The sequence below is a fragment of the Pseudophryne corroboree genome, chromosome 4 (genome assembly GCF_028390025.1).
Source record: "Pseudophryne corroboree isolate aPseCor3 chromosome 4, aPseCor3.hap2, whole genome shotgun sequence".
Classification (NCBI taxonomy): Eukaryota; Metazoa; Chordata; class Amphibia; order Anura; family Myobatrachidae; genus Pseudophryne; species Pseudophryne corroboree.
Window position 1 is genome coordinate 275,247,812 of NC_086447.1, and position 144,179 is coordinate 275,391,990.

Consider the following 144,179-nt stretch of genomic DNA (forward strand, 5'->3'; position numbering starts at 1 on the left):
TTGGCAAGCGGACAAAAGGTTCCTCTTTTCTGCTCGTGACAGAGGGAGAGGAAAAAGGCTGCAGAGATCAGCCAGTTCCCAGGAACAGAAACCCTTTCCAGCCTCTGCCAAGCCCTCAGTATGACGCTAGGGCTTTACAAGCTCAGGCACGGTGGGGGCCCGTTCTCAATGAATTTCAGTGCGCAGTGGGCTCACTCGCAAGTAGACCCCTGGATCCTTCAGGTAATATCTCAGGGGTACATATTGGAATTCGAGACGTCTCCCCCTCGCCGTTTCCAAAAGTCGACTTTACCGACGTCTCCCTCTGACAGGGAGGCAGTTTTGGAAGCCATTCACAAGCTGTATTCCCAGCAGGTGATAATCAAGGTACCTCTCCTGCAACAGGGAACGGGGTATTATTCCACACTATTGTGGTACCGAAGCCAGACGGCTCGGTGAGACCGATTCTAAAATCTAAAATCTTTGAACACTTACATACAGAGGTTCAAATTCAAGATTGAGTCACTCAGAGCAGTGATTGCGAACCTGGAAGAAGGGGACTACATGATGTCTCGGGACATCAAGGATGCTTACCTTCATGTCAAAATTTACCCTTCTCACCAAGGGTACCTCAGGTTTATGGTACAGAACTGTCACTATCAGTTCAGACGCTGCCGTAGGGATGGTCCACGGCACCCCGGGTCTTTACCAAGGTAATGGCCGAAATGATGATATTCCTTCGAAGGAAGGGAATTTTAGTTATCCCTTACTTGGACGATTCCCTGATAAGGGTAAGATCCAGGGAACAGTTGGAGGTCGGTGTAGCACTATCTCAGATAGTGTTGCGGCAGCACGATTGGATTCTCAATATTCCAAAATCGCAGCTGGTTCCGACGTGTCTTCTGTTCCTAGGGATGATCCTGGACACAGTCCAGAAAAAGGTGTTTCTCCCAGAGGAGAAAGCCAGGGAGTTATCCGAGCTAGTCAGGAACCTCCTCAAACCGAGCCAAGTCTCAGTGCATCAATGCACAAGGGTTCTGGGTAAAATGGGGGCTTCCTACGAAGCAATCCCATTCGGCAGATTCCACGCAAGAACTTTCCAGTGGGACCTGCTGGACAAATGGTCCGGGTCGCATCTTCAGATGCATCAGCGGATAACCCTGTCACCAAGGACAAGGGTGTCCCTCCTGTGGTGGTTGCAGAGTGCTCATCTTCTAGAGGGCCGCAGATTCGGCATTCAGGACTGGGTCCTGGTAACCACGGATGCCAGCCTGCGAGGCTGGGGAGCAGTCACACAGGGAAGGAATATCCAGGACTTATGGTCAAGCCTGGAGACATCACTTCACATAAATATCCTGAAGCTAAGGGACATTTACAATGCTCTAAGCTTAGCAAGACCTCTGCTTCAAGGACAGCCGGTGTTGATCCAGTCGGACAACATCACGGCAGTCACCCACGTAAACAGACAGGGTGGCACAAGAAGCAGAAGGGCAATGACAGAAGCTGCAAGGATTCTTCGCTGGGCGGAAAATCATGGGATAGCACTGTCAGCAGTATTCATTCCGGGAGTGGACAACTGGGAAGCAGACTTCCTCAGCACGACCTCCACCCGGGGAGAGTGGGGACTTCACCCAGAAGTCTTCCACATGATTATAAACCGTTGGGAAAAACTCGACAGGTATTGCGCCAGGTCCAGGGACCCTCAGGCAATAGCTGTAGACGCTCTGGTAACACCGTGGGTGTACCAGTCAGGGTATGTGTTCCCTCCTCTGCCTCTCATACCCAAGGTACTGAGATTGATAAGATGGTGAGGAGTAAGCACTATATTCGTGGCTCCGGATTGGCCAAGAAGGACTTGGTAACCGGAACTTCAAGAGATGCTCACGGAGGATCCGTGGCCTCTACCTCTAAGAAGGGACCTGCTCCAGCAAGGACCCTGTCTGTTCCAAGACTTACCGCGGCTGCGTTTGACGGCATGGCGGTTGAACGCCGGATCCTGAAGGAAAAAGGGCATTCCGGATGAAGTCATCCCTATCCTGATCAAAGCCAGGAAGGATGTAACCGCAAAAACATTATCACCGCAATTGGCGAAAATATGTTGCGTGGTGCGAGGCCAGTAAGGCCCGACGGTGGAAATTCGACTGGGTCGATTCCTACATTTCCTGCAAACAGGAGTGTCTATGGGCCTGAAATTGGGGTCCATTAAGGTTCAAATTTCGGCCCTGTCAATTTTCTTCCAAAAAGAACTAGCTTCAGTCCCTGAAGTTCAGACGTTTGTAAAAGGGGTACTGCATATACAGCCTCCTTTTGTGCCTCCAGTGGCACTTGGGATCTCAATGTAGTTTTTTTTTGGATTCCAAAAGTCACATTGGTTTGAACCACTTAAATCTGTGGAGTTAAAATATCTCACATGGAAAGTGGTCATGCTGTTGGCCCTGGCCTGGGCCAGGCGCGTGTCAGAATTGGCGGCTTTATCCTGTAAAAGCCCTTATCTGATTTTCCATTCGGACAGGGCGGAATTGAGGACTCGTCCTCAATTTCTCCCTAAGGTGTTTTCAGCATTTCACTTAAACCAACCTATTGTGGTGCCTGCGGCTACTAGGGACTTGGAGGATTCCAAGTTGCTGGACATAGTCAGGGCCCTGAAAATATATGTTTCCAGGACGGCTGGAGTCAGAAAATCTGACTCGCTGTTTATCCTGTATGCACCCAACAAGCTGGGTGCTCCTGCTTCTAAGCAGACGATTGCTCGTTGGATTTGTAGTACAATTCAGCTTGCACATTCTGTGGCAGGCCTGCCACAGCCAAAATCTGTAAAAGCCCATTCCACACGGAAAGTGGGCTCATCTTGGGCGGCTGCCCGAGGGGTCTCGGCTTTACAACTTTGCCGAGCAGCTACTTGGTCAGGGGCAAACACGTTTGCTAAATTCTACAAATTTGATACCCTGGCTGAGGAGGACCTGGAGTTCTCTCATTCGGTGCTGCAGAGTCATCCGCACTCTCCCGCCCGTTTGGGAGCTTTGGTATAATCCCCATGGTCCTGACGGAGTCCCCAGCATCCACTAGGACGTTAGAGAAAATAAGAATTTACTTACCGATAATTCTATTTCTCATAGTCCGTAGTGGATGCTGGGCGCCCATCCCAAGTGCGGATTGTCTGCATTACTTGTACATAGTTATTGTTACAAAAATCGGGTTATTGTTGTTGTGAGCCATCTTTTCAGAGGCTCCTTCTGTTATCATGCTGTTAACTGGGTTCAGATCACAAGTTGTACGGTGTGATTGGTGTGGCTGGTAATGAGTCTTACCCGGGATTCAAAATCCTTCCTTATTGTGTACGCTCGTCCGGGCACAGTATCCTAACTGAGGCTTGGAGGAGGGTCATGGGGGGAGGAGCCAGTGCACACCAGCTAGTCCTAAAGCTTTTACTTTGTGCCCAGTCTCCTGCGGAGCCGCTATTCCCCATGGTCCTGACGGAGTCCCCAGCATCCACTACAGACTATGAGAAATAGAATTATCGGTAAGTAAATTCTTATTTTTTCTAACCAATCCTTAGAGGCGCATATCTCCGTGTTGCCCGAGCCCGGCAAGGACCCCTCGGTGTGTTCCAGCTATAGACCCATATCTCTCTTAAACGTCGATGTCAAGCTCTTTGCAAAATTAATGGCAAACAGACTGAACGCATTCTTGTCTTCCCTAATCCACAGCGATCAGGTGGGGTTTGTCCCAGGCCGCGAGGCCAAAGATAATACCACTAAGGTACTGAGCCTGATTCATATCGCATCCCGGGGCGGCCCACCCACAATGTTATTATCCACTGATGCTGAAAAGGCTTTTGATCGGGTCGGTTGGGGCTTTATGAGGTCCGTGCTGGAGCATATTGGATTGGGTCCTCGGATGCTTAACAGGATAATGGGCCTTTATAGATCTCCCACAGCACGGGTCCGAGTGAACGGATCTTTATCCGATTCCTTCTCCATAGGCAATGGGACACGACAAGGTTGCCCACTATCCCCTCTACTATTTGTCCTCTGTATCGAAGCTTTCGCTAGAGCTATTAGGGCCAATGACGGCATCACGGGCTTGACGATTGGCGATACGGAGCACAAACTTTCCCTGTTTGCGGATGACTTACTAGCCACAATAACGCACCCGATCTCCTCCCTCCCCCACTTTATGCGAGAGCTATCCCACTTCGGCTCACTCTCCAACTTTAAAATCAACATGTCCAAATCATGCGCCTTGAACATCTCCTCTCACCCCGACACCGTAGCTAAACTTAAACGATCCTTCCCCTTTAATTGGAACGCTTCTCATTTGTCCTACCTAGGAGTACAGCTGCCAAATGACCTATCTCATCTATACACTTTAAACTTTACCCCCCTCCTTCGAACACTCAGGGCTGACTATAGCAGATCGTACCTCAAACCACTCTCTTGGCTGGGGAGGGTGAACGTTGTAAAGATGAATACTCTCCCCAAACTACTCTACAAACTACAGACCCTCCCCATACAGATCCCAGACTCCTGGTTCAGATCCATCCAACTGTTAATACAACAATTTATCTGGTCTCGGAGACAGCCAAGAATAAGCGATCCATTATGACCCGCTCTACCCGAAATGGTGGTTTCCAATTGCCTGACATCAGAGGCTACTATTGGGCAATATTGCTCAATAGGGTTCTGGACTGGACGAGGAGTCGAGAAACAAAGCAATGGGTGGATATAGAGGGGCTATATATGCAACAATTCCCAGAGATCTTTCCCTGGCTCCCCTCCCTACCCAAACCCCCATCCCCCCACCCAACTATTACGGCGACCCTATCGTTTTGGAAACGCCGCTGGCCCTTTCTCTCTTCCGATTTTGGCCCATTGACCTCTGTTTTAGCAAACCCCAACTTCCAGCCCGGTTTAACACCCTCTTACTTTCGTGACTGGGCCCTCGAGGGCCTCTTTAGAGTAGGCCAGATGGCAACCTCCACAGGAGTTAAACAATTTTCAGAAATACGGTCAAAATGGGAAGTCCCGCAACGTGACTTTTGGAAGTACCTACAGCTTAGACACTTTTTGCACTCAGAGCGTAGGTATCTCCGAGCCTCACGCGAGTAAACACAGTTTGAGAGGATGTGTGTCGCCACATGCCCCCCCCAGCACACCATCTCCTCACTTTATAGACTACTACAGACCCCAAACGCCCAGACGCCCATGCCCTTCAAGCTGGCCTGGGAAAGAGATCTCGGGATCTCCCTGACAGACAAGGACTGGCAGACGATATTCCTCAAATCCCACAAAAGCTCAGTCTGCATACAAGTTAGGGAAACCCAATATAAACTCTTAATGAGATGGTACAGGCATCCCTCTCTCCTCCACTTCATGTATCCTGGAGTGACTGACAGATGCTGGAGATGTCTCAGCGCCACAGGTTCCCTAATGCATATCTGGTGGAACTGTCCCCTACTAAAACCATTCTGGAGGGATGTTATATCCACCTCTCAAGACATACTTCACACACCCGTCCCCACAGACCCAGCCTTCTGGTTACTCTCCCACTCCTCAATCTCACTGGCTCAACATAACACGTTGTTACTTCGACACCTGTCTAATGCAGCGAGGGCGGTCATCCCCACACTATGGAGATCACAACTCCCACCCACTAGGAAACTATGGTTTAACAGAATTAATCATTATATGAATATGGAAAACATCCTCCTGGTCTCCAGAGATAAGCTCTCGGAGTTCATGACCATGTGGATGCCCTGGATAGAGTATATGTCCTCTAAAGACTATAAGGACTATGTCTATGCCGTCAAATGATTTCAACGCACAATCGATCGAATAGATAGATTGTACCACATTTCCTCCCCAATTCAATAACTCCCTTGGTCACACTATGTTTTCTCTCTATTATTCCTCTCATTTCTTTCCTCTCTCTTCTCTACAGCTTCTATACAATGCCATTTATGATTGCATTTACATTATAGTATGGATAGATGGCGAAAGGATACCATTATTATTTAGAATTTTAACTCTAACACAGCATTGGATCCCTCTGCATGAACATCTGCCCTCTGAGTAACCCAAAGGTTAAATTCAAATTTAGGCTGCTGAAGCCATGGCTACAACCACAGGTTTCAGCATGCCCAGAATATGGGGCAGACACGTCCCCATTCTCTGCAATGCTGCCTGTTGCCACCCCCAAACACTGGCAGCATGATAATGATGCTGTGGCATTTGGAGCACAGCGAGCAATATTGCAGCGCTGGATCTGCACATGCGCTGTGTAACTTGCACATTGCAATACGTCGGAGATGTACGTAACATCAGCTTTGCATACATCTATGATATCAGGCCCTATGTCCTTACTGATAAGTGGCAATGCAAATGGACATTAGTTTGTCCTCCTAAATAATGCCCGACTTCCCATAGCATACCTCCTAACATGACCCTCTCCAGGAGGGACAGAATGCTCTGCTCAACTTCCATCTTAATTTATGATTGCCAGCACCTTTGCTGAAACACTTTTCTTATCCATTAACCTGTTCAAAACACGTGCCAGCAATCATAAATTAAAAGTCCGGAAGCCAAGCATTGAGTCCCTCCTGGAGAGGGTCATGTTGGGAAGTATGCCCATAGCATCATTTGTGCCATTATTGCAAAGCAGTCTTAACAGCGGTGTAGGCCCCTGGGCAAAGCAATGCACTGGGGCTCCTACCCATCCTCCAGCGGTAGGGGTGGGGGGTGCAGCTTTGATGTCCCACCAGTGGTAGGGGGTGTTCTATCTTCCGCTCAGCATGTAGGACCTGGAGCAGTAATTTCTGCTAATTACTTATTTACTGCACAGATGGGGAAGGAAGGAGAACACTAAACTGTAGAAGGGGCAGTAAGCTGAATGAAGGGGCTTTGGTACATAACTTCCATAAGGTGTTTTTAAAACCTAGGGGAGGGGTGGATATATTAATATCTTAATTATTGTAATTCTCTGGTAGAAGAGCAGCTTGCTTGACTGCAGATATCTCCAGTTCCTGGAAATACAGTTCTTAGCTTTCAATGGGATAAAAAAAATAGAGTCCCACCTTTGAGGTGGTACTGGGGACTTTGGGGTCAGAGTTCAGCAGCCAGAGCAGTCCACCGACGAAAATATAAAACTGCATATTATTAGGCGTGTGGAACTGGAGCAGGTATCAGCTGCTGGAAGGCGGATATCTCTGGTTGTGGGCATAGTAGAGACAAGCCGCTAGTGGCCACCGAAAGGGGACAGTCCCAACTTTTGAAGTATGCCCTCAAAAAATTTCAGTCACACAGAACCTGAGATATCTGGGTAGGGAGAGCAATTAACAGGCTTGAATGGGGACCACTGCTTTGAAGTCAGATATCTCTAGTTCCCCAGGGCCGGTTTTCAAAAATCTGGTACCCTTGGAAATCAGCCAGGGGCCCTTATACTCCTGGGGCCCTGGGCAACTGCCCATTGAGCCCATACGAAAAGACGGTCCTGCATCAGTGACTACTAGCAATCTATGTAACATGGTAACATTCTGCTCAGCTGCCAAACACATCACACTCGCTAGAGGGCGCCCGGCTACATGTGATCACCTTCAGCAGTGGCTGTGCATGTGCACCTCCCAACATGACCCTCTGCAGGTAGGGAAGCGTCTAGTTCCCCTTCCATCCCTTTAATTCTGGACACATTAATTACACAGTTTCTGAGGATAGCTGACTTCAAGATTCCATTTCACCTGGTTTTAATCAACCACAGAACCTGTGTAATTAATATGTGTCCAGAATTAAAGGGATGAGGTGGTAACCCTATCTGCAGGAGGGGCAGAATGCTCTGCCTCTGAACTTCTCTCCTAATTTTTCTCTATCGTCCTAAGTGGATGCTGGGGTTCCTGAAAGGACCATGGGGAATAGCGGCTCCGCAGGAGACAGGGCACAAAAAAGTAAAGCTTTTACCAGATCAGGTGGTGTGCACTGGCTCCTCCCCCTATGACCCTCCTCCAGACTCCAGTTAGATTTTGTGCCCGAACGAGAAGGGTGCAATCTAGGTGGCTCTCCTAAAGAGCTGCTTAGAGAAAGTTTAGCTTAGGTTTTTTACTTTACAGTGAGTCCTGCTGGCAACAGGATCACTGCAACGAGGGACTTAGGGGAGAAGTAGTGAACTCACCTGCGTGCAGAGTGGATTTGCTGCTTGGCTACTGGACACTAGCTCCAGAGGGACGATCACAGGTACAGCCTGGATGGTCACCGGAGCCGCGCCGCCGGCCCCCTTGCAGACGCTGAAGAGAGAAGAGGTCCAAAATCGGCGGCTGAAGACTCCTGAGTCTTCATAAAGGTAGCGCACAGCACTGCAGCTGTGCGCCATTTTCCTCTCAGCACACTTCACACAACAGTCACTGAGGGTGCAGAGCGCTGGGGGGGGCGCTCTGAGAGGCAAATAAAAACCTTATTAGAGGCAAAAAATACCTCACATATAGCCCACAGAGGCTATATGGAGATATTTAACCCCTGCCTAACTTCAAAAATAGCGGGAGACGAGCCCGCCGAAAAAGGGGCGGGGCCTATCTCCTCAGCACACAGCGCCATTTTCTCTCACAGAAAAGCTGGAGAGAAGGCTCCCAGGCTCTCCCCTGCACTGCACTACAGAAACAGGGTTAAAACAGAGAGGGGGGGCACTGATTTTGGCGATATTGTATATATATAAAAGATGCTATAAGGGAGAAACACTTATATAAGGTTGTCCCTATATAATTATAGCGTTTTTGGTGTGTGCTGGCAGACTCTCCCTCTGTCTCCCCAAAGGGCTAGTGGGTCCTGTCCTCTGTCAGAGCATTCCCGGTGTGTGTGCTGTGTGTCGGTACGTGTGTGTCGACATGTATGAGGACGATGTTGGTGAGGAGGCGGAGAAATTGCCTGTAATGGTGATGTCACTCTCTAGGGAGTCGACACCGGAATGGATGGCTTATTTAGAGAATTACGTGAGAATGTCAACACGCTGCAAGGTCGGTTGACGACATGAGACGGCCGACAATCTATTAGGACCGGTCCAGGCGTCTCAGAAACACCGTCAGGGGTTTTAAAAACGCCCATTTACCTCAGTCGGTCGACACAGACACGGACACTGAATACAGTGTCGACGGTGAATAAACAAACGTATTTCTCATTAGGGCCACACGTTAAGGGCAATGAAGGAGGTGTTACGTGTTTCTGATACTACAAGTACCACAAGAAAGGGTATTATGTGGGAGTGAAAAAACTACCTGTAGTTTTTCCTGAATCAGATAAAATAAAATGAAGTGTGTGAGGATGCGTAGGGTTACCCCGATAGCAAATATTGGCGTTATACCCTTTCCCGCCAGAAATTAGGGTACGTTGGGAAACACCCCTTAGGGTGATAAGGCGCTCACACGCTTATCAAGTGGCGTTACCGTCTCCAGATACGGCCGCCCTCAAGGAGCCAGCTGATAGGAAGCTGGAAAAATATCCTAAAAAGTATATACACACATACGGTGGTTATACTGCGACCAGCGATCGCCATCAGCCTGGAGATGCAGTGCTGGGTTGGCTTGGTCGGATTCCCTGACTGAAAATATTTTATTCATGTAGAGCATTTAATAGGATGCATTCTATATATATGTATGTGAGATGCACAGAGGGATATTTGCTCTCTGGCATCAAGATAAGTGCGTTGTCCATATCTCCCAGAAGATGTCAGGGACACGACAGTGGTCAGGTGATACAGATCCCATACGGCAGATGGAAGTATTGCTGTATAAAGGGAAGGAGTTATTTGGGGGTCGGTCCATCGGACCTGGGGACCACAGCAACAGCTGGGAAATCCAACCTTTTTTACCCCAAGTTACATCTCAGCTAAAAAAGACACCGTCTTTTCAGCCTCAATCTTTCCTTTCCCATGAGGGCATGCAGGCAAAAGGCCAGTCATATCTGCCCAGACATAGAGGTAAGGGAAGTAGACTGCAGCAGGCAGCCCTTTCCCAGGAAAAGAAGCCCTCCACCGCGTCTGCCAAGTCCTCAGCATGACGCTGGGGCCGTGCAAGCGGACTCAAGGTGGGGGGGTAGTCTCAAGAGTCTCAGGGCGCAGTGGGATCACTCGCAAGTTGACCCCTAGATCGTACGAGTATTATCCCAGGGGTAAAGATTGGAGAGTCGAGACATCTTCTCCTCGCAGGTTCCTGAAGTCTGCTTTACCAACGGCTCCCTCCGACAGGGAGGCAGCATTGGAAACAATTCACAAGCTGTATATCCAGCAGGTGATAATCAAAGTACCCCTCCTACGACAAGGAAAAGGGTATTATTTTTCCACACTATATGGTGGTACTGAAGCCAGACGGCTTGGTGACACATAGTCTAAATCTAAAATGTTTTGAACACTTACATAAAAGGTTCAAATCGAGATAAAGTCACTCAGAGCAGTGATAGCGAACCGGAAAAAAGGGGACTATATGGTGTCCCTGGACATCAAGGATTACCTCCATGTCCAAATTTTGTCCTTCTCATCAAGGGTACCTCTGGTTCGTGGTACAGAACTGTCAATATCAGTTTCAGACGATGCCGTTTGAATTATCCACGGCACCCCGGGCCTTTTTACCAAGGTAATGGCCGAAAAGATGTTTCTTCAAAGAAAAAAGGCATCTAAATTATCCCTTACTTGCACGACCTAAAAAGGGCAAGTTCCAGAGAACAGTTGGAGGTCGGAAGAGCACTATCTAAAGTAGTTCTTCGACGGCACGACTGGATTCTAAATATTCCAAGAATCGCAGCTGTTTTCCGACGATACGTCTGCTGTTCCTAGGGATGATTCTGGACACGGTTCAGAAAAAGGTTTTTCTTCCCGAGGAAAAAGCCAAGGAGTTATCCGACCTGTCAGGAACCTCCTAAAACCAGGAAAGGTGTCTGTACATCAATGCACAAGAGTCCTGGGAAAAATGGTGGCTTTTTACGAAGCAATTCCATTCGACAGATTCCATGCAAGAATTTTCCAAAGGGATCTGTTGGACAAATGGTCAGGGTCGCATCCTCAGATGCACCTGCGAATAACCCTGTCGCCAAGGACAAGGGTATATCTTCTGTGGTGGTTGCAAAAGGCTCATCTATTGGAGGGCCGCAGATTCGGCATACAGGATTTGATCCTGGTGACCACGGACGCCAGCCTGAGAGGCTGGGGAGCAGTCACACAAGGAAGAAACTTCCAGGGGGTATGGACGAACCTGGAAAAGTCTCTTCACATAAACATTCTGGTACTAAGAGCAATCTAAAATGCTCTAAGCCAGGCGGAACCACTCCTGCAAGGAAAACCGGTGTTGATTCAGTCGGACAACATCACGGCGGTCGCCCATGTAAACAGACAGGGCGGCACAAGAAGCAGGAGTGCAATGGCAGAAGCTGCCAAGATTCTTCGCTGGGCGGAGAATCACGTAATAGCACTGTCAGCAGTGTTCTTCCCGGGCGTGGACAACTGGGAAGCAGACTTCCTCAGCAGACACGATATTCACCCGGGAGAGTGGGGTCTTCATCCAGAAGTCTTCCACATGCTAATAAACTGTTGGGAAAGACCAATGGTAGACATGATGGCGTCTCGCCTCAACAAGAAACTGGACAAGTATTGCGCCAGGTCAAGAGATCCACAGGCAATAGCTGTGGACGCATTGGTAACACCTTGGGTGTACAAATCAGTATATGTGTTTCCTCCTCTGCCTCTCATACCAAAGGTATTGAAGATTATACGGTGAAGAGGAGTAAGAACAATACTAGTGGCTCCGGATTGGCCAAGAAGGACTTGGTACCCGGAACTTCAAGAGTTGGTCACGGACGACCCGTGCCCTCTACTTCTGAGAAGGGACCTGCTACAACAGGGTCCCTGTCTCTTTCAAGACTTACCGCGGCTGCGTTTGACGGCATGGCGGTTGAACGCCAGATCCTAAAAGGGAAAGGCATTCCAGAAGAAGTCATTCCTACCTTGATTAAGGCAAGGAAGGAAGTCACCGCGAAACATTATCACCGCATTTGGCGAAAATATGTCGCGTGGTGCGAGGATCGGAGTGTTCCGACGGAGGAATTTCAACTGGGTCGTTTCCTACATTTCCTACAATCAGGATTGTCTATGGGTCTCAAATTGAGATCTATTAAGGTTCAAATTTCGGCCCTGTCAATATTCTTCCAAAAAGAATTGGCCTCAGTTCCTGAGGTACAGACTTTTGTTAAAGGAGTACTGCATATACAGCCTCCTGTGTTGCCTCCGGTGGCACCGTGGGATCTAAATGTAGTTTTAGATTTCCTCAAATCCCATTGGTTTGAACCATTGAAAAAGGTGGATTTTAAATATCTCACATGGAAAGTGACTATGTTACTGGCCCTGGCTTCCGCCAGGAGAGTATCTGAATTGGCGGCTTTATCTTATAAAAGCCCTTATCTAATCTTCCATTCGGATAGGGCAGAACTGAGGACTCGTCCGCATTTTCTCCCTAAGGTGGTATCAGCGTTTCACCTGAACCAACCTATTGTGGTGCCTGCGGCCACTGGCGACTTGGAGGACTCCAAGTTGTTGGACGTTGTCAGAGCCTTAAAAATATACATTTCAAGGACGGCTGAAGTCAGAAAATCTGACTCGCTGTTGATACTATATGCACCCAACAAGTTGGGTGCCCCTGCTTCTAAGCAGACGATTGCTCGTTGGATTTGTAACACAATTCAACTTGCTCATTCTGTGGCAGGCCTGCCACAGCCTAAATCTGTTAAGGCCCATTCCACAAGGAAGGTGGGCTCATCTTGGGCGGCTGCCCGAGGGGTCTCGGCATTACAATTCTGCCGAGCAGCTACGTGGTCGGGGGAAAACACGTTTGTAAAATTCTACAAATTTGATACCCTGGCAAAAGAGGACTTGGAATTCTCTCATTCGGTGCTGCAGAGTCATCCGCACTCTCCCGCCCGTTTGGGAGCTTTGGTATAATCCCCATGGTCCTTTCAGGAACCCCAGCATCCACTTAGGACGATAGAGAAAATAAGAATTTACTTACCGATAATTCTATTTCTCGGAGTCCGTAGTGGATGCTGGGCGCCCATCCCAAGTGCGGATTATCTGCAATACTGTACATAGTTATTGTTAACAAATTCGGGTTATATTGTTAAGGAGCCATCTTTAAGAGGCTCTTTCTGTTATCATACTGTTAACTGGGTTTAGATCACAAGTTGTACGGTGTGATTGGTGTGGCTGGTATGAGTCTTACCCGGGATTCAAATTGCCTCCCTTATTGTGTACGCTCGTCCGGGCACAGTACCTAACTGGAGTCTGGAGGAGGGTCATAGGGGGAGGAGCCAGTGCACACCACCTGATCTGGTAAAAGCTTTACTTTTTTGTGCCCTGTCTCCTGCGGAGCCGCTATTCCCCATGGTCCTTTCAGGAACCCCAGCATCCACTACGGACTCCGAGAAATAGAATTATCGGTAAGTAAATTCTTATTATTTCCATTGCCTGTGTTGAACATGTAAATGGATAAGAAAGGTGTTTCCGCACAGGTGATGGTAAGCATACAGAGGACAGTCCAGGAGCAGAGCATTCTGTCCCTCCTGGAGAGGGACATGTTGGGAGCTATGTACACTGTATGACACCCCGGCGTCTTCCTCCTTCCCGGCGCCTCCTGCTGTCAGTGAGCGATGCTCTGGTCGATGCTTTGGTCGGGCACACACCGGCCTTTGACATACAGGCTGCGAAAGAGGGCGCAGGCAGTTCCCATAGGGACGGTAGTAATAATGTGTTACAATGTGTTACTCGCCGCACGGCAGTACATCCGGGGTAATTCCCTGTGCGTTCCAGATACCGGAAGTGACTGCGGTGACCCCTGCCGGCTTCCCTGACTGCCGGAAGCGCTTCCCGTACCCTGACCAGAGATCAGCGTGACTTTCACAGGGAGCCGGGTAACCATGCTGCGTCTTCTCCGTGCGGTCCCGGTGGTCGGCCGCCAGCTCTCCGGTCACAGCCGGGTGACAGCTCGGCACCAGGTGGGAGGAGATCTCATACACACATCACCATGTATGTGTGTGGTGCTGTTCTACTACAAAACACAAATGCCTGCATGCTCTGACAGTCTTGTCACTTGCTTACCCACTGTGTCATGGCACGGAGCAGCCCTACATAGAGAGCGCTGTGGTGTGTTCATTGGTAGGGGCAGAGCGGTGCCAGTATGCAGCTAGTGTGAGAGGGAGAGAGATAAAGTGGAAGGAGATAAGTAGCAGCCAATCAGCTCCTAATTTCATCTTTCAATCCCAGCCTATAACATGACATGAGACAGAGCTGATTGTCTGCTACTTATCTCCTTCCACTTTATATCTTTCCAAGGCTCAGTACATAGACCCCTGTAATCCTGAATGGTGCTCCTGTGCAGACTGTGCCTAATTCAGATGTAGTTGGAGGGTGCATGGCCCCTGCTTAGAAGCAGCAGCGATAGCACTAATATGGTAATATAGCAGGAGGTGTCTGGTATAAGTAGATGCTTTCTGCATGTATTTGTGATCAGACACAGTGTCGGATCCGCTGCAACACCTTTGGGTGGCTGTGTGACCAGTATGCGGTTAACATACCGCTCATCGGGATACCGACAGGAGCACCATACCGGCGCCTTTATACCGTCGAGGTAGGTGATTCCCCCTCTATGGGTGTCCGTGACATCCATAGAGGGAGAATAGAACCTGTGGCGAGCATAGCTTGCCACCGAACACGCAGCAAGCCCGCAAGGGGGCTTCGTTGTGAACCCCCCCCCCCCCCGCCTCGCGAGAGATTCTAGCGCCCAGGATGCCAATGTCGGGTTCCTGACGTTCGGCAACCATGGCGACGGTATATCATACCAAACCCGTGTGACCCATGCGGTCATGCAAGCCGGCCACCTCAGCTCAAACCAAGAGCCCAGGAAGTATATGTCTTTTGATGGAGAACAAGGTCTTTGCACTCCCCCAAAACGAAGGAGACATGCCTTTGATCTGGAAAATGACTGCTGGCACTGCTCCTAAATAACTAGACTGTCAATTTACTTATGTCCGCAGCCGTAGTGCAGTGACGCAGGACCCATACCGCACATGCGCAATGCGGGTCTGGCGCATGCACAAAGTACCAAACCTCAGTACATTGTACTGGGGCTGGCTGACTACAAGCCTGCAATTCACCTAGTTTTAATCAGCCACAGAACCTGTGTAATTCATGAGTGTCCCAGTTTAAAGGCATAATATGGTAAGCCTACATACAGTATGTGTAAGATTTCCCTAACTCCACAGTTGCACGTGTGAAAACCCTGAAAGAGATTGATATTATTTCCATGATTATTCTCTGTATAATACACAGAGATACCAATCCCATGTTGATAATTGACCATCCCTATCCTTAACTCAACTGACGTGTGGCGCAAAGTGGTGTCTCAGATTTTGTTCCAAAATGTCCAATAAAAGCTTGGTGGAGTTCAGAGCTGTCGTGTCAGAAGGCTGTGACACATGGACAATTTAGTGCTTATCAAACTATATGGCAATGACCCATGTCCTGGAAGAGAGCGGAGCTTTCTACTGCCACATGGCATGGACATGATAACGGACCGTACCTTATAAATGCAGTAACTGCATTCCAGTTGTGCCAGGAAAATTTGCCCCACGAGAGCCCTTCTTTGAAAACAAATTGAGTACCTTATTGCTGGTAAAGGACAATCTGAAATTGCTGTTCTGGTATATACTTAATAAAGCTTAAGAATCAGATAATATAATAAAAATGCATTTATTAATCTAAATACATGTGAAAATGAAATTGATTAATATATAGTAGTATATAGATAAAAGAATGCTTCCGTAGAGTGCAGCACAGCTGACGGCAGATATATCGCTGCAACTGGCTGTGTGTTCTGCACACTTGCTGCGGGGGCTGATGTCACAGCAGGGAGGGCAAAATCAAATGCCTGCCCAGCTGGATGTCTGGACTGAGATATCTGTCAGGCCGATGGCGGCCCGTCTACATGTCGCTCCAGTGTCTACGCTTTAAATAAATATATGGATCTCATTATCCCAAAAATATACACTTTTGTTTCTCTTTACTGATGATGATGATGATTTTCCCTGGTACACTAGTTCCATGTTTAGTCCTATTGCTTGCAAAACATTAGATATCTTGTTTGCTGACCATTCTTCCAATCATCCATCTTTCAACGAAACGTGGCTTTCCCTTGCAGCCATCCTAACAATAACTGTGTACAAGCGGGTGTGGTATGGAAAGTAGATAGTAACTAGGTCGACAGTGTCTAGGTCGACCACTATTGGTCGACAGGGTCTTTAGGTCGACATGAGTTTTTTTAATGTTTTTTCTTGGTGTCGTTTTCTTCGTACAGTGACCGGGAACCCCAATTAGTGCACCGTGTCCCCTCCCATGGCTCGCTTCGCTCGGCACAGGTTACTGTTCCCAATTGTAGTCCACATGGATCGTTAAGTATGAAAAGGTTAAAAAAAATCGTGAAAAACTCATGTCGACCTAGATAGTGTTGACCTAGTTACTGTCGACCTAGAGAACAGATCCTACACAAGCATGGAGTTCCAGCAGTTTTATATATGACCATTCTAGGATGTTTTTGATTAATGCATGAGAAACACCTGTGTACAAGTCCTTGCTTTCAGTATGCTTGATGTCCCTCATTTATCTTTGTATTTCCATTTTATTGTCCACACAAATGTACTAAAACCCATGGTTTTTATTTTGGTAATATGACTTCTTTATCGTTGCAGCTGCTCCTGAACATCTGCCGACATTGCTCCTCAGGAATAGTGCCCAATGAAAGGATTCGCAACATAGGAATTTCTGCTCACATTGATTCTGGCAAAACAACACTGACAGAGCGTATTCTTTATTACACTGGGCGCATAGCACAGATGCATGAGGTGGGTTATGCCAACCGTGTTGTATCTCAATAGGGTGTCATGGCCTCCTGGGGAGGTGTACATTAAGTGAAACTATTCTGAAAACCATTCTTCTGGTAACGCTCTAGAAAGGAGAGTGTTGACGATAGCAATCAATCAATGAGGTGGCTGAGCATTGTTATTTTTGCTGTTCACATGATTAGACTAATTTAGGATTTGAAACGTCTTGATAAAATAATAGTAATTTATTATTACCAGTTATTTATATAGCGCACACATATTCTGCAGAGCTTTACAGAGAATATTTGGCCATTCACATCAGTCCCTGCCCCACTGGAGCTTACAATCTATATTCCCTACCACATGTACACATACACATTCACGCTGGTGTTAATTATTGTTTCTCTATCGTCCTAAGTGGATGCTGGGGTTCCTGAAAGGACCATGGGGAATAGCGGCTCCGCAGGAGACAGGGCACAAAAAAGTAAAGCTTTACTAGGTCAGGTGGTGTGCACTGGCTCCTCCCCCTATGACCCTCCTCCAGACTCCAGTTAGATTTTGTGCCCGAACGAGAAGGGTGCAATCTAGGTGGCTCTCCTAAAGAGCTGCTTAGAGAAAGTTTAGTTTAGGTTTTTTTCTTTACAGTGAGTCCTGCTGGCAACAGGATCACTGCAACGTGGGACTTAGGGGGAAAGTAGTAAACTCACCTGCATGCAGAGTGGATTTGCTGCTTGGCTACTGGACACCATTAGCTCCAGAGGGATCGAACACAGGCCCAGCCGTGGAGTCCGGTCCCGGAGCCGCGCCGCCGACCCCCTTGCAGATGCTGAAGCGTGAAGAGGTCCGGAAACCGGCGGCTGAAGACTCCTCAGTCTTCATAAGGTAGCGCACAGCACTGCAGCTGTGCGCCATTTTCCTCTCAGCACACTTCACTGGGCAGTCACTGAGGGTGCAGAGCGCTGGGGGGGGGCGCTCTGAGAGGCAAATATAAACCTTATACAAGGCTAAAAATACCTCACATATAGCCCATAGGGGCTATATGGAGATATTTAACCCCTGCCTGACTGGAAAAATAGCGGGAGAAGAACCCGCCGAAAAAGGGGCGGGGCCTATCTCCTCAGCACACGGCGCCATTTTCTGTCACAGCTCCGCTGGTCAGAACGGCTCCCAGGTCTCTCCCCTGCACTGCACTACAGAAACAGGGTAAAACAGAGAGGGGGGGCACATTAATGGCTATATATATATATATTAAAGCAGCTATAAGGGAGCACTTAATATAAGGATATCCCTTGTATATATAGCGCTTTGTGGTGTGTGCTGGCAGACTCTCCCTCTGTCTCCCCAAAAGGGCTAGTGGGTCCTGTCTTCATTAGAGCATTCCCTGTGAGTTTGCGGTGTGTGTCGGTACGTGGTGTCGACATGTATGAGGACGATATTGGTGTGGAGGCGGAGCAATTGCCAAATATGCAGATGTCACCCCCCAGGGGGTCGACACCAGAATGGATGCCTTTATTTGTGGAATTACGTGATGGTTTATCTTCCCTTAAACAGTCAGTTGAGGACATGAGCCGGCCGGACAATCAATTAATGCCTGTCCAGGCGCCTCAAACACCGTCAGGGGCTGTAAAACGCCCTTTGCCTCAGTCGGTCGACACAGACCCAGACACGGGCACTGATTCCAGTGACGACGGTAGAAATTCAAACGTATTTTCCAGTAGGGCCACACGTTATATGATTTTGGCAATGAAGGAGACGTTACATTTAGCTGATACTACAGATACCGTAAAACAGGGTATTATGTATGGTGTGAAAAAACTACAAACAGTTTTTCCTGAATCAGAAGAATTAAATGACGTGTGTGATGAAGCGTGGGTTGCTCCTGATAAAAAGTTGATAATTTCAAAAAAGTTATTGGCATTATACCCTTTCCCGCCAGAGGTTAGGGCGCGCTGGGAAACACCCCCTAAGGTGGACAAGGCGCTCACACGCTTATCCAAACAAGTGGCGTTACCCTCTCCTGAGACGGCCGCACTTAAGGATCCATCAGATAGAAAGATGGAAGTTATTCAAAAGAATATATACACACATGCAGGTGTTATACTACGACCAGCTATAGCAACTGCCTGGATGTGCAGTGCTGGAGTAGTTTGGTCAGAATCCCTGATTGAAAATATTGATACCCTAGATAGGGACAATGTTTTACTGTCGTTAGAACAAATAAAGGATGCATTTATCTATATGCGTGATGCACAGAGGGATATTTGCACACTGGCATCTCGGATGAGTGCTATGTCCATTTCAGCCAGAAGAGCCTTATGGACACGACAGTGGACAGGCGATGCGGATTCAAAACGTCACATGGAGGTTTTGCCGTATAAAGGGGAGGAGTTATTTGGAGTTGGTCTATCAGACTTGGTGGCCACGGCTACTGCCGGGAAATCCACTTTTTTACCTCAAGTCACTCCCCAACAGAGAAAGGCACCGACCTTTCAACCGCAGCCTTTTCGCTCCTACAAAAATAAGAGAGCAAAGGGCTTGTAGTACCTGCCACGAGGCAGAGGAAGAGGGAAGAGACACCAACAGGCAGCTCCTTCCCAGGAACAGAAGCCCTCCCCGGCTCCTGCAAAAACCTCAGCATGACGCTGGGGCCTCTCAAGCGGACTCGGGGACAGTGGGGGGCCGTCTCAAAAATTACAGCGCGCAGTGGGCTCACTCGCAGGTAGACCCCTGGATCCTGCAGATAATATCTCAGGGGTACAGGTTGGAATTAGAGACGGATCCTCCTCATCGTTTCCTGAAGTCGGCCTTACCAACCGTCTCTTCCGAAAGGGAGAGGGTGTTGGAAGCCATTCACAAGCTGTACGCTCAGCAGGTGATAGTCAAAGTACCCCTATTACAACAAGGAAAGGGGTATTATTCCACTCTATTTGTGGTACCGAAGCCGGATGGCTCGGTAAGGCCTATTCTAAATCTGAAGTCCTTGAACCTCTACATAAAAAAGTTCAAGTTCAAGATGGAGTCACTCAGAGCAGTGATAGCGAACCTGGAAGAAGGGGACTTTATGGTATCCTTGGACATCAAGGATGCGTATCTACACGTTCCGATTTACCCCGCACACCAGGGGTACCTCAGGTTCATTGTTCAAAACTGTCACTATCAGTTTCAGACGCTGCCGTTCGGATTGTCCACGGCGCCTCGGGTCTTTACCAAGGTAATGGCCGAGATGATGATTCTTCTTCGAAGAAAAGGCGTATTAGTTATCCCATACTTGGACGATCTCCTAATAAGGGCAAGGTCCAGAGAACAGCTGGAGACAGCTTTAGCACTATCTCAAGAGGTGCTAAGACAACACGGGTGGATTCTGAATATTCCAAAATCCCATTTAATCCCGACAACTCGTCTGCTGTTCCTAGGAATGATTCTGGACACGGTTCAGAAAAAGGTTTTCCTTCCAGAGGAAAAAGCCAAGGAGTTATCCGATCTGGTCAGGAACCTCCTAAAACCAGGAAAAGTGTCAGTACATCAATGCACAAGAGTCCTGGGAAAAATGGTGGCTTCTTACGAAGCAATTCCATTCGGCAGATTCCATGCAAGAATATTCCAAAGGGATCTGTTGGACAAATGGTCAGGGTCGCATCTGCAGATGCACCTGCGAATAACCCTGTCACCAAAGACAAGGGTGTCACTTCTGTGGTGGTTGCAGAAGGCTCACCTATTAGAAGGCCGCAGATTCGGCATTCAGGATTGGATCCTGGTGACCACGGACGCCAGCCTGAGAGGCTGGGGAGCAGTCACACAAGGAAGAAACTTCCAGGGAGTATGGACGAGTCTGGAAAAGTCTCTTCACATAAACATTCTGGAACTAAGAGCAATCTACAATGCTCTAAGCCAGGCGGAACTTCTCCTGCAAGGAAAGCCGGTGTTGATTCAGTCGGACAACATCACGGCGGTCGCCCATGTAAACAGGCAGGGCGGCACAAGAAGCAGGAGTGCAATGGCAGAAGCTGCCAAGATTCTTCGCTGGGCGGAGAATCACGTGATAGCACTGTCAGCAGTGTTCATCCCGGGCGTGGACAACTGGGAAGCAGACTTCCTCAGCAGACACGATCTTCATCCGGGAGAGTGGGGTCTACATCCAGAAGTCTTCAACATGTTAATAGACCGTTGGGAAAGACCAATTGTAGACATGATGGCGTCTCGCCTCAACAAGAAACTGGACAAATATTGCGCCAGGTCAAGAGATCCACAGGCAATAGCTGTGGACGCACTGGTAACTCCTTGGGTGTACCAGTCAGTGTATGTGTTTCCTCCTCTGCCGCTCATACCAAAGGTATTGAAGATCATACGGCAAAGAAGAGTAAGAACAATACTAGTGGTTCCGGATTGGCCGAGAAGGACTTGGTATCCGGAACTTCAAGAGATGCTCACGGACGAACCGTGGCCTCTACCTCTGAGAAGGGACCTGCTACAGCAGGGTCCCTGTCTTTTTCAAGACTTACCGCGGCTGCGTTTGACGGCATGGCGGTTGAACGCCAGATCCTAAAAGGGAAAGGCATTCCAGAAGAAGTCATTCCTACCTTGATTAAGGCACGGAAGGAAGTCACCGTGAAACATTATCACCGCATTTGGCGAAAATATGTAGCGTGGTGCGAGGATCGGAGGGTTCCGACGGAGGAATTCCAACTGGGTCGTTTCCTACATTTCCTGCAATCAGGATTATCTATGGGTCTCAAATTGGGATCCATTAAGGTTCAAATTTCGGCCCTGTCAATATTCTTCCAAAAAGAATTGGCCTCTGTCCCTGAGGTCCAGACTTTTGTCAAGGGAGTACTGCATATACAGCCTCCTGTGGTGCCTCCGGTGGCACCGTGGGATCTAAATGTAGTTTTAGATTTCCTCAAATCCCATTGGTTTGAACCATTGAAAAAGGTGGATTTGAAATATCTCACATTGAAAGTGACTATGTTACTAGCCCTGGCCTCTGCCAGGAGAGTATCTGAATTGGCGGCTTTATCTTATAAAAGTCCTTATCTAATCTTCCATTCGGATAGGGCAGAACTGCGGACTCGTCCGCATTTTCTCCCTAAAGTGGTATCAGCATTTCATCTGAACCAACCTATTGTGGTGCCTGCGGCCACTAGCGACTTGGAGGACTCCAAGTTGTTGGACGTTGTCAGAGCCTTAAAAATATACATTGCAAGGACGGCTGGAGTCAGAAAATCTGACTCGCTGTTTATATTGTATGCACCCAACAAGTTGGGCGCACCTGCTTCTAAGCAGTCGATTGCTCGTTGGATTTGTAACACAATTCAACTTGCACATTCTGTGGCAGGCCTGCCACAGCCTAAAACTGTAAAAGCCCACTCCACAAGGAAGGTGGGCTCATCTTGGGCGGCTGCCCGAGGGGTCTCGGCATTACAACTCTGCCGAGCAGCTACGTGGTCGGGGGAGAACACGTTTGTAAAATTTTACAAATTTGATACCCTGGCAAAGGAGGACCTGGAGTTCTCTCATTCGGTGCTGCAGAGTCATCCGCACTCTCCCGCCCGTTTTGGGAGCTTTGGTATAATCCCCATGGTCCTTTCAGGAACCCCAGCATCCACTTAGGACGATAGAGAAAATAAGAATTTACTTACCGATAATTCTATTTCTCGGAGTCCGTAGTGGATGCTGGGCGCCCATCCCAAGTGCGGATTATCTGCAATACTTGTACATAGTTATTGTTAACTAATTCGGGTTATTGTTAAGGAGCCATCTTTAAGAGGCCCTTTCTGTTGTCATACTGTTAACTGGGTTTAGATCACAAGTTGTACGGTGTGATTGGTGTGGCTGGTATGAGTCTTACCCGGGATTCAAAATGCCTCCCTTATTGTGTATGCTCGTCCGGGCACAGTACCTAACTGGAGTCTGGAGGAGGGTCATAGGGGGAGGAGCCAGTGCACACCACCTGACCTAGTAAAGCTTTACTTTTTTGTGCCCTGTCTCCTGCGGAGCCGCTATTCCCCATGGTCCTTTCAGGAACCCCAGCATCCACTACGGACTCCGAGAAATAGAATTATCGGTAAGTAAATTCTTATTTTTTGTTGGGAGCCAATTAACCTACCAGTATATTTTTGGATTGTGGGAGTAAACCGGAGTATGGGGAGAATATACAAACTCCACACAGTTAGGGCCATGGTGGGAATTGAACTCATGACCTCTATGGACTGTACAGTTTTTATGCCCGTTATGTTTCAATTCTCATTTACCTGAATAAGTTAAATAGGTACTTAGACATTTAAAAGTGAGCAGACAATATCAGTCATGTAATAAGACACCATAACGAGTAGATCTGCATATGACATCTTGTTACTTATCTGATGTTCTCAAGTTTTCATATGGGAGCAATGATTTATTTAACATATGGTAAAATGAAATGAAATATATGAAATATAAACATATGAAATGGTATCTTTCCATTTCAGGTGAAAGGTAAAGATGGTGTGGGTGCTGTTATGGATTCAATGGAATTGGAGCGCCAGAGAGGTATCACCATTCAGTCTGCTGCCACCTACACCATGTGGAAAAACACAAACATCAACATAATTGACACACCAGGTACAGTGCCGGATCCCAGAGAAGAGAACATACAGATATAGAATGTCTATAATCCAGTACAATCTGATATGAGCAGTATTGTTTTGCTGCTTGCGGTAGCACTTTGCTGCTGCCGTGTGTGCTTTTTTTTTCAGAAAAGCATGCTGCTACTGTTGGTTTATACTGTATATTGTATTGTTTCCAGTATAAAGCACATAAAAAATACCACTGAATGCGAATAACGGGTGTGGGTCATAGGGTCGACATTCATTAGATCGACCACTATTGGTCGAAAGTGTCTAGGGGGTATATTCAGTTAGAGTTGGAAACTGCCGTCTTGTCGGAAAGACGTCAGTTTCCGACTGGAATAGGTTGGAAGGGGTTCCGACCTATTCAATCCGGGCTCAGTTTTTCCGACAAGTCACATAATACACGTGGATTGGCGGCTTGAGCCGCGTGGATTGTCTGAAGCGGGGCCAAACTCGACAGGTTTTAGCCCAGTTTCCGACAATGTCAAGCCGACATAAAAGAAAAAGTCGGATTGACACTGTCGGGAACGGGCCAAACCTGTTGGGTTTGGCTTGGTATCGACGGAAATTACCCCAACACCAATTGAATATACCACTAGGTCAACACCGTCATTAGGTCGACATGGTAAAAGGTCAACATGAGATTTAAAAAAAAAAAAAATGGTGTTCTTTTCTTTACAATTAGTGCACCGTATCCCCTTGCTTCACTCACCATGCTTCGGGTAAGGTGCCTTGTTGTGCTCTGCACAGGTTACTATTCCCAATCGTAGTCCACGTGGATTGTAAAGTATGAAATAGTTCAACAAATGGGAAAAATTTAGAAAAACTCATGTCGACTCCCCCCCCCATGTCGACCGTGTCAATGTCGATCTAGTGACCATGTCGACCAATAGTGGTCGACCTAATGTGTGTCGACCTAAAGACCGGATACCGGGAAATACAGCCTGTTTATAAGCTATATTGTTTTTCTGAACAGTGTCCTTTCATTCAGGTATCCTTGGCTTGGCTTGCTTTACATTTCAGAACGCAGCGTGAGCTATTTCTCATGAGTTGTAGTGTGCTTTCAGTGCACTAGATTGTGTTGGTGAAATTACAACACATGACAAATGTCTAAACGAAGCACAGATTTCACCAGCATATTTTTAACATGTACGGGGGAATCGTTGCTTGCTTTAGGGGAGACATGTTTCCTGGAAAGGTGGAGCTCTGTAATCTTGTATCATACACTCAGTCAGTTTGTGCAAACCTTTTCAGAACTGTGATGGTGTACTACTGGTTGACAGTAACCATATCACACCTTATAAAGGTGGGGATGTAAATAGTGGAAGCTTTATTCATCACACGCTTTCCCCATGTACCTACACCTAATCAAACACATATCTTTACACACTGTCCTATTACTGAGCCAGAGCCACAGTAGGGCTCACCCTGATAACATCATCAGGCTTTCTGAGGTACACAGAAGTACTGCTCCTTCGGTGGCTGTCAGTAACTGTCTGACTCTAATTCTAAGGGGAAGAGGAGTCATAGAAGGGGGCCTGCTCCATCGCCGTACAGTAGTACATTTTTAAGTTATCAGCATCTCTATCACTGCATCTAAAGATAGGGGTTCAGTTCATGGATTTAGTTTACATGTTGTGGAAAACAAATATTAAATGACTTAAATAACTAGTATGGTTTGCGTATGAATACGTTTTGTCCATTGATGTATTTATTTGAATCTAATTGTCATATATAATTGCACAGTGTGATCAGATAGCTTTTCTTATTATTGAATACTGTGTTTTCTAATCTACCAGGGCATGTGGATTTCACAATTGAAGTAGAAAGAGCCCTGAGAGTATTGGATGGGGCAGTACTTGTTTTGTGCGCTGTTGGAGCGGTCCAGTGCCAGACCATGACTGTGAACAGACAAATGAAGCGATACAATGTGCCGTTCCTAACGTTCATCAACAAATTGGACAGACAGGGTTCTAATCCCATTAGGGCAGTGCAGCAACTAAAGTGAGTGAGCGCTCCATATGCATTTCAAAAGATAGAAAGTAAAAATAAAAAAATATAGCAATTACAGTGCATGAGTCAACCGTTTTACTTTTTTATCAGGGCTAAATTAAACCATAATGCAGCTTTTGTCCAAATTCCAATTGGACTTGAGAGTAACTTTAAAGGAATTCTGGACCTTGTGGAGGAACGCGCCGTGTATTTTGATGGAGAGTTTGGGTATGTGCATTTCATTGTTTCTGTGTATCTCTGTTGTTGGTGGTGTTATTAATGTTACAGTATTTTAACACAAGGTACTTTAATGTTAATTTAAGGCAACATGTGCGTTCTGAAGACATTCCGGCGGAGTTCAGAGCTGAGGTAGCAGATAGGCGGCAAGAACTGATAGAAAGTGTTGCTAATTCTGATGAAATTTTAGGGGAGATGTTCCTGGAGGAAAGAAAACCCACTACTGCTGAATTAAAGGTGAGCAGCAAAAAACAAATGGTTCCGAATCCAAATTTCTTAAACTTTTTTTGGTTTTCCTCATTTGTAGTGTAGATCTAACTAATGCTTTGTTCTTCAGCAAGCTATCCGAAGAGCCACTCTGAAGAGGCTGTTTACACCTGTTCTAGTTGGAAGTGCCCTTAAAAATAAGGGTATCCAACTTCTCCTAGATGCCCTGTTAGAGTATCTTCCAAACCCATCGGAAGTATCAAATTATGCTATTCTCAATAAAGAGTAAGTCAATAGAGTTAACAATTTGAATTGTATTGTTTTGCTATTTTGTATATCAAAGGTATTAAAAATAAACAAAACCCCACCTGCTTGCCGAACATTTATTGTAGGGAGACTATGGTGTCTATTCATGAAGTAGTGAAAAGAGTGGAGAAGTAAGTCTGTGGAGAAGTTGCCCATGGCAACCAATCAGCTGCTCCGTACAATTGCATAGTATGCAAATTATAAATGTCACTTCAATGTTGATTGGTTGCCATGGGCAACTTCTCCACTGGCTCACTTCTCCACACTTTTCACTGCTTCATGAATAGACCCCTAAGTGCTGAGCCTATGTTTCTATAATGAAATAACAGGCAAAGATTTAACCTTATCTGTGCACATAGTTTGGAGAGGAAACGCGGTAACGCATCATAGTTTTATTTTTTTGTTAAAGAGAAAAGTAGACTCATCAAGGATTTATTTTGCTGGGCTGCAGGGCCCTAATTGAATCCCTCAATGCCTTTTATTGAGGAATACAGTATTTAAATGATTAACAATATGTGAATTATATATGTACCTCTTTTCTGTCAGTCCTTGAAAACAATGGGGTAAATTTACTAAGGTGGGAGGTTTTTTTTTTTATAACCGGTGATGTTGCCCATCGCAACCTATCAGATTCTATCTATTATCTTCTAAAAGCAGCTAGATACATGTTAAATAGAATCTGATTGGTCGCTATGAGCAACATCACCCATTCTAAATGAACTCCCACCTTAGTAAATTTACCCCAATATATGCTAATGTATTCATGTCTGCTCCGTCATGTATATTGTCTCTTGCATGTTCTTTGTTTATTACATACATTGCCTATTGCATCTTATGTGTTTTTTCACATCTAAAAATAATGCATCATAATTCTAATTACTTTTGGTTGCACTTGGGAGTGATATGGGAAGTTACAAATGTTTGGGTGTGCTGTATAATGTTCCTGCATTGCGCTGAGAGGTCACTTGCTCCATTTACATTTAGTCTTATTCATTGCTTTACAAAATAACTCATTGCAGGAGCATAGATGCTCTAGCTTACCTCTCCTGTGGGCCGGTGTCTGCTCATTCGGCATCCCGGCTGTCGGGATTCCGGTGCTGAGATGGTGAACCTATTTGGGATGCCGGTGTCGGCAGTCTGAATAGTGGCGGGATTCCAGCATCCGTATTCTGACTGCCGGCCTAGGTGGCACCTGCTGCAGGGTCACAAAGCTGCTGACCTCTTGATGGGTGCCTGTTGCCCATTACCGCTCTAGAGTTTTTATTCTGACTTTGCATGTTTTGATGTATGTGTGAGAAATACATCTGTACCTACTATACAATTCCAGCAAAACCTCCGTGCATCACCGCCCCCCCCCCCCCCCCATGTATTGTGAAATGCGTCCTTATTTATGGGAGTTGATACTTCGGATACATTGACTGTCCTAAAATTAAACTGTATCTTTCTCTGTCCTTGTTTACTACACATAATGGCCCAGATGTACTAAGCTTGAAAAGTGATAAATATCACTGTGATAAAGCACCAGCCAATTGGCTCCAAACTGTCATTTTTCAAACACAGCCTGTGACATGGCAGTTAGGAGCCGATTGGCTGGTGCTTTATCACAGTGATATTTATCACTTTTCAGGCTTAGTACATCTCCCCCAATGTAACTTGTCTCACTTTTCAGAAGTTCAGAAGAATCTACAAAGTTTTTAATGAGCTCTGACAGAGATGACTCGCAACCGTTTGTTGGACTGGCGTTCAAACTGGAAGTAAGTATGTAAATGTCAGGCCTGCTGCATTCCATGTTCTTCAGCCTGTTGTATGGGCAGAGTTTACTGAAATTATTATTTGCTGATTGGAATGAACAGCTATATGGAGCTAAGTCTTAAATTTCATTAAAGTGTTACTAATTAAAAAAATATATTCATATGTACAAGAAGAGAATTGTAATGTTTAATATATTTAAGATGCCCTTTGTAAGATATCACTTTGTTAGACATCCTTACAATAAAAATGTAAATTTTTACATTCTAGTTTAATTTTAAAGCACATTTACCATACTGTGCAGCAGGTGTACTCCGCAGAACAGTGTTTCCCAACCTCAGTCCTCAGTCCTTGAGCACCGATGGTTAAATCAAAATAACTGACAAAAATAAATAATTATAATGACAATTAAGTCACCAGTGCTTTAAGCATAGCTATCCTTAAAACCTGGACTGTTAGCATGCCTTGAGGACCGTGATTGAGAATCCCTGCCATAGAGAGTGATGATTTAACATTTTTACACTATGATATATGTATTTCAAACCTTATTTCATAACCTATTTTGCAAGCCTGGAAGGAAGAAGAGGACAAACCATGGTTCTAGGTCAGCAACTAAATGGAGAAAAAGTCAATCTTTTGAAGAGTCTTAATGTATCCACACCCCCCCACCACCACCCAGTGTGTTTCTACAGGTGTACTACATGTCCCTGCGGTTTCTGCAGGGTTGCACATGACTGCATTTGCAGTAATACTCTTACTGCATGCGGGCTGCATTAGATCACACCTTCCCTCACTCATTCTGCCTCTCCAGACTTAGGGACATATGTGTTCAAGATGTGTTCCTTTATACACTGGCACATTGACCAGTGCTTGCTTTTGTGTGCATGCACAGTGTAAAAGTCTGCATGGTACACCTGGACAACTGGCGTAGTGCTGACTCCTTCACATTATAAAATAGGTCATTCTGAAGCACATTGATCATTCTATGGCTCTTGTCTCTTAAGAATCATATTTTGGGGGAAAGTCCACTTATCTCCAGAAAAAGGTGTATTTTCTGGGTGATCTCATTCAGACAATGAGCATCATTTGGACTTAAGAGTAGCTCCACCAAGGTGTTGCATTTATGCACCTTGGCAAAATCACTTGGGGATGTGGGGGGAGGCAGATTTGAAATGAATAATTTTTGATTGCCCCAGAACTCTTCCATAAAGCCTTTTTTCAGCGATTCATCCAAAGGTTCAGAAATACTGTAGGTATGTTAAGTCTCAGACCCGGAGTGTAATATACATTTCTTTAAGTACTTGTTGCACTGAGGATTTTTTTATGACAGATTCTGAGTTGCACCCATACGTATTTAGTATGAGATCAGCAGTTGTGCTTAATAATTATGTGTTTGCAAGTCTATCATTGGGGGTAATTCAGATCTGATCATAGCAGCAAATTTATTAGCAGTTGGGCAAAACCATGTGCACTGCAGGGGGGGGGGGGGGGGGGGGGGCAGATATAACATTTGCAGAGAGAGTTAGATTTGGGTGGGTTATATTGTTTGTGCAGGGTAAATACTGGCTGCTTTATTTTTACACTGCAATTTAGATTTCAGTTTGAACACACCCCACCCAAATCTAAGGGTGTGTACACACGGTGAGATATTATCTTTCGATTTTGACTATATAGTCAAAATCGCAAGAAAAGTTAGTGCAGATCGCAAGGTGAAAGTCACCTTGCGATCCCGATTCGATCCCGATGCGCGGTACCGGCAGGTCGGCATCGCAAGAAAAGATAGACTGTGCAGGCAAGTCAATCCTTGCTAGATCGGTGTACTATCTAGTTCATCTCACATGTCAATGACATCTCATATAAGCCAAAATCGTTAGCACACACAGTCCATATCTCAAGAAAAGTTAGTCAAAATCTGTGCTATCTGGGCTCCAGGGAGTTCAAGGGAAATCGCAAGTGAAAATCGGGCATAGCAAGGATCTCACCGTGTGTACACACCATAACTCTCTCTGCACATGTTATATCTGCCCCCCCCCTGCAGTGCACATGGTTTTGCCCAACTGCTAACAAATTTGCTGTTACAATCAGGTCTGAATTAGGCCTATTGTTACCAGTCACAACACTGTAGCTCTGTTCTCCTAAACCACTAACAGCTCTCACTGGATTATCTGTTCTAGGCTGGTCGCTTTGGTCAACTAACATATGTTCGAGTGTACCAGGGAATGCTCAAGAAAAGTGACTACATTTACAATACAAGGACTGGCAAGAGAGTGCGGGTACAAAGGCTGGTTCGTCTCCATGCAGATGTGATGGAGGTATCGTGCTATTCTGTATCATTTCTAGATTTATATAGAGTGCTGACTGCTAAATGTTAGGTATGCGTAAGTTAAGTAGTTTAACCTTGGCTATGACAGCGGTGACCTTTACTAACATTCCATGAACCTATTTACAATCAATAAGGATTGATGTATCCATTAACTCATGAGAGCAGTGCCCACTCCCCTTTGATTTATTACTTTTTTTGTATTAGTTGGTACTTCTGTAACTTGCTGTCACTTGTATTTCCCTTGTTTGGTACTATTGAACCCTTGTGGCACCCTTTATATATGAGATAACTGACTTATGCAATGTATATCCCAATTAGCATCCGTAGTATTGCACTAAACACTAAATTTGACAGAATTCTAGCGGATGACATAGGAAATGGATGTGGATTTCATAAGTGTTAAAAGCACTGCTACATAGATCACCACTTTATCAGTAACACTGGGCTTGGTTCATAGGCCCAGTCTTCTGTGTGTGTTAGGAGACAGCCTCATATTTATTCATTCTATTGTAACCCAAACCATACAGTGTAACTGTGTTCTTTGTCTTTCTGCTCTTTACAAAGGATGTGGAGGAGGCCTATGCAGGAGACATCTGTGCCCTGTTTGGGATTGATTGCGCAAGTGGTGACACCTTTGCTAGCAAATCCAATGACAATATATCTATGGTGAGTTATGTCCTCCTGCCATTGAGTATAAACCTCACGGAGTGGAGGTAACACTAGGACAGAGGTTCTCAAACGCGGTTACTGGTTTATTATCTGTCTGCCAGAGCCATATCTCCAGCATGTGCCTTCTCAGATAAGCGTAACAAATATGGGTCTGATCTAAAGCCTCCCTTGCTTACCACCTGTATAGTATCGGCAATACATTTGTTACATTATCAGTGGATGACCAGCATTGCCGATATGTTGTTCTCGGCTTGCATTAATGATCTTGTGTTGTGTTTCTCATCACAGGAATCCATCCACGTACCAGACCCAGTCATCTCTGTAGCAATAAAGCCAGTGAATAAGGTAAGATAATATATAGTGCTATCTTGGTCAGTTTGTCATAGAACGTTGTTGTTTTTTGCATCAGTTTATATTCCTTTTGCGGTTCCAGTCAATGGTTAGTCAGTCAGTAGGTCGACCTCATAAGGTCCACATGGCTGACAGGTGAAAGATCGACTCTTTATGGATGATGGGTACAAAAGGTTGACAAGGTCATGGTTGACAAACAATGTGCGAAACACCTTTTATACATGTCGACCTACTGACTATTTTCTGTAGATCTATTATACCACACCCTTATTTTGTTAGTGTCCATTTCCTACATATAAATCTGAGTTTTTCATTAAGTCCTGAAAAATGGTAATAGGGTTATTGAAAGCATTTAAAATGAATTACTTTTCTCTAACATCCATAAGGGATATTGGGGAGACTTAGTACGATGGCTACAGACGGGGTCCAAAGGAGCCGGTGCACTTTACATTTCTTCACTGGGTGTGCTGGCTCCTCCCCTCTATGCCCCCTCCCACAGGCAGTTTAGAAAAAAAGTGCCCTCAGGAGAGGATGCACATCTCTGCAGCTCCAGAGAGTTTTCTTCAGTTTATTTTAAATCTTTGTTTTCTGCTGCGGGGTACACTGGGCTCCACAAGGATTGGACAATGGGGTGTAGAGTAGAATCTTGATCCGAGGCACCAACAGGCTCAAAACTTTGACTGTTCCCAGAATGCACAGCGCCGCCTCCTCTATAACCCCGCCTCCCTTCACAGGAGCTCAGTTTTGTAAGTTGGTGCTGCAGTAAGCAGGCTCTGAACAGAGGGGCTGCTCCAGGCAGGCCTAAGAAAAGCTTTTTATGAGGTAAAAAGTGAAGACTTCAAGGGCAGCAGCGGTGGTAAATGTCTTGTGACATTCACTGCTGCAGCTCCAGCTCTCCCCAGCGGCGCTGTACACTCCCGAGCCCTGGTTGCCGGGTACCTACAGCGGAGGCTCCGGTTTTCTTCACGTTAGATACACACGGCTGGGGCTCTCCAGGATCGCGTGGCCGTGCTTCGGGAGGTGGTATGTGGGTTCCCCTTGTGGGACCAGGTCTTTATCGCGATCCGGCGCGGTCAGTGGGAGGCGGGCTGCGCACGCTGGCGGTGGACACTGTGGATACAGGCGATCCCACTAGATCACTAGGGCATGGGCGCAGGTCAGTTTTCTCTCTAAACCAATTCTTATATCGCCCACAGTACCCGGTGGTTTTGCCAGCAGAGGGGATAAGGCTTAGACCTGAAGCCCCTCCCCCAGCGCGCCATTTCTAGCAAGTGTTCCCGCCCTGGAGCTGCATATCTGTCTTTTCCTCACTCCCTGTCAGTGTCTGTGGCGCCATTATCCCTCAGCTCACTGTTCCTGGGACTGCTTGGACAAATCCTCCTATGTAAAGCCGCCTGGTTGTCAGTGCAGTGACTTTACATGACACTTAAGTATTCTACCTGCCTTTTTTAGTCAGTGTTAGTAAGAAATAGTGCATTTAGTCAGGGTTTTCTAGTACAATTACCCTGTGATATACATCCAGTTCTTACTGTGTACTGTTATATCATTTGTTATATAGCTGTGTAAGCTAGTCCAGTGCAGTATTATTGTCAGTAATAACCTCTGCATTGTACAAACTTGACTATCTGTGTGTGCATTTGATAGCTGAGTGGTATCCATTTCGTGTCTTTCACTCAACCTGCTATCCCTATATTCTATAACCTGAGGGGGTTTGGTGCGTCAGGTTTTATCTAATATAGGATTTTCACAAAGATATACTGTATTACGTATTTTTCTCTGATTTAGTCACCATATCTGTCCTTTATCTCTGCTAGTGCTGACTACACTGCGCAGGGGTCTAAGTTTAGAGATGGGGTATATGCAGTTGCGGTCGAATTGCCGCAAATGTCGAAAAACGAGGCATTTTCGACACAAAAAAATATTCGACAATGCAATACAGTACTTTTCGACAAAAAACGGACGTTTCAGATTCGACTTTTAAAAATTCGACAGTTGTCAAATTCGACATGTCTGCAATGGTAAAAATGCGGCTTTTCGACAAAAGTATATTCAATTGAAGAATGTCGATTCGACAACAGTGCTTTTCGACAGTAATTTCATCAATTTCATTCCGCCTCACTTTGCTGGCGGAATCTAATAAAAATGTTTAAAAACATGTTTTTTTGTGTGTTTTTATTGATAATAGCATATCTATTTATATTAGAAGGGATTATGTACTTGGTTTGTCTATTAGGATTTACAACTATTATTTATATTTTTTAAAAGAATATATTTTTTTTTAACTGACTAAAATAGAGAGAGCATGGTTTTCAGTGGGAAGGGGTGGGAATGGGTTAAAATCAAGAAAAAAAAATGCATGGGGTCCCCCCTCCTAAGCATAACCAGCCTCGGGCTCTTTGAGCCGGTCCTGGTTGTAAAAATATGGGGAAAAAATTGACAGGGGATCACCGTATTTTTACAACCAGCACCGGGCTCTGCGTCCGGTCCTTGTGCAAAAAATACGGGGGACAAAAGACGTAGGGGTCCCCCGTATTTTTAACACCAGCACCGGGCTCCACTAGCTGGAGAGATAATGCCACAACCGGGGGACACTTTTATATCGGTCCCTGCGGCCGTGGCATTAAATCCCCAACTAGTCACCCCTGGCCGGGGTACCCTAAAGGAGTGGGGACCCCTTAAATCAAGGGGTTCCCCCCCTCCAGCCACCCAAGGGCCAGGGGTGAAGCCCGAGGCTGTCCCCCCCCCATCCAAGGGCTGCGGATGGGGGGCTGATAGCCTTGTGTCAAATAAAAGAATATTGTTTTTTTGCAGCAGAACTACAAGTCCCAGCAAGCCTCCCCCGCAAGCTGGTACTTGAAGAACCACAAATTACCAGCATGCGGGGGGGAAACGGGCCCGCTGGTACCTGTAGTTCTACTACAAAATAAATACCCAAATAAAAACAGTACACGCACACCGTGATAGTAAAACTTTATTACATACACACACATACTTACCTATGTTCACACGCCGACCTCTGTCCACTTCTCCAAGTAGAATCCACGGTGTACCTGAAAATAAAATTATACTCGCTAAAATCCAGTGTAGCTGTGTCCTGTTCTTTTTTGTAATCCACGTACTTGGTAAAAAAAAAAAACGCATTACCCGGACCACGGACTTAAAGGGGTCCCATGTTTACACATGGGACCCCTTTCCCCGAATGCTGAGACCCCCCGTGACTGGCATTATCTCTCCAGCTAGTGGAGCCCAGTGCTGGTGTTAAAAATACGGGGGACCCCTACGCTTTTTGTCCCCTGTATTTTTTGCACCAGTACCGGACGCAGAGCCCGGTGCTGGTTGTAAAAATACGGGGGATCCCCTGTCAATTTTTTCCCCGTATTTTTACAACCAGGACCGGCTCAAAGAGCCCGAGGCTGGTTATGCTTAGGAGGGGGGACCCACACATTTTTATCAGGGGTTTTTAAACACTTTTGTGCCGTCCAAAAAGTCGAATCCAGGACGCACATATCCGTCAATTGGTCCGTTTTTCGACAGCGGGACTGTCGAATCCGTTTTTTATTGAATATGTCGAATTCCGGCCCCGGCGGCCGGGATTCGACTGTCGAATTGTGTCGAATTTAAAAACGGTCGAATTCCAGCTGGAATTCGGCCGCAATTGCGTATACCCCTATTATAGTGCTGCTGATAATTGTACTGTGTTACCTCATACTGCAAGTTATATCATGTCTGCTTCTGAGGGTAACGGTTCTGGGGCTGAACACACTGCCAGTGTTGCTGAAGCCACAGACCCATATGAGGAGAATATAGCAGCTGTGGGCCTGTGGCAACGGAGGCACAGACTGACCCACCGTTGGCCGCTTTTTCCACGCTTCTGCATACGCTAGTTCATAAACTAACACCCCCTATGGGACCCCCAATGCCGGTACACCCGTATGTGGTCCCTGCAGCTAACCCGCCGTGGGCGGACGATTTATCTGCTCAGTTAAAGAAGTTGAACCAGTCCCTAACTACTAAAAAGTCTGACCATCGCTCGCCTAAGTCCAAGGGGTCCTCTAAGTGAGCGCTTGTCTCCTCACAATCCACTGCTGTCACTGACACCTCGTCTGATGAAGACGGCACGTATATTGACCCCACAGGTTCTGACTCAGATACCGCTGATGGGGAGGGTAGTTCACATGTGGATGTTCCTGATCTTTTGGAGGCTATTAAGTTAATTCTACAGATTACGGATGATCCCGAGCCATCCGTCCCTCCTAAGAAACCAGATAGGTTCAAGCATCAGAAGGTGGTTAAACAAGTTTTACCTCACTCTGACCACCTAGTGGATATATACGTCAGGAACCCTGGGAAAACCCGGGTACGAAGTTTGTTCCTCACAAGAAGATGCTGGCTTGCTATCCCCTCGCGCCAGAGCTGTCTAAGAATTGGGAAACGCCTCCTCCAGTGGACTCACATGTAGCCAGGATGGTGGTTTCCTCATCTCTCCCTGTCACTACCGTCACGTCTCTAAAAGAGCCTACGGATAAGCGTGTGGAGGGTTGTCTGAAAGCGATTTACACCCTCACGGGTGCTGCGCAAAGGCCCACTATTGCAGCTACATGGGCTGCCGAGGCTATTGAAGCGTGAGCCTTGGAGTTAGATACTGAAATCTCCTCTGACCATGCTAGACAATGCTTGTCATATATTGTCACAGCTTCTCGCTATATTAAAGAGGCGGCTTCGGATGCCAGTATCCTGGCAGCCAAGGCCTCTACTACGTCAGTCCTGGCTCGCCTGATATTGTGGCTGAGATCCTGGTCTGTGGATCTGGACTCTAGAAAAACCCTGGAGGTACTCCCTTTCAAGGGAGATATTCTGTTTGGGGAGGACTTAAATAAGATAGTTGCTGACTTGGCTACTGCCAAAACTGCCTGTCTACCAAATACCGCTCCTTCTGTGTCAAAGGCTAAAGGTACGTCCTTTCGCCCTTCAGGTAAAGCAAAAGGTCAGGCGTACCACAAGCAGGCCCGCACTTCCAAACCTGGTAAGCCGAAGCCCAAAAGAGCCTGGGCTGCCCGTCAGCCAGCTTCCAATAATCCTGGCAAATTCCCCAGAACTTCTCCTGTGTCATCTGGATATGACGGTCTGGTTTCTACAAGCCCACGGGTGGCTCATCAACTGGAAGAAATCCTCCCTGGTCCCTGCTCAGAGCATGGTGCACCTGGGAGCGCTATTGGACACTCACAACCAGCGGTTGTTCTTGTCTCAGGAGAAAGTCCTGAAGCTTCAGGACAGGATTCGTTGCTTCCTTTCTCGTCCGCAAGTGTCGATACATTCGGCGATGCAGGTGCTGGGCCTCATGGTCTCAGCATTCGACATGGTGGAGTATGCTTAATTCCATTCTCGCCCCCTCCAGAGGCTGATTCTAGCCAAGTGGGACGGCCTGCCTCACCGGATCAGGTTTCACATGATCTCATTGACTCCGGAGGTCCGTCTGTCGCTACTTTGGTGGTTTCGGGACCAACAGTTGTGCAGGGGCCGTCTCTTCTGGATATCCAACTGGGTCCTGTTGACGACAGATGCCAGTCTAAGAGGTTGGGGCGCGGTGCTGGAGCAACACTCCCTTCAGGGTCGGTGGACCAAGGAGGAATGTCTCCTCTCGATCAACATTCTGGAATTGCGGGCTGTCTTCAATGCGTTGCACCTGGCCCAGCATTTAATTCAGAACCGTCCTGTTCAAATACAGTCGGACAACGCCACCACTGTGGCTTACATAAATCATCAAGGCGGCACTCGAAGCCGTTTGGCAATGAAGGAAGTCTCACGGATTCTACGTTGGGCGGAACGCCATCTACCGGCCATATCGGCAATATTAATTCCGGGAGTCCTGAATTGGGAAGCGGACTTTCTCAGTCGTCAGGATGTGCATGCCGGCGAGTGGAGCCTCCATCCAGAAGTGTTTCAACTCCTAGTGGAAAAGTGGGGTCTTCCAGATGTAGATCTGATGGCGTCTCGACACAATCACAAGGTTCCGGTCTTCGGAGCAAGGACAAGGGATCCTCAAGCAGCATTCGTGGATGCGCTGGCGGTGCCGTGGAGGTTTCGGCTGCCGTACGTGTTCCCTCCGGTGTCACTCCTGCCCAGCGTAATTCGGAAGTTCAAGCAAGAAAAAGGAAATCTGCTTCTCATAGCTCCGGCGTGGCCCAGACGGCCCTGGTACTCAGACCTGCAAGGCCTATCGTCAGAGCGTCCACTTCTGCTTCCACAACGCCCAGACCTCCTCGTTCAGGGCCCCTGTGTCTACCAGGACCTAGCCCAGCTGTCTTTGACGGCGTGGCTCTTGAAGCTTCCGTCTTGAGGGCTATGGGTTTTTCTGAAGAGGTCATTAAAACTATGTTGCGGGCCCGGAAACCGGCTTCTGCTCGAATTTACTATAGGGTCTGGCATTCCTACTTTGTTTGCTGCGCATCTAATAATTATGACGCTTCCAAGTTTAGTACAGCCAAACTTTTGGCTTTTCTGCAGCAGGGCCTAGATTTAGGCCTGCGTCTGGCCTCCCTCAAGGTTCATATTTCGGCCTTGTCAGTGTGGTTTTAGAGAAAAATTGCGACTTTACCTGATGTTCATACTTTCACTCAGGGTGTGTTGCGTATCCAACCTCCCTATGTCTCCTTGGGACTTGTCGTGGTTTTGGAGGCGTTGCAGGATCCTCCGTTTGAACCCCTGGGTTCAGCTGACGTTAAGTGGCTTTCCCTTAAGGTGGTGTTCTTGCTGGCTATTGCCTCTTCTAGAAGAGTGTCGGATCTGGGTGCCTTGTCTTGTAGTTCCCCATATCTGATTTTTCACCGTGACCGTGCGGTTCTTAGGACTCGTCCCGGATATTTACCTAAGGTGGTTTCTTCGTTCCACCTTAATCAGGAGATTGTAGTTCCGGCCTTTGTCTCTCCTGATTTGTCTTCCAAAGAGCGGTTTTTGGATGTGGTACGGGCTCTCCGTATCTACGTGAAGAGAACTGCTTCTATTCGAAAATCTGATTCTCTCTTTGTTTTGCTTGGATTTCACAAACGTGGCTGGCCTGCTCACAAGCAGACCCTGGCCTGATGGATTACAATGGTGATTTCACATGCTTATGTGAAGACTGGTCTTTCAGCTCTTGCTCACATTATGGCCCATTCTACTCGGTCTGTTGGACCTTCTTGGGCGGCCCAACGTGGTGCGACCCTTGAACAATTGTGCAAGGTGGCTACGGGGTCCTCCGGGAACACGTTCATAAGGTTCTATGCCTTCGATACTGCCGCTTCCCAGGATGCTTCCTTTGGACGCAGGGTTCTTGTGCCCGCTACAGTGCGTCCCCTCCCGTAAGGAACTGCTTTAGGACATTCCCATTGTCCAATCCTTGTTTAGCCCAGTGTACCTCGCAGCAGAAAACGAGATTTATGGTAAGAACTTACCTTTGTTAAATCTCTTTCTGCGAGGTACACTGGGCTCCACAAGGCGCCCACCCTGACGCACTTAGCTTCTTTGGGTTGGTATGGCATTAGCCGCTGACACTTCTCTTGTCGTGAGAGTGTGGTGTATGTGGCTACTAACCGTTGTCATCTCTTTTCCTGCTACTGCATTGGGCTGGTTAACTAAAAACTGAGCTCCTGTGCTGGGAGGCGGGGTTGTAGAGGAGGCGGCGCTGTGCATTCTGGGAACAGTCAAAGCTTTGAGCCCGTTGGTGCCTCGGATCAAGATCCTACTCTACACCCCATTGTCCAATGCTTGTGGAGCCCAGTGTACCTCGCAGAAAGAGATTTAACAAAGGTAAGTTCTTACCATAAATCTCGTTATTTTCGGTATGCTGTTTGTGCAACATACCTGCACTGTGAGAGTTAGGATGGGAGTGGGGGGGGGCGGGGGATGACGGTCCCCAGCCTTGCGAGATGTCAGCTGCTTTTCCGCTTCAGGACCACCTGAGAGGTTGTTTGTTCAGCGCGGCACTGCGCCTTAGCTGTCACAATCACAGCTTGCCGCACACCCCAAACAGATGCCTGAAGGTGACGACAGTGGTGGGTACAAACCGGGGGCCCCGCTAGGTGGGTCCCCCGGTTCATGGTGCGGCTGAACGCGGGTGTGGCATACGGGACCCTCCTGAGGGGGGACCCGCTAGAGCCCCCTGTGGGGGGGGGGGGGGGGGGCGGAGCTATCGCAGAGCGGGACCAGCGGCATTTTGGCGACTACCTCAGCTTACTGCAGCAGCAGGCTCACACAGCTCCACCAGACACTCCGAAAACGCTGGATAACTGGTACAGGGTGTAGCAAAAGGGGAGAGACGCTATTGTACACAATCTGTGTCCTATACAGGTCATAAATCATAGGTGTTTCACTGTGATATAGTACGCTGATGGCCTCACTGGGGCTGTGTAGCTGGGGTGTGCTGGTCTTCTCTCTATGTCTCCCCCTCACATACAGTAAGGGTAGGCTTGCTAAGTTTTACTGTCTGTGTGTATGTGTGATTTACTGTGAACATGGGTAAACACAAACTATGTAGTGTATGCCACACCAGATTCTCTCCCTTATAATCTGATTCTGTTTCATGTGAACAACGCAGCCAATGTTCACAACTCAGGGGGAGAGGGTCAACAGCCTTCCTGGCTAAGGTCCCTTAAGAATATGATGTCTGATATGTCATCACAACTCACTACTAATGTTCAGAAAACTCAGCTACTACAACAGGTTGTTGCAGACTTAGCTGCTAGGGCTAGGGCTGCTCTCTAGCTCAGGACCACAGAAGCGTGGTTTACCTGCCTTTCTCTCTGATTCAGATGAGGATATACAGGAGGATGGGGAGGACTTGGATCCCGTTAGTGGGGATTCCACTTCCGCTCAGGGTATTGAACCCCTCATTCTGGCTATACAGGACGTGTTAAATCTCCCTCTAGAGGACGCTGCGTCACAGCAGTTGTTTTTCTTTACAGAAAACAAGTCTAATGTCACTTTCCCTGATTCTGCAGAGTTAGATGACCTATTTAAGTTAGCCTGGAAAAATCCAGACAAAAAATACCAAGTGTCAAAAAGATTTTTGCACAATTTCCCATTTGCTCTTGAAGGTAGGAAAGAACTCCTAGGAGTTGACTTATCAGTCTCTCGACTGTCAAAAAAGGCGGTGCTGCCTGCCTCGGGCTCCTTTACCATAAAGGACCCTGGGGACAGAAAAATAGAGACTACACTAAAGTCTATCTACACAGCAGCAGGTCTATCGCAAAAGGCCGGTCATAGCGGGTTACTGGAAGACCCATGCCATTCACACGTGGGATTCTCAAATTCAGGAGGGCCTCTCTGGGGATATGCCCCTGGTCACTACAGTGACTCTTCTGAAGCACATTCAGGACACTGCACGCTTCCTGTGTGACTCGCTCAAGGAGATGGGCAATATTAATGCTAGGACTTCTGCCATGGCAGTGTCGGCGTGCAGGGCCTTGTGGTTCCGTCATTGGATAGCGGACGCAGAGTCCAAGCGCAGTGTGGAATCTCTCCCCTTTTCTGGGGAATGGCTCTTTGGGGTTGAGTTGGATATGTGGATTTCCAAAGGTACTGCAGGGAAATCCATGTTTCTCCCCTCTGGGGCCCCGCCGGCTAGGTGTTCCTACCCCGGGCCGTCTGTTCAGTCCTTTCGGTCTAACAGATTTCGATCTAGGGCCAGAGGTGTTTCCAATGCGGCTAGAGGCACCAGAGGTAAGACGACAAGACCTGCGAACACCGGTTCTCAGGAACAGAGCACCAGTTCTGCTTCCACTAAGTCCTCAGCATGACTGTGCCCACCCACCCCAAGGGGATTTTGAGGTAGGAGCTTGACTGCGTCACTTATACCTGGGTAAGGGACCTCATTTCTCAGGGCTACAAGAGATCTTCTTCAGCAAGGACTGTTCGTCTACCCGGACTTACGGCGACTTCGTTTGACGGCATGGAAGTTGAGCGGAACATCCTAGCTCACAAGGGCATTTCCAAAAGAGTCATTGCTACCATAGTTCAGGCCAGGAAACCTGTGACGTCAAAACACTATCATCATATCTGGAGAAGATATGTCTCTTGGTGCGAGGAACGCTCTTATCCGCCTGCGGATTTCCACTTGGGCTGTTTCCTGCAGGCTCATGTGGATAAGGGCATACTCCTGGGTTCCATTAAGGTCCAGTTTTCGGCCCTCTCAATTTTCTTCCAGAAAAATTGGCAGTGTTACCAGAAGTTCAGACCAGGAGTACTTCATATTCAACCTCTTTTTGTGCTGCCCACGGCACCCTGGGATTTGAATGTAGTGTTAGAATTTCTACAGTCCTCATGGTTTGAACCTCTGGTGACGGTAGAAGATAAGTACCTCACATGGAAGACAGTGATGTTATTGGCCCTGGCTTCTGCTAGACGTGACTCCGAATTGGGGGCCTTATCGCATAAAAGTCCCTAATTGGTCTTTTACGAGGACAGAGCGGAGCTCAGGACTACGCAGCAGTTTCTGCCGAAGGTTGTCTCTGCGTTCCATTTGAATCAACCTATTGTGGTTCCGTCAAGTTCTGGCACTTCTGCTCCTCCGGAGGCATTGGATGCTGTGCGAGCCTTGAAGATCTATGATGTGCAGAAAAAGGGTTATCCTGCTTCAAAGCAGTCCATTGCTCGTTGGCTTAGAGTACTATCCAACAGGCCTATGTGTCGGCAGCCTTACCTGTTCCTAAGTCTCTGAAGGCCCACTCTATAAGATCGATGGGCTCTTCCTGGGCAGCTGCCTGTGGAGTCTCGGCCTTGCAACTATGCTGAGCTGCTACCTGGTCGGGAAGAACACTTTGTAAAATTCTTCAAGTTCGATACCCTGGATAAAGAGGGTACCCAGTTTGGGCAGGCGGTGCTGCTGAAGTCTCCGCACATTCCCGCCCGTTCTGGAAGCTTTGGGATGTACCCATCGTAGTACTGTAAGTCTCTCTAATACAGGTTGAGTATCCCTTATCCAAAATGCTTGGGACCAGAGGTATTTTGGATATCGGATTTTTCCGTATTTTGGAATAATTGCATACCATAATGAGATATCATGGTGATGGGACCTAAATCTAAGCACAGAATGCATTTATGTTACATATACACCTTATACACACAGCCTGAAGGTCATTTTAGCCAATATTTTTTATAATATTGTACATTAAACAAAGTGTGTGTACATTCACATAATTCATTTATGTTTCATATACACCTTATACACACAGCCTGAAGGTCATTTAATACAATATTTCTCTAACGTCCTAGTGGATGCTGGGAACTCCGTAAGGACCATGGGGAATAGCGGGCTCCGAAGGAGGCTGGGCACTCTAGAAAGATCTTAGACTACCTGGTGTGCACTGGCTCCTCCCACTATGACCCTCCTCCAAGCCTCAGTAAGATTTCGTGCCCGGCCGAGGTTGGATGCACACTAGGGGCTCTCCTGAGCTCTTAGAAAGTTATAGTCTTAGAATTTGTTATTTTCAGTGAGACCTGCTGGCAACAGGCTCACTGCAGCGAGGGACTAAGGGGAGAAGAAGCGAACTCGCCTGCTTGCAGCCGGATTGGGCTTCTTAGGCTACTGGACACCATTAGCTCCAGAGGGATCGACCGCAGGCCCAGCCTTGATGTTCGGTCCCGGAGCCGCGCCGCCGTCCCCCTTACAGAGCCAGAAGCAAGAAGATGGTCCGGAAAATCGGCGGCATGAAGACTCTGTCTTCACCAAGGTAGCGCACAGCACTGCAGCTGTGCGCCATTGCTCCTCTCACACACTTCACACTCCGGTCACTGAGGGTGCAGGGCGCTGGGGGGGGGCGCCCTGAGGCAGCAATAAAAACACCTTGGCTGGCTAAAATACCTCAATATATGGCCCCAGGGGCTATATATGAGGTAAATACCCCTGCCAGAATTCCATAAAAAACGGGAGAATAGGCCGCAAAAAAGGGGCGGAGCCTATCTCCTCAGCACACTGGCGCCATTTTTCCCTCACAGCTCGGCTGGAAGGAAGCTCCCTGGCTCTTCCCTGCAATTCTACAGTACAGTAAGAGGGAAAAGAGAGGGGGGGCATTAAAATTGGCACTGTATACAGTATATTACAGGGGTGGCCAACCTGTGGCTCTTGAGCCGCATGTGGCTCTTTCTTTCTTTAAATGTGGCTCCCGACACTTGAAGTCACATTACCACAATAGATACGGTAAACCACTGTACTCCAGAAAGACATGCGGAAGCACTACGAGGGCTGTGGACTGAGGAAGCCAGATACTAGAGATAAAACACCCACCGTCAAACAGAGGATCCTTAAGCCCCTTTCACATCGCCAATGCAGGATCCCACCCGGGAATTAGAAACGGTCCTTCCCGGGTGGGATCCGGCATTGGACCCTAACAGGTGGCTTACCGACCCGGCAATTTGCTGGTGTTAGGCGCGGCGGTGTTCGGCCGTGCCCTGACAGAGCAGCGGTCACAGCCGCCGCGCCTCTCTCTCTCCCTGCTTCCGCACGGCGCCTAGCAACGCCGGGACGCCGTGCGCGCGATAGCCGCCGGGTCCCTGGCAACGCTAGGACGCCGTGCGTGCAGGGCCGCCGGGTCCATGGCAACGGGGACGCCACAGGTGGACCGCGTTCCCCGTTGCCATAAGATTACTCACCTGTTCTCCCCTGGTCGTGCAGCAAGGCAGCTGCACGACATTTATCAATTAGGCTCTGTACTGCCATTGGAGAATTCCCTGTTATATGCCTCCTCAGTGTCTCACACAAACGCCGGTGATAGCTTCCTGTATGCTGTTCCTGCCTTGTAGAAGTTTGTTCCTGGTCAGCTGCATCTGGTCGATCCTGCTCCCTGCCCTTTTGTATTCTGGAGTTCTGAAGCCGGTCTTGGGAATCCTTCTGGTCCTTGTGAACCTGTTACTGTCATCTGGGGTTCTCGCCCGGTTTCGTGAGTAGCAGCTTCTGCCGCGTGTTGCGGCCTAGGCCGCTTAGTATTTGCGTTTCTTTGAGTTGGTGCTTTTGCGGAGGTTTCCGCTTTCACTGTCCTCCCCGGAACTCGGCGGTGCCGTGTGGGGGAGTGGACAGTGGTATCCACTGTAGTTCTTTTCCTTTGGCGGCGTGCCGCACATACGTTTTAGTTTTTATGTAGTTAGTAGCCCCTAGCTTGGTTGTTTCAGTTAGAGGTCCCCTTGTTATTACCCTGTCTCAGTTCACGCCTTGTCTCCAACTAAGACCGGGGGGCATCGGAGTTGGGCAGACATAATCCGCCCTTCAAACGCGGCTGCCGTGGGCCCAAGAAACCATAGTCATTCAGGCGTGAATTGACAACACGGGTAAGACAACGGAGGTAGGGTGCTAGGGGCTATTTCCATTCCATTTCCCTATCCCAGCATCACGTCCTCGTGCTCTGGACTTACTGCATAAGATCTCCCCTGTCCTGAGCATCAGGATCGTAACAGCTGAGTTGGTTGCCATAGCTGCATGGGAGGAAGTGGGGGGGCGCGGCAGCGGGGGTGGAGGCGGCATTGGGAGATGAGCTTATCTCCGCGCCGCCTCTCTCTATGTAGTAAACGGGTCCCATCGACCCGGGAACCCATTTACGCTGCCACTGCCCTGGTATTCAACCCAGAAATAACACTGCTTATAACCCGGGTTGAATTATTGGGTCAGGCAACCCAGGAATTTGACCATGGCCCATTCACACTGCACACCAACCCGGGTCGATACCGGGATATTTGTGCGGTGTGAAAGGGGTAATAAGGAGCTGCTACAATAGCATGAGTTGGGGGGTTCTGAAGTGACATATGAGGGGTTTAGCAGGAGTGACACATGGGGAGCTGGATGAAGTGACATAGCAGGGTGCTGGCTGAAGTGACACATGGGAGAGCTGAAGTGTACTATGTGAATCGTCTTTCATTATATTTTATATGGTTCTGGCTTTTTCAATTATTTTATGCGGAAGTGACTTCTTCAATGTATTTTATGTTGGATCTTGCTTTACAAATGTATTTATGTGGGTCTGGATTTTTCAATGTATATTATACCAGGGTGTGGCCTAGCGGGCACAAGGCCACACCCCATTTGTGCATGCTCACCTTCGGCTCTTTGACGTACCTAACAAGATTTTTTGGCTCTTTGACTCTGACTGGTTGGCCACCCCTGGTATATTATATAAAAAGCAGCTATTAGGGACATAACTCAGTTAGTCCCTGTATATATATAGCGCTCTGGTGTGTGCTGGCATACTCTTACTCTGTCCCCCCAAAGGGCTTTTGTGGGTCCTGTCCTCGTTTAGAGCATTCCCTGTGTGTCTGCGGTGTGTCGGTACGGCTGTGTCGACATGTTGAATGAGGAGGCTTATATGGTGACAGAACAGAGGCCGATATATGTGATGTCGCCCCCTGTGGGGCCGACACCAGAGTGGATGGATAGGTGAAAGGTATTAACCGACAGTGTCAACTCCTTACATAAAAGGGTGGATGACGTAACAGCTGTGGGACAGCCGGCTTCGCAGCCCGCGCCTGCCCAGGCGTCTCAAAGGCCATCAGGGGCTCAAAAACGCCCGCTCTCTCAGATGGCAGACACAGATGTCGACACGGAGTCTGACTCCAGTGTCGACAAGGTGGAGACATATACACAATCCACTAGGAACATCCGTGACGTGATCCCGGCAATAAAAAATGTGTTATACATTTCTGACTTTAACCCAAGCACCTCTAAAAATGGGTTTTAGGTTTGGGGAGAAAAAACAGGCAGTGTTTTGTTCCCCCATCAGATGAATAAATGAAGTGTGTGAAAGCGTGGGTTCCCCCGTTAAGAAACTGGTAATTTATAAAAAGTTACTGATGGCGTACCCTTTCCCGCCAGGTGGATAAGTTACGCTGGGAGATATCCCCTAGGGTGGATAAGGCGCTCACACGTTTGTCAAAAAAGGTGGCACTGCCGTCTTAGGATACGGCCACTTTAATAGGTACCTGTTGATAAAAAACAGGAGGCTATCCTGAAGTCTGTATTTACACACTCAGGTACTAGACTGAGACCTGCAGATAGTGCTGCTGCAGCGTGGTCGGTGACCCTGTCAAACAGGGATACTAGTTGGCAAACATAAAAACATATTAAAGACGTCGTCTTATATATGGGGGATGCACAGAGGGATATTTTGCCGGCTGGCATCCAAAATAAATGTAATGTCCATTCTGTCAGGAGGGTATTAGAGACCTGTCACTGGACAGGTGATGCTGACTTAAAAAGCGCATAGAGAGCCTTATAAGGGTGAGGAATTATTTGGGGATGGTCTCTGGGACCTCGTATCCACAGCAACTGCTGGGAAGAAATAATTTTACCTCAGGTTTCCTCACAGACAAAGGTACAGTCCTTTCGGCTTCAGAAAAGCAAGCGGGTCAAATGGCGCTTCCTTTCTGTACAGAGACAAGGGTAGAGGGAAAAAAGCTGCACCAGTCAGCCTGTTCCCAGAATCAAGATTCTTCCCCCGCCTCCTGTGAGGCCACACCATGACGCGGGTGCTCCACAGGTGTAGCCAGGTACGGTGGGGGGCCGTCTAAAAAATTTCAGCAATTAGTGGGCTCGCTCACAGGTGGATCCCTGTTTCTTTCAAGTAGTATTTCAGGGGTACAAGCTGGAATTCGAGATGTCTCCCCCCAGCCGTTTCCTAAAATATGCCTTGCTGACAACTCCCTCAGGCAGGGAGGCTGTGCTAGAGGCAATTAATAAGCGGTATTCCCAGCAGGTAATACTCAAGGTGCCCCTACTTCAACAAGGACGGGGTTACTATTCCACACGGGTTGGGGTACCGAAACCGCATGGTTCGGTGTGACCCATTTTATATTTAAAATCCTTGAACACAAAAATTCAAGTTCAAGATGGAATCGCTCAGGGCGGTTATTCCAAGCCTGGACGAGGGGGATTACATGGTATCCTGGGACATCAAGGATGCTTACCTGCATGTCCCCATTTACCATCCTCGCCAGGAGTACCTCAGATTTGTGGTACAGGATTACCATTACCAAGTCCAGACACTGCCGTTTGGACTGTACATGGCACCGAGGGTGTTTTATCAAGGTAATGGCCGAAATGTTGATACTCCTTCAAAAAAAGGGAGTTGTAATTATCCCGTACTTGGACAATCTCGTTATAAGGGCGAGGTCCAAGGAGCAGTTGGTAGTCGGGGTAGCACTATTTTGGAAAGTGCTACAACAGCATGGTTGGATTCTAAACAGTCCAAAGTCACAGCTGGTTCCTATGACACGTCTACTGTTCCTGGGGATGGTTCTGGACATAAACCAGAAATAGTGTTTCTCCCGGAGGAGAAAGCCAAGGAGTTGTCATCTCTAGTCAGAGACCTCCTGAAGCCAAAATAGGTAGCGGTGCATCATTGCACGCGAGTCCTGGGAAAAATGGTAGCTTCCTACGAAGCAATCCCATTAGGCAGGTTCCATACAAGAACTTTTCAGAGGGACCTGTTGGACAAGTGGTCCGGATCGCATCTTCCGATGCATAGGCTGATAACCCTGTCTCCAAGGACCAGGGTATCTCTACTGTGGTGGCTGCAGAGTGCCCATCTTCAAGAGGGCCGCAGGTTCGGCATACAGGACTAGGTCCTAGTGACCATGGATTCCAGCCTTTGAGGCTGGGAGGCAGTCACACAGGGAAGAAATTTCCAGGGACTTTGGTCAAGTCAGGTTATTTCCCTACACATAAATATTCTGGACCTGAGGGCCATTTACAATGCCCTGAGGCCGGCAAGGCCTCTGCTTCAAAACCAGCCGGTACTGATCCAATCAGACAACATCACGGCAGTCGCCCATGTAAACCAACAGGGCGGCACAAGAAGCAGGATGGCGATGGCAGAAGCCACAAGGATTCTCCGATAGGCGGAAAATCATGTGTTAGCACTGTCAGCAGTGTTCATTCCCGGAGTGGACAACTGGGAAGCAGATCTTCTCAACAGACACGACCTCCACCCGGGAGAATGGGGACTTCCTCCAGAAGTCTTCCAATAGGATTGTACACCATTGGGAAAGGCCACAGGTGGACATGATGGCGTCCCGCCTCAACAAAAAGCTATAAAAGATATTGCACCGGGTCAAGGGACCCTCAGGCGATAGCTATGGACGCTCTGGTAACACCGTGGGTGTACCAGTCGGTTTATGTGTTCTCCCCTCTGCCTCTCATACCAAAGGTACTGAGAATAATAAGAAGGCGAGGAGTAAGAACGATACTCGTGGATGGCCAAGAAGAGCTTGGTACCCAGAACTTCAAGAATTTATATCAGAGGACCCATGGCCTCTGCCACTCAGACAGGACCTGCGGCAGCAGGGGCCCTGTCTGTTCCAAGACTTACCGCGGCTGCGTTTGTCGGCATGGCGGTTGAACGCCGGATCCTGAAGGAAAAGGGCATTCCGGAGGAAGTCATTCCTACGCTTACTAAAGCCAGGAAAGAGGTTACAGCAACTCATTATCACCGCATATGGCGAAAATATGTTGCATGGTGTGAGGCCGAAAGGGCCCCAACAGAGGAATTTCAACTAGGTCGATTTCTGCATTTCCTGCAAGCAGGAGTGACTATGGGCCTTAAATTGGGTTCCATTAAGGTACAGATCTCGGCTCTGTCGATTTTCTTTCAAAAAGAACTAGCTTCAGTACCTGAAGTTCAGACATTTATAAAAGGAGTGCTGCAGAGTCAGCCCCCGTTTGTGCCTCCTGTGGCACCTTGGGATCTCAACGTGGTGTTGAGTTTCTTAAAATCACATTGGTTTGAACCACTAAAAACCGTGGATCTGAAATATCTCACGTGGAAGGTGGTTATGTTATTGGCCTTGGCTTCTGCCAGGCGAGTATCAAAGTTGGCGGCTTTGTCTTGTAAAAGCCCTTATTTGATTTTCCATATGGATAGGGCAGAATTGAGGACTCGTCCCCAGTTTCTCCCAAAGGTGGTGTCAGCGTTTCACCTGAACCAGCCTATTGTGGTGCCTAGGCTACTAGGGACTTGGAGGACTCCAAGTTGCTAGACGTTGTCAGGGCACTGAAAATATATGTTTCCAGAATGGCTAGAGTCAGAAAATCTGACTCGCTGTTTATCCTATATGCACCTAACAAGCTGGGTGCTCCTGCTTCTAAGCAGACTATTGCTCGTTGGATTTGTAGTACAATTCAGCTTGCACATACTGTGGCAGGCCTGCCACAGCCAAAATCTGTCAATGCCCATTCCACAAGGAAGGTGGGCTCATCTTGGGCGGCTGCCCGAGGGGTCTCGGCTTTACAACTTTGCCGAGCAGCTACTTGGTCAGGGGCAAACACGTTTGCAAAATTCTACAAATTTGATACCCTGGCTGAGGAGGACCTGGAGTTCTCTCATTCAGTGCTGCAGAGTCATCCGCACTCTCCCGCCCGTTTGGGAGCTTTGGTATAATCCCCATGGTCCTTACGGAGTTCCCAGCATCCACTAGGACGTTAGAGAAAATAAGAATTTACTCACCGGTAATTCTATTTCTCGTAGTCCGTAGTGGATGCTGGGCGCCCATCCCAAGTGCGGTTTATCTGCAATACTTGTACATAGTTATTGTTAACTAAATCGGGTTATTGTTGAGCCATCTGTTGAGAGGCTCTATTGTTTCATACTGTTAACTGTGTTTCATATCACGAGTTGTACGGTGTGATTGGTGTGGCTGGTATGAGTCTTACCCGGGATTCAAAATCCTTCCTTATTGTGTACGCTCGTCCGGGCACAGTACCTAACTGAGGCTTGGAGGAGGGTCATAGTGGGAGGAGCCAGTGCACACCAGGTAGTCTAAGATCTTTCTAGAGTGCCCAGCCTCCTTCGGAGCCCGCTATTCCCCATGGTCCTTACGGAGTTCCCAGCATCCACTACGGACTACGAGAAATAGAATTACCGGTGAGTAAATTCTTATTTTTTAATAACTTTGTGTATTAAACAAAGTTTGTGTACATTGAGGCATCAGAAAACAAAGGTTTCACTATCTCACTCAAAAAAGTCCGTATTTCGGAATATTCCGTATTTCGGAATATTTGGATATGGGATACTCAACCTGTATCCCGATTGGATGCTAGAGAAAATAGGATTTTAATTACCTACTGGTAAATCCTTTTCTCGTAGTCCAAAAGGGATATTGGGCTCCCGCCTCAGTGCGTTGACTTTTCTGCAGGTTCTCTTTATATGGTTACCTGTTCAGCTGTTGCTGTTTGTTGTTTCCAGCCGTTGCTGGTTGTTTTATGTTCGTGGTGTGCTGGTGTGTAAATCTTACCCCTTATTGTTATGTTTCTTCTCTCATATATGTCCTTTATCCTTCGGCACTGTTTTACCTATAACTGCCTGCGGGAGAGGGCATAGAGGGGAGGAGCCAGCACACCCAGTGAAGAAATTTAAAGTGCACCGGCTCCTTTGGACCCCGTCTATACCCATCGTACTAAGTCTCTCCAATATCCCTTATGGACTACGAGAGAAGGATTTACCAGTAGGTTATTAAAAACCTATTTTTTTTTATGTGTGAAAACGTTTGTACTAATATAAAACAATACATAAATAAAATTCTGGACACAAAATCAAACTTAACGTGCCTGATGTACAAAAATGTGATTGTGATACACTTACTACACCCAGCTGACCTTATGTTTTAATTATTTCCCAGCGCAGATACCCCTCCCCTGTAATTAATTTAGCCTTCATCAGTCTCCATCTTCCCTGTTGTTCAGTCTCTTCCCCCCACCTGCAATTGGACTAGGGAAGCCAATCCTGCCCCATTTTTGTAATCCTGGAATTTAGAATTGAAAAAAATCTCAATCCCAGTATTCAGTTGTAAGCGCACACACAGACCGTAATATAGACAGCACCTCCTCCTACTCTCTCACACACACACCGTAATATAGACAGCACCTCCTCCTACTCTCGCACACACAGACCGTAATATAGACAGCACCTCCTCCTACTCTCGCACACACACAGGAGCATAGCTAGCACCTCATTCTAGGCACACACCAAGCCTGTGGAGCGCTTCCTGCAGACTCTTGCTGGATTAAAAGTATACAATGATCTACAAATCCCTCCAATACACCAGGCATCTTGGAAAGCAGAAAGTGTGGATGGCTGTCTTCAGCTGTTTTCCCTGGTCTACAGACAGTAGGGGTAATCAGTGATGCAACTGCTCTCAGTCACAGATCGGCTGGGAGTAAGGACGGGTACACATCAGAGCTGTGTGTTCCCAGCTGATCCGAAGTGTGACCGGACCCTGCATCCAGCCGTGCATACACACTTACAAAATGCAGGGGATGACAACGCTATGTACAGTGTCATTCATTGTACACATGCAGCACGGCCAACCCAAAGATGTTGCACACTGAATAGTCTGGCCGATATGTTGTTCCAGTTTGGCCAGAAACGACATATCGCGTTGAGATTATTTTAGTGTGTACCCACCCTAAACTGCACAGTGATGCTGTCGCCACACAGGCTGTCAGATAGAGAGAGAGCTACTGCATCATGGGACTCCCATCTATTCTACGGGCAGCTGGGGGATCCTGAGAGGATCAGATCTGAGGAGGTAATTATTATCCCACTAACCCCTTGCCCGGTATTGTGAATCCTGCAATACCCGGAATTTAATGATTATAATCTTTGGTATTTGTGGGACTCAAAAACGTCCGGGATTGGCTTCACTAAAAATAAAAGGAAACTGAATAAAGTGGTTATTGAGCATCTTGGGAGTCTGTGGTCTTTTCCTAAAGCAGATGTATTTTTTTCTGTGCTTTAGGGACCCCTGTCTGTTGTACTGTTAACGTTGTGGTGTTAGCAGATCCAATCCTGTTCACAGTCCATGCAAGTCAATTTCCACAGCATCACTTTCTGTTTTTATTGTTATGCTTTAATTATACAATGAATCTAAAAACCCTAAATACAGCACTTCCCATTCTATGTCCTACAAAGAACAACACAAATCCTATCTGTAGTATTAGACATTAATATAAAGTATACAGTATAAGGGAATCCCAGATCCTTATTTAAGTGTATGCAATTTGTGTGCATTTTGTTGTTGTTATAAATATCATTTATATTTTAAACATCAAAAGGTAACTAATTTATAAATTGAGGTACTTAAGTTTTTATTTCTTTTTATCTTAGATTGATCTGGACAAGTTTTCTAAAGGTATCAATCGGTTTACTCGAGAAGACCCTACTTTCAGAGTGTTCTTTGATACAGAGAGTAAGGAGACCATTGTTTCTGGCATGGGAGAGCTACACTTGGAGATTTATGCTCAGGTGACTGGAAGATACATGTACTTATAATGTAATTTATAGTTTATACAGGTGTGTCAACAATGTGGACACCTGTATAAATGACAAATATAAGGTATTATTACGTTTGAGTACTTTTCTGCAAGTTCATTAAATTGAGCTTTTCCCATTCATTTCAGTGGGGTCTCTTCATGAAGTGCACTTGCTGTGCTGGAAACTCCATTGAAATGAATTGAAGTATCTGTATATGTGTAAAATGTGTTTTATTTACTTTTATTTTTTATTGCTAAGAGGTATAGATGCGTCCTCATACATCATTGCTGCAGTCATGCCAAACAGGTCTCATGGGACTCTGCACTAAGCTGATGTGCTGTGTGCTCTATCAGTGATCGCCTTTGGTATCCAAGATGTCAAAGAGGCGCAACAGGAAGCATTATAGCCGCATGATAAGTGCGGGTATAATACTTTCACCCCAATGTATCCTTGTGCTGCATTGCGTTGTGTTGGCTGTCCTGGCAGCTAGGAGGCATTGCGATGTGCAAGTAGTGCTCCAATAGTATGACTTCAATATGCCAGTCCTCCTGTATTGCCAGGCTACCTCCTTTCAGCGGTTTTGAAGAAAGACTGTAAATTTAAAGAAGAATAACTCTTATCTAAGTGTACTTCGCACAGTCTTAAGAATCTGTTTTGATGGAAATGATTAGCAATATTTATTTGTTTGTAAACTTTATTGTACAGTTTATCTTTTATTCTTCCAGAGGATGGAGAGGGAATATGACTGCCTGTGCACCTTGGGCAAGCCTAAAGTTGCTTTCAGGGAGACTGTTCAAAAATCAGTGGCGTAAGTAGTACAGTACATATGGATTATTATTTTTTACTTTGCTGCTTGTTGAGGTCATTCTCAGTTGTTCCCATCCGGATTGTGTTTAGGCAGCTTTTGTTGATGCTGTATTTTTAATCCTTCTGCTGGGTCCCATAACGTTTCTATTCGCCATGGAACCATTTCCTGCAATTGGGATTTTTGTCAGTACATCTACTTGTCCCACATTTGCTTCTTATTTATCAGTCCTGTACATATCCCTAAAAGCTCAGAGATGTAAGTGTGCTGAGTGACAGGACCAATGTCTGGGATGAAATTCTGCCCCTCTGATCGAGTGACTGAATAATGTCTGGTAGGACTGGGGGATGCTTAGTGTGATGGAAAGATGACCAAACGTAGACCAAGAATCCCACCTGCAGCCATCTTCCCAACGTGTGAGAGGAAATTTTGCAGTATCAGCTACATATTCAGTGTTAGTTTTACAGAATGCTAAACTACTTCTAGTCCTCACCTAGTACAAGCACGGGCTGTTTTATCCTGAAATCAGTGACCCAGAATGGAGAAAACTACACAAGTTACTGCTGCGTGATCATACACACAAGTATAATGTATTGATCACCTAGAGGAGCACTGATAAACTATTACATGAAGAGGAAAATGTCAGGGGGGATGGTGTGAGGAAAAGTTGGTGTAACTTAAATGTAATCGGAGGTATGATATTCAAAGACCACCAGGGCATGGGCATATCGAATCGATCCCATGCCTATACTATTTTTATTTGTTTTTTTCTGTTTCCTTTTTGCTTGCTACACATATATACCTGTGAGACCATCTCGTGGATCAGCATATCGTAATGGAATTCCAGGATATGATCTTGCCTTTTCTGCAGAAAGCAAACACTATATTAGGGGGTATTCCGTCATGAAACAGTATATATTATGCATAGCATGAGACTGTTTTGTAATACAGACTATCGATAAAGCTGGGGTACTCCCTATGGGGTAAATGTATGAAGCAGTGGTAAGAGTGGAGAAGTGAGCCAGTGGAGAAGTTGCCCATGGCAACCAATCAGCATTGAAGTAACATTTATAATTTGCATACTATAAAATAATACAGAGAAGCTAATTAGTTGCCATGGGCAACCTCTCCACTGGTTCACTTCTCCACTCTTATCACTGCTTCATACATTTACCCCTATATACATACTGGGCAAATCAGCTGCAATTTGTATGATCAGCCCAATAATTATATATTATATGTGCAGGAGCGTTGCGCTTCAATAGTTCCTGTAACGGTCGGATTGGGGGGATAGGATTTTATGTCCAGCTTAAATATTCTGATCCCCGACCTCCCAAAGCTATAGAAGAATGCACACACTAAGCCAAGTATAGCTGGGTGTGTACAAAGTGCACACTGATCCGATAATTACATCTGTCTAGAAATATGAACCCAACTTGTCAAAGGCACATGGATTCAAGGCGCTTACAGGCAGCAAAAACATAATACATGGTACAAATAATTTAGGGGGATATTGAATTACCCACGAAAAAGCTTCAGGCGATTTATCCCGATATTTCTTCAATGTTTCTTCACACAGAAAAAATATATTTTTTCACCCGAAAACACACAGATTCAATGAAACCTGTGTGTTTTCGGTAGAAACAGCAAACGGGTTGTTTTCAGGGATTTTGCTTTGCCTGCCTGAGGCAGGTGAAACAAATGCTATTAAGCCCCGTGTCGTGGCGGCTTATCGGGGCTAATTGAATAATCCCCAACGAGACAATTACCCACGTTCAATAATCACGGGTAATTTAATATCCCCCTTAGTATTACAGCAGAAAAAAAGACACAGAAAAATAATATAAAACCTAGAGATTAGGTATAATGCAGGGCTTGTTCAGTCATTTTGGGTAATAAATTCCACAGGTTATATATTCCACCCACGAAAGGTACAAAGTGAGGCAGCCATGGTGGGTGCTCTACTTAGGATTACCCTGAGTGGAATAGGCCACGCCTAGAAGAGATGACACAAAATGGGGTGATAGCAGCGTCCTAACACTAGGCGTAGGGTCCCAACCTAACATCAGATCCATGTATTTGCCATCCCATTCATGAGTGTACCAGGTGAGGCAGCCATGTTGGGCGCACTACGAGGGTTACACTGTGTGAGAGATGCCACACAAGGACCCAAGGCACATATGGAAACAACTGACACGTGTAGCATGATATACCCTTTATGAATAGGTCAATGTAGGTGTACAAACAGTAGAGGTGTAGCATACAGTGGGGGCTGCAAGAAGAAAATATAAGAGAAGAGTGAAACAGTGGTGTAACAGGCAATATTGAAACGATGGGGAGGTCAGTATATAAGGGTCCAGCAATATTAAAGTCAGGAGTCCAAATAAGAGCAGTAGGAGCTGATGTGGGGAGGGAGGGGTTAAAACCTATTAAAATAGAATAACCTACAGCAGCCCCATGGATGAAACTGCCGGCCCATAGTCCGTTCATTTGGATCCCACTACAATGCCTCCGCACCCTGCTGCGGGCGCTGCTGTTCTGATCCCTGCGCTGTGGGAGAGACTGTGCCTGCCAATGTCTGGGAAGAGTAGGGGAGTGGGTGGCAGGATGGTGAGCCGCGTTCTTTCTTCCAGCCAGTGCAATCAGCCTCACCGCAGTTGGGCAAGATGGCGGCTGCAATCTCTCTCACACTTTCCCGCTCACCCCGATGAGCAAGCCTAGCCTAGGGTAATCGCTCAGGGATACCGAGTTGCGGCAGGGAACGAGAGGAGGTGACGGAGGGATGGTGTTTGCAGGGGAGGCAGTGTAGCTCCGGGCATGATCATGCAGCGGGCTCATCATTGTCGTTCGGGCGCCGCCAGCAGACTTGGGTGGTTCTGTGACCATGGAAGTCTGAGTCGGGACTTCAGCTTGTGGGTCCATTTCCAGCTCTGGCCTGGTTTACAAGAAATGCTGGGCCCCCTAGTGGAGATTTTGCTTGACTGCAACCGCTCTGTACAGTGACTAGAAGTATGAATGGAGTTTGTGTTCTAACTGTAAATTGTAATTGCATCTTGAAGGATTGGACCAGTCCTAGCTATTCATGCAGCTAGCATGAGGGCGTAATACAACGTACATAAGTAAATGTCTCAGGAGGCACTGACTAGTACCACTGCCAGACTTACACACAATATATGGGCCAAAGGGTCATGTGGGCATTATACAAAGGTGCAGCAGTATATGCTGCTAGAAATTTGGTGAGTATTTATCAGCGATCTGCAGAAAACATAGGCAGGGGCGGCACTGCCTCACCTGCCATAGGCTTTTTTTCTCCAGAGTTTTGACTATAAAAATGATTAGAATAATACAAAGAAGATCTTTCTAATATATTTTTTGTATTTTTCATATACTTTATATACTCAAAACTCTGGTTTCAATGTTAGTATGACAGGAAAGGCTCTGCCTCCCCCAACGGCACACCACTGCTTTGTATACAGCGGCTTATAGCGTGTGCGGCAGCCACTGATCACTGAGCTGTTGCATATACAGGTCATGCCTACAGGGCTTGGGCCTGCACAGGGGATGGGTGCAGCCAAATGATCATGTGCTGTCCAAATGTAGGGTTCCCCTTTAAACGGACGCTGCTCTGAATCACTGACTCCATCATGATATGCTGCTCTGGTGTGACTGAGGTGATCCAGTTGTGTGGACCACTTCACCATCATTATTTGCCAGAGCCAGTTCTAAATGAAATCGGGAATCTCATTCTTATGTATTTTACCACCAAATTATGGGATTGGTTGTATTCACATTTCGAGAAATATACAATGCTGTTATTTCACAGATGTGTTTTTAGAGTCAGTATTCCCTTCCTTTCCCATCCCATCTGATCCAATCCATCAGTTTTCCACATTTTTGTGGGAAGGTCACATCACTTACTAATACTGTTTTAATAATATTATCCTTTATGTCAAAACCTATTACGCAGCACTACGATGAAAATAACATTGGTTTCCTGTAACTCATAGCAACCAAAATACGTTTGTCAGCTTAGTTAAATTTAGACTAATGAGCACTGATATCTTTCAGTAAATATTTGCCAATATATTTCTGCGGGATCAGTGTGATATCCCGGCTGTCAGGGATCCTGGCGGCGAGCATGTCCCCTTGCGGGCTCATTGCGCTTGCCACGCTTTCGGACCCAGGTTATATTCTCCGTCAGCTGGGGGCGTTGCCCACCATCCCATTGGAGATTCCAGCCAGCGCCCAGAATTCCGACCGCCAGTATTTAACTAGGTGTCTGTATCCTGACAGCTGGGATCCCGACAGCCGGTAAATTGACTGCCTCCAATTTCTGCAGTGTGCGTCTTAGAAAGTAAACCTGTTTATTAGCGGTCGGATCTCTTCTAGCAGAGCTGTTGCAATATGGATGTTTTCACTGAAATGTCTTACAACATTTGTAACGGTTACTTCCTCCTGTAAGCTCCAACCCTCTCACAGTACATGGGAAAGTCTTAAGAGGTGTACACAGAGTTTGTAGAACTCACCAGCTGCTTGACCTCTTTAATAACTGCCATTCTGAAGAAGGTTCCTTCTGTGGAATATTGCCACTTGGCGTAACCTGCAGCAGCCAGCGCCAGGTGCCACACAGGCTCCATATCTGGGGTTACGTTGCCATAGTTATCTGCAAGTTTATATTGGAGAGAAATATCAGTTTTCTGTATTATTATTTTTAGGGTATAAATATTACATTACCTGGAATATTATCAGCAACAAGTGGTTCTGAAAGATTCTTCATTCTATTGTAAAATTCTTTGTCCTTTGCGGCTGTGTAATTCTGCAGCGCAGTCTGTAATGTGAATGTCACTTTAGGCGGTTTGTGCTGGTCACTTGTGTAGTATATAACCTCTGCTGTGCAGGTTATTGGAGATTGCTGAGGAAGAAATAACACTTTCTTTAAACTACATTTACATTTAATATTCCCAGACTTTTCCTCACAGTACCCCACAATGTGCCTTTAACCCCTTCACTGCAGATTACAAGTGGGACTCGTCATCTGTATATACACCTAGACTGCAGGCTTAGTACATCTCCTCTGTAGTCTGGTTATAGTCAGTGTCACTGGATTGGATGGATGCTTCATCTTGGCCAATAGGGAGCCCAGATGTTATTCGTGTTTGCAAGCCATGACTGTGTCTACACTCACTGTGTGGGCTGAACCAGTATGCAGCCTGTCTGTTTGCTATTAGCCTGCGCTATTACTGTCTCGCTTTCAAGGGCATAGCTACCATGGGTGCGGGCCCAGGGCTAGGAAGGGCCCACCCTCCCTGTCAAAAGTTACATGTGTTCTATACATTTTTCACCATTGAGTGGTCCATAAGGGGCCCTAACAAACTTTTGCCATGGGGCCTGCAATATATCTAGTTATGGCCCTGGACCTGCTCATTGTAATGTGGTATAAAATGAACTGGAGAGCATTATAATGTTACATAATATGAACTGGGACACTAATGTGGCACAATATGAAGTGGGGGCACTATAGAGTTGCATAACAAGAACTGGGGACACTGTATGACATAATGCGAATTGGGTACTGTGGTGCATAATGTGTACTGGCAGCCCTACAGTGTGACATAATGTGAACTAGGGCACTACTATGGGGCATAACATTAACCAAGGCACTAACATGGTTTAGAAAATGAACTAGGGCACTACTATGGAGCATAAAATTACCAAATGCTGCAGAGAGGTCTCTCTAGAAGCATTGGGATAGGGGCCCCTTCAAAATGTTGCTATGGGGCCGACACAGTTCTGGCCATGCCCCTACACACTTTGTCTTATTTATGAGCCACCTTAGAGCCTATTTCAGACCTGATCGCAGCAGCAAAATATTTCTCGAATGGGCAAAGCCATGTGCACTGCAGGTGCGGCAGATATAACATGTGCAGAGAGAGTTAGATTTGGGTGGGTTATATTGTTTCTGTCAGAGTAAATACTGCCTGCTTTATTTTTTCACTGTGATTTAGATTTCAGTTTAAACACATCCCACCCAAATCTAACTCTCTACACATTATATTTGCCCCCCCTGCAGTGCACATGGTTTTGCCCATTAGAGAACACCTTTGCTGCTGCGATCAGGTCTGAATTAGGCCGTTAGTTCAGCCATTTGATCAGATCTCCCCACTGTGTATAGGTAACAGTATTTTACCATTGGACCTGCATGCACTTAATCCTTATTTAATATAACGTACTGTTCTAGATATTCTATCACCTTTGCCCCCTGGTAAAAGCTGTGGCCAGCACCATCATAACATCAATGATTGAGTTAGAGTCTCGCTCTACTGTGAGGGCTTATTTATAGATTTCTATTCATGTGAGGCGCATGTAGTGCTGTCTTCAGCATGCATGTTCTACATAATGGGGCTGATACAGAGTTGCACACATATGGGCGATTCAGTAGTATGCAGCTCGGCAGCATCTCCACTTGCAGTTGAATAGGAATAACAGTGGGATATAGTGGATGATGTGCCCGATTCCAACACATCGTTCACAATATCGTCTAGTGTGTACCCACTATATCGTAAATGATACGCACTCCTGAAGGTGGCTTGTGACATCTCCCGTTGGCTGTACATGCAGCTCAATCTGGCGATGTCACAAGCGATGCCATGCTGACGAATGCAGCATGGCCCGGCTCCTTCCATCACAGCTGACATCGTCTAGAGTGCACCTGCCCTAAGTTTGGCGAGGGCATGTCGGTGGAATTGGGGACTCTGCGGACTTGTACAGGTTGAGTATACCTTATCCAAAATTCAAAATCACACATTTTTGGTTCCCCTACTGAGATGACACATATACATATATATTATATATCTATATATACACATAATATATAATATATATGTCATTATCTCAGTAGAGGACCCAAAAATGTGGGATTTTTAATTTTGGATAAGGGATACTCAACCTGTATATACATGAAAATACACCTGTTTTTAGACCAATCTCTTCGCTGGGGTAAGTAAGCCCTGATGATGATGATAACGACGATGACTGCGAAGAAACCAAGCACGTTGATAGGGGCAGTTGAATTTATGCGTTCAACTCGGGGCAGATATCTCTATTTAGTTCTATGCATGCAAGGAGGGGAGTAGTTATAGCCGACTTGTGTTCCTCTCCCCAGTGTGCTTTCTTTTATTTGTTTTGAAAAACATGTACGGGCACACAGGCTCTTTACAGGTATTGGCCAGGCAGAAATCAGTAAGTCCTATGTAAGCTCACATCAAATGACCTATTTTCTTACCTGTTTTTAGTTAGGAAAGATTGCCTTATGTTGAAATGCATTTGAAAATAATCTGCTTTGCTCCAGATACATAATGAGGGAGGAGAGGGCAGTGCCTGTGAGTGTAATGTGGAGGTGGTAACATTACTGGTTTCCCTGGTATAACTTGAATCTGTTGCAGTAAAAGTGCTGGAGTATTGGCCATCCAGCCAGCATCAGTGAGAATTGGGTGCAGGGTGGGCGGTGTAATGAATACATACAAAATAATGCATTGACCACATTAGTCTGTGCCGGACCATTCCTACTTTCACTTACCTCATTCAAACTATCTTTTATAGCAAATGTGAGCCGGTATTTATTCCCCACTCCTGCAATGCTCTGTAAAAGAAAAGGAATACATCTATTGGAATGCAGTTTTCTTCTGGCATTTACAAAACTCCTGTTTCTCGAGTAGTATTTCTTTGCTCAGTGGTTTCCAAAGTGGGTGCTTTGTGGCACTTGCAGGGGTGCCCTAGGTTGGTGGTCCAAGACAAAGTCAAATTATTTATGGGGAATTTAGTAGGCAAAACCAGTGCTTGTGACTTCCAATCATAAAATATGTAGAATCAAATCCTGTTCCTCACCACATAACTGACCTAAGAATGACATATAGGGGTATATTCAATTGAAGTCGAAAGCTGCTCTATGTCGAAAAGACGTCAGTTTTCGACTTTTTTTAGGTCGAAAGGGGTTCCGACCTATTCAATATAACCCCAAATTTTTCAATAAGTCGAGGAATTCGACTTGTCGAAAAGCACGTGGATCGGCGCAATAGCTGCCGATCCACGTGTTTGTGTCGAAAATAAGGCCAAAACAGACAGGTTTTGGCCCCCTTTTCGCCCATCTCAATTCGACTAAAAAAAGTCGAAGTGAGATGGGGAGAGACGGGGACGGGCTGAGCAGCGCTGGAGGATGTCACAGCTGCCGCTCACAGCAGCATCCACCCTGCTCCAGCAAGCGAGTCCTTGCTTGCTGGAGCCGGGTGGACGCTGCCGTGAGCTGCGGCTGTGATGCAGGGACAGAGAGGAGGGACGGGGAGAGGCAGAGAGACTGGGGGGGGATACGGGGGAGAGCCTGCTCCCCCTTCACTCTGAGCTTCTCAGCCTGCTCCCCCTTCACTCTGTGCCTCTCAGCCTGCTCCCCCTTCACTCTGAGCCTCTCAGCCTGCTCCCCCTTCACTATGAGCCTCTTAGCCTGCTCCCCTTTCACTCTGTGCCTCTCAGCCTGCTCCCCCTTCACTCTGTGCCTCTCAGCCTGCTCCCCCTTCACTCTGTGCCTCTCAGCCTGCTCCCCCTTCACTCTGTGCCTCTCAGCCTGCTCCCCCTTCACTCTGTGCCTCTCAACCTGCTCCCCCTTCACTCTGTGCCTCTCAACCTGCTCCCCCTTCACTCTGAGCTTCTTAGCCTGCTCTCCCTTCTCTGTGTGCCTCTCAGCCTGCTCCCCCTTCACTCTGTGCCTCTCAACCTGCTCCCCCTTCACTCTGTGCCTCTCGGCCTGCTCCCCCTTCACTCTGAGCTTCTCAGCCTGCTCCCCCTTCACTCTGAGCCTCTCGGCCTGCTCCCCCTTCACTCTGTGCCTCTCAGCCTGCTCCCCCTTCACTCTGAGCTTCTTAGCCTGCTCCCCCTTCACTCTGTGCCTCTCAACCTGCTCCCCCTTCACTCTGTGCCTCTCAGCCTGCTCCCCCTTTACTGTATCTCTGCCTATTCCACCTTCACTCTGTGCCTCTCAGCCTGCATCCCCTGCTCCAGGGGTCCACATTCTTTCAGACTCGACTCCCAGGTAGTCCCCACACACGGCAGCACCCCCACACCAGATCTCAGTCTTCCCTCCCCCTACGCAGCGTTTACTGCGGCACGAGTCCAACGATAGCGTTTTATCCTCATCTCCAGGTTCTCCTCATGGCAGCGGCTCCACCTCATTATGCGGAGCGTTGCCGGCGCCTTCCAAGCCGCCTCTGATCAGTTGCTCGACTGTCAGAGGAGGCAGGCTAACATTGTGAGGATGGGAGCAGTGCCAGCAGCGGGTGCGGGAGCCTCATCAGATGAAGGAGAGATGCATGCGGCTCGGCAGCCTCTGATTGGCCACCACTGCTCTGGGGTGACGTGATTTAAAAAATATTTGGGAGCCACTTAGCTTTTAATGTACCGTTACCATACCGTACCATACCATGGAATGCTGCACAAAATTCCTGTTGCCAATGACTGCTTTAATATAGGTATCTGATAATGCTTCTGCTTTACAATAGTCAACCATACTTTATCCTCTGACCAGCTACTGTACAATGCTATTCCACTATCTTATATATCAAGTGTTCCCCACACCTCTTACATTGTAAGCTGATGTGTACCTTCTGTTTCATGTCTGTGTATGTAATGTGTATCATTGGGGTCTACAGTATGTACTAAGTCTTGGAGAGAGATAAAGTACCAGCTAATCAGCTCCTATTAGTCTGTTTTTGAAAAATGACAGGAACTGGTTGGTACTTTAGCTCTGTCTATTTTTTTTTTTTTTTATCTCCAAGGCTTAGTAACTAGACTCCATAATGTGCAAAGTCCTTTGCAGCATAATATGCCCATGCTTTATAAACATATAGTGATCGGAAGGTGCGTTTGATGTTACACAATACAGATCTTATGGAAGATAAGGGGAGAGGCATTTTATGCATGTGTCTGTCTGAAGTTTGTGTTTTGTGTTCCTCTGTATCAATCCCATGTCAGTAATCTCACCTCCTTGCTGGCACTTGTCACTGGCTGCTGTTCAAAGAGTCTGTTTGGACCCCCCAGTTTGTAGTTGATGTAGTCCACAGCCACCCCCGCAGCCCTGGATGCTGGGTAATGTGAGGGGTTGATAGATTCCATGATATTGACGTAGGTGATGGGAGAACACAGTGAATCTGCAGTGATGTGACAGCGTGTGGGCTGCAGCACTGGAATCCTATAGCATTACTCTAGCTGGAACCAGGAAGCTGCACGCTGACTGCTGACATCACAGGAAGGGAGGAGAGGGGAGGAGAGCTGCTCTTACCTCACCCAGACTTCGGACTCCTGAAGATTGCAGACTTCCACACTGAACTCTAAACTGTGACATTTTCTTGCCTGAAAGATACATAAATTACAGGGTTGTGGAGTTGTAGATGTTCTCTAATCTCAGAAGACATTGAGCTCATCATCTAAAAATAAATAGCCATTGTGAATGGGGATTTAAAGGCTATTAAAGCCAAAATGCTGGTTCTGTATGAAGGAAACCAATTGCTTAACTAATGATTATTCGGTAGCAAGGAAATTAATGGAGACACATGAAATAGTAAAAAAAAAATATATATATATATATTATAAATTGTTTTTCTTTTTGAACAGCCATGATTATGTAAAAGGCCCATGGATTATGTAGATTTGCTGGGAAATCATGTCATATAAGTATAGTGTATATATGGATTTTTAGTAAGGCACTTGATATGGTATCCTACAGTGAAGTGCTTGGAGAGCAGGCATCTCATCGGTTCTGGTTTAACATAATCTTTTAGTGATACAAAATTTGTTTATTATAAGGATTTGCATCAGGATTGATACGAGCTAAATGAAGTTTGTAGTGTCTTAGAAGAAATAATGTAACTGATGGGGGTATGCAATTGGGTCCGTTTTTATGGCCCAGGCAAAAAAAGGCACTTTTTGCTATTTGTTTAGGGCAAATGTGCGTTCGCCCTATTCAATAGCAGGGCCGTTTTTTCATCTAGACCAGTGGTTTCCAACTGCGGTCCTCAAGTACCCCCAACGGTTCATGTTTTCCAGATCTCCTCACAGGATTGCAAGTTAAATAATTTGCTCCACCTGTGGGTCTTATAAAATGTGTCAGTGAGTAATGAATACACCTGTTCAACTTCAGTTTGTAAAACCTTGAGAAAGACCCCAGCTAGGGGTAGAAACGCGTAGGCTGTTTCCTGACAAGCCGGGGGACGGACGTAAGGACCAGTACTCAGTAAGATATGTTACCTGCATGGTGGGACTATCCGGAAATCCCATATAACATCTTGCATGCGTTTTCAGAACTGTCTAAACCACAGTTCAGAATCATCTGGTAATTAGCCTGTCCTCCTGTTTTTTGCTTGAAGGGATTCTGCAATATTGTGGATATCTGTGTATTTTTATTCATTTGTATGTTATATATGTTTTACTATCAAAACGGTACTTCACTATATACATACTTTGTTTTCTCCATATGGCATCCAATTATGATTAATGGAACTCTGTGGAACTACAAGAGTCAGCAGGAATTGAGAATGCGCTAGTTAAGTCTCAGTTTCTATTTTTTATTGTGCACCTGTTCAACTGCTAGGTGACCTGGAAAACACGAACTGTTGGGAGTACTTGAGGACCGAGGTTGGGAACCACTGGTCTAGACGAAAAGTTCAGCAAGAGCGAAAAACATGTGGATTGGCGAAGCAACATGTATTCTCACCTGTGCCGGTGAAAACGTGGGCTGTTTTCGACTATTTTGTGGCATTTTCCGCCAATGGGGTATATTCACTTGAAGTCTGATCCATTCCGACATTCATTTGTCGGAATGGATTCAACCTGGCCTATTCAATGGACATCTCAATTCGTCTTTTACAAAAGTCGAATTGAGATGTGTGGGGGGGAGACGGGGGAGAGCCGCGGGCAGACGGGGGAGAGCAGCGCTACAGCAGCAGCAGCGGCTGCTGTAGCGCTGCTCTCTCCCGTCTGCCCGCAGCTCTCCCCCGTCCCTCCTGTCTCACAGCCGCCGCACCGCCCCCCCGTCACAGCCGCCGCACCGCCCCCCGTCACAGCCGCCGCTCCGTCCCCCGTCACAGCCGCCGCTCCGTCCCCCGTCACAGCCGCCGCTCCGTCCCGCTCCCCGTCTCCCCCTCTCTCACAGCCGCCGCTCAGAGCAGCGTCCTCCCAGCTCCAGCAAGCGAGGTCTCGCTTGCTGGAGCCGGGTGGACGCTGCTCTGAGCGGCGGCTTTCCTCCAGCGCTGCTCACCCCGTCGCCACCTCGGCTCTCCCCCTCTCCTGCTCTAATCCCTCATCTCAGTCCGACATTTTTTTATGTTGGACTGAGATGGTCGAAAAGGGGGCCAAAACCTGTGGGTTTTGGCCCCGTTTTCGACACAGGCACGTGGATCGGCAGCTATTCCGACAATCCACGTGCTTTTCGACAAGTCAAATTCATCGACTTGTCGAAAATTTTTCGGATATATTGAAGTATAAAAAGTATAAAAAAGTATAAAAGTATAAAAAGTATAAAAAGTCGAAAACTGACGTCTTTTCGACAGACGGCAGTTTTCGACTTCAATTGAATATACCCCAATGCCTTTTCATAAGTAAAAAAAGGTGAAAATGCCTTAAAAAAGGCCGAAAATGGGGTGCAATTGAATAGGAAGGGGGGCGAATTCAATAGCTCAGAGATTACTGGAGCTAATTGAATACCCCCCATAGTGTGGATTTTTAAGTTAAATGTATGCCAATATCAAATAATGTATTTGGGACACAAATCAAAAAGCGGAATACCCCAAAATAATGGTAATATAATGTCAACAAAATGATGGGAACTTGGAGCTATGGGTTCAGATGAAGGTAAGCAAGCTTGGTGATAACCAACGGGAAGCCTGGGCATACAAGGATGCATTGGCAGCAGTGTAGGAGCAAGAGAACTATTATATTATCACTTTGAAGGTCATTGGTAAAATCTAGCGGATGATAACTTAAATGACACATGGGCTACATAACTAAACTAATCTGAGTAGAATCGACAGGAGAATATGTACAGCTTGTAGTACAGTAAGGACAGATGTTAGGCTGGGTACACACCTGGGGACATGTCAGCTTTCCTGCCATCACGCTGATCAGAGTGACTGATTAGGTAAGCTATACACACATAGCTCAATATGTCAGTACTGACAACCAGCTGTAATGTCAGTCCCTGCCGCAAGTGTACAGGTCACCCATGCACTTAGACACGCTGTGCAGCAGGGCTAACCTAATATGTCTTAATAACGTTCACAGACATATCTGGTGTTCACACCCACCAGTGAACTACAGATATATTGTTCGTTCTAGTAATTGCAGCACACATCGGCCCCCACAGTAATTGCAGCACACATTGTACCCCACAGTAATTGGAGCACACATTGGCCCACCAAACTAGTCACAGCACACATTGTCCCCCACAGTAACAAAATAAAAATATACTGGAGCCTACAGTACTTCAGAGTACTTCAGAAGGTTAGTAAGATCTGTTTCTGTGAAGGAGCTGTTTTCTGGCTCCCTCCTTCAACAGCACAGCCAGCACTGAGGAGCAGCACTGGGCGGCAGGCAATGTGGCGTGTGTGATCTGAGTCACTCTACGGCTCCATAGGTTACTGGGCAGGCTGTGTCTGGGCCACCCGGAAGAGCCCAGCGCTGCCCGAGCCTGAAGTTCTAAAAGTCAGGCAGCTGGCATCTCTGGTCACACATTTCAGGACCGCCTAGTGTGCTATGGCATAGCCGTTGAAAAACGCTGTTTTACATGAATGGTGATAAGTAGTGAAGTGCAGTGTCAAATGCATTCTTGATTCCTTTAAAACGAGATCCTGATTAATGTGGACTTACAGTTTCTATTATGTGTATGATAATGATCTGGTTATGGGACTTCCTGTCAGGCTGCTTACTGGGTAACAGTGGCATGTTGCAGGCTACAACAGCTGTCAGCCGATAAGGAGGATCTATTTAACGTGACAATCAATATCTCATATATATATATATATATATATATATATATATATATATATATATATATATATATATATTTGATGTGATATAAGTAACAAGCATCCACAAGCGCAGTAATTATCTATTTATTGTCTTTTCTGTCAGCCTAACGGGTTCTAACCAAACCCTTAATACGTGCAGCTGTGATGGATTAATGCACTCTTAAAAGAGTGTGAATCTCTATTTACATCTATATTTGTACACAAGGGTTGGGTATCTGCACACTCACTTTTATATATTTTTTCTAATAGTGCGAGTGTATGTGAGTCCTCACCATACAATCACTATATGAAACCCCTTTTACACTATCTTAATGATGTTCAAAATAAAGGAAGGGGGTGCTGTCAATTACAGTAAATGTACAACGGGGTTGGGGGAAAGAAGGATAGAAGAAAACTGTATTTATGACGCACTAGAAGGAATTAATCAATCCTAAAATGTAACCTTTATTGAATATATATTAAAATGTATAATTTCATTGACCCAGACTACAGTGAAACATAAGAGTTAAAATCAAACAGACTGACATATATGTGAAACCTACAAGATAGGAAATGGTGAATAAAGAATTTTAAAAAGCGTATCCTGCGTGTGTTGTATATATCACCCCTTTATAGGTATGATTCTGTTTAAATAATGGCTGTTACAACAAATATTAATAGCTAGCACTCTCCGGTTAATAATCCTAGAGTGTCAGAACTTCTCATATATATCCTAATTCACTCTACAGAAATATCACCTGGGGAATCCTCCCAGATATGGGGACTGTGAGTGTCAATAGAAATAAATAGAGAGTTATTTCGATAGTATTTCTAAATCAAGACCGCTGAAAAAATGGATATCAAGGCCTCTAAATTAATCTTAGCACAAGGTATATTAACCCACATTCATTGTCGCATTACTAATTCGATGATATGTAGTGCTGATCGTCGCCAATATACTTATATATAATATGCTTCTGAATCAATGGTTCGCTGCAAAATAGAAATCAAGATCTCTGAATTAATTTTGGCACAAAGACATATTATCCCACACTTATTATCATACATATAGTTATCCGGGCATGTGTATGGGGAAACAGAGAAGACGTTTTCTTTATACTCAAGGGATATGGCAGTCCCCACTTCATATGGATTTTTTAAGGGATATAGCAGTCTCAGTTTTAAGCTCCAATAATCCACATATATTTCTTTCTGGATATTGCAATTCAGATTTGCTTAAGGGATATAACAACCCCCATATCTGTGTGGGTCTCTTAAAGGAATATGGCAATCCCCAATAACCCGCATATGATCTATGTACTGCAATATGTCACAATAACTTGGGCTCATTCTCTGTTTATTTAATTCGAAGATATAAAGCTATTATTCAGGAAGATAGCGCTCCTATTCATAATATGTATTAACCCCATACGTGACAGTATCGTGTCCCTTTTATAACAATTTCGTTGTATGATTAAACCTGCAGTGTGGGGTAGCGCCTGTGTAAAGGTGGTGTTTTTTATCCACTCACATGTTATATATCATAATTCAGGGATGCATTAAATACCCCCTGGAGACTAACAGAATGTATAGTCCCCACAAATCATGGATTATCACAGTAGTGATTATTTCAGTATTCCATTGATTCATGCAGCTCCTAATGAGTATTGCCTTATAATATTGGCTATAATATAGGATGCTTGTATCGTATTTTTTTCAGTATTCAGTCATACACCTACCATCTTGTTTTCAAATGTTACAACATTGTTTGTTACAGTATAATATATTAGGTATTATCACTGACACTGTCCAATCATTGCCTTATGACAGCTTTATTGTAGAAATAGCATAGCTGAATTATTTTAGCTGGTGCCTAAAGCAGTGGTGGTAAATAACTCTAAAGTAATATAATTAGAGTTACCAACATATACTGGTACTGGTATTCTATTAATATAGAGATCCACTTTACTGCTCTTAAAAAGAAAAAAGTTTTTCTATCTAGATGTCGTCTGCTATCAGCATATAATAATTGAGACATCAGCTGCTGTCAGCATATGACATTGGAAACATTTGTTGCGAATTGCTGTCTAAGACATTTTGTTGCAGATTCTGATACTAAGTATCCTATCCTCCTGCACGTGTCTCTTTCTGGACAGCCTAGTAAACCTCTCTATTAAGTCACTATAACAGCCATGGTGATATACATTAACACATTGTTTTTTTTTATATATATAACATATATTAAACACACGCAGGCGAAGCTGTCATAAGGCAATGATTGGACAGTGTCAGTGATAATACCTAATATATTATACTGTAACAAACAATGTTGTAACATTTGAAAACAAGATGGTAGGTGTATGACTGAATACTGAAAAAAATACGATACAAGCATCCTATATTATAGCCAATATTATAAGGCAATACTCATTAGGAGCTGCATGAATCAATGGAATACTGAAATAATCACTACTGTGATAATCCATGATTTGTGGGGACTATACATTCTGTTAGTCTCCAGGGGGTATTTAATGCATCCCTGAATTATGATATATAACATGTGAGTGGATAAAAAACACCACCTTTACACAGGCGCTACCCCACACTGCAGGTTTAATCATACAACGAAATTGATATAAAAGGGACACGATACTGTCACGTATGGGGTTAATACATATTATGAATAGGAGCGCTATCTTCCTGAATAATAGCTTTATATCTTCGAATTAAATAAACAGAGAATGAGCCCAAGTTATTGTGACATATTGCAGTACATAGATCATATGCGGGTTAGTGGGGATTGCCATATTCCTTTAAGAGACCCACACAGATATGGGGGTTGTTATATCCCTTAAGCAAATCTGAATTGCAATATCCAGAAAGAAATATATGTGGATTATTGGAGCTTAAAACTGGGACTGCTATATCCCTTAAAAAATCCATATGAAGTGGGGACTGCCATATCCCTTGAGTATAAAGAAAACTTCTTCTCTGTTTCCCCATACACATGCCCGGATAACTATATGTATGATAATAAGTGTGGGATAATATGTCTTTGTGCCAAAATTAATTCAGAGATCTTGATTTCTATTTTGCAGCGAACCATTGATTCAGAAGCATATTATATATAAGTATATTGGCGACGATCAGCACTACATATCATCGAATTAGTAATGCGACAATGAATGTGGGTTAATATACCTTGTGCTAAGATTAATTTAGAGGCCTTGATATCCATTTTTTCAGCGGTCTTGATTTAGAAATACTATCGAAATAACGCTCTATCTATTTATTTCTATTGACACTCACAGTCCCCATATCTGTGAGGATTCCCCAGGGGATATTTCTGTAGAGTGAATTAGGATATATATGAGAAGTTCTGACACTCTAGGATTATTAACCGGAGAGTGCTAGCTATTAATATTTGTTGTAACAGCCATTATTTAAACAGAATCATACCTATAAAGGGGTGATATATATAACACACGCAGGATACGCTTTTTAAAATTCTTTATTCACCATTTCCTATCTTGTAGGTTTCACATATATGTCAGTCTGTTTGATTTTAACTCTTATGTTTCACTGTAGTCTGGGTCAATGAAATTATACATTTTAATATATATTCAATAAAGGTTACATTTTAGGATTGATTAATTCCTTCTAGTGCGTCAAATACAGTTTTCTTCTATCCTTCTTTCCCCCAACCCCATCTATATTTGTAGAATTATTTATCACAGCACTAGGAGTGTCAGTGTTGGTGCCTTTTCTGAAATATATAGTGTTTCTATTTAACATGAAACATGCTACCTATTATTAGATATAATATGCAACATACTAGACCAGAAGCAAAAAATATAAAAATGTCAACAAAATAAATATTGCAGTTGTTGTAATATACTTACACTGGTGTAGACCTGTCTGTGTAATAAATAAATAAATATATAACAATAAAGGTTTGGTAATAACCCCAACATTAGGAGGATGTTTTCTTGTTGGCTCTCTATTCTCTTCCCATAGAAGCTTACTGTAATAAATATATAACATTTGTGTATACATTTTTGCTTTTGGATATAGCAAACAAATACAAGGTAACTTTTCTTTTTACACTGATATGTAGGATTAATCTAGGACACGAGATCAGGTAGCCCACAGTAAATTGCCGTGCCTGCACATTTTAACGCTTTCCCACCTATAGTGCGACATGGTAATGTATTGCTGTATTGCTTTTCTCTTCCAGGTTTGATTTCACCCATAAAAAGCAATCTGGTGGAGCAGGCCAGTTTGGTAGGGTCACTGGGTTTATTGAGCCGCTTGATGCTGAAGATTACACAAAGGTGGAATTTGAAGACAGAACTGTAGGAACGAATGTCCCCAAACAGTACATCCCTGCTGTGGAGAAAGTAAGCCAACGACAAATGTAATTTTATTGTAAATATCAACATGAATATCAGAGTAGTATGTTGATTAGCATCACATTCCGCAAGTTGTTGCCAGTCAGTACAAAAGAATTCTTTCTCTATATTATGTGACTTTTTTTTTAATCAACTTTTGAATGAGTGGAATATTTAGTATTGTCACTAGGGGGAGCTTGTGGCACAGTCCGTACGTTATGCACTATAATCCTGCCCTAGAGCTGTATTGATCATAGATTCTGTCATTAGGGGGAACTCTTAATCATTTCTCTATAGAAAATGGAGTCTGAGGAACCACAGAATATGATATTAATGTAATGCTTGTCAGATTGCACTTTAAAATGCAGCTGATATAGTTGATGTAAGCATGCACACAGGCTTTTACTGCATTCAGTTCGCCAAAGCAGAACACAAACTTCTGGATTGACGTTTCCGGATATCAGGTCTTTTAAGGTAAAATTGTGTGTTTTCTGAAGCAGGTTACATTGGTTTCCACGGGGCAAACATCGGGATGTAGAGTGGATCTTGATCCAGAGGCACCAACAGGCTAAAGCTTTAGCTGTCCCAGGATGCATTGGGGGCTCCTCCGTAACCCCGCCTCCAGGCACTGAGAGCTCCTTTTCTTGATTTTTGCGGTGGTCATTCTGCTATCTTGCACTTTACATGTAAACATTGCATATAGCAGCGGGCGTATACAGTGTACATCTGGGGAAAAAGGTTGTGACAAAAGCTCCGTGGAACAATGATACCATGTGTGACAGCTATGACCTTGTACATAAACCAATGGCACATCTTATAGCTTGGGTTACAAGTATTTGTGTCTGTTCTGGAGCCCCAGAAGACAGTCTCCATTACATATTATTGCTGTCCTCCAGTTTGCACAACTGTTGAAACAGATGTTGGGATTCCAGTTGGGATCTAAAACCCTACAATCTAAATTAGGTCATTATTTGAGTGATGACCTAATTGTGGCTGAGGCATGTTCATGTCATCCGTAATATGCCTGGCACATGCCCAAGCTCCCGCTGAATGTGCTTGGCGCACGCCCAAGCTCCCGCTATATGTGCACACTGACTAGAGAAAAATGTACCAGTAAGGGTGGTAGTAAGGGGAGAGGAGGCAGGGACAGAGGGTGATGTGGTGGGGGGTGGAGCGGCTGAGGTGACCTAGCTCAGTGGTGGCCAACGCGTGGCTCTTGAGCCACATGCGGCTCTTTCTTCATTCAAATGTGGCTCCCAACACTCAAGTCACGTGACCACAAGAGATCTATAAACCGCTGCACTCCAGCTAGACATGCAGCAGCACTACGTAGACTGAGAACTGAGGGAGCCAAATACACAAGGGAGAGCTGGCTGGAGTGACACAGGCGGGTGCTGGCTGGAGTGACACATGGGGGAACTGAAGTGTATTATGTGAATCTGGCTTTTCAATATATTTTATGCGGATCTGGCTTTTTCAGTTATTTGATGTAGAAGTGGCTCTTTCATTATATTTTATGTTGGATCTGGCTTTTTCAATGTATTTTATACCAGGGGCGTGGCCTAGCAGGCACAAGGTCACACCACATTTTTGCAAGTGCGCCTTCGACTCGAAGTCGGCTCTTTGGTGTACCTAACAAGATTTCTTGGCTCTTTGTCTCTGACTGGTTGGCCACCCCTGACCTAGCTGATGCCAGACCATTTATTTACTATTTCTACATATATTTAAAGAAGACCTTAACCTAAAATAGCTACATATAAATGTTACTCTAAAAAAAAAATAAAGCACTACCTAAATTAGTTTTTGTTATATAAAGAAAAAAAAAACATCACGTTAAAACCATCCATCCAGGTAGCATTATATAATGGCATCTCAGTGTCTGTGACCCTCCACAGTTTCCCACGTTGTCCTTGAGGACTCCCATTAGGAAAGATTAGGTCTTCACCTCTAGGATCTGAATGCAGGGAGCAGCACACGTGTTTCCAGTGCACTGCTTGGCATGGGTGAGTACACTGGAAACAGCAGCTCATGGAATGGGAGTGAGGTGGTTTTTGGTTATTTAGGTGGAGTTCTTGTTTTTAAAAAAACATTTACACTTAACTTTTAAACATAATTTATCATGTAGCGCCAGACGAATATGCCACTTCAGCTGTATATTAGCAAGTGCTGTTTTTATGAGCTGCATAATCTTTTTATTGCAGGGTTTCCGTGATGCCTGTGAGAAAGGAATTCTTACTGGGCACAAAGTTTCCGGCATACGCTTTGTCCTGGAAGATGGTGCAAATCACATTGTGGATTCCAATGAAATCTCCTTCATCAGAGCTGGCGAGGGAGCCTTAAAGCAAGGTATAAAGGTCTTACTGCATGTGTGTTATTAAGCTATTGAATAAAGGTTTCATCCTGATGTTCTTTTGGCAGATAGTTCTGTGTAACACTCCTGTTACAGCCTATTTCTCACCGTTGCCATATCTTCTCATTTCTGGTGGGTCTAATCAGTATGTAGCTATCAGTACTCTGCATGCGATTCAGATTTTCTTCATTTTCACTCTTCAGCGAGACAAATGTAATACTGGACCTTGACCTTTAAAAATACTCTCAAACAGAAAAGGAGAAAAATACATCTGTCTTATGGCCTGACAAGTTTGTAAATGGGAATATATTTCTTAGATTTCTGAATTGCTTCAGTGCTAGAACCATCTTTTTGCATCAAAGTTTTAGTATTTATGATTATTACAAGTATTTAGCATTTTTGTTTACTCAATCAGCTTTGGAGCATGCAACAATATCCATTCTGGAACCGATAATGTCTGTAGAAGTCAATGCACCAAATGAATTCCAAGGGTCTGTGATTGCTGGCATTAACCGCAGACATGGAGTAATCGTAGGTCAAGACGGAGCAGAGGACTATTTTACACTGTATGCTGATGTAAGTATATCTGTATTTAGCAGACCTCATTGAAGTCCTTCTGATGACAGCTGTAGTGCACAAGAGTCATCAGTTATTAAACGCTTTATCATATTCTGTCCCTGATACAACTGTTCTGAGTTACTGTCGTGTATTTCCATTGTGTGTTTAAACGGCAATATTGTGACATCTTTTTTTATTTTGCAGGTTCCACTTAATGATATGTTTGGCTATGCAAGTGAACTGCGATCTTGTACAGAGGTTTGTATGCTATGTGTGCGATTTTGACTTGTATCAAGAGCAGGGATGAATTGAATAATTACCCTTACTATGTTGCACTTCTGTGGTATTTATGCTTAAATATACCTAAAACTGTAAGTACATTTTTTTTAGGAAAAAGTCAGGTCATTGCTTTGCCAACCACCGATCTAGCGTAATGCTTATTCCTAAGGGTAGTTGTGTTGGGGATGGGAATGTTGTTGGCATGCAATTGTAGTATTTACCTTATGAGTGGTGTCCCGTCTTGCCCTGGCTGCACTATAGAGCAGATAAAGAGACTAAGGGGGACATGTACTAAGCAGTGATAAAAGTGGAGAAGTGAGCCAGTGGAGAAGCTGCCCATGGCAACCAATCAGCTGCTCTGTATACGTTTATAGTATGCAAATTCTAAATGTTATGTCAATCCTGATTGGGCACCATGGGCAGCTTCTCCACTGGCTCACTTCTCCAATTTTATCACTGCTTAGTACATGTCCCCCTAAGAAGGTAGACCTTGCCTCGCACAAAGGATCATCCAGCTGATGAGGAGCATATATAGCTACTTTTCTGGAAATTCTTCTGGCTCATGATTTATGAATGTGGTGTTCTTGTCTGGCCACACACACACACTAGGGCTTCCTCTACCTGCGTATTACCAAGATTCTCCTCCTCAGACAAGGATAGTTATGGGTCAGACTTCCCTGGACCCATCATTAGCAATCTTTGTATACAATATTTTTAGTAACATTGTGCATGATACAAAGTTTGTGTACATACATTCATTTAAAAATATGTTTATATTTCTCTATCGTCCTAGTGGATGCTGGGGTTCCTGAAAGGACCATGGGGAATAGCGGCTCCGCAGGAGACAGGGCACAAAAAGTAAAGCTTTTCCAGATCAGGTGGTGTGCACTGGCTCCTCCCCCTATGACCCTCCTCCAGACTCCAGTTAGATTTTTGTGCCCGGCCGAGAAGGGTGCAATCTAGGTGGCTCTCCTAAAGAGCTGCTTAGAAAAAGTTTAGCTTAGGTTTTTTATTTTACAGTGAGTCCTGCTGGCAACAGGATCACTGCAACGAGGGACTGAGGGGAGAAGAAGTGAACTCACCTGCGTGCAGGATGGATTGGCTTCTTGGCTACTGGACATCAGCTCCAGAGGGACGATCACAGGTACAGCCTGGATGGTCACCGGAGCCGCGCCGCCGGCCCCCTTGCAGATGCTGAAGTCAGAAGAGGTCCAGAATCGGCGGCTGAAGACTCCTGCAGTCTTCTAAAGGTAGCGCACAGCACTGCAGCTGTGCGCCATTTTCCTCTCAGCACACTTCACACGCAGTCACTGAGGGTGCAGGGCGCTGGGGGGGGGCGCCCTGGGAGGCAAATGTAACCTATATAAAGGCTAAAAATACCTCACATATAGCCCCCAGAGGCTATATGGAGATATTTAACCCCTGCCTGGATTCACTAAATAGCGGGAGACGAGCCCGCCAAAAAAGGGGCGGGGCCTATCTCCTCAGCACACGGCGCCATTTCCTCTCACAGCTCCGCTGGTCAGGACGGCTCCCAGGTCTCTCCCCTGCACTGCACTACAGAAACAGGGTAAAACAGAGAGGGGGGGCAAATTTATGGCGATATTTTGATATATATAAAGCAGCTATAAGGGAGCACTTATTATAAGGCTATCCCTGTTATATATAGCGCTTTTGGTGTGTGCTGGCAAACTCTCCCTCTGTCTCCCCAAAGGGCTAGTGGGTCCTGTCTTCGTTAGGAGCATTCCCTGTGTGTCTGCTGTGTGTCGGTACGTGTGTGTCGACATGTATGAGGACGATATTGGTGTGGAGGCGGAGCAATTGCCAAATATGAGGATGTCACCCCCTAGGGAGTCGACACCAGAATGGATGCCTTTATTTATGGAACTACGGGATAGTGTCAACACGCTAAAGCAGTCGTTTGACGACATGAGACGGCCGGACAATCAATTAGTGCCTGTCCAGGCGACTCAAACACCGTCAGGGGCTGTGAAACGCCCTTTGCCTCAGTCGGTCGACACAGACCCAGACACAGGCACTGACTCCAGTGGTGACGGTGACGAATCAACCGTATTTTCCAGTAGGGCCACACGTTATATGATTTTGGCAATGAAGGAGGCGTTACATTTAGCTGATACTACAGGTACCACTAAACAGGGTATTATGTGGGGTGTGAAAAAACTACCTATAGTTTTTCCTGAATCAGAAGAATTAAATGACGTGTGTAATGAAGCGTGGGTTGCCCCTGATAAAAAGCTGATAATTTCAAAGAAATTATTGGCATTATACCCTTTCCCGCCAGAGGTTAGGGAGCGCTGGGAAACACCTCCTAGGGTGGACAAGGCGCTAACACGCTTATCTAAACAAGTGGCGTTACCCTCTCCTGAGACGGCCGCACTTAAAGATCCATCAGATAGGAGGATGGAAAATATCCAAAAAAGTATATACACACATGCAGGTGTTATACTACGACCAGCTATAGCGACTGCCTGGATGTGCAGTGCTGGGGTAGTTTGGTCAGAGTCCCTGATTGAAAATATTGATACCCTGGACAGGGACAATATTTTACTGTCGTTAGAACAAATAAAGGATGCATTTCTTTATATGCGTGATGCACAGAGGGATATCTGCACACTGGCATCACGGGTAAGTGCTATGTCCATTTCGGCCAGAAGAGCTTTATGGACGCGACAGTGGACAGGCGATGCGGATTCAAAACGGCATATGGAAGTTTTGCCGTATAAAGGGGAGGAGTTATTTGGAGTCGGTCTATCAGATTTGGTGGCCACGGCTACAGCCGGGAAATCCACCTTTCTACCTCAAGTCACTCCCCAACAGAAAAAGGCACCGACTTTTCAACCGCAGCCCTTTCGTTCCTTTAAAAATAAGAGAGCAAAGGGCTATTCATATCTGCCACGAGGCAGAGGTCGAGGGAAGAGACAGCAACAGGCAGCTCCTTCCCAGGAACAGAAGCCCTCCCCGGCTTCTACAAAAGCCTCAGCATGACGCTGGGGCTTCTCAAGCGGACTCGGGGACGGTGGGTGGTCGTCTCAAAAATTACAGCGCGCAGTGGGCTCACTCGCAGGTAGATCCCTGGATCCTGCAGATAATATCTCAGGGGTACAGGTTGGAATTAGAGACAGATCCACCTCGCCGTTTCCTGAAGTCTGCTTTACCAACGTCCCCCTCCGAAAGGGAGACGGTTTTGGAAGCCATTCACAAGCTGTACTCTCAGCAGGTGATAGTCAAGGTACCTCTTCTACAACAAGGGAAGGGGTATTATTCCACTCTTTTTGTGGTACCGAAGCCGGATGGCTCGGTAAGGCCTATTCTAAATCTGAAGTCCTTGAACCTGTACATAAAGAAGTTCCAGTTCAAGATGGAGTCACTCAGAGCAGTGATAGCGAACCTGGAAGAGGGGGACTTTATGGTATCCTTGGACATCAAGGATGCGTATCTCCACGTTCCAATTTACCCCTCACACCAGGGGTACCTCAGGTTCGTTGTACAAAACTGTCACTATCAGTTTCAGACGCTGCCGTTCGGATTGTCCACGGCACCTCGGGTCTTTACAAAGGTAATGGCCGAGATGATGATTCTTCTTCGAAGAAAAGGCATATTAATTATCCCATACTTGGACGATCTCCTAATAAGGGCAAGGTCCAGAGAACAGCTAGAGATGGGATTAGCACTGTCTCAAGAAGTGCTAAAACAGCACGGGTGGATTCTGAATATTCCAAAATCCCAGTTAATGCCGACAACTCGTCTGCTGTTCCTAGGGATGATTCTGGACACGGTTCAGAAAAAGGTTTTTCTCCCGGAGGAAAAAGCAAAGGAGTTATCCGAGCTTGTCAGGAACCTCCTAAAACCAGGAAAGGTGTCTGTACATCAATGCACAAGAGTCCTGGGAAAAATGGTGGCTTCTTACGAAGCAATTCCATTCGGCAGATTCCACGCAAGAATTTTCCAAAGGGATCTGTTGGACAAATGGTCAGGGTCGCATCTTCAGATGCACCTGCGGATAACCCTGTCTCCAAGGACAAGGGTGTCTCTTCTGTGGTGGTTGCAGAGTGCTCATCTATTGGAGGGCCGCAGATTCGGCATACAGGATTGGATCCTGGTGACCACGGACGCCAGCCTGAGAGGCTGGGGAGCAGTCACACAAGGAAGAAACTTCCAGGGAGTATGGACGAGCCTGGAAACGTCTCTTCACATAAACATTCTGGAACTAAGAGCAATATACAATGCTCTAAGCCAGGCAGAACCTCTGCTTCAGGGAAAACCGGTGTTGATCCAGTCGGACAACATCACGGCAGTCGCCCATGTGAACAGACAGGGCGGCACAAGAAGCAGGAGTGCAATGGCAGAAGCTGCAAGGATTCTTCGCTGGGCAGAGAATCATGTGATAGCACTGTCAGCAGTGTTCATCCCGGGAGTGGACAACTGGGAAGCAGACTTCCTCAGCAGACGCGATCTTCACCCGGGAGAGTGGGGACTTCATCCAGAAGTCTTCCACATGCTGGTAACCCGTTGGGAAAGACCAATGGTGGACATGATGGCGTCTCGCCTCAACAAAAAACTGGACAGGTATTGCGCCAGGTCAAGAGATCCGCAGGCAATAGCTGTGGACGCGCTGGTAACGCCTTGGGTGTACCAGTCGGTATATGTGTTTCCTCCTCTGCCTCTCATACCAAAAGTATTGAGAATTATACGGCAAAGAGGCGTAAGAACGATACTAGTGGTTCCGGATTGGCCAAGAAGGACTTGGTACCCGGAACTTCAAGAGATGATCACGGAAGATCCGTGGCCTCTACCTCTAAGGAGGGACTTGCTTCAGCAGGGTCCCTGTCTGTTTCAAGACTTACCGCGGCTGCGTTTGACGGCATGGCGGTTGAACGCCGGATCCTAAAGGAAAAAGGCATGCCGGAAGAAGTCATTCCTACTTTGATTAAAGCAAGGAAGGAAGTAACCGTGCAACATTATCACCGAATTTGGCGAAAATATGTTGCGTGGTGCGAAGATCGGAGTGCTCCGACGGAGGAATTTCAACTGGGTCGATTCCTACATTTCCTGCAATCAGGATTGTCTATGGGTCTCAAATTGGGATCTATTAAGGTTCAAATTTCGGCCCTGTCGATTTTCTTTCAAAAAGAATTGGCTTCAGTCCCTGAAGTCCAGACCTTTGTTAAGGGAGTGCTACATATACAGCCTCCTGTGGTGCCTCCAGTGGCACCGTGGGATCTCAATGTGGTTTTGGACTTTCTAAAATCTCATTGGTTTGAACCACTAAAGAAGGTGGATTTGAAATATCTCACATGGAAAGTGACCATGCTTCTAGCCCTGGCTTCGGCCAGGAGAGTGTCAGAACTGGCAGCTTTATCTTACAAAAGCCCATATCTGATTTTCCATTCGGACAGGGCAGAACTGCGGACTCGTCCGCATTTTCTCCCTAAGGTGGTGTCAGCATTTCATCTGAACCAGCCTATTGTAGTGCCTGCGGCTACAAGTGACTTGGAGGACTCCAAGTTACTGGACGTTGTCAGAGCATTAAAAATATATATTGCAAGGACAGCTGGAGTCAGAAAATCTGACTCGTTGTTTATATTGTATGCACCCAACAAGATGGGTGCTCCTGCGTCTAAGCAGACGATTGCTCGTTGGATCTGTAGCACAATCCAACTTGCACATTCTGTGGCAGGCCTGCCACAGCCTAAATCTGTAAAGGCCCACTCCACAAGGAAGGTGGGCTCATCTTGGGCGGCTGCCCGAGGGGTCTCGGCATTACAACTTTGCCGAGCAGCTACGTGGTCAGGGGAGAACACGTTTGTAAAATTTTACAAATTTGATACTCTGGCTAAGGAGGACCTGGAGTTCTCTCATTCGGTGCTGCAGAGTCATCCGCACTCTCCCGCCCGTTTGGGAGCTTTGGTATAATCCCCATGGTCCTTTCAGGAACCCCAGCATCCACTAGGACGATAGAGAAAATAAGATTTTACTTACCGATAAATCTATTTCTCGGAGTCCGTAGTGGATGCTGGGCGCCCATCCCAAGTGCGGATTATCTGCAATAATTGTACATAGTTATTGTTAACTAATTCGGGTTATTGTTGAAGGAAGCCATCTTTCAGAGGCTCCGCTGTTATCATACTGTTAACTGGGTTTAGATCACAAGTTGTACGGTGTGATTGGTGTGGCTGGTATGAGTCTTACCCGGGATTCAAAATCCTCCCTTATTGTGTACGCTCATCCGGGCACAGTACCTAACTGGAGTCTGGAGGAGGGTCATAGGGGGAGGAGCCAGTGCACACCACCTGATCTGGAAAAGCTTTACTTTTTGTGCCCTGTCTCCTGCGGAGCCGCTATTCCCCATGGTCCTTTCAGGAACCCCAGCATCCACTACGGACTCCGAGAAATAGATTTATCGGTAAGTAAAATCTTATTTTTTTTGTTCAAATGTGTTTTACTGAGATTTCAAAAGCATTAGACAGTATATCAAGTAGAGCATGAAGAAAAGATTAATACAGAGAACATCATATGTGGCCATAAGTACAGGTATAAATACCATTCAAATATAACATTATCTCATTATCTTTGGGGGGGGGGGGGTGTATCTCGTACGGACATCCCTCAGCATAGTCAAATAAGATATGAGAATTCAAAAATATACAGGTTGAGTATCCCTTATCCAAAATGCTTGGGACCAGAGGTATTTTGGATATGGGATTTTTCCGTATTTTGGAATAATTGCATACCATAATGAAATATCATGGTGATGGGACCTAAATCTAAGCACAGAATGCATTTATGTTTCATATACACCTTATACACACAGCCTGAAGGTCATTTTAGCCAATATTTTTTATAACTTTGTACATTAAACAAAGTGTGTGTACATTCACACAATTCATTTATGTTTCATATACACTTTATACACACAGCCTGAAGGTCATTTAATACAATATTTTTAATAACTTTGTGTATTAAACAAAGTTTGTGTACATTTAATCATCAAAAAACAAAGGTTTCACTATCTCACTCTCACTCAAAAAAGTCCGTATTTCGGAATATTCCGTATTTCGGAATATTTGGATATGGGATACTCAACCTGTATATAACATACTATTTACGACAATCGTTTTAAGGAATACCAATCAGTGGATTTGAACACCCCTTCTGTATTTTCAGTTCGGGGATGGGAAGTTAGCTAATGTATATATCCCATTTCTCTAACGTCCTAGTGGATGCTGGGGACTCCGTAAGGACCATGGGGAATAGACGGGCTCCGCAGGAGACATGGGCACTTTATGAAAGAATTTAGATTCTGGTGTGCTCTGGCTCCTCCCTCTATGTCCCTCCTCCAGACCTCAGTTTGAATCTGTGCCCGGACAAGCTGGGTGCTGTTCAGTGAGCTCTCCTGAGCTTGCTGTAAGAAAGTATTTTGTTAGGTTTTTTATTTTCAGGGAGCTCTGCTGGCAACAGACTCCCTGCATCGTGGGACAGAGGGGAGAGAAGCAGCCCTACTCTCTGAAGCTAGGTCCTGCTTCTTAGGCTACTGGACACCATTAGCTCCAGAGGGATCATACACAGGATCTCACCCTCGTCGTCCGATCCCAGAGCCGCGCCGCCGTCCCCCTCGCAGAGCCGGAAGACAGAAGCCGGGTGAGTATGAGAAGCAAGAAGACTTCGAAATCGGCGGCAGAAGACTCCATTCTTCACATGAGGTAACGCACAGCACTGCACAGCTGTGCGCCATTGCTCCAAACACACCTCACATACTCCGGTCATTGTAAGGGTGCAGGGTGCAGGGTGGGGGGGGGGGGGGGGGGGCGCCCTGGGCAGCATATGGACCTCTGTTGGCAAAAGTACTCATATATACAGTTGGGCACTGTATATATGTATGAGCCCCCGCCAAAAAGATATGTATTTTAGCGGGACAGAAGCCCGCTGTCGAGGGGGCGGGGCTTCTCCCTCAGCACTCACCAGCGCCATTTTTTCTCCACAGCTCCGCAGAGAAGACGCTCCCCAGGCTCTCCCCTGCAGATCACGGTAGAAAAGGGTAAAAGGAGAGGGGGGGGCACATAATTAGGCGCAAAAAACACAATATACAGCAGCTACTGGGTTAACATTAAGTTACTGTGTTATTCTTGGGTTATATTGCGCTGGGGTGTGTGCTGGCATACTCTCTCTCTGTCTCACCAAAGGGCCTTGTGGGGGAACTGTCTTCAAAAAGGGCATTCCCTGTGTGTGTGGTGTGTCGGTACGCTTGTGTCGACATGTCCGATGAGGAAGGCTATGCGCAGAGCGGGAGCAAATGAATGTGGTGTCTCTGCCGACGGCACCGACACCTGATTGGATGGATATGTGGAAGGTTTTAAATGATAATGTTAATTCCTTGCATAAAAGGTTAGACAAAGCTGAAACCTCAGGACAGTCAGGGTCCCAACCCATGCCTGATCCTATGTCGCAGAGGCCGACAGGGTCTCAGAAGCGCCCACTATCCCAAATTATTGACACGGATACCGACATGGATTCTGACTCCAGTGTCGATTACGATGATGCAAAGTTACAGCCAAAATTGGCTAAATCCATCCGTTATATGATTATAGCTATTAAGGATGTGTTGCACATCACAGAGGAAACCCCAGTCCCTGACAGGAGGGTTCATATGTATGGGGAAAAGAAGCCGCAGGTAACTTTTCCCCCCTCACACGAGCTCAATGAGTTATGTGAAAAGGCTTGGGAATCTCCAGATAAAAAACTGCAGATTTCCAAAAAGATTCTTATGGCGTATCCTTTCCCGCCAACTGACAGGTTACGCTGGGAATCCTCCCCTAGGGTGGACAAAGCTTTGACACGCTTATCCAAGAAGGTAGCCCTGCCGTCACAGGATACGGCTACCTTCAAAGATGCTGCGGATCGCAAACAGGAGGTTACCCTGAAGTCCATTTATACACATTCAGGTACCTTACTGAGGCCGGCAATCGCGTCGGCTTGGGTGTGTAGTGCTGTAGCAGCATGGACGGATACCTTATCTGAGGAACTTGATACCTTAGACAAGGATACTATATTAATGACCCTGGGGCATATTAAAGACGCTGTCCTTTATATGAGAGATGCTCAGAGAGACATTAGCCTACTAGGTTCTAGAATAAATGCTATGTCGATTTCTGCCAGAAGGGTCCTGTGGACTCGGCAATGGACAGGTGATGCCGACTCAAAAAGGCACATGGAGGTTTTACCTTACAAGGGTGATGAATTGTTTGGGGAGGGTCTCTCGGACCTGGTCTCCACAGCTACGGTTGGGAAGTCAAATTTTTTGCCATATGTTTCCTCACAACCTAAGAAAGCACCGTATTACCAAATGCAGTCCTTTCGATCACAGAAAAACAAGAAAGTCCGAGGTGCGTCCTTTCTTGCCAGAGGCAGGGGCAGAGGAAAGAAGCTGCACAACACAGCTAGTTCCCAGGAACAGAAGTCCTCCCCGGCTTCCACTAAATCCACCGCATGACGCTGGGGCTCCACAGGCGGAGCTAGGCCCGGTGGGGGCGCGTCTCCGAAATTTCAGCCACAAGTTGGTTCACTCACAGTTGGATCCCTGGGCAATAGATATTGTGTCTCAGGGATACAAGCTGGAATTCGAAGAGATGCCCCCTCACCGATACCTCAAGTCGGCCTGCCAGCTTCCCCCTTAGAGAGGGAAATAGTGTTAACTGCAATTCACAAATTGTATCTTCAACAGGTGATGGTCAAGGTTCCCCTCCTTCAACAAGGAAAGGGTTATTATTCGACCATGTTTGTGGTACCGAAACCGGACGGTTCTGTCAGACCCATATTGAATTTAAAATCCCTGAACATGTACCTAAAAAGGTTCCGGTTCAAGATGGAATCGCTGAGAGCGGTCATTGCAAGCCTGGAAGGGGGGGATTTTATGGTGTCTCTGGACATAAAGGATGCATACCTTCATGTCCCCATTTATCCACCTCATCAGGCGTACCTCAGATTTGTGGTACAGGATTGTCATTACCAATTTCAGACGTTGCCGTTTGATCTCTCCACGGCTCCGAGAATATTTACCAAGGTAATGGCGGAAATGATGGTACTCCTGCGGAAGCAAGGGGTCCCAATTATCCCATACTTGGATGATCTCCTCATAAAAGCGAGGTCAAGAGAGCAGTTGCTGATCAGCGTAGCACGTTCTCTGGAAGTGGTACGGCAACACGGCTGGATTCTGAATATTCCAAAGTCGCAGTTGGTTCCTACGACTCGTCTGCCTTTCCTGGGCATGATTCTGGACACAGGCCAGAAAAGGGTTTATCTCCCGATAGAGAAGGTTTAGGAACTCATGACACTGGTCAGGGACCTATTAAAACCAAAACAGGTGTCAGTGTATCACTGCACTCGAGTCCTGGGAAAGATGGTGGCATCGTACGAGGCCATTCCCTTTGGCAGGTTCCATGCGAGGACCTTTCAATGGGACTTACTGGACATATGGTCCGGATCACATCTTCAGATGCATCGGTTAATCACCCTATCCCCAGGGCCAGGGGGTCTCTCCTGTGGTGGCTGCAGAGTGCTCACCTTCTCGAGGGCCGCAGATTCGGCATTCAGGACTGGGTCCTGGTGACCACGGATGCAAGCCTCCGAGGGTGGGGAGCAGTCACACAGGGAAGAAATTTCCAAGGTCTGTGGTCAAGTCAGGAGACTTTCCTTCACATCAACATCCTGGAACTAAGGGCCATTTACAACGCCCTACGTCAAACAGAGACCCTGCTTCGCGGTCAACCAGTTCTGATTCAGTCAGACAACATCACCGCTGTGGCTCATGTAAACCGACAAGGCGGCACAAGGAGCAGGGTGGCGATGGCGGAAGCCACCAGAATTCTTCGCTGGGCGGAGAATCATGTAAGCGCACTGTCAGCAGTGTTCATCCCGGGGGTAGACAACTGAGAAGCAGACTTCCTCAGCAGGCACGACCTCCACCCGGGGGAGTAGGGACTTCATCAAGAAGTCTTCGCACAGCTTGCAAGTCGGTGGGAACTGCCACAGGTGGACATGATGGCATCCCGCCTCAACAAGAAACTACAGAGGTATTGCGCCAGGTCAAGAGACCCTCAGGCGATAGCTGTAGACGCCCTGGTGACACCGTGGGGGTTCCAATCGGTCTATGTATTTCCTCCTCTTCCTCTCATACCCAAGGTGTTGAGAATCATAAGAAAAAGAGGAGTGAGAACAATACTCATTGTTCCGGATTGGCCAAGAAGGACTTGGTATCCAGATCTGCAAGAAATGCTCACAGAGGACCCGTGGCCTCTTCCTCTAAGACAGGACTTGTTGCAACAGGGGCCCTGTCTGTTCCAAGACTTACCGCGGCTGCGTTTGAACGCCGGATCCTAGCGGAAAAAGGCATTCCAGATGAGGTCATTCCTACGCTGATAAAGGCTAGGAAGGACGTGACAACTCAACATTATCACCGTATATGGCGAAAATATGTTGCTTGGTGTGAGGCCAGGAATGCCCCTACGGAGGAATTCCAGCTGGGCCGTTTCCTTCACTTCCTACAGTCAGGAGTGACTTTGGGCCTAAAATTGGGTTCCATTAAGGTCCAGATTTCGACCCTATCCATTTTCTTTCAAAAAGAGCTGGCTTCTCTACCGGAAGTTCAGACGTTTATGAAGGGAGTGCTGCGTATTCAGCCCCCTTTTGTGCCCCCGGTGGCACCTTGGGATCTTAACGTGGTGTTGAGTTTCCTGAAATCCCACTGGTTTGAACCACTCAAAACAGTGGAATTGAAATATCTCACGTGGAAGGTGGTCATGCTACTAGCATTGGCTTCGGCTAGGCGTGTGTCAGAATTAGCGGCTTTGTCACATAAAAGCCTCTATCTGGTTTTCCATGCGGATAGAGCAGAATTGCGGACCCGTCCACAATTTCTGACAAAAGTGGTTTCATCCTTTCATATAAACCAACCTATTGTGGTGCCTGTGGCTACTACTGACTTGGAGCATTCCGAGTTACTTGATGTGGTCAGGGCTTTGAAGGTTTATGTAGCCAGAACGGCTAGGGTCAGGAAAACAGAATCTTTGTTTATCCTGTATGCTTCCAACAAGCTTGGTGCTCCTGCTTCAAAGCAAACTATTGCTCGCTGGATCTGTAATACGATTCAGCAGGCTCATTCTGTGGCTGGATTGCCGCTGCCAAAATCAGTTAAGACCCATTCCACTAGGAAGGTGGGCTCTTCTTGGGCGGCTGCCCGAGGGGTCTCGGCATTACAGCTGTGCCGAGCGGCTACTTGGTCAGGTTCAAACACTTTTGCAAAGTTCTACAAGTTTGATACCCGGGCTGAGGAGGACCTTGTGTTTGCTCATTCGGTGCTGCAGAGTCATCCGCACTCTCCCGCCCGTTTGGGAGCTTTGGTATAATCCCCATGGTCCTTACGGAGTCCCCAGCATCCACTAGGACGTTAGAGAAAATAAGATTTTACTTACCGGTAAATCTATTTCTCGTAGTCCGTAGTGGATGCTGGGCGCCCATCCCAAGGGGGTAATTCCAAGTTGATCGCAGCAGGATTTTTTTTAGCAGTTGGGCAAAACCATGTGCACTGCAGGGGAGGCAGATATAACATGTGCAGAGAGAGTTAGATTTGGGTGTGGTGTGTTCAATCTGCAATCTAATTTGCAGTGTAAAAATAAAGCAGCCAGTATTTACCCTGCACAGAAATAAAATAACCCACCCAAATCTAACTCTATCTGCACATGTTATATCTGCCTCCCCTGCAGTGCACATGGTTTTGCCCAACTGCTAAAAAAAATCCTGCTGCGATCAACTTGGAATTACCCCCCAAGTGCGGACTTCTTCTGCAATACTTGTATATAGTTATTGCTGCAATAAGGGCTATGTTATTGTTGCATCAGGGTTGAACTGATGCTCTGTTGTTGTTCATACTGTTGACTGGGTAAGTTTATCACAAGTTATACGGTGTGATTGGTGTGGCTGGTATGAGTCTTGCCCTGGATTTCCAAAATCCTTTCCTTGTACTGTCAGCTCTTCCGGGCACAGTTTCTCTAACAGGTCTGGAGGAGGGACATAGAGGGAGGAGCCAGAGCACACCAGAATCTAAATTCTTTCTTAAAGTGCCCATGTCTCCTGCGGAGCCCGTCTATTCCCCATGGTCCTTACGGAGTCCCCAGCATCCACTACGGACTAAGAGAAATAGATTTACCGGTAAGTAAAATCTTTTTTTTTTTTTATAGAAACGTTTGACTCCTGTTTCAATATCTGGGAATGTGCACTGGCGTTCATAATATAGGATTTGCAACAGCATATATAGGCAGCAGATATCCAATGGGTTAAAATGGCTTTTTTGGCCACTGTTAAAATCACCGTAAGAACAGGCGTAATCATTTTAGAATTCGGACCTAGGCCCCAACCTGTGAAATTAAGAAGTACACAAGGGCCCGGGAGCTTCATCAAAGAGAGAGAGAAAAAAATATTAAGGAATAAGACAACCTTTACACTGCATAACTTTATCACAGCTCCAAAAATTATAAAGAAAATTGCTGACCGAGAATGACATTTAGGGCAATGACCTGTTTTGTCCGGAACCATATATTTCCATTGAGATTGTGATATAAAGGCTCTATTTAGTACCTTCAGTTGAACTTCTTGTAAAGCTGCTGAGGTTAAGAAACTTTAATGAAGCAGCAACTGGGGACAGTAAAACATCATGAGACTGGGTGGCCTGGAGTAGCTGGGGATAGGCAGCATTTTTCCGGCTCTCCCGCTGATATCCTGAAAATATCCTGCTAGAAGCTGTTTTCTCCCCCCAAACACCTTGTGTTTCTGCTGGACCCTCTCCCGCTGCTGCGGAGCTCCTTGGAGTGTCGAAATCTCGGGATCTCCACGTGTGCGTCCTAGAGATCGGCCGGCCGGCCCGGCCTCAGCACAGAGTCCCGTTGCCTCTGTTTCTGGTTCCAGCGGCTGCAGTGCGGTGTGCGATACTCACCTGTTACTATCTCCCATTCTTCGGCTGTGTCCCCGGGGATCCTCCGTGCGTCTTCTGCTGTCTGTCTCGCTCCCGGTGCCTGCGGGTGTGTGTGACGCCGACGGCCGCCATTTTGCTGCTAACTTCTCCTCTGACGTCCTCTGGATATTACTCCTGCTCTGCACATTCTGATGGTGAGGGTGACACCGGCTGCCTGTTTCTTTGCTCCTGTTTAGCGGGTCTGCTGCTACTAGCTGGCTGCTTTATCTGGGTTCCCTACTAGATGTGACTTGGTGGTGTGTCAGCCGCCATTTTGTCTCTGGAGGTTTATACCTGATGCCCTGAGATTCCTGCAGTCTGTACCATTTGTGGCCATCCCAGCTGGTGCTCGGGTTTGTCTATTGTGCCCAGTCTCCTGTCTTGGCGTCTACGTGCCTTTACGATGGCTGGCTCTTTGCGGCACATACTCCAGGCTATTTATGCCTCTACAGAGAGACTTGTTATTCAGCTTACCAAAATGGTGGATGTATCCCCCAGCTCCATGGTTGACTTCACTGCGCTTCCTGCATCGAAATATTCTCCGGCTGTCTCCTATTCCGACACTGTGGATTCTATTGTACTGGATGCTGATCTAATCCCTGTATGCCCTGACTCTCTTGTAGTCCAGCCGAAAACCCGTTTGGATTTTCTGTCATCCTCCGTTGGAATTGCTCCTAATATCCTCTGTTGTCTACCTTCTGACTGCCTCGACTATGCTGTGTCCTTTACAGTTATTGGTTTTATCTCTCCTGCTGCTATGTGGACACCGTGTAGCGTGACATACTATGGCTGGATGGAGCTAACGGTGCCCTCTCCGAAAATCCATCCTCTATCTCTTTGGTTCGCGCCAGGTCTGGGGGATTTGACTTTTGCATTCTCTGGACATTCCCCTACTGATTGTTGTCTGTGCTGGACCAGGTTTTTCCTTTTCGACTTATCCTGTCATGGTGCTGAGCCTTGGCTGGACTAATGTAACACTGTGTCACCATTTTCTGCTAAGCTTTGCTGGTGGGGATGGTTTCCATCTCCTTGTATTTTTTTTTTTTTTTTTCACACGACTGTGCTATAGTGATGTTTTATGTGTAGCGGGAAGGTTGGGTCTTTGATATGGTAGAATCTCCTCCTATCTATGCTATGTATAAGGTTATATACTGCTCAGCACGCTTCGCGGGAGGAAAGTTATGTTCTTCTGCGGGAGAGCCGGATTTAGCCTAGCTTAAGGTCATTAGTTTATTGCTCCTATTAGTTTCGAATGGGGGGGGGGGGGGGGGGGTTTGCTAGTTAGTGTAGTTAGAGATGGGGATGGGGGTTTAGGGATCCAAGTCAGGGCCGGTTCTTTTCCTTGTGGCGCCCCGGGCAAAATATAGGGGCGTGGCTTCAAATGGGGGCGTGGCCACGGCGCTGAAAGAAAAAATAAAATAAAATAAAAAAGTATACTTACCATCCCCGTTCCTGATCCAGACCGCCTCCGCCGCCGCTCTTCTCCTCTCTTCGATCTATGGGAGAGACGTTATTACGTCTCTCCCATAGAACAGCATAGACACTAGAGGTCAATTATGACCCCTAGTGTTTGTGCCAGTATGTTGTGCGGTGCGCGATGACGTCATCGCGCATCGCACAGCAAAGGTCCTCTCCATGAAGGGAACCTAGACCGTAGCGTCTAGTTTCCCTTCATGGAGAGGACCTTTGCTGTGCGTGACGTCATCGCGCACCGCACAACTAAGGTCCTCTCAATGAAGGGAAACTAGACGCTACGCGTCTGGTTCCCTTCAAAGCGGGGGGGCACAGCAGGGCACAGCGGGGGGCACAGTGGCGGATCTTGCCCTGGTGCGGCGCCCTCCGGAAGGCGGCGCCCCGGGCAAAAGTACCGCTTGCCCGTGGCAAGAACCGCCACTGATCCAAGTATACCTGAGTTGGGGGTAGGCTATACAGGGTGTGGGGTTATAGGGGTGGTTTGTTTTTGTGGGTTTTGTTTTCTTTTTTGTGGCTGTTTGGCAGACATTTTATATCCCATTGGACTATACTTAACGATGATGTGTCTTCACGGTGACATGTGTAGGGACTAGATACTCCCCATTTTATTCTGTGGATAAATTGTGTGGGCCCACATGGCGCCTGTGGGCCTCTGCGTACTATGGTGTGGGGAGTCAATCTACTTATCCTGAATCGTATGCCATGTGTCATCTTGATCTGCAGCTTTTTTATGTATATTCTATATTCTGCCACGAATACCTGCACATGCTACAACATTTTCAATTTGTTCTGTATATGTATTTCTACAAAATTTAAAATCTCAATAAAAAGTTATTGAATTAAAAAAAAAAAAAAAAAACATCATGAGACTGAATAAGTGGTATGTCAAAAGACCAGGTCTTTACTGTACGAGCCCAGGCTTTCCTGGTAGTAGGTTCAATTAGATAGGGGTATAAGTATCCATTAGCAATCTTTAGTTGCTACTGGAAGTGGCACCTTAAGTCCCTGCTCCACGCAGAAGAGGGAGCAGGGTTACCCAGCTGCATAGACAGCTCTGTCACAGACCGGCTTTGCTGAGTCCATACGACCACCACAGGCAAGCTCAGATGCCAGCCCCAGACCTTGCATGTTGCTAAAAGGACATTCTGGCTTGACTGTGTAAAAGGGAATTGTGACCTGGCATTTAGAGCTAAATTTTGACATTGCATCTACTTTGCCTCAGAGTGGCCTCTGGATGTACTCCACTTTCCAGAACTTGAGAATATGGAGAAAAATTAGGAGGATAGATTTCCCGCCATCCAAATGAGGATTGGAACTGCTGATAAAACAGAGCCCACACCTAGATATGAGGTGCCTGGCAGCAAATCAGGGACAGGGCAGACGCATAAGAATGGAAGAAGCTAAATATAATAGTGGGTCGGGAACAGTTTTCCAAGTGAGAAACCTTCCCTAAAACCTATAGAAAGGGGATAGAGCAAGAGTGTTTGTTCAGGCTTTTGGCCACTCTGTCAAGCACTTGGCTGCTCCGCTGCTGACTCTCTAAGATGACTCGGAGTGTCTGGGGGGGATAGTTTGGCAGGCTTGGCAAATAAAGGAGCACTCCAAGGTGGAGATACTGTGCAACTACCCCTTGGCCCAGCAAGTGTCTGGCAAGGTCGGCAACCTTTTTTGCCTGGTGGGGGTAGCCATACTACTGTAAGTTACAATCATCATGTTGGCATGCAGGAGAATGTCGTCCGGGAATATACAGATTGAAGCATTTCAACAGTTCAGCAGTAACATGTTTGTTGTTAAACTACTGACACAGTTAAAAATGCCTTAAGATGCATTGTAACTTTGTGTTTTCCTGCCAGTCTCCTGCTTGCCGACACAATAATTGCCGACACATATATGCATTCCTTTATAACGGGGCCTGAGTGTATGGTATACACGTTGTATCTGTTGTCTAGCAGGTTATCTGACTTTCCCTCCCATAGTATTTTACAATTAAGCATGTGGTTTTAACTGTCCCTAGGTCTGCAGAAAATAAACGATGTATCTTTCATATAGGCTAATTCTTTTTTTATTTCATTTGTTTAGGGGAAGGGTGAATACACAATGGAGTACAGCAAATACCAGCCCTGCTTAGCCAATACCCAGGAAGAATTGGTCAACAAATATCTGGAAGCCACTGGGCAACTTCCAGCGAAGAAAGGAAAATTCAAGAACTGACCTTGTTTCTTTTGATTCACCCTGTATAGAGATCTGGGTCTATCTCTGTTTTTATCTGACAGATAATTTTCTGCTGTGTTACAGGACTTTCTATAGCGTGGTTACAACAAATAGCAAATGTTCATTGTTGGTTTTTGTAAAACCCTTGAACATGTAATACAAAATTCCCATGTGGATCTGGTTAAGGAAGAAGCTACTTTATACATTAAACAAGACATTGTCAAATACTGAATACTGTAGCTCAATTGTGAAACAGGCCATCCAGCCTTACTCTATTGCAGTCCTCTAGGTGCCATTCAACTTGCGCTGTATGGCGTAATATATTGAGTGTTCCAGCGTAATGGATGCTCAGAGAACCGTAAGTTATTTCTAGCTGGCCTTTCTGTAATACAGAAGCTTTTACACACCTGTAAGAAAACAGCTAAGCTTGGTGTACAACCACGGAATAAAGACCACTAATACATGCGTGGCCGTTTTGGTGTTCTTTTTATTTGCGGTGACTTTACAAATTGATAAATATATTCCAGCAGTGTCTAATGATTATGTAGTCCTTATCAGGAATTATCCTACATTCTGGTCTGTTTATGTTTTGGTTTATTTCGGTTACACAGATTTGAAATTTTTTTTAAATTTTTTGTTTTCCAATTATTATTTCTCTAACGTCCTAAGTGGATGCTGGGGACTCCGTCAGGACCATGGGGAATAGCGGCTCCGCAGGAGACAGGGCACAAAAGTAAAAGCTTTAGGATCAGGTAGTGTGCACTGGCTCCTCCCCCTATGACCCTCCTCCAAGCCTCAGTTAGATTTTTGTGCCCGGCCGAGAAGGGTGCAATCTAGGTGGCTCTGCTAAAGAGCTGCTTAGAGTAAAAGTTTGTTAGGTTTTTTATTTTACAGTGAGTCCTGCTGGCAACAGGCTCACTGCTACGAGGGACTTAGGGGAGAGAAGTGAACTCACCTGCGTGCAGGATGGATTGGCTTCTTAGGCTACTGGACACCATTAGCTCCAGAGGGAGTCGGAACACAGGTCTCACCCTGGGGTTCGTCCCGGAGCCGCGCCGCCGACCCCCTTGCAGATGCCGAAAAGTGAAGAGGTCCAGAAACGGCGGCAGAAGACTCTTCAGTCTTCATAAGGTAGCGCACAGCACTGCAGCTGTGCGCCATTGTTGTCAGCACACTTCATAGCAGCGGTCACTGAGGGTGCAGGGCGCTGGGGGGGGGCGCCCTGGGCAGCAATGATAGTACCTTATTCTGGCTAAAAATACATCACATATAGCCCCTGGGGGCTATATGGATGTATTTAACCCCTGCCAGGTCTCAGAAAAACGGGAGAAGAAGCCCGCCGAAAAGGGGGCGGGGCCTATTCTCCTCAGCACACAGCACCATTTTCCCTCACAGAAATGCTGGTGGGAAGGCTCCCAGGCTCTCCCCTGCACTGCACTACAGAAACAGGGTTAAAACAGAGAGGGGGGGCACTTATTTGGCGATATGTATATATATATTAAAATGCTATAAGGGAAAAACACTTATATAAAGGTTGTCCCTGTATAATTATAGCGTTTTTGGTGTGTGCTGGCAAACTCTCCCTCTGTCTCCCCAAAGGGCTAGTGGGGTCCTGTCCTCTATCAGAGCATTCCCTGTGTGTGTGCTGTGTGTCGGTACGTGTGTGTCGACATGTATGAGGACGATGTTGGTGAGGAGGCGGAGCAATTGCCTGAAATGGTGATGTCACTCTCTAGGGAGTCGACACCGGAATGGATGGCTTATTTAAGGAATTACGTGATAATGTCAACACGCTGCAAGGTCGGTTGACGATATGAGACGGCCGGCAAACAAATTAGTACCTGTCCAGGCGTCTCAAACACCGTCAGGGGCTGTAAAACGCTCATTTACCTCAGTCGGTCGACACAGACACGGACACTGACTCCAGTGTCGACGGTGAAGAAACAAACGTATTTTCCTTTAGGGCCACACGTTACATGTTAAGGGCAATGAAGGAGGTGTTACATATTTCTGATACTACAAGTACCACAAGAAGGGTATTATGTGGGGTGTGAAAAAACTACCTGTAGTTTTTCCTGAATCAGATAAATTAAATGAAGTGTGTGATGATGCGTGGGTTTCCCCCGATAGAAAATTATTGGCGGTATACCCTTTCCCGCCAGAAGTTGGGGCGCGTTGGGAAACACCCTTTAGGGTGGATAAGGCGCTCACACGCTTATCAAAACAAGTGGCGGTACCGTCTCCAGATAGGGCCGCCCTCAAGGAGCCAGCTGAGAGGCTGGAAAATATCCTAAAAAGGTATATACACACATACTGGTGTTATACTGCGACCAGCGATCGCCTCAGCCTGGATGTGCAGCGCTGGGGTGGCTTGGTCGGATTCCCTGACTGAGAATATTGATACCTTTGACAGGGACAGTATTTTATTGACTATAGAGCATTTAAAGGATGCATTTCTATATATGCGAGATGCACAGAGGGATATTTGCACTCTGGCATCAAGAGTAAGTGCGATGTCCATATCTGCCAGAAGATGTTTATGGACACGACAGTGGTCAGGTGATGCAGATTCCAACATGGAAGTATTGCCGTATAAAGGGGAGGAGTTATTTGGGGTCGGTCCATCGGACCTGGTGGCCTCGGCAACAGCTGGAAAATCCACCTTTTTTACCCCAAATCACATCTCGGCAGAAAAAGACACCGTCTTTTCAGCCTCAGTCCTTTCGTCCCCATAAGGGCAAGCGGGCAAAAGGCCAGTCATATCTGCCCAGGGATAGAGGAAAGGGAAGAAGACTGCAGCAGGCAGCCCATTCCCAGGAACAGAAGCCCTCCACAGCTTCTGCCAAGTCCTCAGCATGACGCTGGGGCCGTACAAGCGGACTCAAGTGCGGTGGGGGGTCGTCTCAAGAGTTTCAGCGCGTAGTGGGCTCACTCGCAAGTGGACCCCTGGATCCTACAAGTAGTATCCCAGGGGTACAGAGATTCGAGACGTCTCCCCCTCGCAGGCTCCTGATGTCTGCTTTACCAACGTCTTCCTCCGACAGGGAGGCAGTATTGGAAACAATTCACAAGCTGTATTCCCAGCAGGTGATAATCAAAGTACCCCTCCTACAACAAGGAAAGGGGTATTATTCCACACTATATTGTGGTACTGAAGCCAGACGGCTCGGTGAGACCTATTCTAAATGGGAAATCTTTGAACACTTACATACAAAGGTTCAAATCAAGATGGAGTCACTCAGAGCAGTGATAGCGAACCAGGAAGAAGGGGACTATATGGTGTCCCTGGACATCAAGGATGCTTACCTCCATGTCCCAAATTGCCCTTCTCACCAAGGGTACCTCAGGTTCGTGGTACGGAACTGTCACTATCAGTTTCAGACGCTGCCGTTTGGATTGTCCACGGCACCCCGGGTCTTTACCAAAGTAATGGCCAAAATGATGATTCTTCTTCAAAGAAAAGGCGTCTTAATTATCCCTTACTTGGACGATCTCCTGATAAGGGCAAGGTCCAGAGAACAGTTGGAAGTCGGAGTAGCACTATCTCAAGTAGTTCTACGACAGCACGGGTGGATTCTAAATATCCAAAATCACAGCCGTTTCCGACGACACGTCTGCTGTTCCTAGGGATGGCTCTGGACACAGTCCAGAAAAAGGTGTTTCTCCCGGAGGAGAAAGCCAGGGAGTTATCCGAGCTAGTCAGGAACCTCCTAAAACCAGGAAAAGTGTCAGTGCATCATTGCACAAGAGTCCTGGGAAAAATGGTGGCTTATTACGAAGCGATTCCATTCGGCAGATTCCACGCAAGAACTTTTCAGTGGGATCTGCTGGACAAATGGTCCGGATCGCATTTTCAGATGCATCAGCGGACAACCCTATCTCCAAGGACAAGGGTGTCTCTCCTGTGGTGGTTACAGAGTGCTCATCTTCTAGAGGGCCGCAGATTCGGCATTCAGGATTGGATGCTGGTGACCACGGAGGCCAGCCTGAGAGGCTGGGGAGCAGTCACACAGGGAAAAAATTTCCAGGGAGTGTGATCAAGTCTGGAGATTTTTCTCCACATAAATATACTGGAGCTAAGGGCAATTTACAATGCTCTAAGCTTAGCAAGACCTCTGCTTCAAGGTCAGCCGGTATTGATCCAGTGGGACAACATCACGGCAGTCGCCCACGTAAACAGACAGGGCGGCACAAGAAGCAGGAGGGCAATGGCAGAAACTGCAAGGATTTTTCGCTGGGCGGAAAATCATGTGATAGCACTGTCAGCAGTGTTCATTCCGGGAGTGGACAACTGGGAAGCAGACTTCCTCAGCAGGCACAACCTCCACCCGGGAGAGTGGGGACTTCATCGGGAAGTCTTCCACATGATTGTGAACCGTTGGAAAAGACCAAAGGTGGACATGATGGCGTCCCGCCTGAACAAAAAACTGGACAAGTATTGCGCCAGGTCAAAAGACCCTCAGGCAATAGCTGTGGACGTTTCTGGTAACACCGTGGGTGTACCAGTCGGTGTATGTCTTCCCTCCTCTGCTTCTCATACCCAAGGTATTGAGAATTATAAGACGTAGAGGAGTAAGAACTATACTCGTGGCTCCGGATTGGCCAAGAAGGACTTGGTACCCGGAACTTCAAGAGATGCTCACAGAGGACTCATGGCCTCTGCCGCTAAGAAGGGACTTGCTTCAGCAAGTACCATGTCTGTTCCAAGACTTACCGCGGCTGCGTTTGACGGCATGGCGGTTGAACGCCGGATCCTAAAGGAAAAAGGCATTCCGGAAGAGGTCATTCCTACCCTGGTCAAAGCCAGGAAGGAGGTGACCGCACAACATTATCACCACATGTGGCGAAAATATGTTGCGTGGTGTGAGGCCAGGAAGGCCCCATGAAGAAATTTCAACTCGGTCGTTTCCTGCATTTCCTGCAAACAGGAGTGTCTATGGGCCTCAAATTGGGGTCCATTAAGGTTCAAATTTCGGCCCTGTCGATTTTCTTCCAGAAAGAATTAGCTTCAGTTCCTGAAGTCCAGAAGTTTGTCAAGGGAGTACTGCATATACAACCCCCTTTTGTGCCTCCAGTGGCACTGTGGGATCTCAACGTAGTTCTGGGATTCCTAAAATCACATTGGTTTAAACCGCTCAAATCTGTGGATTTGAAATATCTCACAGGGAAAGTGACCATGCTGTTGGCCCTGGCCTCGGCCAGGCGAGTGTCAGAATTGGCGGCGTTTGTCTCAAAAAAGCCCATATCTGATTGTCCATTCGGACAGGGCAGAGCTGCGGACTCATCCCCAGTTTCTCCCTAAGGTGGTGTCAGTGTTTCACCTGAACCAGCTTATTGTGGTACCTGCGGCTACTAGGGACTTGGAGGACTCCAAGTTGCTAGATGTTGTCAGGGCCCTGAAAATATAGATTCCAGGACGGCTGGAGTCAGGAAAACTGACTTGCTGTTATCCTGTATGCACCCAACAAACTGGGTGCTCTTGCTTCTAAGCAGACGATTGCTAGTTGGATGTGTAGTACAATTCAGCTTGCACATTCTGTGGCAGGCCTGCCACAGCCAAAAATATGTAAATGCCCATTCCACAAGGAAGGTGGGCTCATCTTGGGCGGCTGCCCGAGGGGTCTCGGCTTTACAACTTTGCCGAGCTGATACTTGGTCAGGGGCACACCCTGACTGAGGAGGACCTGGAGTTCTCTCATTCAGTGCTGCAGAGTCATCCGCACTCTCCCGCCCGTTTGGGAGCTTTGGTATAATCCCCATGGTCCTGACGGAGTCCCCAGCATCCACTTAGGACGTTAGAGAAAATAAGAATTTACTCACCAGTAATTCTATTTCTCGTAGTCCGTAGTGGATGCTGGGCGCCCATCCCAAGTGCGGATTGTCTGCAATATTTGTACATAGTTATTGTTACAAAAATCGGGTTATTATTGTTGTGAGCCATCTTTTCAGAGGCTCCGCTGTTATCATGCTGTTAACTGGGTTCAGATCACAGGTTGTACAGTGTGATTGGTGTGGCTGGTATGAGTCTTACCCGGGATTCAAAATCCTTCCTTATTGTGTACGCTCGTCCGGGCACAGTATCCTAACTGAGGCTTGGAGGAGGGTCATAGGGGGAGGAGCCAGTGCACACCACCTGATCCTAAAGCTTTTACTTTTGTGCCCTGTCTCCTGCGGAGCCGCTATTCCCCATGGTCCTGACGGAGTCCCCAGCATCCACTACGGACTACGAGAAATAGAATTATCGGTAAGTAAATTCTTATTTTTTTGCATACACCCACAATGCTGACTGCTTTTCCATGTAGTACACACATACTGGGCAGTAGAGATGGGATGCGCCTCCCCTGAACTATTTGAATCTCTTCCCTTCTACAGTGCAACATATTTTCACAAAGGTGCAAAATTGCACGTTCTAGCTGAACTTACTCCTGACTCTCAATGTGTCCAAAGTGACTAAGCACCTCTGGTGGACCACTATCCTCTGATTGGCTAATCCATTCAGGATCATTCTCTCCCTGAGTTTCCTACAGTACATTAGAAACATGAACACACAAAACCATGACAGCAGCTTATTCGTGTATAAGGGTAAGCCCATTTTCTGCATCTCTGGTAATGTAAAGAAGAGGACATCTCGCTAATGGGGAGATTCAGTTATATGCAATACACCGCTCCATTTTGGGACATTACAACCAGTAACATTGCACATTTTCCTCGTCCTCCATACAGGTGTACAGGAAAACCTACACTTTCTCCGGCAGGGTCCACAGGATAACAATGGGATATAATGGAGCGACAACGGATTGGCACCAAACTATCACAAGCTTTCAGGCCTCCCAGGAAGCAACGGGCCCGTCCATATATCCCCGCCCACTGGCTCAGGCAAATCACTTTTTTGTTTGGTGCGGCAGGAGCCGGACCATGGTCAGAGGGCTGCTGTTCTATGACAGCCCTAAGCTTTCTTATTTCTTTGACGTCCTAGTGGATGCTGGGAACTCCGTAAGGACCATGGGGAATAGACGGGCTCCGCAGGAGACTGGGCACTCTAAAGAAAAGATTAGGTACTATCTGGTGTGCACTGGCTCCTCCCTCTATGCCCCTCCTCCAGACCTCAGTTAGAATCTGTGCCCGGCCAGAGCTGGGTGCTCCTAGTGGGCTCTCCTGAGCTTACTAGTAAAGAAAGTATTTACTAGGTTTTTTATTTTCAGTGAGCTTCTGCTGGCAACAGACTCACTGCTACGTGGGACTAAGGGGAGAGAAGCAAACCTACCTGCTTGCAGCTAGCTTGTGCTTCTTAGGCTACTGGACACCATTAGCTCCAGAGGGTTCGAACACAGGCACCTGTCCTCGATCGTCCGTTCCCGGAGCCGCGCCGCCGCCCCCCTCGCAGAGCCAGAAGAACAGAAGCTTGAAGACGACGAAATCGGCGGCTGAAGACTCCTGTCTTCATTAAGGTAGCGCACAGCACCGCAGCTGTGCGCCATTGCTCCCAGCACACTTACACACTCCGGTCACTGTAGGGTGCAGGGCGCTGGGGGGGGGCGCCCTGGGCTGCAATTGAAGTACCTTTTGGCATAAAAATACATATATACAGTCTGGCACTGTATATATGTAAAAAACCCCGCCATTTTTTCACACAGAAAGCGGGACAGAAGCCCGCCGCTGAGGGGGCGGGGCCTTCTTCCTCAGCACACCAGCGCCATTTTCTCTTCACAGCTCCGCTGGAAGCAGCTCCCCAGGCTCTCCCCTGCAGTATCCAGGTACAAGACGGGTTAAAAAGAGAGGGGGGGCACATAAATTTAGGCGCAAATAAGACATACAAAGCAGCTATTGGGTAAATCACTTATCAGTGAGAATCCCTGTGTTATATAGCGCTGTGGTGTGTGCTGGCATACTCTCTCTCTGTCTCCCCAAAGGACTTTGTGGGGTCCTGTCCTCAGTCTGAGCATTCCCTGTGTGTGTGCGGTGTGTCGGTACGGCTGTGTCGACATGTTTGATGAGGAAGGTTACGTGGAGGCGGAGCAAGGGCAGATAAGTGTGGTGTCGCCCCCGTCGGGGCCGACACCTGATTGGATGGATATGTGGAAGGTCTTAAATGACAATGTAAACTCCTTACATAAAAGGTTTGATGACGCTGCAGCCTTGGGACAGCCGGGGTCTCAGCCCGCGCCTGCCCAGGCGACTCAGAAACCGTCAGGGGCTCATAAACGCCCTCTAACTCAGATGGTTGACACATATGTCGACACGGAGTCCGACTCCAGTGTCGACGATGATGAGGCACATTTACAGTCTAAAATGACCAAGGCCATCCGATACATGATTATTGCAATGAAAGATGTATTACACATTTCTGAGATTAACCCTGTTAATACCAAGAGGGTTTATATGTTTGGGAAGAAAAAGCAGCCAGTGACTTTTCCCCCATCTGATGAATTAAATGAATTGTGTGAAGAAGCGTGGAGTTCCCCTGATAAGAAATTAGTGTTTTCTTAGAGGTTACTGATGGCGTACCCTTTCCCGCCAACGGACAGGTTACGTTGGGAAACATCCCCTAGGGTGGACAAGGCACTGACACGCTTATCTAAAAAGGTGGCCCTGCCGTCTCAGGATACGGCCACCCTAAAGGAGCCTGCGGATAGAAAGCAGGAAGCTATCCTGAAGTCAGTGTATACACACTCTGGTACTCTACTGAGACCTGCTATTGCTTCAGCCTGGATGTGTAGTGCTGTAGCAGCGTGGACAGATACTCTGTTAGACGACATAGATTCCCTCGACAGAGATACTGTTTTGCTAACCCTGGGCCATATCAAAGACGTTGTCTTATATATGCGGGATGCTCAGAGGGACATTTGCCTGCTGGGCTCTAGAATTAATGCTATGTCCATTTCTACCAGGAGGGTCTTATGGACTCGGCAATGGACAGGAGATGCTGATTCTAAAAAACACATGGAGGTTTTGCCTTATAAGGGTGAGGAATTGTTTGGGGACGGTCTGTCGGACCTCGTGTCTACAGCGACAGCTGGAAAGTCGACTTTCTTGCCTCAGGTTTCCTCACAGCCTAAGAAAGCACCGTATTATCAAATGCAGTCCTTTCGTTCCCAAAAAGGCAAGAGGGTCAGGGGCGCATCCTTTCTTGCCACAGGCAGGGGTAGAGGTAAGAAGCTGCACCATGCAGCCAGTTCCCAGGAACAAAAGTCCTCCCCTGTTTCCACTAAGTCCACCGCAAGACGTTGGGGCTCCACAGGCGGAGCCAGGTGCGGTGGGGGCGCGTCTCCGAAACTTCAGCAACCAGTGGGTTCGTTCACAGGTGGATCTCTGGGCTATACAAATTGTATCTCAGGGATACAAGCTGGAATTCGAAGCGACTCCCCCCCGCCGTTACCTCAAATCAGCATTGCCAGCTTTCCCCATGGAAAGGGAGGTAGTACTGGCGGCAATTCACAAGCTGTACCTCCAGCAAGTGATTGTCAGGGTCCCCCTCCTTCAACAGGGAAGGGGTTACTATTCCACAATGTTTGTGGTACCGAAACCGGACGGTTCGGTGAGACCCATTCTAAATTTAAAATCCTTGAACACTTATATAAAGAAATTCAAGTTCAAAATGGAATCGCTCAGAGCGGTTATTGCAAGCCTGGAAGAGGGGGATTTTATGGTGTCGCTGGACATCAAAGATGCTTACTTGCATGTCCCCATTTACCCACCTCACCAGGAGTACCTCAGGTTTGTGGTACAGGACTGTCATTACCAGTTCCAGACGTTGCCGTTTGGCCTGTCCACGGCACCGAGAATATTTACCAAGGTAATGGCCGAAATGATGATACTCCTTCGGCAGAAGGGAGTTATAATTATCCCGTACTTGGACGATCTCCTCATAAAGGCGAGGTCCAGGCAGCAGTTGTTGATCAGTGTAGCACTCTCTCAGGAAGTGTTGCAACAGCACGGCTGGATTCTGAATGTTCCAAAGTCGCAGCTGATTCCTACGACGCGTCTGCTTTTCCTGGGCATGATTCTGGACACAGAACAGAAGAAGGTGTTTCTCCCGGTGGAGAAGGCCCAGGAATTAGCTTCTCTGGTCAGGGACCTCCTGATACCAAAACAGGTATCGGTGCATCACTGCACGTGAGTCCTGGGAAAGATGGTGGCTTCATACGAAGCCATTCCCTTCGGCAGGTTCCATGCGAGGATCTTGCAGTGGGATCTGTTGGACAAGTGGTCCGGATCGCATCTCCAGATGCATCGGCTGATCACTCTGTCCCCAAGGGCCAGGGTGTCTCTTCTGTGGTGGCTGCAGAGTGCTCACCTTCTCGAGGGCCGCATGTTCGGCATACAGGACTGGGTCCTGGTGACAACGGATACAAGCCTCTGAGGATGGGGGGCAGTCACTCAGGGAAGAAACTTCCAAGGGCTGTGGTCAAGTCTGGAGACTTCTCTACACATAAATATACTGGAACGAAGGGCCATTTACAACGCCCTGAGTCAAGCAGAGCCCCTGCTTCGAAACCGGCCAGTACTGATTCAGTCAGACAACATCACGGCGGTCGCCCATGTAAACCGCCAGGGCGGCACAAGAAGCAGGATGGCAATGGCGGAAGCCACAAAGATTCTTCGGTGGACGGAGAATCACGTGCAAGCACTGTCAGCAGTGTTCATTCCGGGAGTGGACAACTGGGAAGCAGACTTCCTCAGCAGACACGACCTCCACCCGGGAGAGTGGGGACTTCATCAAGAAGTCTTCACACAGATCGCAAAGCGATGGGAACTGCCACAGGTGGACATTATGGCGTCCCGCCTCAACAAAAAGCTAAAAAGATATTGCGCCAGGTCAAGGGACCCTCAGGCGATAGCTGTGGACGCCCTAGTGACACCGTGGGTGTACCAATCGGTATATGTGTTTCCTCCTCTTCCTCTCATACCCAAGGTACTGAGAATAGTAAGAAAGAGAGGAATAAGAACAATACTCATTGTTCCGGATTGGCCAAGAAGGACTTGGTACCCGGAACTGCAAGAAATGCGCACAGAGGACCCATGGCCTCTGCCTCTCAGACAGGACCTGCTGCAACAAGGGCCCTGTCTGTTCCAAGACTTACCGTGGCTGCGTTTGACGGCATGGCGGTTGAACGCCGGATCCTATCTGAAAAAGGCATTCCGGATGAAGTTATTCCTACGCTGATAAAGGCTAGGAAAGATGCGACAGCAAAGCATTATCATCGTATATGGCGAAAATATGTTGCTTGGTGTGAGGCCAGGAAGGCCCATACAGAGGAATTCCTGCTGGGTCGTTTCCTGCACTGCCTACAGTCAGGGTTGACTATGGGCCTAAAATTGGGGTCCATAAAGGTCCAGATTTTGGCCCTATCCATTTTCTTTCAAAAAGAACTGGCTTCACTGCCTGAGGTTCAGACGTTTGTTAAGGGAGTGCTGCATATTCAGCCCCCTTTTGTGCCACCAGTGGCACCTTGGGATCTTAACGTTGTGTTGGATTTCCTGAAATCCCACTGGTGTGAGCCACTTAGGACCGTGGAACTAAAGTATCTCACGTGGAAAGTGGTCATGCTGTTGGCCTTAGCATCGGCTAGGCGTGTGTCGGAATTGGCGGCTTTGTCATGTAAAAGCCCATATCTGATCTTCCATATGGACAGGGCAGAATTGAGGACTCGTCCCCAATTTCTCCCAAAGGTGGTATCATCGTTTCATTTGAACCAACCTATTGTGGTGCCTGCGGCTACTCGGGACTTGGAGGACTCCAAGTTACTGGACGTAGTCAGGGCTTTGAAAATATATGTTTCCAGAACGGCTGGAGTCAGGAAGACTGACTCGCTGTTTATCCTGCATGCACCCAACAAGCTGGGTGCTCCTGCTTCAAAGCAAACTATTGCGCACTGGATCTGTAGCACGATTCAGCTAGCTCATTCTGCGGCTGGATTGCCGCATCCAAAATCAGTAAAAGCCCATTCCACAAGGAAGGTGGGCTCTTCTTGGGCGGCTGCCCGAGGGGTCTCGGCTTTACAGCTTTGCCGAGCGGCTACTTGGTCGGGTTCAAACACATTTGCAAAGTTCTACAAGTTTGATACCCTGGCTGAGGAGGACCTTGTGTTTGCTCATTCGGTGCTGCAGAGTCATCCGCACTCTCCCGCCCGTTTGGGAGCTTTGGTATAATCCCCATGGTCCTTACGGAGTTCCCAGCATCCACTAGGACGTCAGAGAAAATAAGAATTTACTCACCAGTAATTCTATTTCTCGTAGTCCGTAGTGGATGCTGGGCGCCCGTCCCAAGTGCGGACTTTCTGCAATACGTGTATATAGTTATTGCTTAAATAAGGGTTATTGTTATGAGCCATCCGTTGAGTGAGACTCAGTTGTTGTTCATACTGTTAACTGGGTAAGTTTATCACAAGTTGTACGGTGTGATTGGTGTGGCTGGTATGAGTCTTACCCTGGATTCAAATTTCCTTTCCTTGTAATGTCAGCTCGTCCGGGCACTGTTTCCCTAACTGAGGTCTGGATTAGGGGCATAGAGGGAGGAGCCAGTGCACACCAGACAGTACCTAATCTTTTCTTTAGAGTGCCCAGTCTCCTGCGGAGCCCGTCTATTCCCCATGGTCCTTACGGAGTTCCCAGCATCCACTACGGACTACGAGAAATAGAATTACCGGTGAGTAAATTCTTATTTTTATATTTATAGTCTTACTATGTTTTTGAGCGATCTTTCTTAACGGCGTCTTATACACATATTGGAAAGAGTCGCTCCAACAACTCTCCGCCAGGTCGCAACAACGCTTACCCATGTGTACAGCGCTGTCTCAGTGGGCGTCTGTGTCGGATATACTAGCAGGTCCAGCAGACGTTACCAGGCTGTGGCCAGAGCACGGGGAGAAGGTAAGGCATCGGTTCCCCGTAGTCTGGGAATATGGACACAGCCGCACTGTATTGGAAGGAGGCTACCAGACAGTAGCTGATGCGCCACCACGGGTTCTCCAGCGCTAGGCCTTAGGGATCATAAGGCACCATGAATAGTATGAGGCTGCGATCCCTAGGGTTGATGTCAGCGGTGAGGAGTTAGACGCTCTCCTGGTTGCCCCTCCCCCCAGTTCATGACCAGTTTCTGCGAGTCTCCCGCCATGAACTGTTGCCTCACTTCCGTCTCAGACACTACCACGAGGGGTCTCAGTCTCAGCATAGGCTGCTGCGTCTGTGTTCACTAAGCGTTACGGAGAGGAGACCCGGTCGCAATACAGGCGTCTGTATGCACGGTGCGTCTGTATGCACAGTGCGTCTGTGTTCACTAAAAGTTCCCGGAGCGGCGGTGTACGCTAGTAGCGTCTGGATCCACTCAGCGTTCGCTAACGTATTGATCGATCTTGGAAGTGAGGTGAGTCTCCCTGTATCCCACTCTACTGAGTACGGGTTATACAGCACTAAATTTCTATCTACTTTTGTCAGTATGAATAGTTACATTTAAGTGCCTATTGCATATGAGTCTGTGTACATTACTGTGGTTTTCTTCGCATTGCGTCTGAATACGTTAAGATCTGTATAAAACAGAATTCAGTAATATGTACTCCTTCATACTTTAAAATGTGTTCGTAGTTGATTATGTGCTCATATGGCTAATATATAACATGTGACTGCTAGTGTGATTGCTGACTTTTATATATGTTTGTCAATTGGTCTTCTGATCCTCAATGCGGGTGCATGGGTCAGATTGATATAACTTTAGAACGATAAAGTGGTTACAGTCACAAATTGTGTAGTACACTGTGAAAGTGCTCATTATTTATCATGTCTAAGAGTGGCAAATGTGACGAGCGTACACTTACAGTAAAACCAATACTCATATCATGTTGTCTTGCAAAAACTGTGTTATTCTCTCTGATCTGGTACAGGATGGTTTATGTGTAAAATGGTTTGCTTTTCAGCATAATACAAGGCAGATCCCTGATCTACGTCAAGTGCAGATAGATCCCCCTTGGGCGATGTTTGCACAGACCTTGTCCAGTATAGCTGAAAGGTTAATTCCTACAGCGTCAATACCAGGAATAGGGTTCACTATTAATCCATACATGCAGCTCTCTACCTACGGTATCCCCAACAGCTTCTCCAATAAAACAAGCTGATAAACAGAGTGTAAATAAATCATCAACTGCACAGGCTACACATGATGATTCATCAGACGATGAAAGCTCTACATACTCTACTTCGGCATACAAAGAACAGGTAGAGGGTATCAGCTCAGTGAATATAGCTGAAATAATGAGAGCAGTAAAGGCCTTTCTGTCCTCAGAGGATCAGCAGAACCTGTGTTAAAAATAAGGTACCTAGGTTTAAACGTCCCAAAAAATAGGGCCTCCTCATGGGGGACCCCAGCATCTGATGGAAATCATGGAAAAGGTTTGGGCTATACCCAATAAGGAATATAGGTTCCCAGTAAATGGGATTCCAAATATCCTTTTCCAGCAGGGGACTGTTTAAAAATAGGACGTGCCTCCTAAAGTAGATACGCATATCATTGATAGTGCGAAAATCTATATGGCCTTTGCCGTCAACGTCAAAAGAGGGATGGTTTTCTGAAAACCATATTGTCTCTGGGGCAGTCATAAGGCCAGCCATGACTTCACCTTGCAATCTACAGCCACACTACACTGGATAGGCCCATTCTCACTAGATCTTGGAAGCTAAACAGTGTTGGGCCTGGTTAGTTCTTGGATGGGAGACCACCTTGGAATACCAGGTCCTGTAGGTACACTAGGCTGAGGTACTGGAAGACAGGTTTTCAGTGCCTGCAAGGGAGCAAGAATCCCATATAGCTCATATGGACACTAATGTTCTAGGGCATCAGCATTAACAATAGCTGCTCGCAGAGCAGTTTTGCTTACATACATGGAAAGCTGATTCAGAATCAAAGAAGGTTCTGGAAACTTTGCCTTTGGCTGGAAGTTTCTGTTTGGGAAGGAGTTAACCGATATGCTGGAGTCAGAAACAGACTCCAAGAAGGTCACGTTTCCTTCCACATATAACCCCAAACCTAGTGGTCCGGTTTCGGACTTGTCTGTCATAAAGGAACGTAACAGCCCCAATACAATAAGTTTGGTAAGGCAAAGAAGCAAAGGCAACCAGAGGGCCAGCTTCCAAACCAGAGGATAAGCCATCAGCATGATGGTGCGGGCCTCCATTAGGGGACCCCAAAAGGATAGGGGGCCGACTTCTTCAGCTTGCACAGATCTGGTAGCAGTCTACAAACAGATTCCTGGGTGCAAGAAGCAGTATCTCTAGGTTATGCTTTCCCTTCTAGAAGCATCCTCCTTGAAGGTTCTTCTGTTCCAGTCCATCTCGGGTAGAGGCGAAGGACAGGGGTTTGCAAGAAGCAGTTCAGAAATTGCTTTTGTCAGGAATAGTCATTCCAGTAACCCCTGCACAATAGAGACTGGTTTTTACTCCGGGTTTGGGTTCAGGTGGCTCATTTTCACCACATTCTCAAAATCCCAAACAGATAAGTTTGGGTACCACAGTTCACATGGGGATGTTGCGCTCTATAGTTTTTGCATGGAGACATGAGATTACATGGTATCCCTGGATAGTCAGGATGCTTACCTACAGGTTCCTATAGCACTGTTCCATCAATGTTATCTCAAGGTTCCCCATCCTCCAGCAACATTTTCAGTTTCAGACCTTACCCTTTGGATTAGCCACAGCCCCCAGAGTATGTACCAAAATTATGATGATTATGGCAGCTTATCTCCGCAAGAAGGGGATAAGAAAATTGCCATACCTCGACCACCTTTCTTATCCTGGCACAATTCACAGGAAAAGTTTCTGTGTCATCTCCAACAGACAGTGACTTGTCTGCAGAGGCACGGGTGGTTCATAAATTGGCCAAAGTCCTCTGGTTCCTTCACAACGGATGACTCACTGTGGGGCTGTACTGAATTCAAGTCTGCAGAAAATTGATTACCTTGGAACAAGATATCCAAGGTACAGTCAAGTACTCAGGAGTGGTTACACAGTCAAACAATATCAATCCATGCAGCTATGCGACTGATGGGTTTGATGGTGTCAACAATCGACATGGTGGAGTATGAACAATTCCACTCAAGACCTCGGCAGCTTCTGATCCTGGCCAGATGGAATGGAATACATCAGACAATAAAGAAACAGACTGTGGTACTTTCACACAAAGTAAGAAAGTCATCAGCCTGGTGGCTACAGACATCCCATCTAGACAAAGTGAGAACCTTTTTGGATATCAGATGGGGGATCCTGACAACAGATACCAGTCTTCAGAGCTGGGGAGCAGTGTCCAGAACATTATGGTTCTCGGAAAAATGGACCATAGAAGAAAATTGCCTGCAAATAAATCTGTTAGAACTTCGGCCCATATACATGGCAATGATTCAGGCAAAGGACACTCTTCAAGGAAGACCAGTCCAGATCCTCAACCCCTGTGGGCCAGTCCAACCCTGGCCCACACATACACTCTGTCCAGTGCTAGTTACGGCCCTACACACAGACAGTACCGACACTAATTCCGCTAATGTCTCTGTTCACTCTACTTGTAAGGTAGGTCCTTCATAGGCAGCACTACATGGTGCTTCAGCAGAACAGATATGTAAGGCAGCCACATAGTCTTCCATTAACACATTCATTAGACATTATGCTTGGATACTTTTGCCTCTCATGACGCTGAATTCGGGCGTAAGGTTCTCCTGTCTAATCAGGAGCGTCCCCACCACTAAAATTGCTTTGGGAAATCCCATTGTTATCCTGTGGATAACCTGTGGACCCTGCCAGAGAAATATACGTTATTGTAAGAACTTACTGTTGATAACGGTATTTCTCCTAAGTCCACAGGGATCCCACCCTGACACTCCTGATTTGAGGATCTTGCTGCTCACTAACCTCTTCCTTCTTGTATGGAAGGGTGTGCATGTGTGTTCTTCTCACCTGATTAGGGCTCTACATGATGCTCCTGCCTAGATGCTTTGGAATCCAACTGATTTGCCTGAGCCAGTGGGCGGGGATATATGAACGGGCCCGTTGCATCCTGAGAGGCCTGAACGCTTGTGATCGTTTGGTGCCAATCCTGTGGAACCTGTGGACTTAGGAGAAATACCGTTATCAACGATAAGTTCTTACCATAACGTATATATATTACAGGGCCGGCTCCAGGCATGTTCCAATAGAGCGGCCGCGCAGGGCGCCACCCTTAATGGGCGCCGCATGCTTGTGCCGCCATATTGGAACCTGGCTGGAGCAGTGGAGCCTGGAGAGCATCTGTGACCGGCTGCAGCACACAGCGATCCGTCCATGATTAATCCATTCCCACCCCGGCCCGCCCGCCCGCCTGCTAATAGTGGTAGTAGGTAGCCTGCCTAGCGACAACAGCAGTGGACGGCCAGCGGCCGCGGCTGACTGTTTGTGGTGTGCCTGCTGCCCCGTACCGATGATGAGTCATCGAGGGGGAGTGCTGTGGGCGGGCCGCGGACTAAATCTAAACTACCCAGGCTGTGCGCGCTGACGCTGTACGGCGGCAGTGGCTCCGGCGTCTGACGTCAGCGGAACCGCACAGCGCACATGGCGCGCAGAGCCGATCAGAGTCAGACCTTAGCTTAGTCTGCGCCACACCGTGGACCTTACTGCCTCCGGGACTCTGCAGATTGTGTGGCCAGTGGACGAGATCCAGCACAAGGAGTGCAGCCTGACATCAGGTAAACAGCTGCGGACGCTACCGGCCAGGCCTGAATATATAGCAAACTCTTCCATACCTTCCAGCAAGCACTGGCCTGAAGTTAAAGGCTACGTTTCTAGAAGCACAATTATTAATATAATTATATAATATCAGGAGGCAAATATTCAACATAACAGTTCTGAAAGCTTTGCGTAGCTTTAGAATTATATCAGCGTACAAAGCCCACCCAGACGCCTCTGCACAATGAGAGCGCACTGCTTCTCGCAATCATTTTCCACCTACAGTCATTATTTGGAGTTAAAAGCATTTAACAAATTTACAAGTCAGGGCCAGGGTATTGCATCCGGGAAATGAGTGATAGAAGTAATGGCATACCTCCCAACATGACCCTCTCCAGGAGGGACAGAATACTCTGCTCCTGGACTTTTCTCTTCATGTATGATTGCCATCACCTGTGCTGAAACACATTTCTTATCCATTTACCTGTTCAAAACAGGTGCCAGCAATCATACACTAAGAGAAAAGTCAAGAAGCAGAGCATTGTGTCCCTCCTGGAGAGGGTCATGTTGGGAGGTATGTAAAGGTAAGAATATGATCTTACTGAAAAAGCATTTACACATTGGACCAGGCCACACAGAAGACAGGGGCCGATAGCCTGGATACTTTTACGGGTCTTCAGCGAGCGTTTAAGGTATCTGGCACTGTGAGGGCATATCTGGCACTGGGGGCATTAATGTATCTATCACTGTGGGGGAATATCTGGCACTGGGGGCATTAATGTATCTGGCACTGTGGGGGCATATCTGGCACTGGGGGCATTAATGTATCTATCACTGTGGGGGCATATCTGGCACTGGGGGCATTAATGTATCTGGCACTGTGGGGGCATATCTGGCACTGGGGGCATTAATGTATCTGGCACTGTGGGGGCATATCTGGCACTGGGGGCATTAATGTATCTATCACTGTGGAGACATATCTGGCACTAGGGGCATTATTGTATCTGGCACTGTGGGGGCATTAATGTATCTGGCACTGTGGGGGGCATTAATGTATCTGGCACTGTGGGGGGCATTAATGTATCTGGCACGCGGGGGGCATTAATGTATTTGGCACTGTGGGGGGCATTAATGTATCTGGCACTGCGGGGGCATATCTGGCACTGTGGGGGCATTAATGTATCTGACACTGGGGGGGGCAATAATGTATCTGGCACTGTGTGGGCACTTATGCATCTGGCACTGGGGGCATTTATGCATCTGGCACTGGGGGCATTTATGTATCTGGCACTGGGGGCATTTCTGTATCTGGCCCTGTGGGGGCATATCTGGCACTGTGGGGGCATTTTTATATCTGGCACTGTGGGGACATATCTGGCACTGTGTGGGCATTTTTATATCTGGCACTGTGGGGGCATTTTTATATCTGGCACTGTGGGGACATATCTGGCACTGTGTGGGCATTTTTATATCTGGCACTGTGGGGACATATCTGGCACTGTGTGGGCATTTTTATATCTGGCACTGTGGGGACATATCTGGCACTGTGTGGGCATTTTTATATCTGGCACTGTGGGGGCACTTATGTATCTGGCACTGTGTGGGCACTTATGTATCTGGCACTGTGGGGGCATTTATGTATCTGGCACTTTGGGGGCATTTATGTATCTGAACTGTGGGTGCATATCTGGCACTGTGTGGCCATTTATGTAGCTGGCACTGCTGGGGGGCATGTCACGTGTAGCTGGCACTGCTGGGGGGGCATGTCACGTGTAGCTGGCACTGCTGGGGGGGCATGTCACGTGTAGCTGGCACTGCTGGGGAGCATGTCACGTGTAGCTGGCACTGCTGGGGGGCATGTCACGTGTAGCTGGCACTGCTGGGGGGCATGTCATGTAGTGTTCCCGCTAGGCGTCTGTGGCTAGGCAATGTGTCTCAGTGCTCTCCCTGGTGCAATGTGTCTCAGTGCTGTGCCTGACGCAAAGTGTATAGGAGGTTCGACCTGGTGCAGTGTGTATTAGCTGCACTACTGTGTGGTGTAATGCAAATTGCCACTATTATGTGGCCACGTACCTTCCCCACGAAGTAACTCCCCTTAATTTTTGCGGCGCGCCTTCGGCGCGCACTGTCCATGCTTTGGCATATAGGTATGGGAACAACAAGCAGTATGTACATCATTTTGCCCTCCTAACTTAAAAATGTGCCCTCCCTGTGATCAGCACCATGCCCTAAAAAGTGAACACTATCATGTGTAGCTGGCACTGCTGGGGGGCATGTCATGTGTAGCTGGCACTGCTGCGGGGCATGTCATGTCTAGCTGGCACTGATGCGGGGCATGTCATGTCTAGCTGGCACTGCTGGGGGGGCATGTCACGTGTAGCTGGCACTGCTGGGGGGGCATGTTACGTGTAGCTGGCACTGCTGGGGGGCATGTCATGTCTATCTGGCACTGCACATTATGTGTATCTGGCACTATACTGGAGACATTGTGTGTAAGGAACACTACTGTGGCTATGTGTAAGGCTGCTAATTGTGTGAAAATATATTTATAGTTTGATGATATGAAGTTACGAGGCCACGCCCACTTTTCCAGAGGCCACACCCACTTTTCCAGGAGCGCGCGCCGTAGGGGGAGGGGGGGGCGCTTTTACATTTTCTCGCTCAGGGTGCTAGTAGGCCTGGAGCCGGCCCTGATATATTACATATGTGCACAGATGAGCATTGCTGTGGGGCTCGTCACATCACCTGTAATTGAAATGACCCCAAAATGTGCAGTATATCCATTTACGTATGCATTATGTCTTCTGTAGTCTGGAATATTGTATTTTTTTCTCCTACTGCCTATCCGAGTACATCTGATTATGCAGTATGCTAGACTTCAGTTTTTTCACAAGATTCTTAGTGCAGATTAAATAGTTGGCAAAATAACAAAAATTACTCTCTTATTTAGCAATGTAATGGATTGTTTTTTTATTCTCTAGAGCAGTGGTTCCCAAACTTTTTTAGTCCAAGGCACCCTTTGGGTCTCCCTGACTTTTTCAAGGCACCCTTACGCCAAAATAATTACCGAAGTGTACCTTTTTTAAAGTAGTCGGGTCAATACAATGCTATCGGTATTTAGATGATTTAATTCAGTCCCGGAATTGACGTCAGACACCCGCCCTGCGTTTGCCTGGACACGCCTGCGTTTGCCCAATCACTCGTGGAAATGGTCAGTTGACACCCATAAACGCCTTCTACCTGTCAATCTCCGTGCGAACAGATTCGTCGTAGAATCCTTCACTGTGCAATGACCCTCTGTGTACTCATACGACGCACCTGCGCATTGCAGTGCATCGGCAGATCTTCCCCGTTCTTATTTGATCGCTGCGAAAATCCGCAGCGTGCGATCAGGTCGGAATGACCCCACATGACTTTTTGCAGAGCAATACTGGTCACCTACATCCATTTAAACCCCCCCCCCCCCCCCCCCACAGACTTTATATAGAATAACAGGTTCTTTTTGCAGTCAAATAAAATCAATCTAAAAAGGTTCCTATGCATCCATGCACCAAGACCAGCCCCCCCCCCCCCCCCCTGCTTACCAGCTTGTCCTTATATAAAGGGCCCTACATACACACTTAAAGATTTTACTGAACGATATGAACGTTCCCTTTCATTAATAAATGAGAACTCGTTCATATCTTTCAGTGTGGAGGCACCACCGTTGAACGATGCGCGACTCCGCGCTCGTTCATCGTTGGTGCTGGCTTGCTCCTACCTGCAGGCCAATATGGACACTCTCGTCCATATTAGCATGCAGGGCTATGGAGCCGGGTGACGGGGGGAGTGAAGAAACTTCACTCCTCCCGTTCCCGTCTCCGTCGTCAGGTCGTTTGACGGCCGTCGGTCAGCTTGGCGGTGGGTCGCCGAGTGTGTAGGGCCCTTAAGTCACAGCAGGCACCCCTCTCCTATAGACTTCCATATGCAGCATCTCACATACAGTATCATGTACTAATATTTTAATACTCACTCTTTCAGCCAGCTCCTATGTCGGCGGCCAAGACTTCAATCAGCCGTCAGGACCCTTGCCCAGTGCACTCCTTGGCCACTCCAGCCTGCTTACACCTGCACCCTCCACTGATTCCAGTCACAGGTTCCCCCACCCCCACAACACCATCCCTTCCCTGCCAGATGACTCCAGTCACCGGTTACTACCCCCCCCCCCCACCCCCCCGGCACCTGAGCCGAGCAAAACATCCAACCTCCGCAGGTAAGTACATGGCAAGTGACATCCCGAGCCGCTGGCTGACTTTGGGCACAGCCTGCCAGCAGCTCTTACACATCCGGCACTCTTTCTCCCCCGCACCGGTGGCCGCTCCTGCTGGCCGCACTACCCCCCCCCCCCAGCTACTCAGTGCGTGGCCGCTCCTGTCCCGTTCCGTCCCCCAGGATAACCACACAGTGGTGGCTGCTCCTGCTGCCCGCACTCCCCCCCTCCCCCCCCCCATCCCAGCTACTCACTGCCGCTCCGGCCGCCCGCACTCAGCCGCCCCCCCCCCCCCCCCCCGGCTACTCACTCAGCCCGGCTGCTCCTGCCGCACACACTCTACCCTCCGTACCCCTCCCTTCCCTGGCGCCGGCGAGCTTCACACTGCCCGTGCGCTCAGGTTACTCTAGTCCGCACTACACATCCCCCCCGGGGCCGGCCGCTCACACACACACAAAGAAAAGGGGGAAAAAAAGGACATGAAGATGTGGCTACTAGGCTGCGGCACCCCTGTGACAGCGCTGCGGCACCCCAGGGAGCCGCGGCGCACAGTTTGGGAACCGCTGCTCTAGAGCATGGGTCTTCAACCAGTGGCCCTCCAGCTGCTGTAGAACTACACATCCCAGCATGCCCTTACACAGTTTTGCTATTAAGGCATGCTAAAACTGAGTCAGGGCATGCTGGGATGTGTAGTTCCACAGTAGCTGGAGGGCCATAGGTTGAAGACCTATGCTCCAGAGTAAGGGTGGTTTATATCGGTATCCGGACTCCAGGTCGACACACCTTAGGTCGATGCCAATTGGTCGACACACCTTAGGTCGACATGGACAAAAGGTCGACAGGAACAAGGTCGACATGGAAAAAGGCCGACATGAGTTTTTCACAATTTTTTTCTATTTTGGAACCTTTTCATACTTAACGATCCACGTGGACTACGATTGGAACGGTAATCTGTGCCGAGCGAAGCGAGCCATGCACTAATTGGGGTTCCCGGTCACTCAACGAAGAAAACGACACCAAAAAAACATAAAAAACTCATGTCGACCTTTTTCCATGTCGACCTTTTGTCCACGTCGACCCTTTGTCCATGTCGACCTAAGGTGTGTCGACCAATTGGCGTTGACCTAAGGTGTGTCGACCTTTTTGTTGTCGACCTGGAGTCCCAGACCCGTGTATATCTTACAGACTTTTCATGAGATATCCTTGCGTTTATTTCACATGGGTGAGCCTCTGATGTGAGGATGTTTGGAATACAGATCGTTTGCCTATGACATAACCCAAGAAAAATGTCTCTGCAAAATGTTTTTCTGTTTTACAAGCACAAGTTCTGCCAATAATGTCATAAAATGGGTGTTACTCTGAAAATGTTTGTCCTATTCCCCTAGTTTTCCTTTTTTTAAAGTGACACATACACCCTGCACAATATTATAAATTCACCTATCAGCTGTAGTAGAGGGTGCCACGTTTTAGGCTGAACCAGTACTGTGCATGTACAGCTTGTCACTGACTAGTCACTGATTTCTGACGAAAAAAGCATTCTTTATTGACATAAAGATAACAAAAACGTATATATAAACATTACATATAAGTGTTCTTTATATATTAGTAAGAGCCCTGTTATCACTGACCTCCTGCCACTCCCCCTTACCATCACATGACCATGATGTTTGCAAGCCTGTGTCTTTGTAATAGACTGTGACTGGCAGCCATACTTGTTTTCCCTCCAGAGAGAGTTTCAAAGTGAGATCATGATTTATAAGGGGATGGCCAGGGAAATGACTATCAGAAGGGTAATTAACTTGCTATTTATTTTTTAAAGTGATTATTACTCTAATTTCTCTTACGTCCTAGAGGGGTATAGACGGGTCCACTAGGAGCCACTGGCACTTTAAGAGTTTGAGAGTGTGGGCTGGCTCCTCTCTCTATGCCCCTCCCTACCAGACTCAGGTTAGAAAATGTGCCCGGGGGAGCCGGTCATGCTTTGGAGAGCTCCTGAAGAGTTTTCTACTTTTATTTTAACCCTCTGTTGGAAAAATACCTCATGCCAGTATAAAAAGTGTGGGAAGCCACGCGTCATTAAGGGGGCAGGGCTTCACACTGAGCGGGCCCAGCAGCTCACCAGCGCCATTTTCTCTCTGCAGCTCTCACTGTAAACGCTGGTAGGGAAGCGCAGCTCCTCCACAAAGGAGGGGGTGGGGGCAGTATTATAAGTATTAATACCCTATTAGGGGTACTTAGTCTGTGCTCAGATGTGATTATTATTAACGAAAGATTGCTGTGTGGTTGGATTCCTCGTAGCTCTGGGTTTCCCATGAGGGATCTGTTGGTTAATTGTGCTTAACCTGTATTCTCGTGTGTGTGTGTGTGTGTGTGTGTGTGTGTGTGTGACCTTTCACAATACAATGGCTAAGGAGGGTGTTTTCTGCACAGCAGAGTATTTTTCTTCCCCTGGGGGATCATTACACTGTACTCAGTGCACAATCTCATGTTAGTGGGTCCGACCCTGCATGGTTGGATTCCAAAAAGGGGATGATTATTAACATTCAGATTAAATTATCCCGTAATGAGACGCAATATTCAGGCACCTCAAACCCCTACCATTGGTCCACAAAAGCGTACACTGGCCCACATCTTGCAGGCTGACACTTATGGCGATGCCTCAGATGCAGGGGATGGTGAAGTGGATGTAGGGGGGGAGTTGCACTCAGAGGGTGCAAGCTCTGATAGAAGCTATTAGAAATGTATTGCAGATTCCTATTAGGTGGCAGTGGACAAGGATGGATCTTATTTTAATAAAATGAATTCCTCAGCTACTTTCCTGCATCAAAAGAGTATATTTCTCTGTTTGAAGAAACTTGGGTAAATCCAGTGAAACAATTTTCAAATCCATGAGAGGTTGCTCATTTCCTTCCCTTTCCCTCAGGAGGATAGGACGGTATGGGGAAACCCACCAATCCTAGACGCATCTGTATCTGGATGGTCACGTAAAATTATTTTACCTGTCTCAGGCGCAGCCTCCTCAAAGGACTCGGCTGCCCGCTCGATGGAGACCTCTCTTAATCCCCGTACACAACTGCGGAGGTGGCCCTGAGACCCACTATAGCTTGTGCATGGATCTCTCGGGCCATGGAAAACTGGTCAGGTAATCTAATTGACGGGTTAGATTCCTTATCAAGGGGGAGTTAATGTTACTCCTACAGCATATACAGGATTCTGCTAGCCTTATGGGAGAGGCCATAAAGGAAATTTGTTTACTCAATGCACACCACTGCTACGGCAGTGTCAGCACGCAGGGGCTTGTGGCTACACCAGTGGACTGCGGATTCCAGGAAAGGCGTGGAATGCCTGCCTTTCACAGGTGAAGCCCTCTTTGGAGATGAACTGGATACGTGGATGTCCAAGGCTACGGCGGGTAAGTCTACATACCTTCCTTCCGCAGCTTCCCCCGGCTAGAAAATCCTTCACTGCTCCTACTCTACAGTCCTTTCGGACAGCGAAGTTTTAAAATAAAAAAACCAAAGGTTCTTCTACGGCCTTCAAAGGCAATAGAGGTAAACCCAGAAAACCAGCAACTGCAGTTTCACAGGAACAGACCTCCGGGTCCACTTCCTCAAAGCCTTCAGCATGACGGTGGACCGCACTGCCTAGAAGACAGGCAGGTGGGAGCATGGTTACGGTTTTTCAGTCATGTTTGGGCAACGTCTTGCCAGGATCCCTGGGTCACAGACCTTGTCGCCCAGGAATATAGACTGGAGTTTCGGGAACTCCCACCTCACAGATTCTTCAAATCAGGTTTACCAGCTTCTCCAGAAACAAGTGTGACCTTACAGGCGGCAATTCAGAAACTGGTGCTGACTCAGGTCATTGTCCCAGTTCCACTTCAACTACAAAATAAGAGTTATTACGCCAACCTGTTTGTGGTACCGAAACCGGACGGTTCGGTGAGGCCCATTCACAACCTCAGATCTCTGAACCCGTATTTAAGGGTGTTCAAATTCAAGATGGAGTCTCTGAGAGCGGTGATCTCAGGTCTGTAGGAAGGGGAATTCCTGGTGTCGCTGGACATCAAGGATGCGTACCTTCACATTCCGATTGGGCTGCCTCTTCAGGCGTATCTACGGTTTGCACTGCAGGACTCTCACTACCAGTTTCAGGCCCTGACATTTGGCGTCTCCACAGCACTGAGGGTATTCACAGAGGTGATGGCAGAGATGATGTTTCTCCTCCGCAAACAGGGAGTGAACATAATACCATACCTGGACGACCTGCTGATAAGTGCGCCTTCCAGGGAGAGGTTGTTGGACAGCATTGCCTTTGCAACCTGACTTGTCCAGGATCATGGGTGGATTCTGAACCTGCCAAAATCCCACCTTGAACCAACACGGAGGCTTCCGTTCCTAGGAATGATCCTGGATACGGAGGAACAAAAGGTGTTCCTTCCGTTGGAAATTGCATTGGTAATCCAGTCCATGGTGCGCAGGGCCGGTGCTAGGGTGTTTGGCGCCCCCCTGCAAACTATAAATTTGCGCCCTCCCATATTCCTTTGGTGCGCACCGGGAAAAGGAGTGTGGTCTCACAAGTAAGGGGCATAGCCACACAATAGTACCCCCATTCAAAATTACGCCACAATGTAGCTCAATCTTATTAATCTTATATGTAATGCCCCACCCGTAGTAGTAGTAGTAGTAGCGTCCTTATATGTAATGCTCCCCAGTAGTAGTAGCAGCATCCTTATACATAGTGCACCCCCAGTAGTAGAAGCGTCCTTATACGCAATTCCCCCTAGTAGTAGTAGCGTCCTTATACGTAGTGCACCCCCAGTAGTAGAAGTGTCCTTATACGTAATGCGCCCCCAGTAGTAGTACTGTCCTTATACATAATGCCCCCCCCCAGTAGTAGCATCCTTATACGTAATGCCCTCCCCCCAGTAGTAGTAGCATTGTTATACGTAATGCCCCCCGGGTAATAGTAGCGTCCTATACATAATGCCCCCAAGTAGTAGTATCATCCTTATACGTAATAACCCCCCAGTAGTAGCGTCGTTACACGTAATGGCCCCTCCATTAGTAGTGTCGTTACACGTAATGCCCCCCTTGTAGTAGTAGCATCCTTATATGTAATGCCCCCCCCAGTAGTAGTAGGGTCCTTACATGTAATGCCCCCCCCCCAGTAGTAGCGTCGATATATGTAATGCCCCCCCCCCCATTAGTAGCATCCATAAAGCACACAGACATACCACACACACACACACACACACATTTCCCTCTCACCCTTCACTTACCTAAGCCAGTCTCCCTCTGTACACTACAGCAGCCTGGTCCGTGTAGCTCCGCCCCTTCTGCCCCATTTAGCTCCACCACTTCTGCCCCGTACACAGCGCTGTCCTGTCACACAGGTGAGGGGAGAGAGGAGGCTTTTCATGCTGCAGGCGCCGCTGTCAGTGCCTGTCATACAGTGACAGCCACAGCAGCAGCAGCAGCAGGGGGGACAGGACGGCGCAGCAGGTAAGGAATGCAGAGCAGGAGGAGGACCTCTCCCTCCCAGCACCTTCCTGCACTGCATCCCTTCGCTGAGCGGGTTGTCCTAAAACCTACCCGGATATCGGTGCATCTTATGAGGCTCTGCAGTACGGAAGGTTTCATGCCAGGCCATTCCAGCTGGATCTGTTGGAGAAATGGTCCGGATCGCATCTTCACATGCACCAGAGGATACGTCTGCCGCCAAAGGTCAGGATTTCTCTTCTGTGGTGGCTCCAGACTCCTCACCTGACCGAGGGTCGACGGTTCAGGAGACAAAATTGGATTCTGCTAACCACAGACGCAAGCCTCAGAGGTTGGGGAGCAGTCACCCAATGGGAACAGTTCCAAGGACAATTGTCAAGTCAGGTAGCCATTCTTCCGATCAACATTCAACAAGCGCTGCGGAATATGTGTGCGCTATATAAATAACTGGTAATAAATAATAAATAAATAATAATAAACATTCTGGAACTAAGGGCCATATACAACGCCCTTCTACAGGCATCGCATCTTCAAGATCAAGCCATTCGGGTTCAGTCGGACAATGTAAAGTACATAAACCGACTGGGCGAAACGAAGAGCAGAGCTGCAATGTCAGAGTTAACAAAAATTCTCCTCTGGGCAGAAAGACACGCGGTGGCGCTGTCGGCAATCTTCATTACGGGAGTAGGCAACTAGGAAGCGGACTTCCTCAGCAGACACGACCTCCACCCAGGAGAGTGGGGCCTTCACCCGCAGGTGTTCGAGTCCTTAACAAGTCGGTGGGGAATTCCACAGATAGACATGATAGCCTCTCGTCTCAACAAGAAGGTCAAGGGACCGGCAAGCAGTGGCGGTGGACGCTCTGGTGACTCCATGGGTCTACCAGATGATTTACATGTTTCCATCTCTTCCACTGATCCCAAGAATTCTCAAGAGAATAAAAAGGGAAAAGGTTCAAGCAATTCTCATTGCTCCACATTGGCCGAGAAGGGCCTGGTACGCGGATCTACTGGAATTGCTCCTGGAGGACCCGTGGCCTCTGTGAGAGGATCTTCTACAACAGGAGCCGTTCGTCTATCAAGACTTACCGCTGCTAAGTTTGACGCCATGGAAGTTTAGCATCAGATTTTAGCCCGGAATGGTATTCCGGACAAGGTTATTCCACCCCTGATCCAAGCTAGGAAGGGGGTAACGTCTACCACCGTGTTTGAAAAAAATATGTGTGTAAACAGGAAATTTCCTGCAGTGGAATTTCAACTGGGACGTTTTCTCCTTTTTCTACAGTCAGGTGTGGATGTGAGCCTAAAGGTGGGTACACACTAATAGATATATCTGCAGATCAATTGATCTGCAGATATATCTATGGACGGATCGGGCAGTGTGTTCAGCATACACACTGCTCGATCCGTCGGGGACTGACGTCATGAACTGGGCGGGCATGTACACACGCCCGCCCAGTTCAGCTGTCAATCACCGCCGGCCGCCGCAGCATGTGTACGGGCGGTCGGCCCGCCCCGTACACACACAGCGACGCGCCAATATATCAGTAGATATATTGGCCGTCGGCTGTGCTGCGCAGCCGACGCGATACGTCTGTGAACGTCGGAGTTCACAGACGTATCGGCCGTACACACTGGCCGACGGTCCCGCGATATATCGGCCGTTCAAAAGAACGGCCGATATATCGACCAGTGTGTACGGGCCTTAAGTTTGGGCTCCTTGAAAGTCCAGATTTTGGCCTTGTCCGTTTTCTTCCAGAAACAATTGGCTTCCCTCCCTGAGGTTCAGACATTCTTTAAGGGTGATATGCACATCCAGCCACCCTTTGTGCCTCCCACGGCACCTTGGGATCTTAACGTGGTGTTGCCGTTTCTACATTCGGACTGGTTTGAACCTTTACAGGAGGTTGACGTTAAGTTTCTTATGTGGAAGGCTGTTACACTGTTGGCCTTGGCTTCTGCAAGGCGTGTGTCCGATCTAAACATAGAAACATAGAATTTGTCGGCAGATAAGAACCACTTGGCCCATCTAGTCTGCCTCTTTTTTTTTTTTTTTTGCATTATTTTTATCTCTAACCTTATTTGATCCTTATTTCTTTGTAAGGATATCCTTATGTCTATCCCATGCATGTTTAAATTGCTCTACTGTCTTAGCCTCTACCACCTCTGATGGGAGGCTATTCCACTTGTCCACTACCCTTTCTGTGAAATAATTTTTCCGCAAATTTCCCCTGAACCTCCCTCCCTCCAGCCTCAGTGCATGTCCTCGTGTCCTATTGCTTCTCTTCATTTGGAGAATGTTTCCCTCCTGGACTTTGTTAAAACCCTTGATATATTTGAAAGTTTCTATCATGTCCCCCCTTTCCCTTCTCTGCTCCAAACTATACATATTGAGATTTCTTAGTCTTTCTGGGTATGTTTTGTGATGTAGGCCATGCACCATTTTAGTTGCCCTCCTTTGTACAGTTTCTAATGTATTAATATCCTTTTGAAGATATGGCCTCCAGAACTGAATACAGTATTCTAGATGAGGCCGTACCAATGACCTATACAGTGGCATTATTACTTCTTTCTTTCTGCTGCTGATTCCTCTCCCAATGCAGCCAAGCATCTGACTAGCCTTCCTCATTGCCTTGTTACATTGCTTACCTGCCTTTAAGTCATCTGAAATAGTGACTCCTAGATCCCTTTCCTCCTCAGTAGTTTCCAGTATAGTGCCATTAATACTATATTTAGCTTTAGGATTTTTGAGACCCAAGTGCATGATTTTGCATTTTTTGGCATTAAACTGTAATTGCCAGACTCTTGACCATTCCTCTAGTCTACCTAGATCCTCAATCATTTGTTTTACCCCACCTGGTGTGTCTACCCTGTTGCATACCTTTGTGTCATCTGCAAAAAGGCATGCTTTCCCTTTAATGCCATTTGCAATGTCACCAATAAAGATATTAAAAAGCACTGGTCCAAGTACAGATCCCAGGGGTACTCCACTGGTAACATTTCCCTCCTGTGAATGCACTCCATTTACCACAACTCTCTGTTTTCTATCCTTCAACCAAGATCTTATCCATTCAATAATCCTAATATCCAATCCCAAACTTTCAAGTTTATTTAGCAGTCTGCGATGTGGAACAGTGTCAAAAGCCTTACTAAAGTCTAGATAAGCTATATCCATGGCTCCACCTTTATCCATCACTTTAGTCACACAATCAAAAAAGTCAATAAGATTTGTTTGACATGATCTCCCCCCAGTGAATCCATGCTATTTGGGATTCTGTAAATTGCCGGATTTGAGATAATCTACAACTCTTTCTTTTAAGAGAGTTTCCATCAATTTCCCTACTACTGATGTAAGACTCACTGGTCTGTAGTTTGCCTCTTCCTTGCTTCCACTTTTGTGCAGTGGGACTACGTGTGCTCTTTTCCAGTCCTCTGGAATTACTCCTGTAGCTAATGACTGGTTGAATAATTCTGTCAATGGTGCTACCAGCACCTCTTTAAGTTATTTTAGTATCCTTGGCTGTATCCCATCTGGCCCCATAGATTTGTCCACTTTCAGCTTTGAGAGTTCTGTTAGGACCTTCTCCTCTGTAAATGTACTTGTTTAATTTTCCTGAATATCCCTGCAACTTAACTGTGGCCCCTTCCCCTCTCTTTCAGTAGTAAATACTGAGCAAAAATAATCATAAAGATGATCTGCTATTAAATTGTCTCCTTCAACAAAACTCCCAGTGTCCGTCTTTAGTTTTATAATTCAGCCTTTTGTTTTTCTCCTTTCGCTTATATACCTAAAAAAGGTTTTGCCTCCTTTACCCACTGACTGGGCCATTTTCTCCTCAGCTTGTGCCTTTGCACATCTGATTACCTTCTTAGTCTCCTTCTGTCTAACAAGATATATCTCTTTGTCTTCATTATTTTGTGTCTAGGGGCGTTGTCTCACAAAAGCCCTATTTGATTTTTCATGAGGATAGAGCTGAACTCAGAACTCGTCAGCAATTTCTTCCTAAGGTGGTGTCTGCGTTTCATATCAACCAACCTATTGTGGTTCCAGTGCTTACTGCCACCTCTGCTATCTCAAAGTCCCTGGATGTTGTGAGGACTTTGATGATCTACGTGAAGAGGACATCTCGTCACAGAAAATCTGACTCGCTGTTTGTTCTCTATAATCCCAAGAAAATTGGGTGTCCTGCTTCAAAGCAGTTTATTGCAAGCTGGATCAGGCTTACTATCCAGCAGGCTTATTCATTGGCAGGATTGCCGGTTCCTAAAGTACAGGCCCACTCTACTAGGTCGGTGGGTTCTTCCTGGGCGGTTGCCCGGGGTGTTTCGGTTTTACAACTCTGCCGAGCAGCTACTTGGTCGGGTTCGAACACGTTTGCAAAGTTCTACAAGTTCGATACTTTGGCCTCTGAGGACCTTCCGTTTGGTCAATTAGTTCTGCAGGAACCTCAGCACTCTCCCACCTGGTTTGGGAGCTTTTGTACATCCCCATGATACTAAATGGACCCCAGTATCCTCTAGGACGTAAGAGAAAATAGGATTTTAATTACCTACCGGTAAACCCTTTTCTAGTAGTCCGTAGAGGATACTGGGCGCCCGCCCAGTGCTTCATGTTTCTTGCATGGTTACTTCGTTAAGTAATGTTGTTGGTTCAGCTGTTGCTGTTCCTGTTCAATTTGGTTAGCATGGCTTTCCTCTTGTTTGTGTTACATCCTTCCTCAGGATATGCCTGTCTCCTCGGGCACAGTTTCTAGACTGAGTCTGGTAGGAGTGGCATAGAGGGAGGAGCTAGTGCACACTATTGATTTCTTAAAGTGCCCAAGGCTCCTAGTGGACCCGTCTATACCCCATGGTACTAAATGGACCCCAGTATCCTCTACGGACTACGAGAAAAGGATTTACCAGTAGGTAATTAAAATCCTATTATTTGTTGTTTTTGAAATAAATCGATGTATATGCAGATTGTGTCTCCGTAGCTGGTGCATCACTGTCACATTGATACAGTCTCAATCACCCATATATGAAAGTCCGATATCCTATATATTCCAAATTCCAAAATTTCTGAGCGCGTCTGAGACAGTGACAACTTTGCCCTTCTGATAATTCAGTGTACACAAACTTTATTTCATGCATAAAATTATTAAAAATATTGTGTAAAATTATCTTCTGGCTATGTGTATAAGGTGTGTATGAAACCTTTCTGCAGCAGGGTACATAGGTATCCACAGGGAAACATCAGGGTGTAGAGTGGATCTTGATCCAGAGGCATCAACAGGTAAAGCTTTAGCTGTCACAGGATTCATCAGGAGGCCTCCTCTATAACCCTGCATCCAGGCACTGTGAGCTCAGTTTTGAAGTTGGTGCCTGCAGAGCAGGTCACTAAACAGGAGGGCTGCGCTGGCAGCCCTGAAAGCTTTTTACTTTTGACAATAAATCTGACTTTTTTCTTCTGGGCTAGCAGCACTGTAAGTCAGGATGACTTCACTGCTGCAGCTCCATCACCTCCCAAGCGGTGCCGCATACGCCCGCTGGCCTGTTCCTGGGTACTTGCGGTGGGGACGTCCACGGACATAGGCACAGCCGCGGTCTTCTCTCCAGAATCTCATGGCTGCTACCGGGAGGCAGTTGAAGAGGGTCTCTTACCGGGACCCGCCATTAAATTGAGTTGCGTCCGCGGTCTAGAGCGACGGACCGCAGTGCTGTCATGGACACTGTCACCGAGCAGCGACCCCACTAGATCACCAGGGCTATAGGAGCACAGGTCAAGTGTATTAACACTAACTTTAATAAGGCTTAATAGAACCTGGGGTGGAAGACCAGCATAGGGGAGGCGGCGGTTGACCTGTAGCCCCTCCCCTGGCTCTGGCCGCCATCTACTGCAGATTTCCCTCCCTGGAACTGCCTCACTTCCCTCACAGAGACTCTGGGCTCCATCTTACAGCATAGCAGTAGCAGGTCTCTGGGATTGCTGGGATAAGGTCTCTAATTAAAAATGCTTGTATACAGGACTGCTTTTTACAATACACTTGAGTATCCGACCTGTCTTCTCAGACAGCATTAGTAGAGAATTGTGTACATTGCAGATTATATTGTACGAGTATTCTGCTAAATCCTCTGGTCTCCGGACCGCGCTGTGATATAAAAGTCCAGTGCAGCATTGTAATATTATTTCTACATTGCATGTGACTGTGTGTGCCTATACTGCTATGTGGTTTCACTTTCAGTGTTTCCCAGCTATAACTATCACTGTATTCTATACCCTGGGCTCGGTGTGTTTGGGTCAAGAAATATAGTTGAACACAGATTTTATCTATATCTGTGTTACAGTCACAATATACCTTGTCTGTTTATTCTACAGCTTACTGTATTTTGTCTGGCTATATTTTCTTTAGCATCCATAAGGGATATTGGGGGAAACTAGTATGATAGGGTATAGATGGGATCCAAAGGAGCCAGTACACTTTAAATTTCTTCAACTGGGTGTGATAGCTCCTCCCCTCTATGCCCCCTCCCACAGGCAGTTTAGAAAAAAGTGCCCTCGGGAGAGGATGCACATCTCTGCAGCTCTAGAGAGTTTTCTTCAATTTAATTTAAACCTTTTTATTTTTTCCGGTATGTTGTCTGGCCAACAGCATACCTGCGCCATGGGAGTTGGGGAGGGGGGGGGGCGGTCACCGGCCTTGCGAGGTGCAGAGCCGCTTCCCGGCTGCAGGACTATTGTCCTGAGGGGCTGTTTGTTCAGTGGGACACTGCGCCTTGGCTGTCACAGCCGCAGCATGCCGCACACCCCTAACATTAGCCTGAAGGTTACATCGGTGGTGAGTACACACCGGGTCCCCGGTTCAAAGTGCGGCCGAACGCAGGCGCGGCGTACGGGATCCTCCCTGGGAGGTCCCGCTAGGAGCCCCGATGAGCACACTGGCACAAAAGTGCAGAACTGAGCACTTGTGTGAGGTTTTAAGCTTACTTGGAGACTTTGCCAGTATAAATAATATGTATAGCTCCGGCGCCATTAGAGGGGGGCGGAGCTTCCTCAGAGTGGGACCAGCTGCATTTTTTGTACCTTTCTCTGCTTACAGCAGCCATCAGCAGCACACAGCGCTTCCTGCCTCACAGACACCCTGGACACTGGTACAGGGTGTAGCTAAGGGGGAGAGCAGCTTGTGTATACTAGTCTGAGCCTATTTAGGAATGCATTTATTATTGTTATTGTGATTACAGAGCTGACAGTCTCACTGGGGCTGTGCAGCTCAGGGTGTGCTGGTATTTCTCCCTCTCTTTGTGTCTCCTCTCACATATAGTAGGGCAGGCTTGCTTTATAACTGTCTGTGTGTATGTGTTTATACTTACTGTGAAATATGGGTAAGCACAAGCTGTGCAGTATCTGTCACACCAGATTCTCTCCATTATCTAAAGACTCTGTTTCATGTGAGCAATGTAGTCAATCTTCACAAATTAGTGAAGAGGTTGGGGGAGAGGGTACAGAGCACCACTGGGTATGGTCTCTTAAAATGGGTATGGGTCGACTCAACTTAGGTCGACAGTCATTAGGTCGACCACTGAAGGTCGACATGGGCATTAGGTCAACATGAACTAGGTTGACATGGGCATCAGGTTGTCATGTACTAGGTCAACAGGTGAAAAGGTCGACATGAGTTGTTGTACTTGTTTTGGTGTTGTTTTCTTCGTAAAGTGATGGGGAACCCCAACTAGTGCACCGTGTCCACTCGCCATGCTTCAAGCAAGGTGCCTCGCTCCACTACCGCTTTGCTTGACACAGGGTACCGTTCCAATCGTAGTCCATGTGGATCGTCAAGTATGGAAAAATTAAAAAAAATGCAAAAAATGTGAAAAACTCATGTCGACCTTTTGACCTATCGACCTAGTTGACTTAAGCTGTGTCGACCTAACGACCGTATCCCCTTAAAACTATGATGTCAGACATGTCATCCCAGCTCACTGCTAATGTGCAGAAAACTCAGCTACTGCAACAAGCTGTTGCAGATTTAGCTGCTAGGGCAGATGCGCAGCACCCCCTCTCTCATGCAGGTCCCCAGAAGCGTGGTTTACCTGTGCCGCTATCTGATACAGATGATGATTTCCAGGATAATGGGGAAGACCTAGATCACGTTACTGGGGATCCCGATTCTGCTCTGTGTATTGAACCCCTTATTTTGGCTATAAGGGATTTGTTACAGCTCTCTCTAAGGGATGCTGCTTCACAGCAGTCATTTTTCTTTGTACAAAACAAGTCCAATGTAAATTTCCCTGAATCTCCAGAGTTAGATGACTTGTTAAAACAGGCCTGGAAAAATCCAGACAAAAAATTCCAAGTGTCCAAAAAGTTTTTGCACACTTTCCCATTTGCTCCTCAAGGTAGAAAATTTTGGGAGGAACCCCCTGGGGTGGATGTCTCAGTCTCTCATGTGTCTAAGAAGGTGGGGCTACCTGCCTCTGGCTCCTTTACTATGAAGGATCCTGGGGATAGAAAGATGGAGACTACCCTAAAATCTATATACACTGCAGCCGGCCTTTCACAAAGTCTGGTCATTGCCAGTTGCTGGATGACCCATGCCATTCATTCTTGGCCCACGCAAAATCAGGGGGGCCTCTCGGGGGATATGCCTTAGTTACTATGTTACTATGGTTACCCTCCTGAAGCACATTCAGGACACTACCCATGTTCTCTGTGATTCCCTCAAGGAGATGGGGAACATAAATGCTCGGAAATTGGCCATGGCGGTATCAGTGCGCAGGGCCTTGTGGTTGCATCAGTGGATTGCGGACGCAGAATCCAAACGTAATGTGGAGTCCCTCCCCTTTTCTGTGGAATGGCTTTTTGGGGTTGAGTTGGATGCCTGGATTTCCAAGGCTACTGCTGGGAAAGTCACGTTTCTCCCCTCTGGGGCTCCGCCGGTGAGACATTCCTATCCAGGACCATCTGTCCAGTCCTTTCGGTCTCACACATTTCGATCAAAGACCAGAGGTGCCTCCAATGCAACTAGAGGTACCAGAGGTAAGTCCGGAAAACCTGCAAGTACCAGTCCTCAGGCACAGTCCACCAGTTCTGCTTCTGCTAAAGCCTCTTCATGACGGTGCTCACCCACCCCGAGGGGATCTCGAGGTGGGAGCTCGACTGCGTCAGTTCAGCCACGTCTGGGAGACCTCCTGCCAGGATGCCTGGGTCAGGGAGCTCGTTTCCCAAGGCTACAAGCTGTAGTTTGATAGTACCCCCCCTCCCCCCCCAACAATTTTTCAAATCAAGCTTACCAGCTTTGGAGGATATGCAAGTCACATTACAACAGGCTAACCGAAAATTGGTCCAGCCCCACGTCATTGTTCCAGTACCACTACCACACTGCGGCAAGGGGTTTTACTCAAACCTGTTTGTGGTGCCGAAGCTGGACAGTTCAGTCAGACCCATTCTGAATCTGAAATCCTTGAATCCTTATTTGAGGGTGTTCAAGTTCAAAATGGAATCCCTGCGAGCAGTGATTGCGGGCCTGGAGGATCAGGATTTTCTGGTCTCCTTGGATATCAAGGACACCTAACTCCATATTCCGATTTGGCCTCCTCATCAGGCGTACCTGCGGTTTGCCCTGCTGGACGATCACTTCCAATTCCAAGCGCTGCCCTTTGGCCTGTCAACAGCCCCAAGAGTATTCACGAAGGTGATGGCGGAGATGATGCTTCAACTCCGGATCTAAGGGATCAATGTGGTGCCTTATCTAGATGATCTTCTGATAAAGGCAAGATCCAGGGAGCTTTTGTTGCTTCATATCGACTGCACCATCCATCTTCTGTCCGACCATGGGTGGATCCTCACCTTACAGAAATCCCACCTGGAGCCAACTCAGAGGCTCCTGTTCCTGGGGATGTTGCTGGATACTGTGGCACAGAATGTGTTTCTACCAGAGGACAAGGCAACAACACTTCAGGAGATGGTCCGCATGGTGCTCCACCCTACTCGGGTATCTGTACATCTCTGCATAAGATTGTTGGGAAAGATGGTTGCCTCCTACGAGGCAATCCAGTATAGGAGATTCCATGCCAGAACATTTCAGTTGGATCTCCTGAGCAAGTTGTCCGGATCACATCTCCAGATGCACCGGATGATTCGGCTGTCACCTCAGGCCAGGATTTCCCTCCTGTGGTGGCTACAGTTCTCCAATCTCCTGGAGGGTAGGAGTTTCTGAATTCAGTATTGGACCCTCCTCACAACAGATGCGAGTCTGAGAGGATGAGGAGCTGTCACCCAAGGGGCGCAGTTCCAGGGCAGGTGGTCAGCCCACGAAAGCCTCCTTCCAATCAACATTCTGGAACTTCAACAATCTCTTCAAACCTCTCCTTTACCCAAGGATCACGCGATCCAGTGATAAAGCTAAATATTTATCTTATATAAAACCCTTTATGAGGTCTAAGAACACTGTACGCTATTTACGTATGGAGTACCGTAAGGGTACGCTCGTTGCGTAACAATCGCTTAGCCGTGGTCGAGACGCTCAAGCATCACGTTCGCTCACGGCCAAGAGATCACAGGCAGGCACGCTATTGGCTGCCGACTAACGTAATGGTTCACTATAGCGTAACGGACGCTGTATCGGGAGCGGGCTGCTCGAGCGATACAGACGCTCACGAGAATACGCTGTTGGTATCGGGCACACTTATAGGTGAGCGACTACCGTAATGCTACGCTATCAGCATAGCGGACGCTCGAGACCACGAGGAGATCACGAGCGGCGCAGACGCTCACAATGTTAAACCTTTATATCTAAACCATAAACAATGTAATATGCTGTAAAACCTTAGTGCAGAGATAGGGTGTAGATGCAACACAGTGTAACCTTATTAACTTAAAAGCTGTTTGAGCGTCACCGACGCTCTGAGAATACTTAACACTATGAAAAATACACAGATACCGTGCTTAGGGTCCAACGCCTAATATATATATATTATGAATGTTATACTTGCAAAAGAATTAATACAATACAAGTCATACACTACAATATAACATAGACTACCTAACCAGATAACTACACATGAAATACAATACAATACTATTACGTTTAAGAGAATACGAGAGAAAGAGAAGAAGAGAGAGAGAGAGAGATATGGCCCATAACAACAAGAAAGACAATATGATTGCGGAGAAAACTTACGCACAAGGGGAACGATCGCATGCGCCTCTGGACATCCAGCTCCCGATTTTCAGCAATGAGAACCGTTGAAGAGTGAGCTGGATGTGATCGGCTTGTCTATTTATGCCCCACACACAATACAATTCAATGGTCCCTACAATCTCATTGTTCATTGGACACAGGAATTCCTCCTTGCATCATAACAAAAGGTCATAGGTTGATTCATACAGGTGGGCTGTGACGATTTCCAACTGCTCAGGTGGGTGGGAAACTGGGTTTCCCGCCGCATGAATAAGTAAGTGCAAATAATAGTAAATGGACATAAACTTCTTATGTCCATAACTATTCGCACGAGCGATTAATCCGCTTCAAACCAACACCGGAATATTGCTAATTAAATACTCTTCCGATGGATACTAAACACCACAGTATTACTACTGTCTGACCCTTCGTATCAAACAAAGAGGGATTTCTCTGTCCATGAACATGCTACATTAACCAAACTTTCAGAATCTATCAAAGGGACCATGATCTACAAAATACATTATATAGTGGAAATATGTAACGAAAGAGTCGCCCGCTAGACGCATACAATCTCTACCGTAAATGCGCATACCGTGCGCCTGCGGGTGCCCGCAACAGCGAGTATGCGCACGCACGGGAGAGCGCACGCATGCGCAGCAGGGACACATATGAGGTGCAAATATGGCAGTGTGCATCGTGATATTTTTCTGACTTTGACAGTCCACCCTTTGGCAGTCAACAATAACTGCCACTTCCTAAAACATTTCAAAACGAGAAAAATATATGTCAGGGGTTAATACATTTCCATGGTTGGGTAGGGGAGGAGAGGAGAAGGTAGGAAAAGGGTATGACCTAGTGAGATAGCAGAAGCATGTGTGTATGAATCCGTGTTTGGGGGTCATGTATCATCGTGCCGTACGTGTTTTAAATCAAGCTTCGAGGCATTGCGAAGTATACATTTGAATTCCTTCTTATCCCGTGGTACGGGTCTGTGGATGGGCTGTCAAACTTTACCGAGCTCTTTTCGGCTGTGGTTGTAACAAATGGGGAGCACATTTTAGTTGATGATACATGAATGGGGGAATATGTGATTGCTGATATCTGTGCCTGTATTCCCTATCGACTATGTGTGTAATTACCTGAAGGTTGTAGAGATGAAGAAAAGACATAATTACGGTAAATGCAGTGGTATTCTATGTCAGGTAAATGAACATTTGTCGGTTGAAGTCTTGTTCGGTGTCTGTTGAATGCAGTCTTCTTTGTGCTTTTGCCAAAAGGCTTGTGGGCAAAAAGCTTTGTCAATGTCCATAGATTTACAAAAGTGTTGGGCTAGCGTAATTTTAAAATTTCTAGGGAAACTGGGGATCTATGGCATAGTTCATCAAAAATCTGTGTATAAGGTTGTCAAAGCTTCTTCTTTAATCCATCAGTTGTCTGTATACAGGATCATCAAATTCCTCGTCCAAGTGGGTCTTTTTACCTTGGAGAAAATGGAAAAAACAGGTGAAAGAAACGGACCGTAGAAATCGCATTTTCATCACATCATTGTTTCTACATTTGGGTCATAAATCAAATCCATTGGAATTACAATTTCCTCACTCCTTAAACTCATCACCCTGGTACTTCGTTTACACTTCGTTAAAGCCTGACCGCATCTAAATATCAAGCCAATCGTTATGATAACACCTAAGATACATAGGAGAAACTTCCCAACATCCATTATGACTCCTTGAGCCCATTCTCCTAAACCAATGAACCAATTTCGCGGGTTCAACCATGACACCCAACCAGTCAGTTCATTACCTACAGCAGCAAGAGTGAGATTGTGTCTCCTGCGAAATTCCCACTTCAGTTGGAGAATATCGTCCATCTTTTGGTCTATGACCTCGACCGGGTCCTCGGTACTATTTGTAATATATGTGCAACATTTCACACCGTACTGCGTTGCCAGTGTGACACAATATCCACCTGTCACTGCCGTGAGATAATTGAGAATCATTCTATGCTGAACCAGTTCTGTTTTATAAGCTTGAAGTTCTCTTCCAGTATACCTAAACGTGTCATCATACATTTCTGTGATATTGTCTAACAAATTTGCGAGCGCAGATATGTATTTATAATTCAACACTCCTCTGGCGGTGCGAGTGATGTCTAACGCGATTAGAAACTGAATCCCGGTGGATTCATGGATCATGTCAGAGGCCGGATGCTCTGTTCTTTCTGTCAGTTGCCTTTTAACTACGTGCTCGTAATGGGTGTGAGTATAAGGAGCTTGGGCACCACGGTGTATGTCTTTCATTTTGTCATGTGATACAGTCATTACTTCAGGCAGTACTTTTCCAATATAACACAATCCTTCAGAGTTTGGGGCAAGCCACTTATACGCCTTCCTCCCGCATATGAAATATGCATCATCGGGGAGAACATATGGGACGGAGTAAGACATAACCATATTACACATCTTCCATGTGAAATCTCCTAACCCTAATTCTCCCATCTGTCTAGTACACGTATCAGCTTGTACGATATGTGCACAGTATCCTGGTGATACCTCTCCAACTCTCGTAATCCTATTTCCTAGGGTATACCTATATCGGAAAGATTTTCCTCTACTGGCTATGTGGCGTATAAGTTCTGTATCTGTCGGCATTCTATCTGCTCTATATGAAAAGGTCATGGTTTGGTTACTCCATGACACTTCCCAATTTCCCGGCTTTCGGGGATTGGAAATGTTAAAACATATGAGGGATCTATCCACATGATATTGGTGGAGCTTCAAACTAGGAGGACTGGAGATATTAAACCTCCTGTCCACCGGTCTCCCACCCTTTAGCTCAAGTACCTCCCCTACCGTTAAAGGAAATGGTACTAGTCCTGATTTGCTATGACCTTGAGGTACTTGAGAGCATACCCAACAATCTGTTTGATTTAACACACACTACCCACTAAGGAGTGATAGTCACTCAATGGATGCCGGTCCATGTGGATATTAAAACTGGATTGGCATTTCTTAATGCACCCATCCTCAACTACGTTGTCACAGAGCCTACAGATACAGTTTTCTTCAGCTAACAATCCAAAAAAAAATGTTTACAAATAACATGGCTGTTAGATTGTTTCCGGTACTCGCCTTTGTTCGGTGCTTGTGTTGCTATTGGAAATTTACACCTCCGTCTTAGTCATTGGAACCTTTCTGGTGTCAAAACTTCTTTCTCGACCTCACTGGTACTCTCACCGAAACAGACTGCTCTGGTCAACATCAGGGTCAACAGGAAAATCCATATCACAGTCTCTTGTGGCAAGTCCATCTTACAGGAGGAGAAAAGAAGAAATTTGTAATGGGGTACAGAAAAACAGTTTGAGGGGGAGAGAAACTTGCTACGATAATTAAGTTCTCTAGTCTTGTTGTTCTTCTTGTTCTGCTGTCATCTCAAAGGTGCTGTCTCTCAGTCTTCCAAACGAACATTCCGGTGATGCAATATTCCCTCCAAACCAGCGATCTTTCTGTAAGGAGCAAAAAAAATCTTGCATTACCATTTGCCTAACTGAGGTGTGACATACCATCTTTAAAACATAAAAACATGGGTGAGAAGAGGGAGAGGAAAAAAAAAAACAACAAGAGAGAGAGAACCGTTCACATATGTGTATATATATATATATATATATATATATATATATAACATAACACATCAATAAACAGAGAGAAAAAAACATTTTTCAAACATAAACATTCTCTAAAACATTGTCAGATCATCCGGCTGTCATATCTACATGTCCAATGGTTTCCTTGCGCAGTCCCTCCCCCCAGCACTTCCATATTCCACTGTCTGTATCTGGCCAGAATACATTGATGCGGATAGGTCATGCTGGGGTTTGGTAGACTTCTGCAAAGACCAAGTATATATGCAATGTTTGAATCCTACCAATAATCGTCAGAGATGGGGAGAGAGAAAAGGAAACATTTCACAGATACATTTACGACGTTTCACCCGGTCATTCCTGTGTCTTCAGGGAATGACCTCCCAATTTATTAACTATAACCTCAGGCTTACCATCAGTCCTAATGATCACCTTTCCTGATTGCACATTATGGGTGTGGCTCAAAATTCTTCCTATATGATCCCTGTTTATAATTGTGTGTGTTATAATTTTGCTCATTTCTTGGTCTAGGGGGTCTGACTTTATGTGGGTTATTACAGTTGCTGGCATAATGCCCTTCTCTTCTACAATGATAACAAATCCTTGGCTTTCTCCATGTGCTAGGGGCCTGGGGTTCCGGTCGACTTGATGCCTCCTCTAGTGCTTGGATGCTCAGTACCATCAACCGCTCTCCCTGTGCTTCCTTGGTTCTTTGGATATTTTGGTCATGCTCGATAGCGGACTCTCTTAATGCAGCCACCGAGATACCTCTCCAATGAGGTATAGAGGTTTGTACCCTAATTTTTAGTGTGTCTTTTAAGCTGTCCATTAATACAGACACAGCTACCTCTCTGTGGTGTACGTTAGTTTCAATGTCATCTATACCAGTGTACCTAGCCATATCCTGCAGAGCCCGGTGAAAATACTCTGATGCGGATTCACCTTCTTTTTGTTTTATTGTAAAGATTTTATTCCACTTTACTACTGCAGGAAAATATTCTTTCAACTGTAGATTGATTCTTTTTACATTATCTTGGTTATACTTGTCTGTTAGTGGTACTTCCTCATCTAGCTTACAATCAGCGATAAATTTCAATGAATCAACATCGGGGGGTAAACATGCCCTCAAAACTGTCCTCCAATCTTTGTTATTTGGCTCTGCAGTGTTTCCTAGCACTCTAATGTATTTTTGACAAGCAACTAAGTCTTTCCTGGGATCAGGAAATTCAGACAGAATTGTTCTTAATTCCGTTCGGGAAAAGGGGCAGTACATGGCGATGTTCCTGACAGGAGTGACTCCTGAAGAGTCAGTTTTCCCATTTGGTACTGCAATTACCCTGACAGGATTAAGTCCAGTAACGTCATTCTGAATTGATTCCACGATATGAGGTACATTTGTTTGTGCGTGATGTATAATACCATACGTACCTGTGGACACGACCTCACCTGACCCTCCGTTAGGGGGTTTGATTACAGTCTTTACCGATTTGGTCGCGTCCACCTGGATGTCTTGTGTGATGGCTGCTGGAAAAGGCTCCGACATTGTGCTGGGCTCACTTTCTTGTTGGTGTTCCTGAGGAAAGTTTAACAAGGGGTGCGACTTGCATGGGTTAATAGTTGTACATTTAACACTTTCATTTTTATAAACCTTATTACGTTTGTTACATTCATTCTTAATACAGTTACTAAGTGCCTTTTTATCGTACAACATTGTGCCTTTCTCCGCAACCATAATCCTCTCCATTGCCATGTCTCTCCTTTCAAGATGAAAGTTAGGTATGTAAGTTAAATTTCTTTGCATTTCACTTTCCTGTAGCCATAACTGCAAACAATCATCATGTTTAACCCGTTGTTTCCAGGATTTTATGAGACAGATCCTCCGCCTTAAATTATGCAATACCTCTAAGTCAAAACCACCTATCCCAGGAAATGGTGCTTTATCCCCCGCAGTCATTCGTGTCCATTCATCACAAAAGGTCTCAGTGTGGGGACCATACCTCCTCCACATTACTAACCGAGCAGACCCTCGGGGTCTGCAAGCCTCTGCAGTCTGAACCCTGACTGCTGAACGTCCCTGTGTTGTGCACTTGGCTTCCATTGTGGACCTCTTTTAACACAGAAAAAAACTTCCTAAAATGCACCAAACACAGTCTACGGTGAAAATCCTTAAAGCTCTTCCACTGAACTTCTTCTGCTCCGGGTATCTCCGGTCCGCCTTCTAGCAGACACGTGTAACCGTTGCAGGCCCTATCTCTAGAGATTTTCCTGTGACCAGTGAAAATTCCCTTCTTTACACAAATCACGCTTGCATGTGCTCCCTACAACACGTATGAGGGCAAGATTTACGCATGGATATACTACCTCATATCACGTTGCGTTATTGGTCACACATACAACCGTGCGGTCCAATCGTACCACTTATGGACACTTGTTGCCCATAAATGGTAGGATCATTGGAGTCTCCCTACTGTGCTCCAAAACAGCCAGAGCGTAATACAACGAAAACTTTATCACACTCTGTTGCACGTTTTCACTCAGACCATGCTCATCACGTCTTTACACAAAGATCACCCAGATCACTCAGTTCACAAAGCGGGATTCAATACACTCATACCGTTTTCAACCCACTATCATTCTTATAGTTTTCTGATCAGAAAAATCATTTCCCGTAATCTGATAGCTGTCCCCAGAGGCATTACAGTAAAGTAAGGTATTTAAACTAAGTTTTGGAAAAACTGAAATCAATTTGTGCTATTATCACGTGGCTATGCTATACCGCCCCCACTAAAACAATGCTATTGTGCGATTTGAGTTTTGGTGGGCGTACCCAGACGCTCCGTTGCGTAATATACGCTGCGTGCGTCGGCCTTTGGGTTGTGTTCGCGAGTTTCAGCCTTTTGTTAGAGACACGTGTACGCTGGCCACAAAATACAATTAGCACGTTTATTAATGCAGATGATTCTTTTAACTGTAATCATCTACCAAGCCCCACACAGGTCTTTCTTGTATCTCAGGTAAAGCTGTGTGTGTATTTTACAAATTACCCCTTAGTGTATAACTTTTACACTTTAACTATTTAAATAGCGACAAATCTCTCTTAGCACGTTTATCAATTATACAATGGCAAACAGGAGAGTGATATGAATATACACGAAAAAGGAATGCAGATATATGCGTGTGTATACAAAACAGAAATAAACAGTTTTAAAAGACACTAGTGTGTTGTTCTTACCTCCGGTTCCCGGATTCCTTCAGCACCCTTTACTAAGCGAAGCAGACGCTTATCCCGTCAGCACTGCGAAGAATATGATCTCCCGCCCTTTGCTGATGGATAATGTCTGCTGAAATTACCTAGCAGAGATATGTGAAGGACAGGACGAGCAGCCAATTGATAAAGCTAAATATTTATCTTATATAAAACCCTTTATGAGGTCTAAGAACACTGTACGCTATTTACGTATGGAGTACCGTAAGGGTACGCTCGTTGCGTAACAATCGCTTAGCCGTGGTCGAGACGCTCAAGCGTCACGTTCGCTCACGGCCAAGAGATCACAGGCAGGCACGCTATTGGCTGCCGACTAACGTAATGGTTCACTATAGCGTAACGGACGCTGTATCGGGAGCGGGCTGCTCGAGCGATACAGACGCTCACGAGAATACGCTGTTGGTATCGGGCACACTTATAGGTGAGCGACTACCGTAATGCTACGCTATCAGCATAGCGGACGCTCGAGACCACGAGGAGATCACGAGCGGCGCAGACGCTCACAATGTTAAACCTTTATATCTAAACCATAAACAATGTAATATGCTGTAAAACCTTAGTGCAGAGATAGGGTGTAGATGCAACACAGTGTAACCTTATTAACTTAAAAGCTGTTTGAGCGTCACCGACGCTCTGAGAATACTTAACACTATGAAAAATACACAGATACCGTGCTTAGGGTCCAACGCCTAATATATATATATTATGAATGTTATACTTGCAAAAGAATTAATACAATACAAGTCATACACTACAATATAACATAGACTACCTAACCAGATAACTACACATGAAATACAATACAATACTATTACGTTTAAGAGAATACGAGAGAAAGAGAAGAAGAGAGAGAGAGAGAGATATGGCCCATAACAACAAGAAAGACAATATGATTGCGGAGAAAACTTACGCACAAGGGGAACGATCGCATGCGCCTCTGGACATCCAGCTCCCGATTTTCAGCAATGAGAACCGTTGAAGAGTGAGCTGGATGTGATCGGCTTGTCTATTTATGCCCCACACACAATACAATTCAATGGTCCCTACAATCTCATTGTTCATTGGACACAGGAATTCCTCCTCGCATCATAACAAAAGGTCATAGGTTGATTCATACAGGTGGGCTGTGACGATTTCCAACTGCTCAGGTGGGTGGGAAACTGGGTTTCCCGCCGCATGAATAAGTAAGTGCAAATAATAGTAAATGGACATAAACTTCTTATGTCCATAACTATTCGCACGAGCGATTAATCCGCTTCAAACCAACACCGGAATATTGCTAATTAAATACTCTTCCGATGGATACTAAACACCACAGTATTACTACTGTCTGACCCTTCGTATCAAACAAAGAGGGATTTCTCTGTCCATGAACATGCTACATTAACCAAACTTTCAGAATCTATCAAAGGGACCATGATCTACAAAATACATTATATAGTGGAAATATGTAACGAAAGAGTCGCCCGCTAGACGCATACAATCTCTACCGTAAATGCGCATACCGTGCGCCTGCGGGTGCCCGCAACAGCGAGTATGCGCACGCACGGGAGAGCGCACGCATGCGCAGCAGGGACACATATGAGGTGCAAATATGGCAGTGTGCATCGTGATATTTTTCTGACTTTGACACCAGGTACAGTCGGACAACGCCACAGCGGGGGCTTACATCAATCAACAAGGAGGGACGAAAAGCAGAGCCTGCATGCGAAAGGTGTCAAAGATACTCATCTGGGTGGAAAGAAATGCAAGAGCCATGTCAGCAATTTTAATTTCCGGGTGTGGACAAAATGGGAGGCGGAATTCATGAGTCGTCACGATCTCCACCTGGGGGAGTGGGGACTCCACCATCTGGTGTTCCAGCAGATCATCGACCGGTGGGGTTGCCCACAAATAGATATGATGGCTTCTCGTCTCAACAAGAAACTTCCCTGGTATTGCTTGCGGACCATGGACCCTCAGGCGTGGCCGTACCGGCTGGTCTACCTGTTTCCTCTGATACCATTGCTCCCAAGTGTGCTAAAGCGAATCAGGAATCAAGGTGTCCAGGCAATTCTGACTGCCCCAGATTGGCCTTGGAGGGCGTGGTATGCAGATCTTCTGGACATGTCTGTCCAAGACCCTTGGCCTCTACCTCTCAGAAGCAATCTTCTTCAACAAGGACCGTTCATCTACGCGGACTTACGGTGTTTTCGTTTGACGGCATGGAGGTTGAGCGGAACATCCTAGCTCACAAGGGCCTTTCCAAAAAGGTTATTGCAACCATGGTTCAGGCCAGGAAACCTGTGACGTCAAAACACTATCATATCTGGAGGAGATATGTCTCTTGATGCGAGGAACACACGTATCCGCCTGCGGAGTTTTACTTGGGATGTTTCCTACATTTTCTGCAGGCTGGTGTGGATAAGGGCATACGTCTGGGTTCCGTTAAGGTCCAGATTTCAGCGCTCTCCATTTTCTTTCAGAAGAAATTGGCAGTGTTGTCAGAAGTTCAGACTTTCTTGCAAGGGGTACTCCACATACAACCTCCCTTTATGCCGCCTATGGCACCCTGGGATTTGGATGTTGTGTTGAAATTTCTACAGTCCTCCTGGTTTGACCCTCTGATGACGGTAGAAGACAAGTACCTCATGTGGAAGACTATGATGTTACTGGCCCTGGTAGACGTGTTTCAAAATTAGGGTCCTTATTGTGTAAAAGTCCATATTTGGTCTTTTATGAGGACAGAGCGGAGCTCCGGACTAGACAGCAGTTCCTGCCGAAGATTGTCTCTGCGTTTCATCTGAATCAACCTATTGTGGTTCCGTCCAGTTCTGACGCTTCTGCTCCTCCGTAGGCATTGGATGCTGTGTGTGCCTTGAAAATCTGTCAAGCGTACAGCTCGGGTCAGAAAAACAGATATCTTGTTCGTGCTCTATGATGCACAGAAGAAGGGTTGCCCTGCTTTAAGGCAGTCCATTGCTCATTTCCTGTGGCAGTACCCCTACAAATTGTACCTACTATGGTAAATCCACCTTGGGTGGAAAATTTATCTAACCAACTGCAACAGCTTAATCAGTCTCTGGTTAGACAGAAAACTCCCTCAGGTCACACACGTGTCCCTGGTCTGTGAACATGCCTGCAATGGCTGGTGAAATGTGTTTTCCGTACGGTGGTTAGTGTTAGGAACAGCGGTCCCTCCATTGCAGACAGCCAAGCAGGTGACATCGGGAGAGTGCACTCCGGCCATCCCATACATTTCCAAGACAGCAGCTGATTCACAGCGTCAGACAGCGCCGGTCACAGCTGCTCCTTTACCATGCACCACTTCCTTCTCGATGATCCCAGGCGGCGGTTAGCACTGAGCACAGCGGTCCCCCCGCTGCACACAGACAGACACCAGGCGCATAAGAGGATAGTGAGCTTCACTCACTCCATCCCCACGACAGCGGCTGATCTCAAGTGGCAGATAGTGCCAGACACAGCGGTCTCTTCATCGTGTACCATATGCTCCCTATACAGTCCCAGTTTTGATACTGAGATCAATAGTGTGGGAGCCTGATGCCTCATTCCTGGTGCTGCACCCGTGAACTATTCTGACTGTCCTCTAAGAGGACTCAGGAATTCTCATCTCTCCTCTTCAAGAGTGGTAACCTCACATGTATCTCCCCTGTTCCCTATTATCTATTTCATTTTACCCACATACTTATACTAATTTGTGCACCAGGTATATCCACCAGCTATTTTTTTTTTTTTAATTATTCTGCAGGCACTTTATAAGGTTATGCCTGTGGCTAATTATATCTATCTATCTATCTATCTATCTATCTATCTATCTATCTATCTATCTATCTATCTAGATAGATATAGATATAGGGGTGGTCTTCAGTATGCCGGCTGTCGGGATCCCGGCGCACAGTATACCGGCGCCGGCATACCGACACTTATTCTCCCTTGTGGGGGTCATTTGCGCTCGCCACACTGTCGGTTAGCCGGCGGTCGGTCTCCCGGTGCTGGTATGCTGGTCGCCGGGAGCCCGACCGCCGGCATACCATACCACACCCAGATATAGATATATATATATAGAATACTGTTGATACCCGGCACTCCAATAAGGGATTAATGGATATACTTGCTGTGGTGCCCTCCGTGGGTTAGTAGCACTAGCCCCATGTATTCTCCAAAAGTCGGCGGCACTCATACAGACTGCTCAAAGCATTTTAAAAGGGTGTAAGTTTATTTTCCAACGGCGTTTCGTGGATATACCCCGTCGTCAGGGACAGCACATCACAGATTGTGATGTGCTGTCCCTGACGACGGGGTATATCCCCGAAACGCCGTTGGAAAATAAACTTACACCCTTTTAAAATGCTTTGAGCAGTCTGTATGAGTGCCGCCGACTTTTGGAGAATATATATTTATATATATATATATATAGATAGATAGATATTTCTTGTGTACTAGCTGTAGCCATCAGTCATATAAAAATGTTACAGGCATTGTCAAAGGCTACACCTGATGTTTAGTTATTCTGCACCATTTGATCAGGCACAGCTCTGTATAATTAGTCCTTCCATTTTTTGGACTTATAATATTCTTTAGCTGATGTGTTGCAAGAATGTATCAATCTGTCCATGTCCTGAGAGCATAATGTGCAATTAATATGAATAGAGTGTGCCAAGTCAGTTCCTTACAGTGAACCTCACACTACCCTAGTATTCATTGCTGATTGCTCTGTGAAACCCTGCAAATTACACCTCTCCATTACTGGATGCAGCCGTGTATAAATTAAATTTCTGCTGATTTTTCTGTGACATTCTGCACAATAGACTCCTCTATCACTGGATGCACCTGTGTAAAAATTGAATTAAATTGAACACCATTTCCTTATTTTCTGGACTCTCATTGGTGATTCAGTGACCACTTCCCCAGGCAGTTTCCCAACTGGTGGGGAAGATCCCCACACTGTCTAACGCCAAAAGCAGAGCGCCTATCACATATCTTTTCTTTATCTTACTTTTTCCTTTTTCTGAACTCTCATCGATTCAGGAGTAGTGTACGAGTTATCTACTATCATACCACACTATGGCCCTCATTCCGAGTTGATCGCTCGCTAGCAGTTTTTAGCAGCCGTGCAAATGCTAAGCCGCCGCCCTCTGGGAGTGTATCTTAGCTTAGCAGAAGTGCGAACGATTGCATCGCAGAACGGCTACAAACAAATATTGTGCAGTTTCTGAGTAGCTTCAGACCTACTCGGCGCTTGCGATCACTTCAGACCATTCAGTTCCGGATTTGACGTCACAAACACGCCCTGCGTTCGCCCAGCCACGCCTGCGTTTTCCCTGGCACGCCTGCATTTTTTCGAGCACTCCCTGAAAACGGTCAGTTGACACCCAGAAACGCCCACTTCATATCAATCACTCTGCAGCGGCCATTGAGACTGAAAATACATCGGCCGTTGTGAAAGTACGTCACGTGTGCACACTGCGCCGCATACGCATGCGATCAACTCGGAATGACCCCCAATATACGTCCAATTCCGTTCGATCTTGGAAGCAATTCATTATAGGGCCGAACTAGTACCTGTGGGAGACCCCCAGGGAATATTCGGGTTAGTAGGTATATATCAAACTCCAATCTTTCGTTGAAAGCAGATTAATCTTTTTGTCTATTCTACAACTATAGTTAATTTAGGTGCTAATTTATACATCGATTTGCATCCAGCCTTGGGAGTGCATCAGTAATAGACACGGTAAAAACCATTATCGTTTTGTGACATCACGTGTGGGCTCTGGAGGGTTAAAGGCTATATCTAGACCTTTCTGCTGATTATTATCCCATTTGAGGCAACTAATTGATCTAAAATTATTCCCTGCGCTAACCACCTTGCTGGTTTTTATTGTACCCTGTATGTCATTTTATTGTACTCTGTATGTCATTAGAAGACGTTATTTTAACAATGAAGTAAAAGTTACGTTTTAACATTTATTATCTAACACATTATAAT

The 144,179-nt window shown here is 46.6% G+C and overlaps 2 protein-coding genes and 1 pseudogene across 3 annotated transcripts; 2 read left to right on the forward strand and 1 right to left on the reverse strand.

Moving 5' to 3' along the window:
* The first annotated feature begins 13,793 nt into the window (after positions 1–13,793).
* Positions 13,794–93,167, forward strand: GFM1 (G elongation factor mitochondrial 1). 2 transcript variants are annotated; one of them, XM_063916140.1, is made up of 18 exons: positions 13,794–13,988; positions 16,737–16,889; positions 23,333–23,465; positions 25,273–25,477; positions 25,577–25,693; positions 25,789–25,939; positions 26,040–26,194; positions 27,885–27,969; positions 30,139–30,276; positions 30,852–30,953; positions 31,245–31,301; positions 52,424–52,561; positions 53,296–53,378; positions 71,658–71,820; positions 74,013–74,157; positions 74,577–74,737; positions 74,924–74,977; positions 92,571–93,167. In XM_063916140.1, the coding sequence occupies exons 1-18, from the start codon at positions 13,911–13,913 to the stop codon at positions 92,700–92,702; spliced, it is 2,250 nt and encodes a 749-aa protein (XP_063772210.1). In that variant the 5' UTR covers positions 13,794–13,910; the 3' UTR covers positions 92,703–93,167. The 2 variants fall into 2 exon arrangements, with proteins under 2 accessions (XP_063772210.1, XP_063772211.1); XM_063916141.1 differs by having other exon boundaries at positions 13,946–14,019.
* Positions 53,247–63,654, reverse strand: LXN (latexin). Its single transcript, XM_063916142.1, has 6 exons — positions 63,402–63,654; positions 60,952–61,014; positions 58,110–58,287; positions 57,902–58,038; positions 54,178–54,240; positions 53,247–53,543 (listed from the first exon to the last, which is right to left on the reverse strand). The coding sequence occupies exons 1-6, from the start codon at positions 63,531–63,533 to the stop codon at positions 53,439–53,441; spliced, it is 678 nt and encodes a 225-aa protein (XP_063772212.1). The 5' UTR covers positions 63,534–63,654; the 3' UTR covers positions 53,247–53,438.
* A 14,150-nt stretch (positions 93,168–107,317) lies between the features above and the next one.
* On the forward strand, positions 107,318–107,436 carry LOC134912524 (5S ribosomal RNA; annotated as a pseudogene).
* The last annotated feature ends 36,743 nt before the right edge of the window (positions 107,437–144,179 follow it).

Excerpts from the sequence above, each read along its gene's own strand:
- GFM1 (XM_063916140.1), top strand. The coding sequence starts at position 13,911 with ATGCTGCGTCTTCTCCGTGCGGTCCCGGTGGTCGGCCGCCAGCTCTCC. Across the intron at positions 30,277-30,851 it reads TCCATGCAGATGTGATGGAG|GATGTGGAGGAGGCCTATGC; the intron begins GTATCGTGCTAT and ends CTCTTTACAAAG. Across the intron at positions 71,821-74,012 it reads ACATCCCTGCTGTGGAGAAA|GGTTTCCGTGATGCCTGTGA; the intron begins GTAAGCCAACGA and ends TTTTTATTGCAG.
- LXN (XM_063916142.1), bottom strand. The coding sequence starts at position 63,533 with ATGGAATCTATCAACCCCTCACATTACCCAGCATCCAGGGCTGCGGGG. Across the intron at positions 58,288-60,951 it reads TAAAAGATAGTTTGAATGAG|CAATCTCCAATAACCTGCAC; the intron begins GTAAGTGAAAGT and ends TTTCTTCCTCAG. Across the intron at positions 53,544-54,177 it reads TCCACGAGATGGTCTCACAG|GAAATGGTTCCATGGCGAAT; the intron begins GTATATATGTGT and ends TCCCAATTGCAG.